Raw genomic sequence first — 144179 nt, forward strand, 5'->3', positions numbered from 1 at the left:
CAGTTGTGCTGAGGGAACTAAGTAATAAAGGAAAGCAGGATCACTCATCATGGAGGAGTTTATTTCTTTCTTGAAATGTATTTGTCTCAGACAAGCATTCCCCTTCCTATCTTTTCCTAGCACTATTCTTTTTGGGCTTTACTCATGTGAGTATTCCCAAGAGTACAGTGATTGGGATTGGGCTTTTATGCTCTATCAGTCTTTTTTACTGGCTATTAAACAGACTAATAAACTAAGGTGAATTAGAGCATATTTCGCTGAGGGATGTGATAGAACCAGCTAGTGGAGAGATGTAAAAAGTTTGCCCTAAACTGGCGGTGTGAAAAAATGCATCTGTGTGAAGCGAATTGTAGCACTAAGAAGAAATAAGGATGCTATCACAGTGAGGTCAAGTCCATTGTGTCGTAAAACTAATTTTATAATATTTGGAAAAAGCAAATGAAAATGGAATTCTCTTCATTAAAACAAATTTACATAAATCAAAAAGTGGAAATACATAAGTCTCTATGAAATATAAGGATTCCTTATAGCTTTTCTCAAAAAATATAGATATTCCATTTTATTAAACCAAACTAGAGTCATTCCAAAAACCAGCATGTTTCCCTTGGTGAATTTTGTGGGGGGAAATCAACATTTGACACTTTTGACTGATAATTTTCATATTTTCCACTGGAATTTTCATTTTGAATTGTGTGTGTTCCCTTACTTTCACACACTTCCTTACTTTTTTCCAGTTGAAATTCAGTAAAAAGTTTGGAGAATGAGGTTGATGTCCGGTGTCATACAAGGGAGGAAATGAAAAATCAACAGGTTTGGGTTTCCAAAAACTGAAGACACCCTCCCCCCCCAATGTAAAGTCAAAACAGAATTTTTGGTTTGAATCAACATTTTAAAAGAAAAAAATGTTTTAAAATGGTGATTTCAAAATGAAAATTTAATTTAGATTTTTCTGATCAGAAAACAGAAAACAATATAATTGGAACATGTCCATTTCAATGAACCACAAGCCATTTACTATTTCCACAAATATTTAAATTCTGTGATTTAAATGACCACAAACGCATCACCTAGGAAGTCTACAAAATAACTACTTTTAAAAAAATAAAGTGTTTTCCAGAACAAAAGTATTTCTGTTAGAATAAGATCAACCACAGAGATTTTTGGAGGTTATTATTTTTAAGTATACAATGAACCTATACCTGGGAAGGCATTTTACATCATGGCATAAAAAAATATCTTTAGTTATGTTCTTTCTTCATGGCTGCACCTTTTCACACCTGTGCCCTTGTCCCCTGCTGTCAGTCATACTATAAATTTATTGAGATAGAGGCCTTGTTTTGTGACATGGTCTGTAAAGCACTGTTTACATTTAGGGTGTACAACAGAGTCTTCTTCCTTGGCTAAGTTTGTCTTAAATCAGAATACAGAATACATCACCTGTTAATGTGTCTTGTTTCTCTAATACATCCCTGCTATTTGCAATGTTAAGCATAACAGATAATTTGATAGCTGACTTACTGAAGTGTTTTCTTTCTGTTACCTACAAACAGAAGCATGCAAATCAAGCAGGCATAGTTTTAATAATGTATTTAATTGTGAATATTTAATATTGAATGCATTTATATAGGCTCTGCCAGTTATTTGCTTTTTAAAATTTACTTTTTAATTGAGATTTTCATTTGGCTAACTGCTAGGCAACTGTACACTGAAGTATTGTTTGTGCTTTTTTCATGAAATGTTGAAAAAAAAGTACTGCTTATATACTATTTCAAGTATAATGAGAGGAATATCCTCCTGGTTGTCAGCAGCCAGCTGTCCAGTGACAGTATCGTCCACGGGCTATCAGAATTGCATACTCCTAGATGTCAGGCAAATAAATGAAGTGCAGTAGAGGCAAACTGGTTAGAATGATTGAATGACCATTGAATATAAACAAGCTTCAAATGGTTCCCAAGTGCTGCATGGTAGAGAGAACATGAATACTAGCAACATCTGTTTTATGTACCCAAAAACATGAGTGGGTGGGATACAAATAGATTCTTTTTGCATCTTAACAACTACATGATGAATGTTGTGAAGGCTGCCTGACCTCTGAAGCCCTAATAACAAGAAACTGTGGCATGAAAATGTGATTTAAATAAAGTTTAGTGGTATTAAGCTTCTCTTGAGTTACTTAGCTCCTGCCCTGATTCTTCTTGATGGAAAGGCTTGTTTTAGTTCCTTTTTATTTGATCTGTTGTGCAACAGAAGTATAAAAACAAACAAAGAAAAAAAACCAGAACTGGTTCTTCTTTTGAGATTTTTTGGCTTTATGTACTTACCTGCTTTACACCATGAGTTTCTATCTTAATGTATTTGTATGGTCGCTGTCAATATAGTATTTGAGGGCTTTACAAAAATAATTAACTTACCCTCACAAGACCCCTATGAGGTAGGGAGATATTATTAAACCAATTTTACAGAGTGGGAACTGAGGCACAGAGAGAGTAAGTTACTTACTCAAGGTCACACAGGAAGCCTGTGGCAGAACTTGGAACTAAGCCCAGATCTCAGTGAATCCCCGTCCAGTGCCTCCTCAATAAATACACTGGGGACAAGGCTGGCTTTGCACATGGACCATGAGCAGAGTGTAGTTCTGGTCTCCCATCAGCAAGAAGCAGCCCTGATTGTTGGGATAAGTTTAGATAAGTATCTGAATTTTGGGGTGTTTATCCAAATCAAGTTGAAACTTTTGGGCTTTGCCTATGCCGAATTCTTATGAGAGTCTGCATTGAAACAAAGGATTCTCTTCTGAAAAATCTTGAGATATTTCATGTGTGACAAAAGAAAATCAAATGTGGATAGAGAACAGGATTTACTTGCCTTAGTTTGGCCCCCATAAAATAAATATCACTGAATTAGAAATGTTTATTAAGCAGCTAACTTACAAACAGCTATAACGGCTTGTGTGCTGCCTAATACATGGGTTGTGGATAGGAAGGACATTTTTTCTAGATTACTAGATTACATTACTCCCAGCAAAGTTCTTTTCACCCTGAACTATAACAAAAATTATATTTTGGCCCCTGAAATACTAATTTAACATTACTTAATGTATTCTTTACAGATATACTTCCTTCACTTCCAGTATGGTATATTAGTGAAATGAGGTACCTCTGAATTTATGCCTGAGACAGGGAAAGTTTTTATTACCTTCTGTAAACATCTCTTTTCATAATTGCCTTCCAAGAGCATATGAGCTCCTGACTTTCAACTTTGACACTACTTCAATATTTTCTTCCCATAATCTGTATTGTTCATGGATATGTTACCAGCCTCATATGGGTATTATTTTGTATTTCACTATTCAGAGCTTTATGTCACAGACTTAATATGTTTCCATATAATATTTGTGCATCCTCGTGGCAAGATTATGGAAAACACTGTCGTATATATTGAAATTCAGTGACATGGTGCTCATTTGATATAGCAGATTGCTTAAAAAATGGCCATGAAACATGGAGCCTAACACTGTTTCTCTGAGTTCATTATGCTGTAAACAGCCATGTCCTTCAGTCTGCTTCTCCGTGGGAAATTAAACAGAGATAATCAGTCAGGAATTAACAGCCTTCTGGATACAGAAAGCATTGAGTTAACAGCTGATTAAACAACTATGTTTGTGTTGGTGTGTGTGTATTTATGAACCCAAATCATCACCACTTAATTTTAAAATTACAAAAGCAGTCATCCAGGGTGGTTTATAGAGGTTTGAATTTATTCTGCATCTTTATTGGTATTTAGTCAACAAACTATTGCTATCTTTTAAACATTTACATTAAATACAGTTTTGAGACAGTTAATTAAAATTGTTACAATTTGTTTGTTTATTTTAGTTGCAGAGTGTTTAAGTGATTTTTTATTGTTACTTAGTCCCTGATGTCTAAGCAACAATAGCTTACAAAATTCTTCTTCTCCTCCTCCTCCTCTCCCCGCTCCCCCATCAAATGGGAATCATGTTCCATCATCCACCTGCTTACCATCTTCTTTGATGCCATCCATCCATTTCTTCCTTGGGGTCTCTTTCCTACCACACTCTCCTGCCATTCTACCTTCATCAGGTCCCCTTCATTCATTCTCTGCATGTGTCCAAACCAGTAAAGTCGCGCTGCTGGGATTTTGTCAGCCACATCATGGACATTGACTTCCATCCTACTTTCATTTCAAAATCCGTGTCTTTGTATAACCCCTCTTATGGAAAAAAGACATCTCATCTCAAACACCTGTAGGTGTTGAACCTGCCATCTCTATATCGTCCATGCTTCTGTACCGTACAAGTTCCGGGGCACACCATTGTTCTACACAGTTGAGTTTTTAGTCTCAGGCCTGGTCTACACTAGGAGTTTATGTCGAATTTAGCACCGTTACATCGAATTAACTCTGCATCCGTCCACACCACGAAGCTATTTAGTTCGACATAGAGGTCTCTTAAATTCGACTTCTGTACTCCTCCTCAACGAGGGGAGTAGCGCTAAATTCGACATGGCCATGTCGAATTAGGCTAGGTGTGGATGGAAATCGACGGTAATAGCTCCGGGAGCTATCCCACAGTGCACCACTCTGTTGACGCTCTGGACAGCAGTCCGAGCTCGGATGCTCTGACCAGCCACACAGGAAAAGCCCCGGGAAAATTTGAATTCCTTTTCCTGTCTGGGCAATTTGAATCTCATTTCCTGTTTGGACATCGTGGCGAGCTCAGCAGCACTGGCAACGATGCAGAGCTCTCCAGCAGAGATGGCCGTGCAATCTCAGAATAGAAAGAGGGCCCCAGCATGGACTGATTGGGAAGTCTTGGATCTGATCACTGTGTGGGGTGATGAGTCCGTGCTTTCCGAGCTGCGCTCCAAAAGACGGAATGCAAAGATCTACGAGAAGATCTCTAAAGCCATGGCAGAGAGAGGATACAGCCGGGATGCAACGCAGTGCCGCGTGAAAATCAAGGAGCTGAGACAAGGCTACCAGAAGACCAAAGAGGCAAACGGACGCTCCGGATCCCAACCCCAGACATCCCGTTTCTACGAGGCACTGCATTCCATCATCGGTGCGGCCGCCACCACTACCCCACCACTGACCGTGGACTCTGAGGATGGGATATTGTCAACGGCCGGTTCCTCGGACATGTTAGCGGACAGGGAAGATGAGGAAGGAGATGAGGAGGATGAGGCAGTCGACAGCGCTTACAACGCTGATTTCCCCGACAGCCAGGATCTCTTCATCACCCTTACAGAGATCCCCTACCAACCGTCCCCAGCCGTTAACCCGGACACAGAATCAGGGGAAGGATCAGCCAGTAAGTGTTTTAAACATCTAAACATTTATTTTTAACAGACCAGGAATATTAACAATAACAACAATGGGTTTCTCATGATTAGTTTGCCCTAGGCGCTTAACGTTTCAGTCCTGGGCAGTGCAACTATTGAAAAAAAATCTAACAATGTCCGGTTTAGCATGATTGTTCTGCCCAAGCCGCTCTACTGTTTAGTCCCTGCCAGTGCAGCTACAGTAAAATGCGGTCTATATGTCCGGGGATAGAGCTGAAATCCTCAATGGACATCTCCACGAAGCTCTCCTGGAGGTAATTGGAAAGCCTTTGCATCAGGTTCCTGGGGAGAGCGGCCTTATTGGGTCCTCCGTAATAGCAGACAATTCCGCGCCAGGAGACAAGCAAGTACTCTGGGATCATTGCCCTGCAGAGCATGGCGGCATACGGCCCTGGTCTTTGCAGGCTTTCCCGAAGCATTCTTTCTTTTTCCATGTCTGAGATCCTCATCAGGGTGATGTCGCTCATGGTGACCTGCTTTGAATTAGGTAGGGGAATGTTAGTATTGGGACTGCTTGCACGTTCCTTTACAGAACTGTAACCGGCGGTTTACAGCCACGCGGTGGAGGCGGGAGAGGGGCAGCATACAGGGATCTTTCCCTGGGACAGCCGCGAGGGGGTGGGACAGGGGCAGAGTTCATGCTTGCCGGATTGCTGGCAGCAGGGACTGGCATTGCTTTCAATGTGAAAGGAGGCCAGTGCAACTATTAAAGTTTTAAGCAGCCACAAGTCTACGGCTTACCATGTCGGCCTGCTACACAAATTCTGGTGTCCTGCCCCGCTTCTCTGATCTGCACTGCAAGACCCCAGGCACTGAATGCGAAGGCCGAAAATTCGACCTTGTCCTGAGTGCGCATGTGATAGGTGCTGTGCATGGTCTTGTTCACAGAGAAAGACTATGTTCTTTGTTCACAACTAAATTTATCTTTCTGAGGAATTCACTCCCTTTTTCCCATTCCCACAGCTGCGACTGTCTCCCAACATAGCCTGCCATCACACTCCCAGAGGCTAGTGCAGATTAGGCGTAGGAAGAAGAGGACACGGGAGGACATGTTCTCGGAACTTATGGGCTGCTCCCGAGCCCAGGCAGCACAGCAGACCCAGTGGAGGGAGAACTTGTCCCAAATGCACCGTTCACACATGGAACGGGAGGAGAGGTGGCGGCAGGAAGACCAGCAGGCGACTCAAACGCTGCTTGGACTAATGAGGGAGCAAACGGACACGCTCCGGCACCTTGTGGATGTTCTGCAGGACCAGAGGCAGGAGGACAGAGCCCCGCTGCGGTCTATCTGTAACCGCCCTCCCCCGCCACCAAGTCCCATACCCCCCTCACCCAAAGTCCAAAGAAGGAGGGGCGGCAGAGTCCGTGAAAACTCTCACTCCACCCCTGCAGACTGCTCTACTACTAGAAGGCTCTCATTCCCCAAAATTTGACAAGTCCTTTCCTTCCTGCCTCACCCAAGCCCCCGTCCAAGTTTCACCCCCCAGTTTCATGTGTAGTTGCTAATAAAAAATATGTTTCTGTTAATTACTGTTTCCATCATGTTCTTTAGAGGAGAGTCTGTCTGAAGGGGGGGAAGGGGGTTGGCAATTGGACAGGACAGTCACCTTTACCAGGGTACAGAGGCGGGGGCAGGTTCAGCAGCAGGGCACACACACATTCCAGTCACTAGTTACCCTGGTCAGTCTGGGAGGTGGTTTTAGTGTTCTGTGGGGGGTGCTCTGTGACTTTGTGGCGGGGGAGGGCAGTTACAGATCTTATGCAGTGGTCCTTATCCTGGATCACAGAGCCACGCAGCAGGGGATCTGTAACCGTCCTCCCCCTGCCACAAAGTCACATAGCCCCCCCACACACAGAGTCCCGAACAGGAGAGGTGGCAGAATCCGTTGAAACCACCAGTCCACCACTGCGGAGCCTGTCATTCCTGGAGTTTGGAAGCATCATTTGCATCACTACACTACACCCGCTCCCCACCACAGTCTGCGTCCCAGGTTCAACACTTTCCCACGAAAACAGTAATAAAGAAAACGGTGTTCATTAACAAAATTCAAGTGATTTTATTTTTAAACGTGTGTTGGAAGGGTGGGAACTGGGTATGTAACTGGAGAGGATACTGAACATTTAGTGGGTAAAGAAACGGGGGCAGGTTCAGCTTCTCTGTACACAAACTGAAAAGTCACTGGTTACCCTGCTCACTCAGGAACCTAGCTTTCAAAGCCTCCCGGATGCACAGCGCATCCCGCTGGGCTCTTCTAATCGCCCGGCTGTCTGGCTGGGCGTAATCAGAAGCCAGGCTACTTGCATCAACCTCCCACCCCACCATAAAGGTCTCCCCCTTGCTCTCACAGAGATTGTGGAGCACACAGCAAGCTGCAATAACAATGGGGATATTGGTTTCGCTGAGATCACAGCGAGTCAGTAAGCTTCTCCATCTCCCCTTGAGACGGCCAAAAGCACACTCCACCACCATTCGACACTTGCTCAGCCGGTAGTTGAAGAGTTCTTGTTCAGTGTCCAGGGCGCCAGTATAGGGCTTCATGAGCCAGGGCATTAGCGGGTAGGCTGGGTCCCCGAGGATGACTATAGGCATCTCCACATCCCCAAGAGTTATTTTGTGGTCCGGGAAGTAAATACCTTCCTGCAGCCGTCTAAACAGACCTGAGTTCCTGAAAACACGAGCGTCATGAACCTTGCCCGGCCATCCGACGTTGATGTTTGTAAAACGTCCCCTATGGTCCACCAGTGCTTGCAGCACCATTGAAAAGTAGCCCTTTCGGTTGATGTACTGGCTGGCCTGGTGCTCCGGTCCCAGGATAGGGATGTGAGTTCCATCTATAGCCCCACCGCAGTTTGGGAATCCCATCGCGGCAAAGCCATCTATGATGGCCTGCGCGTTTCCCAGGGTCACTACCTTTGAGAGCAGTACCTCAACGATTGCGTTGGCTACTTGCATCACAACAACCCCCACGGTAGATTTGCCCACGCCAAAGTGGTTCGCGACTGACCGGTAGCTGTCTGGCGTTGCAAGCTTCCAGAGAGCTATGGCCACTCGCTTCTGGACAGTCAGGGCTGCTCGCATCCGGGTGTCATTGCGCTTCAGGGCAGGGGACAGCAACTCACAAAGTTCAAGGAAAGTCCCCTTCCGCATGCGAAAGTTTTGCAGCCACTGGGATTCATCCCAGACCTGCAGCACTATGCGGTCCCACCAGTCCGTGCTTGTTTCCCGTGCCCAGAATCGCCGTTCCACAACATCCACATGACCCATTGCCACCGTGATGTCCTCGGCGCTGGGTCCCATGATTTCTGACAGGTCTGTGCTACTCTCAGACTTCAGGCCCTCACCGCGGTGCCGTAGCCTCCTCGCCTGATTTATCTGCATCTGCCTCTGGGAAAGGTGGATGATAAGCTGCGAGGCGTTGACAACGGCCACAACTGCAGCGATGGTCACAGCGGGCTCCATGCTTGCAGTGCTGTGGCGTCCACGCTGTCACTGACCAGAAAAGTGCGCAAACTGATTTCCCGCCGGCGCTTTCAGGGAGGGAGGGCGGGAGTGACGGTTGGATGACGACAGTTACCCAAAACCACCCTCGACACATTTTTTTCCCCAGAAGGCATTGGGGGCTTGACCCAGAATTCCAATGGGCAGCGGGGACTGCGGGAACTGTGGGATAGCTGCCCACAGTGCACCGCTTCCAATGTCGACGCTTGCCCCATTAGTGTGGACTCACAAAGTCGAATTACTGTCCTTAGTGTGGACACACATGTTCGACTTTGCAATATCGATTCCACATATTCGATTTAAGTAAAATCGAACTACTCTCGTAGTGTAGACATACCCTCAGTGTCATATGTTTATCATGCACAGCCCCTAAGACATTATTCCTTACTCTTCCAGCACTTCCCAGTCTGGACTATATCTCATGTTCAAGCTTGCCATCTTTCATGACCCAGCCACCAAGGTACTTGAACGGGTCAGTCTATGTTTATTCTCAGTCCATTAATCTCTATGTGCAATTTCCCTGTGGCAACTCTACTGACCTCAGCCTTCATCATGCATATTTTCATCCTAGGTCTGCTTAGCTGGTCATACCACTGGTATACATTTTCCTCCAGGTCTTCTTATAGAATATGCTGTATTGCCATGTCATCGGTATATAGCAGCTTCTCACTTTTCCCATTGGGATCTTCCCGCTGACCTAGTCCAGTAATAATATAAACAGCAGCGGACTTAAGGCCAACCCTTCATGCACTCTGACTTTTATTTCAAAGTGACTTGTCATTACAAAATACGCTTGGCCCACTATTTTAGGTGATCAGTATATGACATTCACCATAGTTATTGAATCCTCAGAAACTCCATATTTCCTCAACACTCGTGTGAGCATCTGTCTCTCCACTTTATCTTATGCCTTTTTCTAGGGGTATAAAAGCCCAGGAGCCATCCTGTTGGTTCTCTAGCCACCTCTCTATCCCCTGCTGAATTAAAAACATGGCATCTGTGTTCCCCTAAAGTCTTTCCTTAAAGACCTTTTCCTAAAGACAAACGGTTCTTGTTTAATAAGTGGATCCACCATTTTCCTAATCTTAACATCCAGGGTTCATTCCAGTATCTTCATCCGATGCAACAATAGCTTTATCCCTTGATAGTTTTCATATTCATGCATGCTTACCTTCTTATGTATTGGGACCAGGATAGATTTGCACCAGTATTCAGGAATTCTCTTGTCTTGCTATATGACTTTAATCACTTTGCTCTTCCATTTTATGCCTTTCTAGCCCAAGATTTTTACTAGGTCTGCCTTCACTTAATCAAGTCCCACTGCCTTACCATTCTTCATTTCCTAGACTGCATTTCTCACCTCATCCTCTGCTACATAGGTCACATGTTGGCAACTCCACAAAAGGGTTTTGCCTCATTTAAGACACTCACTAAGTATTGTTTCCACCTCTCCTTCACTTGTTCAGGAGCAGCGTCCCCAATCATCATTTATAAGTGGTGTTCTAATACCATCCACCTTCCCTTTCTGTCTCATTTTTGCAATGCTATAGATCTTTTTGCCAACCAGCTGTGAGTGGTTTACAAGCTAAGTGTACAAAACTGTACGCAAAATAGAAATATAGTTTTATGAAGCAGAGACATTATTATTGTATTGTAAGCAAGACACGAGAAGTAATTCTTCCACTCTACTCCGCGCTGATTAGGCCTCAACTGGAGTATTGTGTCCAGTTCTGGGCGGCACATTTCAGGAAAGATGTGGACAAACTGGAGAAAGTCTAGAGAAGAGCAACAAAAATTATTAAAGGTCTAGAAAACATGACCTATGAGAGAAAATAGAAAAAAATTGGGTTTGTTTAGTCTGGAGAAGAGAAGACTGAGAGGGGACATGATAACAGTTTTCAAGTACATAAAAGTTTGTTACAAGGAGGAGGGGGGAGATTTGTTCTTCTTAACCTCTGAGGATAGGACAAGAAGCAATGGGCTTAAATTGCAGCAAGGGCGGTTTAGGTTGGACATTAGGAAAAACTTCCTGTCAGAGTGGATAAGCACTGGAATAAATTGCCTAGGGAGGTTGTGGAATCTCCATCATTGGGGATTTTTAAGAGCAGGTTGGACAAACACCTGTCAGGGATGGTCTAGATAATACTTAGTCCTGCCTTGAGTGCAGGGGACTGGACTAGATGACCTCTCAAAGTCCCTTCCAGTTCTATGATTCTATGATTACACTGGTCTACAATTTTTGAGAAGTCGTCTGCTTCAGAGATAAAATGTGCTATTTATTATGTATTTTGATGTGCTGAATTCAAATATGACAATTAAAACAACTGATTGGCTACTGTTTCTAAAATATTTAAGTTTTTACATTTTATGTCTATGTATATTGTGTAGATAGTAGAGTTTTAATCATAAATTGTAAACCTAGGTCTTTTCATGTGTTTATAGTTGCTTTACATGATAATATTTCACCTGTCCTGTTTATGTAACACTTTAAAAATCAGCAAAAGGGTTATATAAATAAAATTTATTGTGAAACAAAAGGCAAAAAACTATTCTGTACATAGTTTAGTCCTATTCAGTGTCTACTCGGCGCTTCTTGGCTTGTCTCTTGTATTCATTAAATGGAGCATCTCTTGTCACTGTCCAGCAATAGTCTGCAAGCATTGATGGGCTCCATTTGCCCTGATAGCGTTTCTCCATTGTTGCAATGTCCTGGTGAAATCGCTCACGGTGCTCGTCGCTCACTGCTCCGCAGTTCGGTGGAAAAAAATCTAGATGAGAGTGCAAAAAAGTATCTTTAGTGACATGTTGCAACCAAGGCTTCTATATGCCTTGAGGAGGTTTTCCACCAACAACCTGTAGTTGTCTGCCTTGTTGTTTCCGAGAAAATTTATTGCCACTAACTGGAAGGCTTTCCATGCCGTCTTTTCCTTGCCACGCAGTGCATGGTCAAATGCATCATCTCGAAGAAGTTCACGAATCTGAGGACCAACAAAGACACCTTCCTTTATCTTAGCTTCACTTAACCTTGGAAATTTTCCACGGAGGTACTTGAAAGCTGCTTGTGTTTTGTCAATGGCCTTGACAAAGTTCTCCATCAGACCCAGCTTGATGTGTAAGGGTGGTAACAAAATCTTCCTTGATTCAACAAGTGGTGGATGCTGAACACTTTTCCTCCCAGGCTCCAATGACTGTCGGAGTGGCCAATCTTTCTTGATGTAGTTTGAATCTCTTGCACGACTATCCCATTCGCAGAGAAAACAGCAGTACTTTGTGTATCCAGTCTGCAGACCAAGCAAGAGAGCAACAACCTTCAAATCGCCACAAAGCTGCCACTGATGTTGGTCATAGTTTATGCACCTCAAAAGTTGTTTCATGTTGTCATAGGTTTCCTTCATATGGACTGCATGACCAACTGGAATTGATGGCAAAACATTGCCATTATGCAGTAAAACAGCTTTAAGACTCGTCTTCGATGAATCAATGAACAGTCTCCACTCATCGGGATCGTGAACGATGTTGAGGGCTGCCATCACACCATCGATGTTGTTGCAGGCTACAAGATCACCTTCCATGAAGAAGAATGGGACAAGATCCTTTTGACAGTCACAGAACATGGAAACCCTAACATCACCTGCCAGGAGATTCCACTGCTGTAGTCTGGAGCCCAACAGCTCTGCCTTACTCTAGGGTAGTTCCAAATCCCTGACAAGGTCATTCAGTTCACCTTGTGTTATGAGGTGTGGTTCAGAGGAGGAGGATGGGAGAAAATGTGGGTCCTGTGACATTGATGGTTCAGGACCAGAAGTTTCATCCTCTTCCTCTTCCTCGTCTGACTCAAGTGAGAATGATTCTGGTGCATCAGGAACCGGCAGTCCTTCTCCATGGGGTACTGGGCGTATAGCTGATGGAATGTTTGGATAATGCACAGTCCACTTTTTTTTCTTTGACACACCTTTCCCAACTGGAGGCACCATGCAGAAGTAACAATTGCTGGTATGATCTGTTGGCTCTCTCCAAATCATTGGCACTGCAAAAGGCATAGATTTCCTTTTCCTGTTCAACCACTGGCGAAGATTTGTTGCACAAGTGTTGCAGCATATGTGTGGGGTCCACCTCTTGTCCTGATCTCCAATTTTGCAGCCAAAATAAAGGTGATAGGCTTTCTTAACCATAGTGGTTATACTGCGCTTTTGTGATGCAAAAGTCACTTCACCACAAACATAGCAGAAGTTATCTGCACTGTTCACACAAGTACGAGGCATCTCTGCTCACTTTGGCTAAACAGAATAAGAGAGCACGACACTGTATGATTTCTAGAGCTGATATAGGGCAATTTGTTCAGCAGAGTGATGTAAGCTTCGTTATGATTGCATCCTCCATGACTTCTAGGAATAACATGATGCAATTCATATCATGTATGACGCAATACCAGCTTCAGATTGCATCATTCATTGTTTTGCCTAAAAAGCAAGTACTGTCGAAACCCAGTCATAGATTTATTCATAGATCCAGTCAAAGATGTATTTTAGTCATTTCTGGTTTAAATTGAGATCCCTTCCCTTTATAACTCACTTATCCTCCGCCATTCCCAAGTCAAGGGTCGTATATACTGACCCAATAGCATATCTTGAAAACTAGAGCCAATCAACAATTTTAAGCATCATTTTCGTTCTCAGTGATCCAGAATTAGTAAAGTTTGACTACATTTATTTCAGAAGCATTTTGGCTGTAGAGCAGTGTTATCAATTTTGCACATAACTAACAACATTTGTTGGAAGTCTATGATATGGTCCTATATATGTACCCATTTGTTCATTACACACATGTAGATGAAGACCAGATCATATCTTCATATAGCAGTATATTAAAAAATATCATTAACATTGTTGTGAAGTTTTATTGTTAGTCACATATTACAAAATAAATTCAAGATGTCTCAGGTAAGGAAGAAAAAACTCATATATAAAATTAAGCTGAATGACCCTAACTAGTTTCACAAGTGATTTTACAGCACCGCGAAATTCAACAAACGAGAGACCATGTGAACAGTTATACAGAGAAGATGTTGCAAAGTGTGTGTGTGTGCGTGTGTGTGTTTGTGTATGAAATCTGTCTTCTTTCTGTGGTGCATTTGACAACCACTTTCACCTTATGTATTCTCATGAGAAACTTTCTTATTTTCACCAAAAAAATTGTGAATGTTATCAAAGATTAAATGACTTGGTTTCCACCATGAAAACACAGCCTTGCACTACAAACACTGCATCGGGTTTACATAGAGAAATTATAGATGTCTCTCAGGGAAAAAATATTTCTATTTTGGCAGAAAAAAGTTTACACAAGGTGGCAGTGTTTCACTTGTGAAATCTCCTTTTGATTTTCACTGAAACCAGTGAAAAATCAGATATGAGAGCACAAAACATCTAAGATTTTTGTATAATTGAAAATAACATTTTTTTAAACAGACAGTCCTATAAATGACCATGAGTATGCAGGATTTGCTGCTGTTCTACATAAAAGAGGGAAGCAGGCACAAATGAAAAGAATGGAGGAAAGAATGGGTGTGGGTTGGGGTCCATGTTTGTGCTAAAATGCCACATAGATTATTCTTTTGCTTTGTAGTTCAAAATTAGTGAGGGGCAGCTTTCTATGTATGGCCTTTTTCTGAATCTTAACAGAAAACTACTGTCCTAAGGCCAAGCATCGCAACTGGATTTCCTGACCTTGCTCCCAAAGGCTTGGAGTATGAGAGGTTCACCCTCCCGGAGCAAAAGGTCTCTGATGAAGTGTTTGTGTCCTAAAGAATTGGAGACTTGGATCTTCAATTATGTATTTCAGTCTAAAAAGAAGCTCTGCATTTGGTGGTGAGAAAGAAGTATTAAATCCTCAGTTTACCAAGGAGTAACCAAAAACATACATAGCTTGATTTTCAAAGGTTCTGTGCACCTGTAGATGCTGTTGACATCAGTGGACTTCTTGTATACTCAGCACTTCTGAAAATCTGGCCACTTCTATTTAGGTGCCTAAAAGTGGATTTAGGAGCCTAACTTTAGACACCACTTTAGAATGGCAGCAGAAAACTCTGCATTCTTATTGGAATTTGTTCATCTGGTGAAGTAAGAGGGAAACCTAAAATGCTTTTGAAGAAATTAAAAGAAATAACATTTGAAGTTAAGGCCAACATTTTGAAACATCTAGAGTTAACCACACATAGCCATACTTTGCCACCTAAATAAATGGCTTGATTTTCCGAAGTGATGAACAACCTTTGAAAGTACGTTAGAGCAGTGGGTACTATCAGGCTACTTGTTTAGGTGCTTTGGTATAGATATAAGTGATTACCATATATACTCGTTCATAAGCCAAATATTTTTGGTAAAAAAGTGATGCATCAAAGAGCAGGGGTCGGTTTATAAATGGGTCTACACCAAAATTTGATGATTTTAAACTCTATGGCAGGGATCGCCAACCTTTGGCACGCGGCTCACCAGGGTAAGCACCCTGGCGAGCCGGGCCAGTTTGTTTACCCGCCGCATCCGCAAGTTCAGCTGATCACGGCTCCCATTGGCTGCGGTTTGCCACTCCAGGCCAATGGGGGCTCCGGGAAGCAGCGCGAGCCCAGGGACGTGCTGGCCGCCGCTTCCCGCCGCACCCATTGGCCTGGAGCAGCGAACCGCGCCCAGTGGGAGCCACGATCGGCCGAACCTGCGGACGCAGCAGGTAAACAAACTGGCCCGGCCTGCCAGGGTGCTTACCCTGGCGAGCTGCGTGCCAAAGGTTGTCGATCCCTGCTCTATGGAATCATTGAATTGAATATCTAATACATTGTTATTTTGTTTACATGGAGCGTCTGCAGGCATCAGGGGCGGCTCCAGGCACCAGCGCAGCAAGCGCGTGCCTGGGGCGGCAAGCCGCGGGTCTCTGTGGGGGCGGCAGTCAGGGAGCCTTCGGTGGCATGACTGCGGGAGGTCCGCCGGTCCCGCGGCTTCGGCGACGGGTACGCCGAAGCTGCGGGACCGGCGGACCTCCCGCAGGCACGCCACCGAAAGCCGCCTGACTGCCGTGCTTGGGGCGGCAAAATACATAGAGCCGCCCCTGGCAGGCATGGAGCCCCTCAGCTCCCTGTGGCTGTGGTCCACCATTCCCAGCCAATGGGAGTTGCGGGAAGTGGCTTATCCTGACAGGCTGGGAACCAAAGTTTTTCAACCCCTGAAATATAGGGTCGGCTTATGAAAGGGTCATGCAGTTTTTGCTATTTTTACTTATCCATCTTGGGGGGTTGGCTTATAAATGAACGGGCTAATGAACAAGTATATATGGTAACTTTACACATCCATGTGTGAAAATTCTGAACTATAGGAAGTTCACAAAAACAGCTCCACAATAGTTACTTAATATATATGTGAACATTCTAGTGATGAATGGTGATGTTACCTTTTCCTAGGAATGTGCAGTCTGCCATTCCCTTTTGTATTTCTCCAGTCTAACACCTCATTTTCTTAACAAATAATCCTTCAATTGAAAGACCAGAAGGGCATGGAATGAATGGTGGAATGTAAAGAAAAGAATGAAATGGAATGAGAGGTGGCATGGAATAAAAGTTAGCTTGAGTCCAGTGGAGTAATCAATTTAATGGCTGTACCCACTAATGATAATTATATTCATTGTCCTACTTTCAGCCTTATGATTTTTCAGGAACGGAAATTGTATCTTTGGATTTGGTCAGTAAGGGACATAAACTTGCTAAACCCGAGGAGATTGATGATGCATCCCGTCCAATATCCTGTTTCCAATAGTGGCCAGTAGCAGATTATTCGATGGGAGATGTTAATTGGAGTGAAAGGCAAATTGACAATATGAATATGAGAGAAATTTCTTTCTAACCCTCAGATAATTAGCGGCTTGCTTATGTCCTGAAATATGTGGGCTGGCACCCCTTTAATTTTATATCCTAGCAAATGTAAAAGCAGATGATATTTTTGTCATTTACATTAATGACTAATGTTGTTATGCTTTTTGCCTAAATAATATCATGTGTCAGTTTAGTTACATGTTATGTACGTTTAATTATATATTAAAATGTATGTCCTCTTTTCACTTCTAGATTTGTTATCTTTTAATTTCATTGAGTATCTCTGACTTTTTTTTTTTTAATTATGAGTAAAGGTAAAAGGAATATCCATGTGACCTCCTGCATACCACTTTTACATACCTTTATTGTCTCATATTCATCTCCTCTTTAAGCTGAATAATCCTAATAATTTTAATTTGCTATTGTCAAGTTTGTTTAGGTCTTTCTGAAGTTTCTCACAATCCTCTCTAGTGTTGACTAATTTAATTCATATTTGTCCTCTTCAATTTTGCCTTGTCTGGCATAACTATCACTACCTTTCAGTCCCTTGATTTTAATGATAGATTATAGATTTTTGGTAGCAGCTTGACCACTTCCTTCTTCAGTTCCCTCAAAGCATTTGGATGGATGCTAATATAAATCTATACTTGCTAGGGGGGTTGCTCCCATATTCCCAAAGTCATTGGGAGTTTTGACATTGGCTTCAATGGGACCAGGAGCAGGTCCTGTATGTGCATCTAAATACACTGTACTTTGAATTCAGTTACCTCAGATTTTGCCAGTGGCCGAGACGATGCACTCTTTGCATACCCAAAGCTCCTAGTACAATCAACAGGAGTTTTGAGTGAGCAAGGTATGCAGGATCTGGTCTAGTTTACCAATGTGTGCCCTTAACTAACTATAAAAAAAGAGCGTTCTTATGAATTGAAAGAAATCTTTTATTTAAAACTACCATTTCAATGACTCCCCTTGCATTTTGTTGAAATAGCCTCTTGGTTTAATATACACAAAGTTGTTATTACAAGAAGGCTATTCCTCATTCCCTCTCATTCTCTCTCTCTCTCTCTCTCTCTCTCTCTCTCTCTCTCTCTCTCTCTTTAGAAAAGTCAAGTAGAGACATTCCCTTTTACTTGGCTGATGACACAATTTCTGTCTTGAGTGATTATTTCTTTACAAAGCGGTGTCTCTAAAGGCTTCCTGTTAACTTCTTTTTTGACACTTCTTGTGTCAAATTAACTCCATCTAGCCAACTGACACTGATATTAAAAACAAAGAAACAAACAAAAAACCTCGATTCCTCCACCACAATTGTGCCACAGTGTAATGATAATACCTAGCTTTTATAAAGCGCTTTTCATCAGAGATCTCAAAGAAGGTGAGCATCATTATCCCCATTTTACAGATTGGCAAGCTCACACAGAGAGGTAAAGTGCCTTGCTCAAGAAGAGAACCCAGATCTCCTATCCAGTGCTCTACTGACTAGCCCACAATAAGTAGAAAATCATGACTTTGCTATAGAAGAATAACCGTCCACAGGCATGGCCACCCACAGCGCCCAGTGCCCACGGTTCTCCGTTCCTGGCCAATGGGAGCTGCGGGAAGTGGCGGCCAGCACATCCCTGCGGCCCACACCGATTCCCGCAGCTCCCATTGGCCAGGAACGGCAAACCATGGCCCCTGAGAGCTGTGGGCGGCAGTGCCTGTAGATGGTTAATGTAAACAAACTGTCTCGTGGCCCGCCAGCGGATTACCCTGATGAGCCGCATGCGGCCCGCGGGCCGCAGGTTGCCCACCACTGCCTTAAAGTAACCACTTAGCCAGATTATGCCAGGAAATGTCTCTGGTTGCTCTTTCTAAATTAAATGAAAAAGGCAGCAAAAATGGGGGAAGTGACCCACATATTATTAAGAATAGATTGTTGTTACAATTAGAGATGGAAAATATATATCTATTTTTTTTATTTTATATCTGTTTCATTAGTCATCATTGTAAAATTTGCATATTTTCCCAGTATACAGTATTTTTAAAGGGTTTATCTCATTACATTTTACAGTCTGATCCACTGCCTATTGAATATCATGAGAGGTGCAGATACTCAGCACTTTTGAAAATCAGACCATTTGTACCTCGGTGCCTACGTATTATTTAGGAGACTAATTTTGGACACCCGGGCTTCAATATTTTTGGTCCTTCTTTTTAACACACATAGTATGTCACTTATTTCAAAGCATGATTATGGTATAAAGATCTCTTGCTATTGTACATTGGTCTGCAATGGTTAAACATTTATTCACTAAGCAATAATAATGTCTTTTTACATCTCCAGCCTTGATTTTCTATTGACTACTCCTTAAAATTCATTCCTATGTAAGATGTACTGAAAATTTATAGTATTCAATTATTTTTTCAATACTTTTAATATCTTATAATCTCTTTTTGGACACTAGATCTGCTACTGTAAAATAAGCTTGCTGTTTTTGCCGTGATGATGCATCCTACTGGGAATGGTTATAATTTAAGGTGACGGCCTCATTAAAATACTTTTGTGCTCTTAACAAAATCATTATTTTGAAGAATGTAACTGATCCTAGCAAACATTAGCAGCTTTGAACCTTTCTCGGTAAATTGCCTTAAAGAATTTCTCTATGTCCTCTAAAAAGTACTCATAAAAAGGAGGGAGTTTAGGCTTGCAGTAGGCCTGTTTTAAAGTAACTGCGTTATAAAATAAAGGGAATCAGTGGCTCAGTAGGCAAACTGATTGGGAAGAGATCCTCATGCTTCTTCATACAGACTCATCCTAGCCCAACTTCAAAACTCTCATGGGCAGAAAAGCCAAACAGAAGAACAAAGCATTACTTCAGTCAAAACAGTGTCTCTGTGTTGTGCTTTTTTTAGGACTGGAATATATATTTAAATGTTGATATTCATATAATATTATAATCAAAGAATGTTACCCATTAATGAGTAGACTGCCTGTACTTTATGGTTTACTTTAAAAAAAATTATCCCTTAGTTGACTTTAACTAAATGAAAGTGCTCTAATGATTAAGAGTCTGAATAAGTATTCTACAGTACATACCCCATCTGAATTTAGAATTAGTCTGCAATTGAAAGTATAACTATATAGTATCAATACTGAGGAAACCTCATTTATGTGGGGGATTCTCTTTGATTAGCTAGGTCTGGCAATGCAAGACAGAGTGAAGTCTGTGTACTCAGGTTTGTTCTGGTGAGGGTATATAGCAGAGTGCACTTGCCATGGTTCTGCACTTAACATTAAATAATTGCTGAGTCAAATCTGTATTTACCTACCATTAATTTATGATGCAAGTAGGTTAGTAATGATTTATCATCAGTGACTGCAGGCCTGGCCCAAATAATTTAATGTAAGATGTAATTTAGTTTTCATACAATTTTCTGCCTCTCTAGAGAGGAACATTTTCAAAATACCAATCCAAATGCTGTGGGTTTTGCTCCCTTTCTAATAAATTATTATAATAAATATATACCTTATAACTATGCTGAAAGTAAAGTTCATCTTCTCCGTAGTATAGAAATGTACAATTTGTATTAAAACTTTTTGTCACCGTTTCATTCATAGAGTGTCATGCTTATTAATAGCAATAGTAACTGATTCTTGGCAATTAATGACCACTTTCACTTTGGGGCCTCAGGACCTCTTGCTGGTCATTAACTGCTAGTAGATCCCCTGCCCTTATTGCTATATTTTAAAATCAGATGGAGGATTTATTCATTTTAGAACCTCAGCTGGGTTTAACAGCCTAATCCTGACACCATGAAGTCAATAGGGAGTTTGCCATTAAGTTCCCTGGGAGAAGGAGGGGGGGGCGCAGTCAGAAAAACAACTAGGAGTCTGGTGGCACCTTAGAGACTAACAGATTTATTTGGGCATAAAGAAGTGGGTTTTTTACCCATGAAAGCTTATGCCCAAATAAATCTTAGTCTTTAAGGTGCCACCGGACTCCTTGTTGATTTTGTGGCTACAGACTAATATGGCTAGCCCTCTGATATGTGGGGGATCTGAGCAACCCCTGTTATTTATATATATACAAAGATGGTCCTTGCTGCTATGTATATATATAAATAACGGGTTGCTCAGATCCCCCACATATCAGAAGGCTAGCCATGTTAGTCTGTCGCCACAAAACCAACGAGGAGATATATATATATATATATATATATGGGAGGGGGCTTGGACAGAGGAAAACTGCAGGAGATCCTCAAATCATTCTGGGGGCAGGAAATACATAGCAGCAAGAACCATCTTTGTAAAGATCTTGTGACTTTTTTCTAGCTTCGGTACCCTTGACCCATCCTTTCCTGGCTTCCTGCCAATATGATTCAGTGGAGCTACCCTTACAGAAAATTGACAAGAATTAAGAGGGATGAAACCAACAGGGTTTTCTAGAACTTCAGTAGATATTGCTCTGCAGACCTCTAGCATTTAATATCCTTTCTGTGTCAGTATTTTGAAGCATTCTATATAGTTTATAGATATAGAGGGAGATGTTTAAAGGTACAAATGGCAGTTAGGAACCTAACTGCTTTTGGAAGTAAATGTGAGTTGGGTGGTTAACTGCCATTTCTGCTTTTGAAAAGTTCCTCTATGACCTCCATTAAATTTTATAAGATAGTTCAAAGGATTTCTAAAAAAGGTTTTCAGTGTCCATTAAATTCTATAGAACTTTTCCACCAGGATATACCACCATCGCCCCCCTGGCTCCATCTAGCCATTTTAAAAAAACTTGTAAAACATAAGAGCATCTGAGGAAAAGGTGTGATCAAGTTTAAACTTTTATCATCTTCTAGTAATCTGCCTGTGGTGTGAATTCCTTTCACTCTTTCCCTCCATATCTCCTGGTGAACACAGGCCAATCCATTTCCTCTGTCTTATCCACCCCATTTGGATTCTGAATCCATGGAGAAACCTGTGTGAGGTTCCAGGAAGGGGGTACAATATATGCATATGGATAATCCACCATCCTTTCCATACAGTTTGAGGGAGACATGCATATAGATCTCAGAATCATGTCTGGCCTTACATTTCCATGACTCAGACATCAAGCACAATCTTCTTTTTGTCAATATCTTCTTTTACTGTCTCCCCCCCACACACACCCAAGTTAGGAGAAACTATTGTATGTGCTGCCTGCCTTTAACATTTTTGTCAAAATTTATATTTATGTTTAATTCTATGGACAATTTATTTACAATGACTGCAACATGTCTTTACTAGCTAAGCCCTAAGGTGCTTGAATATTTTTGACATTTAAAAGTAGCATACAGAGTAATGAGTTGCCAAGTGTGTTACATCTAGTAGCAGTTTATTTTCTGCACCCTTTTTCTGTCACTGGAATCCAATTTATCATGTTCATTGTGCTCTAGAGGTCAAAATATGAAAATGTTTAAATTGCCTTTTAACAAGCTGTTGCAAGGAATATTCAAAATAACAATATAATCCTTAATGGTTTCCGCTGAATTTACCTGAAAAACCATTGAATGCACATTTGTATCTGGTTACTAACAGCTTACAACATTATTTAGCATTAGAGCGCTCTGAAAATAATTGAAAATCTCTTTTAATTTGAGAAGTCTTCAATATGATTTTATTTTTTTAAACTCTCACATATTTCAGCAATATTTTATGCAGAGAGAAGAGGAAAATTTACTTTTTCTGTTAAATCAAAGACATAAAAAACATATTTTGTAACTTCCTTTCATCCTCCATGAAAACATGGGGGAGGGGTTGCAAAGGATGGCTGGCACACAAAATAATTTTTAGAGTTCCAAAATAAAGAATTGTTATATAAATAATATAATACATAATACACAGTATGTTAACTGGAAGTAAGATATATAGTGAAAACTATTGCCCTATTGGCTAAAAATATTCAGAGATGGTTGAAGTCAATATTGGCTATTGGAGTTCAATTTTTTAATACTAAAAATGTCACCTTATCCTGTAATCTTAGAAACCCATGTATCAGATTTTTATTTTCATGAGGGCCTCCTTGTACCAGCTTGGCAATGTAAGGATCGCTAAAGTGTGTGTAAATGAACACTCAATTTAAAGATCCCTTACACTGCCATAGTTGTGTAAATGGCCCTTTGTGTAAAGGAGAATTAGGCCGTCCTGCCAATATATTGATTTCTCTACCCTCTAAAAATGATGTTTCACCTTAATGTACTGCAGTTTCAGTCACTCTCTGCTGATGTTTTTGTATTTTAGCTGATTAATATGACCCTCCACTAGAAATAATTGTTGCATTGGTAGATAAGATAGTTAAATTGAACTTACTGTCTATTTGTTACATTCACTTTACCTTTTTGTTTCTGAAAGGGGGCTACCACTGTTGACTGGTCCTTGTTACATCATTGCTAGCATTGCAATGCCTAGCTTTTCCCACTGGTGGTTGTTTAAATTAACCAGCAGAGCCCCTCCTATCAGCAGATCTTTCTCTTTCTCAGACACAGTTGTTTCCTACTTCAGTGACAGAGGAGGAGCTCCTGCAGCAGTGGTAGCAGTAGGGGGGTTGGAAGGCACATGAGCCATTGCAGTGACTACAAAGTGGGTCTGGTCCCTTTTGTGGCTGGACTTTACTGTCTCCTTGCTCCATGGGACCTTCACTCTTGCCTGAGAGACATCCCCCACCCTCTGACCAGGCCAACACCAGACTGGCTGCCTGTCCAACGTGAGAAGGCCAGAGCAGAGGCATGGACCCAGAGGAGATTTTAGTGAGGGAGAGCTGTATTACACATTAGTCCTAACTTTCCTCCTAGCTAAATCTCTCTCAAGTGAACTTCTTCAACTCTGAGTTTGAGGTATCTAGTTAAGAGGTGCCTGGGCATTCTTCTTCCCTGGGGATACTGAGGAGATTCAAGGAAATCTGGGAGCAACTAGATACTCATCCTGCACAAAAGTGATGCCCCTAAGAGATGTTACAAAACTGGAGGTTACTGTTATTGCTTATAGATACTGTAGTCACTTGAATGCAGAAGTTGGCTTTACAGATGGAGGAGATCATTTCCCTGAAAGATTCTTCTGACAGGAAGTTGAGGAGAAAACATGAGGTAGTCACATACACCATTTTGGCATGTTCAGCTATGACCTTAACAATTTGGTTGCAGAATCTGTATCCAGACTCCATAGTGGATCACAAGTAGGTAACAAAGGCCTAGATCAACTTCTAATTCATTTCTGACTTCATGGTGTGATGCCTCCCTGAATGTGGTCACCCTGGTTTCTGTGAAACTTACAAATAACTACATAGGGAGGAAGGCCATTATGGCAGCAGATCCTGATTGAGCAGAGGCTAACTGTCACTACAATTTAGTAGCTTTCTCTAGAGCCTTGTTGATTTAATAAATATTACACTATGTAGGACTTTCCATAATGGACAGCTGGGATAGCTTTAGCCTTGTTGGTCAGATTCTGATCTCATTGACATCAGCATAATTTGGAGACACTCCACTGATGTAAGTGTTTCTCATTTACACTAGCATAAAGCTCCACTGAAGTGAAAGTTACTCCATTGACTGTAATGGAGTAACCTGGGATTTCCAATCTGGTAAATGAGAACAGAATCTGGCCTTCAGGTCCAAAATCAACCCTCCTGTTCTTCGTGGTTAAGTCCTATGGAATGTATTAAGTACACACTCCTTTTTATGCTACCTGAAATGTTTTAGATAAATAGTCTTTTTCTTGTTATTTGTATGATCATAGCACCTTGGAGTCCTAATTAGGAGTGTCAATAATGGTGCAAAAGGAATAAAATATCTGTGTGTGGCTTGGACCAAGGGTGCAGTGGCAATTTTAGAAGTAGCTATTCTGTACAACGTCTTTTTTTCTAATTATTATTTCAATGTGTAGTTTTGTATATTCTTAATATATCATTGACTATAATTATTGGATACACAGGAATAATGAAAAGAGCCAATTCCTCAGATTTTTATGGATATGGTAGATTTTAATATTGTACCTTTTGTGTTTTAGCAATTTTCTGTTCACATGTAGTTCTGCTCTGAAAAGTGACCATGCAAAATGCCATTTCCTTATCTTCAGCAATAGATCTAGTCCCTGGGTACATCCAGAGTAATATCTGCTAAATGTATTGATGAAATATGTTTTTACTGCATTTTGCTGATCTTGGCCCAGCAGAGCAACGTAGCGGAGAGAGAGTGACCTGAATTCTCTTCCTTCTGTATCACCAACAAAATTGGTATAGTATTTGGAGATCTACCTGTAGAGAGTGGTATCTCACTCTGTGTGGAAGAGGGTCGGTCTTCTGCCTGTTCTTTATTTTTACCCTCTGTTTTTAGCCACAAAACGCCTTTTGTAGGTTGCTCCAGAGAATGGGCTCTATTGGTTTTTTGGGAGGTTGGGGTAGGGATTCTTCTTGAACTAATTCCATCAGTTCAGACGGAGTCTGAAATAACTTAGGCTGTCACCTTGTGATTTGGGACTCCTGTAAGGGAAACTTCAAGCAGCATGTCTCATGCAGGAGGCATTCCCCAGAGTTGAATGGAGCCATGGGCTGAGCCATATATATGTGTGTCAAGGTGTCACCCCCCACTCTGAACTTTAGAGTACAGATGTGGGGACCTGCATGAGATAACCCCTAAGCTTATTTACCAGCTTAGATCTAGTAGCTGCCGCCACCAAATAGTTTAAACAAATGTTTATGGGAGAGTCATTTGGAAACTCTGTCTTCCCCCCAAATATTTCCCCAGACTTTATCCCCCTTTTCCTGGCAGGATTGAGACTGATTCACCTCCCACCAATTCCTGGTGACCCCAGATCCAAAAAACCCTTGGATCTAAACAAGGAAAAATCAATCAGGTTCTTAAAAGAAGACTTTTAATTAAAGAAAAGGGGTGAAAGGAATACCTCTGTGAGATTAGCATGCAAGCTACTCTCACAGACAACAGATTCAAAACACAGAGGATGTCCCTCTGGGCAAAATCTTAGTTACACAAAGAAACCCAATTTGATTCTCCCTCTATGCAAAAAGAAAGTCACAAAAGAAAATAAACATAATCTAATACATTCCTTCTCTAAACACTTACTACTTTTAAGAGATGTTAGATGGCTGATTCCTGGACCCTTCACTCCGGCACAAAACTTACTGAACAGACAAAAGACTGATTTCCCTCCTCCCTCTTTGAAAACATCTTGTCCCCCCATTGGTTCCTCTGATCAGGTGTCAGCTAGGCTATGTGAACTTCTTAACCCTTTACAGGTAAAAGAGGAATTAACCCTTAACTGTCTGTTTATGACAACGTGCTTTGCCACCAGCAGACCCCTTGATAAAATGGGGTTTTATGTTGTAATCCTTAATCTCTTTTGTAGACAATAAGGTATTTTGGGGGGCGAGATGAGGGTGGAGCAAACTCAACTCTCTGATGGAAGAATTCTACTGCAACTGACTTGATTCTTACAGCTTCTCCTTCCATATGGGGGTTATTCCGGGTGCTAAATTCAAACTGGAGTGTTAAATTCTGCCATTAGTTGTGAAGTCCCATGAAAGAACTCAATGTTGTAGTCAATGGGGTAACTCCAGATTTACACAAAGAAAACAGAATTTAGCTCATTGGATTATACAAGGCAGAATTTGGCCTTCAAAATCTTTATTATGGTGATGATGTACAAGCCAGAAAGAAAACAGCTTGAGTATATTGTAAACTGAAAAAAAAAAAAAAAAACAGAAAAGTGTTGAGACAATGAACAAGGGATCCAAGTATGATATTTTTAGAGAGTAACTTCAAAGAAAATAACCACATATTAATCTGCCATACATTTTCGGCTTGGGGACATATACACTGAAATATATTATTGTTATTGATTGTGCCTACAGCAATAACCCACTAGAAACTCTGCTATGCTTTTTCTTCATGACAGACCAGTGTGTGTCACCATTCAATGGGAAGAATTCTCTTCTTCAATCTGCAGAGCAGATCTGTTTCACATTTGGCATTCAGTCATTATTTAGGACTACCATTGACACTGATGATAGTTGGACATGGGTGTCAAGTGCAGAACACAAAATCTAATTGGATTAGATTGGAGAAATTTACCTGTTTACTAGGAAACTTTGTTTAATATTAATCTTCTTTTGCATTTCACAGTTCCTAACAGACATATAGAAACAAACTAACCTCCTTTAAAGAAAAAAGTCAGAAACTATCTATTTTAGTTGGGGATACCAACCTTAGTGAGAGAGAAACAAAAAGTCACCCTAGAGTAATCAGAAGCTTCTTAGAAGAGTGACAACTGTGTATTCTGTTGGGAAATATGAGTGCAGCAGTAACTGGTCTATTGTGTTTACAGACAGAGAGAACAAAATCAGAAGTGTGTGAGATATTTTCAAAAACACCTCCACAATCCAGAGCCAGAGAAGATTTGATTTTTTTTTAAACCTAGGCTTTTTATGGAACCAGCTGGGAACTTTACTGAGCCAATTGCCTAAAAGTCAGTTTCAATTTACCAGTGGATAAGAATCTGTCATTTTAAACTTTTCCCCCTGAATTATGACAGCAGTTGCAGCTGCCAAAAAGTAAACATGCTCTGTTCTCCATAAACCTGCCCCCACAAACATATATAATGGCGGATATTCTGTATACCTACACAGAAACACACACACACACACACTCACCACTAAACAAAAAGACAAAAAGTAATGGATGTTGACAGTGCTGTATAAGAATCAACATTAATTGATTTTTAAAATAGGGCAAACATGTATGTATGAATGCAGAGCATATTTTGCAGTCCTGTAGTTTATATTGCAATGTCATGGCTTATAGCAATAGAATACAGTATATTGGTATTGGACATGACATTGCAATGTAAAATACAAGGTTATAAAAGTCCATAATTTATCACATCTGTAACATCTACTTATGAATGTTTGCATGTATAATACATTTGCATGAATCTGAATGGTGGCAGTTATTGAAGTGTACAATTGCAATAGCCTTTCACCTCTGGAGTCCTTGAGTTTAAATGCTATCTCAAGTAAAATTAAATTTGGTGATGTTATTTTGGTCCCTATTTTTCACATTACAAAATACTCATCAGTTTGGCATGACTGACAGTTCATGTTAAAGAGTGACCCAGGTCTGAAATACTACAGTGCTGTAGCACTGGCATTGCAGATGAGGATTTATTTATTCTTTCGATTTGTATATTGTATCTATCTACAAATCTCTAGGCAATCTGAGGCTTTGACATTGCCATATGTGGAGCTTTATATAATGCCTTTCCCAAGCCAGTGATATTAGTTCCTCAATTTCAAGAGTCATTAAAATTTCACTTACATTGAAAGGAATAAACAGTAAATATAAGCAACAATATACTTTGTAACACATTGATGGATGGCAAAATATATATACATACAAGTGAAATATCATAGTGATGAAAAATAAAAGAAATTCATAATAAGGAGTGGCAAAGTCAAGTGGTCAGAAGATGGGAATGGAAGACAAGAACTTCTGATGTCTAACTCCAGCTCTGACACTGGGTGTTTCTGTATTCCTGGGCAACTCACTTAACCACAGTATTTCATTTCCTCATCTCTAAAATGGTGGTGATGATACTTGCCTGTCTGTCTTTCAGGAATATTGCTATAAATAGCTTTGGAATGAAAAAGTGACACAAAAATGCTAAATAGTGGGAACAGGATTATAAGTGAATCTACAAATCTGGGGCCCGGATGAGATGAAAGGTTGATTCCATGGATCCAAGGGAAGCCCAACATCTGTCACTCTGGGGGGAAAGTGCTCAGAGATTTGAGGCATAGCTGGCTAGTTACTTGGGGGGACATTTACAAAGGCACAGAGGTGAGTTAGCTTCCCAGCTCCCCTTTGTGCCTTTGGATATTCCCCTTTTCCCTATATCCAGGTGCCTTTCAGTTGATTGTGTCTACCATACTGCTGCTGGATAACCTCTCATCAAGAAATGGAAGATTTAGACCATTGGAAAGAGAGGGATTTTCCCATGGAGAATATAGCCCTTTTCCCATGGAGAACATAGCTGTTAGTCATGAAAAATCCTGAGACATCTGACTTTAAAATAGATGATTTTAGCAAATATTTTCAGTTTATCAGTGCTAGTTTTCTTTCCCTTGAGTCCTGTACATTTGGACTCATGAAGCCTTGATTTGCAGGTAATGAATGATATACAGAAAATTCTAAATACAATTTTTGAAAACACATAAAATAATCTTTGTTAAATAGTGACTGACACAGAATGTATGATAGAGTGAGTCAACTGGAATATACTGCAAAAGTCTATTGTGGTTTTGGATGATGCAGCCATCCTAAACACATGCCAATAAAATCATTATACCGCACTGTCATGTTCATACTCTGTATACATAACTGGGGCGAAGCTTCTGCTGAGGCTCTGAAGGCAGACTTTATAATAACTCTCTTATAGAAATCAAAGGATTTATTGGGACACTGCAATTAACAACTGCAGCACACAGGCAGACAGGATTTAACCTCCTCCTATTCCCCCTGAATCAAGATAGCAGAATATCAACACAAGACATTTTAACAATAAGATAATGATACACCACCACCTGTTGGTGGATGTGCTGTATACACTGATCATTAAAGAATTATATCAAGAGTATATCAAAAGTATTATTACAGTATTATATCAAGAGATATCCTGAAATCAATTTGGAGTAAACACATTGGCCACATTATATTTTATTACATTAGGCTAACGTTTTTCAACTTGGGTTCCTAAGAGTTGGTATATTATAACAATGTTGACTTCAGGAGTTCACACTAGTCTATCGTAAAGCAGAATATGGGCTTATTTTGTAGATTTGCACAACTCCCATTGAATTCACTTGAAAATCAAGCCACTGAGGGATTTAGGTAGTAAACTTTAGACCCCAATTCAGCAGTCCACTCCTGTTCACCAAAGAACTTAAGCACATGTTTTAACTTTAGGCATGTGCGTAAGTCCCATTTACTTCAATACAATTTAAGCATATACTTTTAAGTGTTTTACGGACTAATGATGGACACACACAGATGCTTAAATGTTTGGCTGAAATGGGGGCCCTGGTTCATTTCTGCAGTTTGTGAAATATAAAAAAAGAGAGGAAAGGAAAAAATGAAAAAGTCTGTTCATATATCATGGGATCTCACAATTTTTGGTCTGATGATTTACATTGATTTCATCAGAACATCATAAAATTCACACAGCCATATTGATCAAAACCCCTGTGTGCAAATAATATTTAAATAACATGCAGCTTCTCTGTGGGGGGAGTCCATTTTAATTGCACAAGTTTGAACTCTTTACCTGTCTATTTCAAAGATATATCATAAACAGTTGGGTTTTTTTGGGGGGGGGAGGGGGAGATTCATTAAATCAATGTCATCATTGTGGATTGCTACTCTTGTTGGCTGGATGAAGACATTGTTCTTTTGGCCAACATTTCAATTTTATGTTTTGCTGGAAATGAATGTCCATAGGTCAGAAAAACACCATGGAAGCTCTTCTATTGTAGAGTCCCAGATAACATTCTTCTTAATCTTCAGCATCTACATTAAACTGTCCTATGAATGTGTTGTGATAAAGTTCCTCTTCTACCTTGGTGGGTCCTGTGCTATTGGCGGATTTTGCTTGCCTCAGAGATTCACAGTAGCCCTCAGTTTGTCCACTTTTGTGGCTCAAATCTGCTGTTCACTCATATAACCTCATCACTGGCCAGTATGGGGAAAAAAAAGAGTAAGAACAATCCCCGCAGTTTCTGCTGATCCACCATGTGGTTCGGGGAACAGCCCAGAGACCTTCCCCTCTGGTGGAACCTCCTGTGTTGGATCAGGAGTTGGGAGATTTGGGGGGAACCCGGGCCTGCCCTCTACCCTGGGTTCCAGCCCAGGGCCCTGTGGACTGCAGCTGTCTAGAGTGCCTTCTGGAACAGTTGCATGACAGCTACAATTCCCTGGGCTACTTCCCCATGGCCTCCTCCCAACACTTTCTTTATCCTCACCACAGGACCTTCCTCCTGATATCTGTTAACACTTGTACTCCTCAGCCCTCCAGCAGCACATCCTCTCACTCCCAGCTTCTTACGCACACCTCACTAACTGGAGTGAGAGCCTTTTTAAACCAGGTGTCCTGATTAGCCTTAATTAATTCAAGCAGCTTCCCAATTGGCTACAGGTGTCCTAATTAGCCTGTCTGCCTTAATTAGTTCTAGAAAGTTCCTGAGTGTTCTGGAATAGTCCCTGTTATCTTACCCAGGGAAAAGGGACCTGCTTAACCTGGAACTAATATATCTACCTTCAACCACTCTCTTGTAGTCATCTGGCCTGACCCTGTCACAGTATACAGCAGTGGTCAATACTACGTCTAGGAGGTAGTTTGTTGCTTTTCCATCTTTTATAATAGCAGAGCATGTGCTTAGTAGTTCGAAGCTGAAAAGAGGATACTCAGAGGGAATGCCTTAGTTGTCTGGATGATTAAAATGCGTCAACTCCAGTTTGAAGTTTAATCCCAGCGGGGATCAACTCAGCACTTCATCCTTCAGATGTTGATAAATTGAAATCTATACAGTTTAATACATGGAAATGTAACAACCACATTTTCACATAAAGCCTTTAATTTTGCAACTATATCACATCCAAAAATCAGGTATATTGCTGACTGTTAAAAGGTCAACATTTAATATTAAATTTAAAATTAAATTTTACTTACTGATATATACATATGGTTAAATTCACTACACAGAATCATAGACAGGTAGGGCTGGAAGGTACCTCAAGAAGTCATTTAGCCCAGCCCCCCACAGGGTGGCAGGACAAAGTAAACCTCGACCATCCCTGATTGTGTTTGTCTAACCTGTTTTTTTAAAAACCTCCAGTGATGGGGATTCCACAATCTCCCTTGGAAGCTATTCCAGAGCTTAATTACCCTTATAGTTAGAAAGCTTTCCCTAATATCTAACCTAAATCACCATTGCTGCAGATTAAGCCCACTACTTCTTTTCCTACTGTTATATCCTTGGGGGCAACAGTTATAGGAAGAAATCACCCCCTTCCAACAGCAAAAAGGTTTTTTTTTTTGTTTTTTTTGTTTTGTACCTTGACTTCTACTTCCTTCTGTTGCTGGGGCAGCACAGGAATCCCATCTTTGTCACCACGTTGTTATATCCTTGGGGGCAACATTTTTAGGAAGAAATCACTTGAGACACAGAGAGGTGTAAACCTTAAAAGCAGCCATTTATTGCCACACACTGAACTAATTAAAAGCCAGCCAAATCTGGCTGGGCTATCCCTTATTAATCTAACTCAGTTGCCCTAGCAACAACAAGATTCTATTACCACGACAACCAAATACACAACACCTACCTTCACTGGATATGGAGAACAATAGATCACCAAGCTCTTTATAACAGCCCTTAACATATTTGAAGACTGTTATCAGTTCCCCACTTAGTCTTCTTTGCTCAAGACTACACATACCCATTTTTTTTAACCTTTCCTCATAGGTCAGGATTTCTAAGCTTTTTGTCAGTGTTGTTGCTCTCCTCTGGATTCTCTTCAATTTGTCCACATCTTTCCTAAAATGTGGTGCCCAGAACTGGACACAGTACTCCAGCTGAGGCCTCACCAGTGCCAAGTAGAGCAGGACAATTGCCTCTCATGTTTTAGATCGGGGTTCCCAAACAGTGGCAGTGGCCCAAAGGTGGGCCTCAGCATAGTTCCAAGTGGTCCACCATCATGGGCTGGTGGGAGTGGTGACGCCAGGCATTTTGTGCATCCAGGTCAGATTCCCCACTGATAACGGACACCGTGCTCTGGAGGCTCAGGTAGGTGTAGTCCATAGTGCCTACGAACCACTGGGTGCCAGTGGTCACAGTGACTGTGTAGGATGGCATGGCTGGGCCCAGCCTAGCACGCACTCAGCCAAGAAGAGTGTAGCTGCCCTCATAGTGCCAACTAGGGACCTAGTGACTAGATGGGCCCCACAGCATCACCACCCCCTTGGACATAATCCTCTCCCTGCACCCCTCACTACCCCCCGCCCCACCTCCACACAGCCCCTTGCTACCCCCTGCCTGCACCCTGAACTGGCTGAAAGCTGAAAATTGAAGATGAGATCAGGTTGAGCTGGAAAAACTGTGCAAGGAGAAGCAGGCACATCCATTCCATTAAGACGACTCCTGGTCTGTAAGTTAATTTATATTTTTATTTGCAATATTTTCTTCTTTTCTAGTTAGTAGAGAATAGGGTTGGGTCTTTACTTAGCATAGAAATTCAGATTTTACACTAAAAAAAATTGAAAATACAAGGTAGAGTTCGAAGTTGGACAACTATTTTGTTTTAAAACCAAATAATACAATGCATTTTAAACAATTTTGTTAACATTGTTGTGTTGCTTATTGTTCAGTTTTATACAAAATTGTGCTTTCTCTGTTTGAACACCACATTTTGCTTTCAACATTTTTTTAAAGTCTAGTTTTACTAAAGCTTGTTTGGTTTCAAAAATATTGAAAGATATTGACGTATTCTTTGAGTGCATATCGCTAGGGTTTTCTATCATTACAATTGTTTACATTAAAATGAAAAGGAAATGTACATTGTTCATTTATAGTGCTATAGTTTACATGTATGTAATAATTAACATTAATAATTTTCCTCAAGAAGTGTTAAAAGTGGGCCATAGTGTCTATTGCAGCTGCACAGGTGGGCTTCATGGAAAAAAGTTTGGGAACCCCTGTCTTATATAACAGTCCTTTTATAATTGGCTAATAACCCCCCTTTTAGAACACCCCATAATGATATTGCCTTTTTTTGCAGCTGCATCACATTGTTGACTTATATTCCATTTGTGGTCCACTATAACCCCCTGTCACAGGGTAGTCACTCATTGCCAGTGGCACCTCCTTCTGGCTGTTTTGGGGATTAGCTCTCTTCCAGCAATACCTCCCCTTGCTGACACCTCCCGTTGCTGTCTCTCTACCCATTGTCCTCTCTCTCATTTTATGGCCCCTTTTGTGCTCTAGGAGCTGCAGCTTCCTCTTTGTGACTCAGTCCTCCAGCCAGGTCTCTATGTGGTTTCCCCTTGCAGGGTATAGAGTCTCTCTGGATCCACTATCCAGGCAATAGTGCTCTGTCAGTGGCTGATAGGGGAACCCGAGCCTGCCCGCTACTCCATTTTCAAGTCCAGAGACCCTATAACATGCAGACAAGGTCTGCTCAGTCCCCAACCTTGCTGCTCTCTCCCTTGGCTGCTTCCTTCTCAGCTCCACAGGCTTTTTTCTCCACCCGTCTCTCTTCAGAGTATGCCCTTCTCTCAGGGACAGGATCCCAGGTTCCTATTCTTTCCCTGGGTTCCCTCCTTCCCTCTCTAATACACAGAGGGTGGATCTAGACTTCTTCATTGCTGCCATTTCTGTTACCATTTTCCTGGCTTTATACTAGCCCAGCCCCCACCTGGTCAACTGAGCCCAATTTTCTACTCAGGGGTTGCTTCTCAGGCCTAACCCCCCCATGTGTGGCCATTTCACTAATTGGCCTCTTTCTCAACTTCCTTAACCCTGTCGGGGCTGGTGTAGGGTGAGCACCCCATCAGACCCCCAGATCATTTTTAGCACCACCTAGCCAGTTATTCCTCCATTTTGTAGTTGTACTTGATTTTTCCTTTCCAAGTATAGTACTTTGAACTTGTCTTTACTGAATTCATCTTGTTGATTTCATGCCAATTCTTCCATTTGTCAAGATTGTGTTGAATTCAAATCCTGTCCTCCAAAGCGCATGGAATGCCTCCCATCTTGGTGTCATCCACCAATTTTATAAGCATACTCTGCACTCCATTATCCAAGTCATTAATGAAAATATGGAATAGTACTTTTCTTTTTTGCCAAATGAATTATGATTGCCTGATATCTAAGAAGCTGAATTTTCAGGTTTCTACTTCTCATACTTTTTACTGATTATTATTATACAAGTTATGACTCCAAGAGCCAAATGCTGTAACACAACTTTTAAGTGGACCTATACTAGCTGTGAGTTTGGCCCCATATCTTTATTTTCGCTTGCTCTGTAATTTTATCAATTTTCCAAGACAATTTTAAAGTGAGTTTCAGGTTGTCAGCTTGGATATAATGTGATTTGCAAGTGGAATTGAGTAAACAATTTATGATGATCTGAATGATTTCTGTGGATAATTCTTTCTCTGCAGATTGCTGATGGTCAATTTGTCAAGCATTTGGTATCTGTAATTTGAGCTGTGTTGATTAGTTTTGATTTGACACATAAGTCATGTGATATGTTGGGATTCCCTGACTGGATGCCCATTTGAATCAGGTTTCTAGCACTCATGGTTATGGATTCAAAATTAATTTCCCATGAATATTCTGCATTATTCATTTAAAATTTGTTGTTTCCATGAACATCCCTGCTGGTAAACACACTGTCTACCATAATTGTGGTAAGTTAGAACAAAAGATTTGTAAACATTGTTTAATAGTTTGTATATTTGGGGAATATTTTTTCAGTATTCTCCCAGCATCCATCCCACCTATGGTAGGGATGTGGGGGGATAGACTATTAAAATCTAGCACTATGATTTTTAAATTGTACTTGTTAATAGGTACAAATAACAAGTGCTTTGTTCCATTAATTCATGTTCTGTTGAGTAGTTTAAATATGCTATGTTTAAGTACCTTTCAAAGTATAAATTTTACATTGTATTAAAAAGGGAATTTTACATTGAGACAAAGTAGAAAAATGAGATTGTTTGCAAAAATTAGTAATTTTACCTGGCTGGCTATTATTTGTACTCCTTTCTCTTTTATTTCAAGTATCTTCTGTTCAGATAAGAACTTCCTCCCTTACAACTCAGTTTCTCTTTCTGATTGAGCCTGCAGTAAAATCATAAACCTGTATTTATGACATCACAGTTTGTCATCATGGGAATGAATGACATTTAGAACTACTACCTAACTACAGAATAAATAAAGACAATAAATAATGGCATTTCTTTTTATTATGATTCCTATGTTACAATTCCACAACAAAAACATGCTGTACCTGGCACTTAACAAAAGAACATTGAGATGAAAAAATGGAGGGTAATTACTGCTATGTGTACCCTGTTGAGTTATGTGAGAGGACTGGTACTAAGACCCACTGTGCTGAGGTAAATCTTATCACGGTAGGATTATACACTATATGTATGGCTAGGTGTGATAGTGAAATAATGAAAGGCAAAGGTGGTCTGCACTGGAGTGGAAAGAAAATTCAGCAAGCATGGTTTCTTTAAGTAAACTGTTAGACATGGTTCATTTTAGATCTGATATTCCCATTCATTTTGGAAGCACATCACTATTACCAGAAGCCTACTGTAAGGCAAGCTTCCTTTTTAGGCTGGAAAAGATCAGTGTAAACATATGAAAGTTTCTGTATCTCAGAGGAAAGAAGGTGAAGTGTGAAGCTAGCAATATCTGCAGTTATATACTAGGAAGCATATGCATGCCTATTGCAGTTTACTGAGCTGGGAGAACCTTGGGTTACGGAACCTTTTCATTGACTTCAATGGGAGTTGGATTGAGCCCTTTGAGAGCTGTTGCTTTTTTATGGAAAAAATAGGAAGAGGTGACTTTCTGGTACAAAAATGATTAGGGCTATATTTATACCTAGATAGAGATAGCAGCCATGAGTAAAAATGATCAAAAATACTTGAATTTTGATCTGGAGATATCAAGGGATATATAAATTATCATCTGCTGCACTGAGAGGAATTAAATTTAAATAAGAAATGAATCCTTACCTCTTGTTTAAAAATAAAAAAAAGTACACCAGAGTAGGATTTGAATTCTGATCCAGTAAAAAATACTCAGAGTAGCAGCCATGTTAGTCTGTATCCGCAAAAAGAACAGGAGTACTTGTGGCACCTTAGAGACTAACAAATTTATTAGAGCATAAGCTTTCGTGGGCTGCAGCCCACTTCTTCGGATGCATATAGAGTGAAACATATATTGAGGAGATATATATACACACATACAGAGAGCATGAACAGGTGGGAGTTGTCTTACCAACCATGCGGTTGGGGGGACCGCAGCGCGCCCCTGCTCGCTCTCGCGACCATGTTTGGCCCTGCTGAGCCTCGCGGCTCCCTGGGTTTTTTCGGACCTCTGGGTGGTCTGCCGGAACCGCTCGACCTCGCACTGCGGAGATCTCGGCAAGACGGCCCCACGCACGAAGGGCCGGGCACGTGCCCGGGCCGCCCCGAGGAGGGCAGTCCCCATTGTTCCCTGGATCCGTGCACGCAAAAAGGAAGAGGGTCCCGATCCGCCTGAACACCGGACGGCCCCGCGGTTGAATGGCTGAGCCATTACAAACATTGAATCTATCTCCCCTTGTAAGTTTTCTCACACTTCTTATCAAACTGTCTGTACTGAGCTATCTTGATTATCACTTCAAAAGTTTTTTTCTCTTACTTCATTGGCCTCTCAGAGTTGGTAAGACAACTCCCACCTGTTCATGCTCTCTGTATGTGTGGATATATATCTCCTCAATATATGTTTCACTCTATATGCATCCGAAGAAGTGGGCTGTAGCCCACGAAAGCTTATGCTCTAATAAATTTGTTAGTCTCTAAGGTGCCACAAGTACTCCTGTTCTTTTTAAAAAATACTCATTCACCAGTAGCCCATTAAATAAAGCCCAGTTGTGATGCTTTGCTCTATCTGTATAATTGACAAGCTGTGACAGAAATGAGGTCTTTTCACCTTCACATGTCTGGAAGTTTCTTTTTTTTAATGCCATTTTAAAGTTCTGTATATATCACTCTATGTAACAATAAAAGGAGAGGATTCCCACAACCCTGAGAAGAAAGAGAGAAGTTCCCTCCAGCTAAATGCCAGGCAATGTCGTGGCATTCACGAGTGGGGGGAGTAAAGTTGTGCAGTGGTTATACAAGGTAATTATTTTGTGTTATTTTGGGTATAATAAGGGAGCTGTCATTCTGCTTCATTGGCATTTTTTTTAATGCTGCCTTTGGCTGTCACTGGATAAATGTGAGCCTTTCCTTATTCTTCTTGACCTCAAAATGTACTGTAGAATCCAACATAACTTGCAGTCTCTTGGAATGCCTTCTGAAAGAAAAGAAAAATGTTCAACTGCTCTAAAATGTTAATTTCTGTAGCTCACCTTTTGAATACGAAAATGTTTGTGTGATAAGATGGTTTAGCTTTTTGCTTTCCTCTCTCTAGGAAGAGTATAAAGTTGAAGGTAGACTTGTGCTGAGTGGGGACAGAGTGTATGGTTCTCCAAACCTACACAGCAGGTTACTGTGTCCCCAAATGCAAGAGCCATTGTATCCTGAGAGCTGCTCCATAATTTAAGCAGATTTTGGATGCCTCCCTCTGGGGCTTCACAGTGGAAACTGAGGTGGGGAATCTATGGATCTTACTGCTTCTTGGAGCATAACTGCCTCCTACGAAGATATCCACAGTGGCTGGAGGGGAAGATGTGGCTTTCCAGCATCTCTCCTCTGGGAATACACTTTTAACAAGTGGAGCTCTGTCCTTGCCAGAATCAGGGCAAAAGAGCCTAAGCGGGCTGTGAGGAAGAACGGAACTGTGCCTTACAGCTGCTGTGCTCATCTTCTTATGCTTCCTCCTCCTGATCTGGCACTTTTTATTCAGATTATCAGGGTCCCCATTCTCAGTTTGTCAATTTAGAAACCTATCTGGAGTAAAAAAAAAGCACTAATTTGATATGTACACAAAGTAAATATAGTTCTGGCGATTTTAAAAACAAATGGCATGTGCATATATATATTGCTTTTAAAGCTGAAACATTCTTGGTTTTTTAAAGATTAGAAGGCAGTAAGCAGTTTAAGACTCCCCAAATCATTTTCAGAATATGATCATGTTTGTGCTGATTTTTAAATGCCAATATTTCCACCGACTACTTTGGGAGCAAGACTCAAGCCTGTGATATGTTGACTAGCAGGCCCATAGCAGAAAGACTGCCTAACCTCAAGATTTCAGCAATGGAAGGCACTCCTGACTCTCACCCCTCAGAGGCCCTAAACTGTCCAGCATAACTCCCAAAGTGTGTGGTTCTGGATGGAGCAGCCAGGAGATACACTAATTCAGCCCTTGCCAAACATAGTATGCTGTCCCTGGAGTGAATTCCTTCTGTGGGAGCAGCAAGCCACTACCTCTGTGACAGCAGGGCTGTATCAAGCTCAAAGGAGTTAAAAATCATTTCCTCCTTAATTTACCTGCCAAGGCCTGAGATTGGGATTTAGTGTGTCTCCAGAAAGTGTTAATGACATATACTCAAGTGATTTATATGCTCAAGTCTTTATATCTGTGTTTGACCAGTATCTCAAGACGTAAACTGCAGTCCTGAAGTGCAGCGTCTTAAAAATCTAGCAGATACTAGAAGCCTACCAGTAAGTCTGAACTCTGTGCTCAGGACCAGGGGACTTAAAAGCCTGCTCACTGGCTCTTCCAATTATCTGAAGTTTTCTAGAATCCCTCTAGACCTTTAGATAATTGGGATTGTGCTTTATTGTTTTCTTTAATTTTGATCCAGCTCTTTTTAGATGAGCCTCAGTGCTTTGATTGCCTTTGTGTTTTCTTTTTGAGGTCTGCATCACTGAAATATTTACCCAGAATTTAGAAGAGTTTACAGATTCTATAGTTATAAATAATAATGAGGATTAGTAAATAAACATCTTTCAGATCATTTGACTGTGTGCAGAACAATCTTTCTACATGGTTTTATTTTTCAAATATTTTTTACTTTAGTTGCCATTTGCTGCTGACAACTTAAGAAGAGTACATCTGCTAAGTGGTTGCAATTAGAACAAAATTATTCTTCATAAACAAAAGAGGGAAGAGCAAATTATAACATGTTTTCAAATTCCTAAAAAACAAAACACAATGTTGTTATGAGCATCACAGTTAGTGACAAATTATCAGAAATGAAAATCCTCTCTTCCATTGATTAACTGCTCTCTTTGACATAAAACACTTTCTAGATCATCCCAGAACAATCTAATTAAAATTAAAAGAACACATCCAAGAAGTATTTTATTAGCTGTTGTGTGTTTGGTGCTGCTACAGTAGCAGAAATCTCCCCCCCCCCCCCCCACACCGTTTATTAGCAGATAGTTGTCTGAACATGCTACACTCAGTTTCTTCTTCTAGGCTTCAATTTTACATTCACTTTTTTTCTTATTAAATATCCAGAATGGAAACAGGGAAAGATGGAAGTGATGCAGCCACATGTGGGAAAGGGAGAAGCAGTAGATTTAAATGCTAGAAGACAGATTAGGCTATTAAATCACAGGTTTGCATTTGAGACAGAACACAGGCCAGCAGTAGAACACACTTTTTCCCCAAGGTACTTATATGGTCCCTATTACTGTAGTATTTGAGCGCCTCCCAATTTTTCATGTATTAATCCTCACAACATCCCTGTGAGCATCCTAGCATCCCATTTTATAGATGAAGAATGAGACGCAGAGAGAGTAAGTGACATTCCCATGGCAACACAGGAAGGTGAAGTAGGGAATTGAGCCTAACTCTTGAGTCCAAGGTTAGTGTCCTAACCAGTGGACTGTCCCTTCTTACCGTGTTTACAAGCATATAGTATGTATTCCTCTCTGCAGCCAGTTATCACTACAGAACAGAGTTTGGCAGTTAAGGGAAGGTGGGGCCATGACCTTACTTTTTCCCTTCTCCAGCTCTCCCTTATTTAGAGTGGTTTGATCCTCAGGGTCAAACTGCAGGGAGTGCAGTTGTAGCCAGCCTCTGTGCAGAATACAAGGGGCCAAGGCTCCTTGTGCACTCCCCCTTACCCACCTGCACAAGAACCAGCTACAGTCTGGCCCTAAGTAATGTATAGTGACTCTCCATAACTGTGCTGAAAGATAGCTAAGGTTGTCCTTTCACTTGTTCATGAATTAATTAATAATAAATAATATTAATAATTAAAAGTAAGCCACTAGATTGGTGGAAAAGATATGATACAGCACAGTTATGAACGATGAAAAGATTTCAGTTCATAAAAATTGAGTGCACAGAAAGAAATCTTACAAGCCACTGAACATTTAGTATTAAAAAGATCCACCATTCTCCCAGCTGATGACATATCATAGCAAATCTCCCAAAACAGAACAAACCCTATGCAATGAAATGAAATCACTAAAACCCATTTCAAAGCTTACAGTATAATCCTGATTTGTTCCTACAAAACACAACAAATCATCACAAAATCCTGAGTTTAGAATGAAGAGAAAAACCTGAGAAAATGGGAAGGAAAAGATTCCAAATAAATAAGACATGAAGTGGGTCTTAAGAAGTGTCAGGGGGGGGGAAACATGGAAAATTATAAGAACAGGTTTTTTTGTACACTGCTCAAAATAGCTAGGATGTGATTTCAGTTTTGGCGGTTCAGCTTTAGAAGGGTATTTTTGATCCCACTGTGCTTCTATTTAGGAACATTGGGGCCAATTCTTCCCATGAAACATGGATTCAGCTTCTACTGGCATTAATGTGATTTGTGTGTACATTTGAAGACAGACATGGGCTCATAGGAATTGAACAAAAAGAAAACCTTTCATTAAAATATGAAGGAGATGGTTATTAGTACTCCTTTAAGCAAATCTCAACTTATCCTTAACTGTGGTGTTGCTACCTGTCTAGTTCCTTTAATGTTATTATGGAAAAGTGAGTCTCAAAAACTATTTACAGTTAAGAGTGTGTTGAGATTCAAACTTAGAGCAGGGCTAATATCCATCTGTTTCATATTTTAAAGATTGAATTTAGTTACCAGATTTGGCACAATGATTGTTTAGAAGGCAGTTATTATTATTATTTATTATTTGTATTAAAGTAATGCCCTATGGGCTTCAATCAAGGTTCCACTGTGCTAGGTGCTATACAAACAAGTAATAAAGTAATAAGATAAGAATTCTTGCCTCAGGGAGCTCACAATTGAATTTTCCATGAATATTTTATGTGCAACATATTTACTAACTTTTGCAAAAGGACTATTTAAATATGATCCATTATACAAATTTATCCCTGACAGTCTACTTTTTTTTTTCTTGGTTCCTCTAGTTCAGTGGTGGGCAACCTGCGGCCTGCGGGCCACAAGCAGCCCATCAGGGCAAGCCGCTGGCGGGCTGCCAGACCATTTGTTTACATTTGCATGGCCGCCCGCAGCTCCCAGTGGCCGCGGTTCGCAGTTCCCAGCCAATGGGAGCTGCAGGAAGCGGTGCGGGTGGCTGCCACTTCCCTCACCTCCCATTGGCTGGGAATGGTGAACCACGGCCACTGGGAGCTGCAGCTGACCGTGCAAATGTAAACAAAGGGTCTGGCGGCCCACCTGTGGCTTGCCCTGACGGGCCGCAGGTTGCCCACCATTGCTCTAGTTGAATAACAACAATACCCCCAAACTTCTCTCTCAAAACTCTTCAGACATAGGCCACCTATGTACTCTTAAAATGAAATACAAAAACAGTCATTCCCTTTATCCATCATACCCGAATTGATCCCTGCCAGGGAAAGCTGGCAGAACTCCTCAGATCCACCAGTGACTTCCCTTTTTGATAAAACAGAGGGCAGTTGCCTCTGTAGCACAGCTGCAAGCTCCTAGACTCTGAGGACTTTGACTTGGGGTACGTCTTCAGTACCCGCCGTATCAGCGGGTAGCCATCGATTTAACCGCGATCGATATATCGCGTCTTGTTAAGACGCGATATATCGATCCCAGAACACACTCACCGTCGACTCCGGAACTCCACCAGAGCGAGCGGCAGTAGCGCAGTCAACGGGGGAGCCGCGGCCATCGATCCCGCGCCATGTGGACCCCAGGTAATTCAATCTAAGATACTTCGACTTCAGCTACGCTATTCGCGTAGCTGAAGTTGTGTATCTTAGATCGATCCCCCCCCCTAGTGTAGACCAGACCTTAGACTCTAAACCAGGAGTAGGCAACCTTTCAGAAGTGGTGTGCCGAGTCGTCATTTATTCACTCTAATTTAAGGTTTCACGTGCCGGTAATACATTTTAACGCTTTTAGAAGGTCTCTTTCTATAAGTCTATATTATATAACTAAACTATTGTATGTAAAGTAAACAAGGTTTTCAAAATGTTTAAGAAGCGTCATTTAAAATTAAATTAAAATGCTGATCTTATGCCACCAGCCTGCTCAGCTCGCTGCCAGCCTGGGGTTCTGTTCACCTAGGCCAGCAGTGGGCTGAGCAGGGCCTATGGCCGGGACCCCAGACCTGGGGGGGGAGGGTGTTTCAGGGGTCAGGGCAGAAGGCTGGGGGAGGGGGGTTCAGGGCAGAAGGCTGGGATGTGTGTGGGGCGGTTCAGGGATCAGGGCAGAGGGCTGGGGTGTGTGGGGGGTGTAGGGCAGAAGGCTGGGTGTGGGGGAGGTTCAAGGGTCAGGGCAGAGGGCTGGGGGAGGGGGGTTCAGGGCAGAAGGCTGGGGTGTGTGTGGGGTGGGTTCAGGGATCAGGGCAGAGGGCTGGGGGTGTGTGGGGGGTGCAGGGCAGAAGGCTGGGGGTGTGGGGGGTTCAAGGGTCAGGTCAGAGGGCTGGGGGCTGTGGGGGGTGCAGGGCAGAAGGCTGGGTGTGTGTTGGGGTGTGGGGGGTTCAGGGCAGAGGGCTGGGTGTGTGTGTGGGTGCAGGGCAGAAGGCTGGGAGTGTGGGGGGTTCACGGGTCATTGCAGAGGGCTGTGGGCTGTGGGCTGTGGGGGGTGCAGGGCAGAAGGCCGGGTGTGTGTTGGGGTGTGAGGGGTTCAGGGCAGAGGGCTGTGGGTTTGTGGGGGTGCAGGGCAGAAGGCTGGGTGTGTGGGGGGTTCACGGGTCAGGTCAGAGGGCTGGGGGGGGGGTGCAGGGCAGAAGGCCGGGTGTGTGGGGGTGCAGGGCAGAAGGCTGGGTGTGTGTTGGGGTGTGGGGGGTGCAGGGCAGAAGGCTGGGTGTGTGGGGGGGTTCAAGGGTCAGGGCAGAGGGCTGGGGGTATGGGGGGTGCAGGGCAGAAGGCTGAGTGTGTGGGGGGGTTCAGGGCAGAGGGCTGGGGTGCTCGGCTTGTGGGGGTGCTCCCAGCCCCCTGCCCTGAGCGGCTCATGGCAGGGGGCTGGATGGGATATGCCCTGTTCCACCCCCTTCCCCCAGGCTCCGTCCCTACCTCTCTCTGCCTCCTCTATGGAGCTGTGTGCATGCTGCTGCTCTTCCCCCTCCCCCTCGCTAGGGCCATCAGCTGATTGGCGCAGGGATGGAGAGGAGGAGAGGCAGGAAAGCACCACACTGGGGGAAGAAGCGGGGGAGGGGAGAAGCTTGGCTGCTGCAGAACCAAGCTTCTGCCTCCTGTCCCCGCAGGGGAGAGCGGTGGGTGGCGGGGCTGACTGGGGCTGGAGGCCAGGACCACGGCAGGGAGCTGCGTGCCACTCAAAATCGGCTCGCGTGCCGTGTTTGGCATGCGTGCCGTAGGTTGCCGACCCCTGCTCTAAACCCTTCCTGACTCCTGCCACCCTGCCTTGGCTCCTATTAGTACGATATGGCAATGGAAGAGCTAGTGTTAAACCTTTATTCCAGACATACAAACAAACATATAGAGATTTCTACATAGAAATTATCACCAAATATAGAAAAGCACCCAATCACAAAAGTTTTCTTAACTATATCACTCTCACAATTTCAAATCCTGCAATAAGCCTTCCTTACATGCACCAGTATCGAACCGTATACAGAACTATATACAATCCCATTTGCGAAAATCCATATCCATCCTATAAAAACAACAAGGAGTCTGGTGGCACCTTAAAGACTAACAGATTTATTTGGGCATAAACTTTCGTGGGTAAAAAACCTCACTTCTTCAGATGCATGGAGTGAAAGTTACAGATGCAGGCATTATATAATGACACATGATGAGAAGGGAGTTACTTCACAAGTGGAGAACCAGAGTTGACAGGGCCAATTCAATCAGGGTGGATGTAGTCCACTCCGAATAATAGATGAGGAGGTGTCAATTCCAGGAGAGGAAAAGCTGCTTCTGTAATGAGCAGCCACTCCCAGTCCCTATTCAAGCCCAAATTAATGGTGTTAAATTTGTAAATGAATTTTAGTTCTGCTGTTTCTCTTTGAAGTCTGTTTCTGAAGTTTTTTTATTCAAGAATAGTGACTTTTAAATCTGTTATAGAATGTCCAGGGAGATTGAAGTGTTCACCTACTGGCTTTTGTATGTTACCATTCCTGATGTCTTATTTGTGTCCATTTATTCTTTTACGTAGCGACTGTGCGGTTTGGCCAATGTACATGACAGAGGGGCACCCCGCACCCCTCCTGCACCCCAACTCCCTTCCCTGAGCCCCCTCGTACGCCCCGCACCCATTCTGCACCCCAGCTTCCTGTCCTGAGTCCCCTCATACACCCTGCACCCCTCCTGCACCCCAACTCCCTGTCCTGAGCTCCCTGCTGCACCCCACACCCCTCCTGCACCCCAACCCTGAGCCCCCTCCTGCACTTCCCACCCCTCCTGCACCCCAACACCCTTCCCTGAGCCCCCTCATACACCCCACACCCCTCCTGCACCCCAACTCCCTCTCCTGAGCTCCCTGCTGCACCCTGCACCCCTGTGCACCCCAACCCCCTGCCCTGAGCCCCCTCATACATCCCGCACCCCTCCTCTGCCCCAATCCCTTGCCCTGAGCCCCTTCCTGCACACCGCACTCCCTCCCGCACCCCAACCCACTGCCCCGGCCCTGCATACAATTTCCCCACCCAGATGTGGCCCTCGGCTCAAAAAGTTTGCCCACCCCGGTCTAACTATTTTAATTCTAAGGGCCGAATTTTGACTTTTGCTGTGCTTCTCCAGGGGCAGACTAGGACCCACACTGTGACTCAGACAGTCACAGTCCATTCTTGATTCCCTCATTGCTCCATGGAGGAAGTAATCTGTGCCAGCCATATACTTGAAGCAGATCACTTTCTCCTCCTTGCTGGTTTAGCTGCACAGTTTGGTGGGGGGGATGAGGGGTGGCACTACCTATCTGCACACCCTGGTAGGCCTCAGTTTGGAACAGTAGAAGCAGAGCTGTGGTCAGTTTATCTCTCTGCCAATTCAAGTTTGTACCTCACGGTACTAGCGGATAGTTAGGGCTCTAGCAGCCCTGAAGAGACTGATCTCTGCCTCTTCATAAGGACTGAAGATTTCCTGGGAAAATAAGAAAGAACAAACTCCTATCTCTTACTCTGTGGTGCAGGTCCATAGGGTAGGGTTACCATATTTCAGCAAGCAAAAAAGAGGACGGGAGGAGCCCCGCCCTAGCCCTGCCCCTGCCCCTCCCACTTCCTGCCCCCCTCAGAACCCCCAACCCTCCCCCTGTTCCTTGTCCCCTGACTGCCCCCTCCTGGGACCCCTGCTCCTAACTGCCCTCCAGAACCCCACCTCCTACCTAAGCCTCCCTGTTTCTTGTCCCCTAACTGCCCCCTCCTAAGACCCCCCACCCTAACTGCCCCCCAGGACCCTACCCCCTACCTGTACCCTGACTGCCCAAAACCTTCTCCACCCCCCCAAAAAGCCCCCCCCCGAACTCCCGACCCCCCCCCCGGTCTCTTGACTGTCCCCTCCAAAATCTCCCTGCCCCTTCTCCTGCCCCCTGGCCCCCTTACCCTGCCGCTCAGAACATGGTGTTGGGCTCTGTGCGGAGCCGGACACGTGGCTGCGCTCCCCAGCTCAACACACAACCCGGTCCCACCCCACCCAGTGCTGCCGGAGCGGGGCGCTGGGCAGAAGGGGAGGAGGAGCTGCCGAGGCCCGATGCAAACGGCCCGGCAGGCCGGCCGGCTCAGAATGCGGGGCGGGGAGGAGGAGCTCTACAGCTGCTCCGGAGTCCAGCCTGGCAAGCTGCGGGGGAAGGGCTCTGGCTGCCAGAGCCCCATGCGAGCGGCTGAATTTCCTGCAGCCCTCCCAGCCGCGCCTCGCTCTGCATGGGGGGGAAATCCCGGACATTTTTAGTGATTTACAAATTCCCCCCCCGGACGCTATTTTTAACACAAAAAGCAGGACATGTCCAGGTAAATCCGGACGAATGGTAACCCTACCATAGGGCAACTCACAATTGAGCCCTAAATTAACAAATATTCTTGTCTAGGGATTTATATTTCACATCTGTTCTTATCACTAGGTCTTTTAGTACCTCAAACCATTCTTTCTTGTGATCACATTTACATCCTGTGTTGAAACTGTGAATTTGGATAAAACTTTTTAAAGACATCTGTATGGCCTATCGAAAGTGAGAAATTGTGTCTGTTTTAATTTTGCAAGGATTATTCATCAATTATTTTAAGTGAGGAGTTTAAATCAAGTAGCAATTAATTTTAGACAGGTTAGTAACATTAGCATGTCTAGAATGTGTGCTTTAAAATGGGGGGAAATATAAGTCTGCAATTGTGCTCCATTTTTATTGCATCATTTTGCTAAATTTGTAATTCATTTCCTTTGTCTTCTGTTCCCTAATACCTACCACTCTGTACTCATGTGTTGCAACATTTCTTTTTAAAATGACAGCAGAAGCATCACTAGAAGGCAGCCAAGTTTTTAGCCCCAGGAATCTCTGCTATGTGTTTTCTCTTTTCCCCCACACTTTAGCTGCTTCAGCAAGGGACTGTGAACATATTTTTGAGTATCTTTTGCTGCATTTTAAAAAAATCCCATTTTTTCAGCAAGGTAAAAGAAACTGTACAATATTTGGGCTTTGCTTTAAAACCACATGACATTTATTATTTCTTATGCTTTGATACTAAACAAGGTGAAATTTGACAGTTTTGACTGTTTGACTTTGAGATGTTGTATGTCTGCTAGTCTTTTTTAACCTTTACTCATATGTAATTATGTCTCTAAATAGTGTACCATTCTTGTTCTATCATATTATAGTAGCAATATAATTGTGTTTAATATTTAAAATTAATAAGATATTTGAACATACACTCAAAAATCTGAAAGAAATTACACTTCCACAGTCTGGATTCCATTTTAGGATAAAGAATTACCTACTGATTTTATTAGCGTCTACGGTTATAACAAGTTATTAGGAGTCAGTAGGACTCCTGAGTTCTGTTCCTGACTCTGTCATGGATTAATTTGACATGGCTAAGTATGCTTCATTTAGAGTACTTAATAATAATATCTATATCGTTTTTTTAACAATAGTGCTTTATAAAGTAGGTCGGTATTATTCTCCCCATTTTACAGATAGGAAGCAGAACCTCAGGGAGGTGAAGTGACTTGCCCAAGGTCACCCAGGCCAGGGGCACATTTGGTAATAGAACCCAAGTCTCAGTCCAGTGCTCTATCCACTAGCCCACACTGCTCTCTCTCACACATTAGTATATACATTGTGAGCTACATTCATAGCTGATTGTTGTTGTAGGCAAAAGGGTGCATGCTGAAGAGATGAGGAAAGAGAGAGAAGTGGTGTTGTCTCAAGGGAGATCAGTGGGTAAGTGCTGCTGGTGATGGAAAAAGAACAGGAGTACTTGTGGCACCTTAGAGACTAACAAATTTATTAGAGCATAAGCTTTCGTGGGCTACAACCCACTTCTTCGGATGCATATAGAGTGAAACATATATTGAGGAGATATATATACACACATACAGAGAGCATGAACAGGTGGGAGTTGTCTTACCAACTCTGAGAGGCCAATTAAGTAAGAGAAAAAAAACTTTTGAAGTGATAATCAAGATAGCTCAGTACAGACAGTTTGATAAGAAGCAAGTGTGAAAATACTTACAAGGGGAGATAGATTCAATGTTTGTAATGGCTCAGCCATTCCCAGTCCTTATTTAATCCTGAGTTGATTGTGTCTAGTTTGCATATCAATTCCAGCTCAGCAGTCTCTCGTTGGAGTCTGACCCAGGAACCTATCCTTGTAACAAAGCCCGATGCCAACTCTGTCCACATATCTATTCAAGTGACATCATCATAGGGCCTAATCACATCAGCCATACCATCAGGGGCTCGTTCACCTGCACATCTACCAATGTGATATATGCCATCATGTGCCAGCAATGCCCCTCTGCCATGTACATTGGCCAAACTGGACAGTCTCTAAACAAAAGAATTAATGGACACAAATCTGACATCAGGAATCATAATACTCAAAAACCAGTGGGAGAACACTTTAACCTGTCTGGCCATTCTATGACAGACCTGCGGGTGGCTATCTTAAAACAGAAAAACTTCAAAAACAGACTCCAACGAGAGACTGCTGAGCTGGAATTGATATGCAAACTAGACACAATCAACTCAGGATTAAATAAGGACTGGGAATGGCTGAGCCATTATAAACATTGAATCTATCTCCCCTTGTAAGTATTTTAACACTTGCTTCTTATCAAACTGTCTGTACTGAGCTATCTTGATTATCACTTCAAAAAAAAAAAATTCTGTTACTTAATTGGCCTCTCAGAGTTGGTAAGACAACTCCCACCTGTTCATGCTCTCTGTATGTGTGTATATATATCTCCTCAATATATGTTTCACTCTATATGCATCCGAAGAAGTGGGTTGTAGCCCACAAAAGCTTATGCTCTAATAAATTTGTTAGTCTCTAAGGTGCCACAAGTACTCCTGTTCTTTTTGCGGATACAGACTAACACGGCTGCTACTCTGAAACCTGTGGTGATGGAAAGTGAGTCAGAGGATAAGGAGAAGGGAGATGGAACAGACTGAATAGGACTGAGGGTAGAGGAAGAGGTGTATCATAAGTAGATGTGAGTGAGACCAGGCAGGGGAGGGGTGCTCCCTTGCTTTTGTGGGAGTTGCCTTAGGAGAGTGGCGTGGTTGATAACTGATGCCTATGAAATAAGCAGATCATTAGTAATAACATCCAGTTCTCTAATAAAGTAGAAGATTATAATGATACACAGAGGCTATACTTCGTGGACCAGGGGACCATGGATCCCTATTTGGCCACATTTTGGAACAGTAGAAGCAGAGGTGTGTTCAGTCTATCTCTCTGCCACTTCAAAATTGTTCCTCTATACTGACATATTGTTGAGAACACAGATAGTCTAATATTAAATGAATGAGGCCCTAATTCAACAAAGTACTTAAGTACATGCTTAAATCCAATTTACTTCAATGGGATTTAAGCACATGCTTAAAGTTAAGCATGAATGCCAAGTGTATTGCTGAAAAGGAATGGACTCAATCGTGCTTAAGTACGCTATTGAATTGGAGCCTCAGTCAGAGTTTCCAGTCTTCAGTTGGGGGTTCAGATAAGCCACAACCTGATAGACATTTCTGTTGGGTTTATAGTTATTCTGCTGACATCTAAGTTATTTACTTATACTGTAAACTCTCTGGTACAGGAATCTCTTTTTGTTGTGTGTGTGTAAAGGGCCTAGCACAGTGGTGGGCAACCCGTGGCTCGCGGGCCAGACACGGTCTGTCAGGGTAATCCGCTGGCGGGCCGCCAGACAGTTTGTTTACATTTGCATGGCCGCCCACAGATTCCAGTGGCTGCAGTTAGCCGTTCCCAGCCAATGGGAGCTGCGAGAAATGGCGCGGGCTGCAGGGACATGCTGGCCGCTGCTTCCCGCAGCTCCCATAGGCTGGGAATGGTGAACCGCGGCCACTGGGAGCTGCGGGCAGCCGTGCAAATGTAAACAAATTGTCTGGCGGCCTGCCAGCGGATTACCCTAATGGGCTGCGTGCAGCCCATGGGTCGCAGGTTGTCCACCACTGGCCTAGCACAATGGGACCCCAGCACTGAAAGGGACATTTAGACATTACCAAAGTACAAATAATAAATAATAGTAAAAAACTGTATTTGCTCCATGGTGTCTTATTACTTTTAATTATAGCCTGACAATCCTAAACATATCCTCCCTATCCTTAATGTTTACATTTCTCAAATATTTGTATTGACATTTAACATTTAGTTAGTTAGTTAGTCCCCATTACACCTCTGGTGTTTAGTGCAGCGACAAAGCTCCTCCATTTCTGTCTGTTTGTGGAAAGTCTTTCAATGGTTCTCCAGCTGTGCCCCAAGTTTTTCAACTCAGCTTCCACAGCTCTTCGACATGTTGTTTTCGGGAGACCTCATTTTCGCTTGCCTTCTGGTGTCCATCTTATTGCTATTCTGGTGATAGAATCAGTTTCCATCCGAAGCAAATGGGCAATCCATCTCCAATGCCTCCTAGTAATGATGGTGCTCATATCTTCTTGGCTGCACTGTGTGAATAGGTCTTGGTCTGAGATTGTTTGGGGCCAAAGGATATGGAGAATTTTTCTGAGGCACGTTGTAATGAATGAAGACAGTTTGGACATGTTATACTTTCTCATTCCCAAGCATTCTGCACTATAAAGTAGTGTTGGAAGTATGCAGCTCTGATAAATCCTGTGTTTGGTTTTGGTGTTGTATTTTGATGATTTCCAGACTGTATTTAAGCTCCTGAAGGTGTTCCTGGTTCTATTGATTCTGTTCTGGATATCCTGGCTTGTTCCACCCTCCTCACTGACCATGCTGCCCAATTATGTGAATGTTTCTACATTGGTGAGAACATAATCCTCTCTCCATATTGATGATGGTGAGGCAATATTAAGGGTTATGATATCTGTCTTATTATAGTTGATTTTCAGTCTGATTTGCTGGCTGAATGTGTTGAGTCGGATTGTTTAATAATTAAAAGCTTCTTTTCCAACTTTACATGCAGTGTTGATCACAATGAGCTTAGTTTTAAAGTCAAAACAGGAGTATGTCAGCGGTGTGTTATGTCTGCAATCCTCTTCAACATTGCCATTGACTGGGTAACACAGCGTACAACAGAAGACATGCCAAGAGGCATCAGATGGACATCCTTCTCATCCCTTGAAGATCTGGACTTCGCAGATGTTCTCACTTTCTTATCATATACCCAACACCATATGCAAGACAAAACAACCCGAGTCAACATTTAACATAATGCCCATATATTTCTTTGCTTAGCCATGTGTAGTTCTTACCTTATGAATCTGTCCTTCCTTTCCTTTAATCAACACCCAGGCCAGTGGGGTTTGGGCTTTGTCCCTCCCTGCCTGGGGCAGTGGGGCTCGGGCAGGCTCAGGCTTCAGTCCCCCCTCCTGGGGTCATGTAGCAATTTTTGTTGTCAGAAGGGGGTCATGGTGCAATGAAGTTTGAGAAGCCCTGCTTTATTTCATTGTGTGGGATGTGCAGGTTTATTTATTTTTTATTTTTTAATAATATGTACACTGTGATCTATGTTTATTAGAGAAGACAGGATTGAAGACTTGCATCTTGTATTTGGAACTGAAGGTGGTGAGGTTTGTGATGGTCCTTATTTCTTGTGGGAGTTTGTTCCACAGTATCAGACTGGCCTCCAAGAAAGCTCTGATGCACAAACTTTATCTGTATAATAGAAATTCCATTGTTCTTGATGAGTTGAGTTGTTGGCCACATTCTTTATCTCACTGCTTTAGGCAACTTTTAAAATATCCTGTGCCTGGGATATTGAGTGCCTTTGAACTTACCTTAATATTTTATGGGAAGACAATGCAGAGATCAGAGGACAAGTCTGATGCTCTTGCAATAGCCTGTGTTGCTGAGGAGACATGCAACAGTATTCTGTGCTAGACGGAATTTCGTAAGGGCTGATGGCTTCATGCATTGCTGTAGTCCAGCCAGAAATGTGATTGAGGCATGTATAACCTGGGTCAGGGCATTGTATATCCAGATCGGACAGTCTCCTAGCCAACTGGAGAGGGTAACAAAGTGTTACACAGGGATGCGGCTATGGGAAAGCTTAGTGTCAGTGAGGAGTCCAGGAGCCCTACTCAAGTACAGATTGAATAGAGCACTTGTAGGGGTGTGCCTTTAACTGCATCATACTCAAGACAATTTGAATTATTAAAAAAAAAACATTGTGAAGCACTCTATTAAATGCTTTGTTAAAGTCTTGTTACATCTCTGATCATCTGCTGCATTCCTTCCATCTACAAACTTTTTAATTCTTTGAATGAACAGATGATATTTGGGGAAGTGGCATCACTTGTAAGTGATGGCTGCTTCAGGCAATTGCTCTGAGAAGGAATGCAACAAAATCTATTCTTAGTGGCCTCTTAGCCTACCTCCTCCTTCTGAAAATGAAACCTAGAAGGCTGCTTCACAGAAAGGCCCACTTTGACATTTGTTCCCACTGACACCCACTATAGCAGACAGCAGAGAGCCCTCTTCATCATCATCACACATCAAGAAAATATGGTGCCCAAACTCTGATCAGAGAGATTAAAATGGACAAGAACTAACCTGCAATGAAATCAGATTTTAAGGAATTACTATCAGAATTGAAGGCAGTTAGAGCAAATAGTACCAAAATACTGGCCATAGTAAAAGAGCCACCAATTTGAGTTTGAGTTGAGAATGGAGAAGTAGAAAATGCAAACAGGTGCTGATCTTCAGGGGCGAATGAAAGTAATGAAAAATGCAGCACATTAAAATGATATTGAAACAGGCAAAGGGGGAACTATATATATATAAAGTGTACTTGAGAACTTAGAGACTAGCTTTACTCAGCAGCTATTAAAAAAACCCAGATCTGCAAAATGTAGATGAAATTCTAATGGCTACAGCACACAGAGAACCTCTACCTTCCTGAAAGTGCTGGTAGCAGACTTTATAATAAGGCTTCACTGTTTCCATGAAAAAAAGAAGCTACTATATGAAAGGCCAGGGAATGGAGTGTGATTCATTTGTATTTTACTCCCTTGAAAAATTATCAAGGGATCTTTCCATTGACCTTAAGAATGAAACTGGAGCCGAAGGAAACAACATAGATCCTGAGAGGAGCAGAGATCCGCTACTGCTGCATTTTCCCCTTCAGATTGTCTTTTATATCTCACAGACAATCTCACAATATCAAAGACTTGAAATAAGGCAATAATACAATTCTAAAAATATTGGGTCTGGATGCATGTAATAAAAGAAACCAAGAGGGATAGCCAGAGGAGAGTTCAGGAGAAGGATAGTAACCAGTAGTTTGGACTTTAGGGAGGAGTTGTTTTGCACCGTGTAAAGGTTTTCAGAAAGAGATATGGAGATGCTACTGTAAATTCTCGTAATAAAGTAATTTGTGTTGGTAAACCTGAATATCTTCCTTACAGCACCATATGGGTCCCCAGATTTTTTGGTCCCTGATTTGGCAATCAGATCTGTGTGAGTAGAGTACAGTGGCACTGCAGAATCCCATTGACTCATTATTGTTAGAACATGCAGGATACTAGAAAAGTTTCCACACAGAGAAACTAGAAATCCATCATAGGAACACAATATTTGTATCTGTAAATTTTGTGATGAAAATTGAACAGAGCAATATTATGTTTTGTGTTAACTTAATCTGTTTGGAAGCTGAATTCCAGTCTTCTTTTGAGCAATCCAGATAGATGGACCATATTCTGCTGACATTGAAATGTGTAAACAAGAGCAGAATTTGACCTCAAAATCCTGATTCTATTTAACAGAAAATTTTAAAGAACTACCTAAATGATTTAGGTATAACAATGAAGCATACTGGTACAGTACATTTTTAAATAAATTAGAACAGATGAGTTGAGTCCTGAGATTGCAATGAGTGTGGGTAGACACCCTGTGCTTGAATAGAATCCCAAGGAAGTCAATGGGATTCTGAAACGGTGCAGGGTTGCAACTGTTCATATCACATTGCATTCCTAGGCTTAATTTGTAAAGTGTGTAATAGATATACTTTGGGTTCATTTCCATTGTTTGCAATTAAATATTGTGTTAGAGTGCTGGCAAAATAAACAAACTAACTAAAAAAAGAAAAGCAAGAGTCTATCATTATTTTGCCTAGTGAAAGATATTAACATTCAGACTTATTTTTGTTACATGTTCCTCCCAAACATGAAAAAAGAAAGATGATTTACATAACTCCAGAAATGTTGGTATATTATATGATGTCCACACTGGAGAAATTAACTGAATAACACTTATGATTATAACCTATTCCATTTTTTTTAAAGTGTTATTGTAACCCATGTGTCTAATAGGGAGATATCTCTTTAAGAGACCCATTGGTGGGAGGTAGGAGTGAGTTGTGTCTGGGTCATTGTTGCTAGGGCAGATTAAGCACTCCACATCCAGAAGCTTCTGGAATTGGGAGTGGTAGTTTTGGGTATGCTCCAGTCCAGGGATCGGCAACCAGTGGGAGCCGCGATTGGCTGAACCTGCGGACACGGCAGGTAAGGAAACCGGCCCGGACCGCCAGGGTGCTTACCCTGGTGGGTGCGTGCCAAAAGTTGCCAATCCCTGCTCCAGTCCAATAGGTTCCCTGTTGCTGGGGTCAGACTCCATGAGGGCAAGCAGTCAGGGCAAATGCTTTGCAGAAGGCCAGGTTCCCTGTGAGAGTTGGGAGAAGCTGAGCCCAGGAGCAGAAAGCAGTCTGTTGTCCCTAACTCTGAAGCATTTTGCAGCAGGTTAGTGATGTTGTTAAATTTGTAACAGGGAAGCACGGGCAATGCTAATTATAGCACTATATACTTGGTCCTGCTAGTGAAGGCAGGGGGCTGGATTCAATGACCTTTCGGGGTCCCTTCCAGTTCTATGAGATAGGTGTGTGTATATAAAATGGAAGTTATTTTTCCCTCCCAGTTTATATATATATAATTAAAATGGAAGTTATTTTTCCCTCCCAGTTTATATATATATAAACTGGGAGGGAAAAATAACTTCCATTTTAATTGTATGCTTTGAATGTTTTGATTTTAGTCAAACTGTTCTAGTTAAATTGTCTCAGCTAGTCTGTTTCACAAACTTTTCTTTAAATGTAGTAATGGGGAAAGAGTCATTTCTATTTTGCTATTCTCAATTCTGTATTTTCTTGTAACAGGTTTTTTTAAAAAATCTATACACTTAACTGAGTGATTGGTTAATCAGTGAGCTGACTGGCTAGCAGTGATTTCAACAGAGGGAGAGTCTGCATGGATTCCAACTGAAGTTTCCTACAAGCAAGTGGAGGGAAGATGTTGTTTTAGACTCAGCAGACTGTATAGATTTGATGATCAAAGACACTGAGTCTTAGGTGAACAAAACCTAAGCTTTTGGGAACTTTCAGTTTCTTCTCACTGTATTTCTGTGGGGACTGAACTGTTCAGATTTTAATTTGTTTTCTTTATTTATGTTTATGTATAACTGTGAAGGTAATGGCAATGGCTGTGGATTATAAAATAGCCATGTCATGCTGTAAAAATTAGATTGTTTGTTTCTTCATCATAAGATTTTATAAAGTTATTTAATTAAATTTATTTCTTTAGTTCCCTTTGGGACTTGAATGTAGGGAGGTTGACCCTGTGCAATCTTTGTTGAAAATCCTTAGAGACCGAACTCTGGGTCTCCAGCTACTTTCTATGGGAGGAGTCGGTGGTGGTTTTTTTTTTTTTAAAGGCACTGGAGATGGGAAATGAAGTGAACTCTAGCCCACCCAAAGGTTACATTATGACATGTGGGTCACTAGTAGAGCTGCACCAAATTTTTTGGCCAAAACCTTTTTTCACTGAAAAAATGCACATTTGGGTTGACCAAACTATTTCATGTCAATTTTGACTAATTGTTCTGGTAAAAAAAAAAATCAGCAATGTTGAAACACTAATTTTGACATGTCCAAAATTAAATATTTCATGGTGGGGGTCTAAAATCACAAGGGGACGTAGGCACCAATCACAAAACAGAGATGCTTCCAGTCCCTTCTCCTATGAATATTTAAACGAAGAGGAACAGCTTCAACAGGAGAGACTAAGAGAGACCCACCCCAGAATAGCCGATACCCTGGAGGATGCTCACCATTGGGGTGAGGGGGAGACCCGGGTTCAAGTTCCTGATCCAGAGCAGGGATACGAGCCTGGCTCACCCATATCTGAGGTGCGTGCACTAACCACTGGGCTTAAGGGGGATGGCAGCACCATCACTATCTCTGTTATATGGATGGAACCTAACTTCCCTTTGTGAATTTAGCCTCCCCCCCCCCCAAAAAATGGAATTTTGTGTTTTGGACATGTGAGATATTGATATATCTGATTTTTTTTTTATTTGACCAAACAATTAGCCAAAATCAAAACAAATTTGTGGGGATTCAAATCTGGTTCAGAGATAGCTCAGGTGACCTTGCTAACCACTGGGCTATTGGATTAAAGGTAGAGGAGAGGGGGCTACTCCTCTTCAGTTTTATGAATGGCACCCAAGTGCCCAGATGAATCTACCATTTCCTGCCAAATGGTCTTCATTTGTATTTTTGTAAAAACAAACAAAATCAAAACACAACTTTTTTTCAATTTTTTGGAACGGCCATCAAACCAAAAAATTAATTATTTGCACAACTCTGGTCACTAGTAAAGCTTTACATAATGAAACAAGGCCCAATCCTGCAAATATTTACTCATGGGGTTAACTTTGCTCTTCTGAGTAGTGCATTGCAATCAATGCTGCTACTCATGGCAAGGTATGTTTACACTTGTGGTGGTATGTAGAGTACAGATGCTGCATGCCCAGCTAGCACGGGTAAAAATAGGAGGCTAGATGGTGAGGTACGGCTTATGCAGGTAGAGACATGCACAGTCCTATGGTATTTATACCCTACATGGTCCTCACCACACCAAAGCAGAGCCTCCCCAGTCTATGCTGCCATTTTTACCAATATAGTATTCCACTGCCTCCGCACTGCTGGAGCCTTCCCCCTACCAGAGCCAGTAGCTACACACTGCAGGGTGGACACAACCTGCCTTTCGCTGTGGCATGTAGCTACGCGTACTCTACATGCTGCTGCAAGTGTGGACAAGGCTGTAATAAAGATAAGCTCATACATATGCGTTTACAGGATCTGGAGAACACACCTGTACTGTGGTGTTAAAAATTAAATTGTCTTAAAGCTTCTCTGTAATCAAAATAGGACATTTCTTATTACTGCTCAATAACAATTGAAATCAATGGAATGTCTAGACATTCACTCTGTGGAACCTTTTAACATGTGCATAAAGATATGCATGTGTTTAAGAGTTTTTTGGATTGAGGCCTGTTTGACTGTAAAGAACGAACAGAATATGTGCTTTGTGATGCAGGTGTCTGCTTCACTAGTTGAAAAGTCAGAAAAGTGTTTGAAACACATACATGCAGGGAATAATGAAAACCCTTGGTTCAATGTTGAGTGAAGCCAGGAACTGCATTGAAGATGTGGTCTGGGGCTCCTTGAGAATCAAAAGACAACCACTGAATGTATATAAGTACTGAGGTATTTGGCAGAGGCCTTTCGATCTCTGAAAATAATCAATGGAAAGTTTGTTGCTTATTTATTGATGTTTTCAGGTGTTAAGAAGTTCTGTACACTTCAGCAAGTGCAATAATTAACAAGGCTTTTGTCTCAGTAGACATATTTGAGTCATCAGTTTTATAATACAGAGTTTAAAGTGCTCTGGAGCAGTAGACCTCCCCCCGCCCCCCTTCATGTATTTTGGGTTACTGTATTCAGGTGTAAATGACTTATAAAAGTGGTATCAGCAGCAAGGCCTGAATATTGTTTTGTCAAGGACACACAGTATAGTATAATACTTTGCTACACTACAGCAAATAAAAATCTGTAAGTAGGGCACAATTTCTAATTTAGTGATAAGGGGATTTCAACAACAACTATACCATTTTGAATATCTGGCACGTAACTACCCACTCACAATTCAGAACTTGGACCTAATATAGTATATAAATGATCACCCTTCTCACCCCATTTCCCCAGCTCCTTTTTTTTGCTGAGGATAAAGTAGGAGCTGCTACGTTTCCTGAGGTACTACCAAAACCCTGGAGATTTTTCTGTAAAAAGAAGTTATTAAAATAAATGGCTTATGTACCCCTCAGTATAACTCCCTAAGGTCACCTAGTTACATATTTTGAGCCCAATTTTCAAATTTGGATAACTAAATTAGATTGTTCAGTTACACACTGAATTGATTAGTGTAGTGCTTTGCATCGTAGCTGAGAAAAGGATCTCGCTTCAATTTTTTGAATGATGCTTTCTTAAAAAATAGATTTTGGGGGGCTATTTTCATGTAAAATTGACAGTGAGCAGGTAGGGTTGCCAACTGTCTAATCGCACAAACCCAAACAACTTTTCCCCATCCCCTGCCCCGCCTCTTCCCTGAGGCCATGCCCCTACCCTACCCCTTCTCACTCCATCCTCCCTCCCTCCATCGCTCACTCTCCCCACCCTCACTCACTTTCACCGGCATGGATGAGGGTGTGGGAGGGGGTGTGGGCTCTGGGCTTCAGGGTGGGGCCAAAGAGTTTGGAGTGTGGGGGGGAGTGCAGGATGCGGGCTCCGGCTGGGCGATGCTTACCTCAGGCGTCTCCTGGAAGCAACAGGGGCGGCCAGGGGGTTCTGCACACTGACCCTGCCTGCAGGCACCGCTCCTTCAACTCCCATTGGCCATGGTTCCTGGCCAATGGAAGCCGCGGAGCCAGCTGTCAGGGTGGGGACAGAGTGTGGCGCCTCCCTGATTGCCCCTGCGCCTAGGGGCCAAAGGGACATGCTGGCTGCTTCCGAGAGCCATGCGGAGTCAAGGGAGGTGTGCCGCTGACCAGACTTTTGGCCTATTAAAATCTCCCAGATTGATTTCAATAGCAACCAGGAGATTGAGAGCATTTCCGGGAGACTCCTGGGCCATCCAGGTCGGTTGGCAACCCTGTGAGCAAGTTGGTAACCTCTAAATGAATGTGGGTGGGTGGGTGGGGGCAGGGGTTGGGATCCTCTTATAGAACTTGGATGAAAGACATCTCACTAAACCCTAAACTACAGCATGATGAATGGCCTTTCAATAATATTATATAGTTTATTGTAATTGTTAAATGAATGTGGTTAATATAAAATACAGATACCAATACAGTGTATTATTGTATGAAGTGTCATAAATGAAGCAATAATAGGCCTGGGATTTTTAACTGACATACTTAGGCTCCAACTAGGATTGCCAGGAGTCCGGTTTTCAACTGGAACTCCTGGGTGAAAAGGGACTCTGGCGTCTCTGGTCACTACCACTAACCGGGCCATTAAAAGTCCGATCGGCGGTGCAGTGGGGCTAAGGAAGGCTCCCTGCCTCCCTGGCTCTGTGCAGCTCCCCAGAAGCGGCCGGTATGTCTGGCCCCTAGGTGCAGGGGTGATCAGGGAATCTCCACATGCTCTCCCTACCCCCAGTACTGGCTCCGCAGCTCCCATTGGCCAGAAATCGCATCCAATGGGAACTGTGGGGGCGGCACCTGTGGGAGGGGGCAGCACACACCATGCAGAGCCACCTGGCCATGCCTCCGCCTAGGGGCCGGACATGCCAGACACTTCTGGGAACAGTGCGGAACCAGGGCAGGCAGGGAGCCTGCCTTATCCCTGCTGCGCCACCGACCGGGAACCGCCTGAGGTAAGCGCCATCCAGACAGAGCCCGCACCCTAACTCCCTCCCAGACCCCAGACCCCAAACCCCCTACCACAGCCCAGGGCCTCCTCCAGCACCCCATACACAATTGACTTTAATTTTCTGACCATCAAATACAACCTAGATTCTCTAAATGTTAAAATAATCTTTGTCATCGCTAAAATGTCAACTGCATGAAAAACATGCATGTCGTAGTCTCAACTTCCATTTGCAGCAATGAACTTTTACTTCTAATGAGGCATTTTGAAGAAAGAAAAAATAAAGGATGGATATATAGACAATTAATCCCATAGCCTTATATTACAAGGAACTAGGGGGGGAAATATTTAATTAGCTTTCAACTTTGCCAAACTCACTGTTAAAGATTTCCATTTTTAGATATGTTTAGAGATTAACTGTTTAGTTCCTCATTAGTATGGAATATTAAACTGTTTTATAAGCTATAGATCTCTTAGCTCAGCAATTACTGTTATTTTGAAAGGAAATTATGTAAAAATGGCACCTACTTACAGAATAGACATGCTTTTCATGTATATTCAGTCACATCTTGTTCTTTTAGTGGTAAATATAAAGTTAGGCTATTGTCTCTAGCTACAAAGTGAATAGCATGAGGCATACTCTCCCCTGCCAATCATGACCAGAATATTTCACTAAAAGCCAGGTACAAGGCCAATCATTTACACCTGTACAACTCCACTTAATACAAGGGGGTTGCATCGGTGTAACTGAGGGCATAGCTTGGCCTGCAGAACCTTAATTATAGGTGATACTTAAGAAGGAAAGGACGAGTTTGACTTGCAGATTTCCGGTTTAGTGTATAGGACTGGCGGATGGGGCGGTGGATTCTGCATCTCTTGAAATCGTCAGATGAAGACTGAAGGTCTTTCAGGAACATATGTTTTAGTCAAAGACAAGTTGTTGGCTCAATAGGAGGAAATATGAATGAAATTATATGGCTTGTATTATTTAGGATATCAGGCTCAGTGATCTAATGGTACCTTCTGGCCATAAAATCTATGAATATGCCATTGTTATAATCAATCTTCAGAATACAACCAGACTTTGTAATTAACCCGATAAGTCTGACTTAAATCAATATAGGGTAGGGAGGATAAAACTATAAGAATAACTTCCAATAACAATGGAAGAAGATTATGTCTCACATTGTTTAGGATATTCACTACCAAATGTTGCTTTGCGAAAAATTTGCCTTTGCTCTTAGTAGACATAAGACAAAAGCACAGTACTCTAGCTAACCTTTTTACTATGAATCAGGCTTCACATTAATTTAGTTTTCCTACCTCCAGTGAAAAGCTGTTCAATAATCTACGATGTGTTAATGATGTGGGAACTAAAGAAAATGCTGCCATTTCATCTATTGAATTCTTTGACAGAACAGAAGAAATGTAACTAAACATTTAATTTTACTTAAAATAAAACAGAATGTACAATTCAGAAAACCTCCATGCTCTGTTTATGCTTGGGGAAAATAGCAAACATATGTTTGTTTCATTGTTTGTCACCAATCAATATAAGGGTACTTTTTGTTGCCTATGCATCTACAAAAACATACTAACATTGTTTGCAATTCTCACTAATCCTAAAGTAAGCTAAATAGCACAAGAAACAAAAAAAATAGTATTCAAAAATGCTTCCCCACTTATGGAAAGCATTTTTTAAAATCTCAATAAACAGCAGTATTTCAATTACTTTTTTTTTCTAACTAGGAGAATGCTGTTGTCTGGCAGAACTGGAATGTTTTCTTCTGGTAAAAGCAGGAAATAGGAATTACTCTTAGGCCTTGGCTACACTACGAGAGTACTTCGATTTTAGTTAATTCGACTATGTGGAATCGATATTACTAAGTCGAACGTGTGTGTCCACACTAAGGACAGTAATTTGACTTTGTGAGACTTTGTGAGTCCACACTAACGGGGCAAGCGTCGACATTGGAAGCGGTGCACTGTGGGCAGCTATCCCACAGTTCCCGCAGTCCCCGCTGCCCATTGGAATTCTGGGTCGAGCCCCAAATGCCTTCTGGGTAAAAAAATGTGTCGAGGGTGCTTTTGGGCGCCTGTCGTCATCCGTCCGTCACTCACGCCCTCCCTCCCTCCCTCCCTGAAAGCGCCGGCGGGAAATCAGTTCGCGCGCTTTTCTGATTACTGACAGCGTGGACGCCACAACAGTGCGAGCATGGATCCCGCTGCGACCATCGCTGCAGTTGTGGCAGTTCTCAACGCCTCGCAGCTTCTCCTCCACCTGTACCAGAGGCAGCTGCAGATCAATCATGAGAGGAGGCTACGGCACCACCGTGACGGCATGAAGTCGGACACTAGCTCCGACCTCTCTGAGAACATGAGACCCAGCGCCCAGGACGTCTCGCTGTCACTGGGTCTTGTTGATACTGTTGAACGGCGATTCTGGGCCCGTGAAACAAGCACGGAATGGTGGGACCGCATAGTGCTGCAGGTCTGGGATGAATCCCAGTGGCTGCGCAACTTTCGCATGCGGAAGGGGACTTTCCTCGAACTGTGTGAGTTGCTGTCCCCTGCCCTGAAGCGAAAGGACACCCGGATGCGGGCAGCCCTGACTGTCCAGAAGCGAGTGGCCATAGCCCTCTGGAAGCTCGCAACGCCAGACAGCTACCGGTCCGTCGCTAACCAGTTTGGCGTGGACAAGTCTACCGTGGGGGTTGCTGTTATGCAAGTAGCCAGGGCAATCGTCAAGCTACTGCTATCTAAGGTAGTGACCCTGGGAAACGTGGAGCTCATCACAGATGGCTTTGCCGAGATGGGATTCCCAAACTGCGGTGGGGCTATAGATGGGACTCACATCCCTATCCTGGGACCGGACCACCAGGCCAGCCAGTACATCAACCGGAAGGGCTACTTTTCCATGGTGCTGCAAGCACTGGTGGACCATCGGGGACGTTTTACCAATATCTACGTTGGATGGCCTGGCAAGGTTCATGACGCTAGGGTGTTCAGGAACTCTGGTCTGTGTAGACGGCTGCAGGAAGGTCTTTACTTCCCGGACCACAAAGTAACTGTTGGGGATGTGGAGATGCCTACAGTCATCCTCGGGGACCCTGCATACCCGCTAATGCCCTGGCTCATGAAGCCCCACACTGGCGCACTGGACTCAGGGAAAGAACTATTCAACTACCGGCTGAGCAAGTGCAGAATGGTGGTGGAGTGTGCTTTTGGCCGTCTCAAGGGGAGATGGAGAAGCCTACTCACTCGCTGTGATCTCAGCGAGACCAATATCCCCATTGTGATAGCTGCTTGCTGTGTGCTCCACAATTTGTGTGAGAGCAAGGGGGAGACCTATATGTCGGGGTGGGAGGTTGAGGCAAATAGCCTGGCTTCTGATTACGTCCAGCCAGACAGCAGGGCGATTAGAAGATCACAGCGGGACGCGCTGTGCATCAGGGAGGCTTTGAAAGCCAGGTTCCTGACTGAGCAGGGTCTCCAGTGACTTTTTACTTTGTGGACACAGATGCTGAACCTGCCCCCGTTTCTTTACCCAGTTACTGTTGACTATCCTTCCAAGTTACATACCCCCTTCCCCACCTTCCCAACAAATAAAATCTGTTCCGTTTTGTTAATGAACAAGGTTCTCTTTTTTACTGTTTTCACGGGAATGTTTTAAACCGGGGACGCAGACTGTGGCGGGGGGCGGGCTTAGTGTTTTGATGCAAATGATGCTTCTAAAGTCCGGGAATGACAGGCTCCGCAGTGCTGGATTGGTTGTTTCAACGCAGCCTGCCAGCAGTCCTGGGCGGGACTGCATGTATGTGTCGGCCAAGTGACTTTCTGGCAGGGGGCGGAGGGTAACAGATCCCCTGCTGCGTGGCTCTGTGATCCAGGATAAGGACCGCGGCATAGGATCTCTAACTGCCCTCCCCCGCCACAAAGTCACAGATCAACCCCCTCGCACCCCAGAACATGAAAACCGCCTCCCAGACTGACCAAGGTAACTGGTGACTGCACTGTGTCTGTGTCCTGATGCTGGACCTGCCCCCGCCTCTGTAGCCTGCTACAGGTGACTGTCCTGTCCAAGTAACAAACCCCTTCCCCCCCTTCAGACAGAATCCCCTCCAAAAGACACTCTCGGAAACAGTACTTAACAGAAACAGATGTTTTATTATGAACCGCACATGAAAAGGGGGGGGAGGAAACTTGGACGTGGGCTAGTGTGAGATGGGTAGGAAAGGACTTTTCAAACTTTGGAACGAGAGCCTTCCATTGCTGCAGCAGTGTATAGGGGCCGACTGAAAGTTTTAACGGCCCTTGCCGCCCCTCCTTCTTTATACTTTTGGTGAGGGGGGTGTGGGACTTGGTGGCGGGGGAGGGCGGTTAGAGATAGACAGCAGCAGGGCTCTGTCCTCCTGCCTCCGGTCTTGCAGAACATCCACTAGGCGCCGGAGCGTCTCCGTTTGCTCCCTCATTAGTCCAAGCAGGGTTTGAGTAGCCTGCTGGTCCTCCTGGCGCCACCTCTCCTCCCGTTCCATGACTGCTCTGTGCATTTGTGACAAGTTCTCCCTCCACTGTGTCGTCTGGGCTGCCTGCTCTCGTGAGCAGTCCATAAGTTCATAAAACATGTCTTCCCGCGTCTTTCTCTTCCTTCTTCTAATCTGCGCTAGCCTCTGGGAGTGTGATGCCAGGCTGGGTTGGGAGACAGTCGCAGATGTGTCTGTGGGAATGGGAAAAAGGGAGTAAATTCCTGAGACAGATAAATGAAGTTGCTAACAAAGAACATAGTCTTTCTCTGTGAACAACACCATGCACTGGACCTTTCACATGTGCACTCAGGACGAGGTCGAATTTTCGGCCCTCGCCTTCTGTGTCTGGGGTCCTGCAGTTGCGATCAGAGACGCGTTGCAGGACACCTCTACTTCTGCTGCAGGAAAACATGGTAAGCCGTAGACTTGTGGCAGCTTAAAAATGTAATAGTAGCACTGGGCTCCTTTCGCACTGAATGCAAGGCCACTCTCTGCTGGCAGCAATCAGGGAAGCATGAGCTCTGCCCCTGTCCCACCACCTCGCGGCTGTCCCCGGGAAAGATCCCTGTATGCTGCCCCTCTGCCGCCTCCACCGCGTGGCTGTAAAGCAGTCCCAATACTAACATTCCCCTCCCTAATTTAAAGCAGGGCGTCATGTGTGACATTACACTCATGAGGATCTCGGAGACCGAGAGGGGAAGGATGCTGCGTGAGACCATGCAGAGGCCTGGGCCGTATGCCGCCATGCTGTGCCGCGCACTGATCCCGGACTACCTGATGGACTCATGGCGTGGGAACGTGTGTTACCACGGGGGACCGAACAAGATCGCCCTGCCGTGGAACCTCATGCGCATGCTGGAGCGGTACCTCCAGGAGAGATATGCCGAGCTATCCCAGGAGGACTGTCTGTCCATTCCCGGGCACATTGACCGTCTTTTCATTTAAGTTCAGCATAAGGGACTACAGAGTGGAGCGTCCTGTGGTGGCCTAATCATGAATATCCGGACATTACTTGATTTTCTATACATAGTTAGGAGTAAATAGTTCACTAAGCCAACTAAATCATGAACAACAAATTACTAATATAGTTAATATTCCTGTTTTGTTATAAATAAAAGTTTCTATGTTTAAATGAGTGACTGAAAAGCCCATTCTTAACAATATAAATATTCCAGTTATGTTTAAATGAAATGTTGAGATGTTTAAAGCACTCACTGCTTGATCCTTCCCCTGATTCGGTGTCCGGGGTAACGGCTGTGGACGGTTGGTAGGGGATCTCGGTAAAGGTGATGAAGAGCTCCTGGCTGTCGGGGAAATCAGCGGTGCAAGCGCTGTCGACTGCCTCGTCCTCCTCATCTCCTTCCTCATCTTCCCCGTCACCTAACATTTCCGAGGAGGAACCGGCCGTGGACAATATCCCATCCTCGGAGTCCACGGACACTGGTGGGGTAGTGGTGGCGGCCGCACCTAGGATGGAATGCAGTGCCTCGTAGAAACGTGATGTGTGGGGCTGGGATCCGGAGCGTCGGTTTGCCTCTTTGGTTTTTTGGTAGCCTTGTCTCAGCTCCTTGATTTTCACGCGGCACTGCGTTGCATCCCGGCTGTATCCTCTCTCTGCCATGGCTTTAGAGATCTTCTCATAGATCTTTGCATTCCTTCTTTTGGAGCGCAGCTCTGAAAGCACGGACTCATCGCCCCACACAGCGATGAGATCCAAGACTTCCCGATCAGTCCATGCTGGGGCCCTCTTTCTATTAGATTGCACGGCCAACTTTGCTGGAGAGCTCTGCATCGTTGCCAGTGCTGCTGAGCTCTCCACGCTGTCCAAACAGAAAATGAGATTCAAACTGGCCAGACAGGAAAAGGAATTCAAATTTTCCCGGGGCTTTTCCTGTGTGGCTGGTCAGAGCATCCGAGCTCGAAGTGCTGTGCAGAGCGTCAACAGAGTGGTGCACTGTGGGATAGCTCCCGGAGCTATTACCGTCGATTTCCATCCACACCTAGCCTAATTCGATATTGCCATTTCGAATTTAGCGCTACTCCTCTCGTTTTCGAGGATTACAGAAGTCGAATTTAAAAGAGCTCTATTTCGAACTAAATAGCTTCGTGGTGTGGACGGGTGCAGGGTTAATTCGATGTAACGGCGCTAAATTCGATATAAACTCCTAGTGTAGACCAGGCCTTAGTTTCTTGACTTCTGTTTCCAGTTCTGAAACTGATTCATGGTGTGACTTCAAGAAAATCCCATAAACTCTTGGTGCTTCAGTTGTTCATTTGAGCTCTTCATATGAAAGTGCAAATGAGCCAAGTGTTAAGATTTTGGGGACTCCCAGGAAGGTGGGTTTTGTATACCTTCCATCCCCTCCGTTTTTCTTTCCTCCCAGAAGACTGCTCTGTCTCCTTCTTTTTTCTGCCTTGGCCTGAAATTAGGTTCACCCAAAGCTAATGGAATGAGTGTGCTCAGACAATAACAGAATCCATGCCCTTGTGCTAAATGTGATTGTCCCACAAAGTGGATTCATTAACAATTTAGACATCTTAACAGTGGGTTTAGCACTTCCAAAGGCCAGTTTTGGTACTATATTAGTGCAAAGTGCTATTACAAGTTAGCAGTGTCCATAAGTATAGGTTGGGAAACGTGACACATTTTCTTTTTTTAACTTTTTTTTTTTAAAGCATAGATCCTGTAGAGTTTCACACATGGCAGCAATGGATTTATTTTTCAATGTTTTATGAAAGTTTTCCTAAGATTAAAGAAGGTAGTAGTGCCTGGAATAATAATAGCAATGGGAACCCTAAGTACTCCTCTGGAGTGAGAGAACTTTTCCAAGTCTCAAAGCAGATTCTATCCTGTAAAAAAGGGGGGCAAAATAGCACTTGGAAGTTTTTCTTTTCCTTAACACTGCTTCGTCATGTTTCACCAGTTTAGTTTCAATGGAATGAACACTCACACATCAATAGAAATTTTATCATCTTACTACTTTTCAGAATTCTCACTTTCAATCCATACCCAGTGTATTGCTGAGTTTATGCTAGAGTTACTCTGTGCTGGTCTACTGTCTTATAGGACATTCATCATATCCCTTAAAGCTATGTCATTCTTGAACACAGGCATTAGAAGAGACTTTCTGTTTAGAAAGTTCTTCATGTTCAAAATCCTGATTGTTACATAAAATGTGTCACTTGATGAAAATATACTTTCAACTTTTGACTAAACATCTGCAGATTTTTGTTGGCCAACATGCAGTCAGCTTCTCCATAATTTGGTGGTTCTGACATATGCAGAAATGTAAGTGGTTTATTTTGTATTGTTTAGTTTTATTATTGAAATAAATGTTGAGTGCTTGTGAAAGGGGTGAAGTTTACAACACTAGAAACAAAACGTGTCTATTTAGAATTGAAAAACAAAATTGGAAAATTGGTCTGAACTCACCAAGATGAAACTCAGTAAAGACAAATGCAAAGCACTACACTTAGGAAGGAAAAATCAAATGCACAGATACAAAATAGGGAACAACTGGCTAGGCAGTACTGTAGAAAAGGATATGGGAGTTATAGTGGATCACAGATCGAATATGAGCCAACAATGTGATGCAGTTGAGAAAAAGGCTACTATCATTCTGGGGTGTATTAAAAGGAGTGTTGTATGTAAGACCCAGGAGGTAACTGTCCGCTCTGCTTGGCACTGGTGAGGCCTCAGCTGGAGTCTTATGTCCAGTTTTGAGTGCCACACTTTATGAAAGATGGGGACAAATTGGAGAAAGTCCAGTGGAGAGCAACAAAAATGATAAAAGGTCTAGAAAACCTGACCTAAAAGGAAAGGTTAAAAAAATGGGCATGTTAAGTGTTAAGGAAAAAGACCCAATAACTGGGGTGGAGGGGATGATAAGTCTTCATATATGTTAAAGGCTCTTTTAAAGAGGGTGGTGCTCAAATGTTCTCTTTATGCACTGAATGCAGGAAAAAAAGTAATGGGCTTAATCTGTAGCAAGGGAGATTTAGGTTAGATATTAGGAAAAAAAATTCTAACAATAAGGATAGTTAAGCACTGAAATAGCTTTTCAAGGGAAGTTGTGAAATTCCCATCATTGGAGGTTCTTAAGAACAGGTTAAACAAAAACCTGTCAGGAGTGGTCTAGGTATACTTGGTCCTGCCTCAGCACAGGGGATGGAATAGATGACCACTTGAGGTCCCTTCTAGCTCCACATTTCTAAGATTCTATGATTTACAGATATTGCAGAAACAGACAGGAGAAGGTCAAGATTCCTCCACACAGGAACATAAATGTTCTTGAAATGAAGGGGCCACCAATAGAAGTGAGATAAGTTATCTCCATGACCATTCAATCCTTTGTCCAACAAGTATGGCTAGTTGATATCAGCTGTAATTGATTTTCATGAAGTTATCATTTGTCCTGTAAAAACTGGTCTGAAACCACCAACTGCTGCCCCTTAGGTGACTATGCAGCTTTTACATGTTAAGATTTGCTCAGTGCTGACCTGAAGTGAATTGAAAGAGATGCCAGAGAGGTGATAGATTCTGTATCTCATTATCATTCACATGAGCCATCCAATTCCACTATTACACGCTTACCTTGAAAACAAAATTTTGAAGCCAGATTGTTTATTATATGCAAATAGAATATATAAATAACTAGCAGCATCACTCTCTGGAAAGAGTTGGTCTGTGAGTTAGTATTAATGTCAGTATATCAGAGATTGTTTCTTTTGGCTCTGTTAGTTTAGAAGAGCATAAGTGTAGATTCACAAAAATTCTTCATCTCCTTGTGTAAGCCCTACTCAGTTACTTGAAAGTATCCCTAATAAACAGCAGTCATTGCTATTATATATTGTTAGGGATATTTTGGTTTCCTGGGAGACGTCTCAATTAAGGGGGCTTCCTGCTTAGGTGTATCCTGACTAAGTGCAGTGTACAGTATTTACTAATATGAAGAGTAAAAGACTAGGCAGAAAGATGTCTTGACATGTGAGTCAGACACAGTACTGTCTCTAGTTGTGTCTTCTCGTTTTTCTCACTTTCTTCCATTCAGTATGTACAATGATGCAGAAACTCAGGCTTTGTCTACACTAGTAGAAATGTTATAGTACCACTGTAGTTTAGTTACTTACTACAGTGATGGGAGGGGTTCTTCCATTAGTGAAGTAAGTGCACCTCTCTGAGAGCTGGTAGCTAGGACGACGGAAGAATTCTTCTGTCAACCTCGTGGTGTCTACACCAGAGCTTAGGTTGCTTTACCTATATTTCACAGAGTGTGAAATTTTTCACAGGCCTGAGCAATGTAGTTAGGTCAGCCTAACTTTTTAGTGTGGACGAGGGCTCAGTAAAGGAAATGGCATTTCTATTTTCCTCCCTCTAGCTGAGATGCTTTCATATTCTCTGTACTTTGCAACTGAAGAGGGAATTGTTGAGTTCATAATTCGATGGGAACAGGTAGTTGCATGGCATGTGCAACTTTGTTTTCTACATGTCCAGGGAGCATGTTTTGCCTGTCGTTTTATGGAATACTAAGGGGAAATGGGCCCTCGTGTCACTCATTGTCTGTGATTGACAACTATTACTGGTATAATTCTATTTAGCAACAGCTGTTGTTGTTTTGTTAGAAAACACTCCAGTGGTATTAGATGTATAGGGAGCCAAGGCAGCATCAGCAACATCACCATTGCCTTGAGTTTTGTTGGCTGTTGCAGAATTTGCAAATCTTTTACAAATAGTTTCTTTTTACATTCAAACTTTAAAAGAAACTTTTAAAAAGAAATATGGAGGGCCAGATGAGGAAGGGGACCAACCAGCGGGGACTTATGTAAAATGAAATGCTTGTCTGAATCAATTTCCCAGTGGACATGTTACCAAACCTTTTTTTAAAAAAATCCACTGCCACAATTAGCACTAACTGGCATCCTTGTAAGCAGTCTCAGTCAGAAGTTTGAGGATTATGAGATTATAGAGAATTAACCATCCTCTTGCTTGATAGGATGAACATTCCAGAACAAGGTAGAAGACTGTTACTGTGCATAGTATATATTTACTGTGGTTAAATTGAAGTGTTCATTCTTTAAGGCAATTGCTTTGATATCTGTAAGAGTATCTATAATCAACAAATAATGTTTGTATTAATTTTAATGTGATCCTATATCTCTTGTGTAACTTTTCATAAGTCTGACAGTTGTGGAAAATTGTTTCATGTCCAGTCTTACTGGCACGAACACAAGGATTCATAGTTTCATGACAAGGATTATGTCTATTAAACAGCTATATTCGGTCCATTTTTGTCCAATAGTCTTTGTGGGTTTCAAAAGCTTTCAAAACACAAAGGACAAAATTTACAAATCAGTGTGCTTAGAGTGAGTCTCCTAAATCCCTATGTAACCCCACCATTCCTCCCTGGGTTACTCGGTAGCAGGCACCACTCACCTGACGTTGTTGACATTAAAGTCCTGAGTATCCCAGTGGTGATGTTGGATAGGTGGGAATCCTCCATCCATCCCTCTGCTGCCATCCTTTTATTTGTAGAGGAAATTGAAATTGGCGGTCCACCTGGCTGGGCCCTGTACACACTCACTGGTGTACAGTGGGAGCCTCCAGGAATAAACCTGAGCTGATCTGGGCAATTGGCTTAATTCAAAAATACAAATGATAAATAATATATACCCAATATGCACTTAGATTAGAATTAAGACACCTTTAACAATTTAAGAAAACATGATATAACAGACTGAGATTAAATGTCACCACTAATTTAAATCAGGAAGGAGGCAGTTCAACAAATCAATTAACAAATATAGTTTACAGTAATAAATGAAACATATAATTTGCATGTACATTGACACCATTTACCCCACCCCGGAGTGTACACTTCTCTGGATTTCAGAGTTATAAACATTTGTGTGGGCACACTTGGAGATCTTGAAACTGGAGACAGCTCTCCATTGATCCAGTGACTCAATCCAGCCAAGGGAACAAGCTGCACAACCCCTCTGAAGATTGGAGTTGTTTTAAACAAATGTCAGCAACCCTGGGTTCTGGTTTGATGAGAAGACCACTCTGCCTCTTCTCAGACTCAGATCACCGCTTAGAGTCTCTTTGCTGTTTCCCCCTTCCCTTGCAAGTACTTTCTCAAACAATGGGGGGTGGTTACTAACACTGCCTTCACCACAGCAACAGTCTTTGCCCTGGCTCCAGTGAAGCCACCAACCACCACTGAATACCCAGCTCAATCAAAGCCCCAATGGGCTCTCAGCAGCAGCTTCTGGCTTCCTAACAACAGTTAGCAGCAGCTCCTGGTATGGACAGAGCTCCACACAACAAGCTCAGCTCCTCTCCCAAAATGGAGCCCACCACATTCTCTCCCTGCACTCCCTGGGAGAGGAAGTCTCTCTCTCTCTCTCTCTCTCTCTCTTCCCACAGTTGACCGCCTAAGGGCTCGAGGGGACAACAAAGGTCCGTGGCCCGGTGTGCTTAGCACCAATAAAGACACCGAGGGGAGAAAGCAAGCCAAGTTTATTTCAGAGCTCTGAAATGGCACTAGGAGACCAGCATGCCTCAAATCCAGTGCAACAAATACAAATAACATTTACCTTTTATACCCCAAACTGTTTGCATACATCTCTTTGTCTGGCTGTTCCCCCACCCCTCCCTTTCAGACAACTGTTACAATAAGCTCTACATAAGCTTGTGAGAAAACTTTCCCAGTCTCTGCGACCTTGAGTTAGACATCTGCAAACTAACTACTCCTCCTGTTCCCGCCTCCTTATCTCTATTATTTCTGCTAGTGTGAGTGAAACTGCAGCCATCTGCTAGAAACGCTGACCAATACATTTCTGCTTCAGCATGTAAGCAGTTAGCATAGAAGTAGGTGAGAGTTCACAAGATGGAGTTTGGGGTTCAGGTAGGCCCAGAGCAAAGGAGCTTCATCGACACTTTGGCCTTCCACTCTCTCGAGTTACCTGGTAGCTATGCCTAGTGGACCCCAACAATCCCTCCTTTGAGAACACTCAACAAATCTTTGTCAGAGTTTTCTCATACTCTAAAGACAAAATGCGATTAAGCTCCATACAATCAGGATTATCAATGAGAGGGTATAAGGGAACTTCTGGGGAGGGGGAGGTACAAGTCTTACGTATGAGCACTTTACAGCAAATGAGCAAAAGAACAAGAACAAAACATATCACCACACCTCTGAGCAAGATGCGAACAATGCTTCCCCCTATATCCCCTAGTTCCCCTAAACCAGGTATCCAACCCAAAAGGGAATCCAAAATAGTGGGTTCCCCTTCCTGGGCCTTCCACTGGTTAAAGGCCCGTTCAGCTGACAAGATGTGCTTGTTAATGTCCTGTGAAAACTTTGGGACATAGGTACAACACTCTTCTCCAATAAGGGCACAGACCCCGCCTCGTGAGGCTAACACATAATCTAGGGCCTGTCGGTTCTGCAAAGCCAGCAGTCGAAGCTGGTACAGCTCAGAACTTATGCTTTTCTCTATGGCTAGGGTATCATTGGCAAACTGGGTGAGAAATTTAGACAGTCTTTTGTAAAGTTGGGTTAGTCGTCCCACCCCATAGGAAGGGAGGGCTATCATCCCAAACCTGTCTCCTTCACTGATGGGTTCTAAGGTAGCTCTCAAGGACCGATAGTACCTGGGACGACCTGAGGGAGCCTTGGTAGAACACAGAGGGGAGGAGCAAGATAGCCTTTGTAACAGCTACCATGCCAACCATTAGGAAGCCATTTGTAGGCACTAGTACCACAAACCCAAAAGGCTTCACCATAACTAGCCTTTCCATTGTTACCTTGTGAGTCCCGTAGGGTGGCTTGTGGGGAAAGGGTTACCACAAACCCAAATACCCAGAAGACAAGAAGAATTATTGACACTAAACAAGTCAAAAAATAACAAGACCAAATACATAGGCCAGGTCGGCCTTCTGTGAGAAAATAAAACCAATGCTCAGGGTTTTCGCGGGGAGTATGCTGTGACTGTTCAGAAAGATCACAACGCATTTCCAGTGACCCTTACTGTCTTTTGAATAACAGCTTAAGTCCCAAATCGTCGTTCGCAGTCTTCTCCGCAGGCTGGACAGTCCACTGTTTAGGAGCGGGCACTGCTTTCAGTCGGGAGTGATGAATCCAGTTCTTGTGTCCTTCGACCTTTGCCGCTGTATGGGAGACAAGCAGGACGGTGTGGGGTCTCTTCCACTTTTCTTGGAGAGGCTCGTCCTTCCAGGTCCGCACGAGAACGGAGTCATCAGGCTGCAAGGAGTGGACCCGAGGTATCCAGCAGAAGAGGCTGTGAATCTTTGGTGTACCTGTGAAGAAAAGAAAGAACAGCAGCCAGAGAGCACATGTACTGAGACAAGAAACCATACCCCACTTCCCATTCCCCTGCCAGAACTGGGGTACCATTCATAGGCCATGCTCTTCCAAACATAATCTCGAAGGGACTAAGCCCTATCCTACCCTTAGGGATAGCACGAATGCGGCGTAACACAAGGGGCAAGGCATCAGGCCACTTAAGAGAGACCTCCTGACAGACCTTTGAGAGGTGTCGCTTGAGTGTCTGATTTGTGCGTTCCACTACTCCACTGGCTTGTGGTCGCCAGGGTGTGTGGAGTTTCCAGGGGATTTGCAGAGCACTTGATATCTTTTGAACAATTTGAGATGTGAAGTGTGTTCCATTATCAGATTCCATCCACTGGGGAAGGCCGAAGCGAGGAATGATTTCCTTGACAAACTTAAGAGCCACTGTTTTGGCAGTGTTGTTGCGACATGGGAAGGCTTCGGGCCATCCGCTGAATCGATCCACTAAGACGAGAAGGTACCTGTACCCTTGGGTCCTGGGAAACTCAGTAAAGTCTATTTGCCACACCAATCCTGGGCCTGGGGTAGGTTCCAGGGTGGCTGGTGGCACTGCTACTCCTGGTCGAGGGTTATTCTTTTGGCAGATTAAACATTCAGCTTGTACCTGTGATGCTAGGGGTTTAAGTCCAGAGGTTAGAAAATATTTATTCATGAGCTGGGTAAGAGCCTCTGCCTGCGTGTGTGGTTTGATGCAGTTTCTGCAACACTGGTCGAATCAGGCCCTTGGGCAGGAGGATTTTTCCCTCTGTGGAATAAAGCCATCCCTCCTTTTCCTGGAGACCGAGACTGTCAGCCAGGTTTCTGTCCTCTTGGGAGTACTGAGGGGCTGCAAGCTCACCCACTGATGGGATGAGGGCATGCATTTGGGCATTCTCCTCTGTTGGTGATTTCAGGGTAGCAGCTCGCTTAGCTTCCCTGTCTGCTCTGTCATTGCCCTTGGTTACATCTTGATCTTCCCTTTATGGGCTTTGCAATGCACCACTGCTACTGCTGAGGGGAGTTGTACTGCTTCTAAAAGCCGGAGAATTTGAGACCCATGCTTGACCGGAGAGCCTTGGGCTGTTAGCATTCCCCTTTGCTTCCACAAACCAGCATGAGCATGCAATACCCCAAAAGCATACTTTGAATCAGTAAAAATATTAACCCGTTTGTCTTTTGCCAGCTCAAGGGCACGGGTCAGGGCCACTAGTTCAGCAAGCTGGGCAGACGTTCCTGCCGGTAAACTCTCAGCTTCCACGGTATCATGAAGAGACACAATAGCATAACCAGCCCTCCTTTGCCCATCCACAACAGTACTACTTCCATCTGTATACCATTCCAAGTCAGCATTTGGGAGTGGCTGATCTTTTAGATCTGGGCGGCTAGAATACTGAACATCTATGATTTCTAAACAGTCATGTTCCTGCTTTTCTGTCTCTGGTAGCAGTGTAGCTGGATTAAGGGAGGGACAGATCTGCAGGGTGACTTCAGGATTCTCTAACAGCTTCGCCTGGTACCGAGCAACCCGAGCCTGTGTGAGCCAAAGACCACCCTTAGTGTCCAGCAAGGCTCGGACCATATGGGGAACATACACTTGCACACTTCCTCCCAGTGTCAGCTTTTCAGCTTTCCCAAGCACTAGAGCAGTAGCTACGACCGCCCTCAAACAGGCTGGCCATCCCTTTGAAACTTGATCCAGTTGTTTAGAAAAGTATGCCACAGGACGTTTCCAGGCACCTAATAGCTGAAATGCCCTGTCCACTTCTGGGGACCAGTGAAACGGGTCATGATCCGCTCCCTTAACACATTCATACAGAGGTTTAGCCCACAGTCCAAACTCTGGAATCCATATTCTGCAAAAACCTGCCATGCCTAGGAATGCCCTAAGCCGTTTACGGTTGCTGGGGATGGGAACTTGGCAGATAGCCTCCTTCCTTTCGTTTGAGAGCTGTCTCTCTCCCTGCCTGATATGAAATCCCAGATATTGAACCTCTGAAAGAGCAATTTGGGCTTTGCTTTGAGATACCCTGTATCCTCGCAGTCCAATAAAGTTTAGGAGACTCACAGTAGCTCTGAGACAAGGGATTAGACCCACAGCAGCAATTAACAAGTCATCTACATATTGCAGCAGGAGGGCTCTGTCTGAATTATCCCACTCCTCCAAGTCTCTGGCCAAAGCCTGGCCGAACAGAGTGGGGGAATTTTTAAATCCCTGGGCCAATACGGTCCAGCAAAGCTGCTTCTTAACCCTTCATTTGTCTTCATTATGCCTTGCAGTATTTTGCAGGTCTCACAGTTGCTTGGGCACATTCAGGCCCCCCCTTTCTCTTGGTTGTCAGCCAAGTCTTAGCTGTGAACACTGTCCTTGGATGAGCCTGCTAGCTGTATTTTCCTCTCAGTTAACTCATTCTGTGCTTTTTCCTCTTCTCCCTTTCTCGGCTTCTTCTAACTTCCAAAGGAACCTTCCACTCTTCACTCATACACCTTTTCTCCAACCATTAACACATACTCATTGCCATTATACATCCTTTCCAGTAACATAACTTCTGTACAGAGCCTTGAAGCAACAAACCAGGACAAACACACTCACTTCTGAGGATTCCACTCGGTACAACCTCTGGTGTCCAATAGCTTTCCCTTTTAAACCTTAAATGCCTTCCCCGTCTTCCTTCTTAGCCTTAGCTGTAACCTGATTCCTCTCCACTTCAGACAACAGTGTTCTCATAAGTATATTACAATCATCCCAGTCAGGCTTATGGCTAGCTAGACATCCTTCAAAGATAGAAATGAACTTGCTTGGATTCGTTGAGAATTCTCCAGCCTCTTCCTTAAAAGCAGCCAGATGTACAGGGTTAAAAGGTACATGCGAATATACAGAAACTATCTGTGCTGGCCGTTCTTGTGTTCCTGGACGGGCTACCACACTCTCAGTAATCAACGGATACAATCCCACGGGGGGGGGGGTACTCTCTAAAGCCTGTGGGGGTGGAGGAGCCGAAGGGGACACCGATTCTGGCATTACAACAGTGGGAGGGTTCTGGGGTTTAGCAGCCAATACTACCGAGTCTGTCGGAGTCAAATGGCACTTGAGCAAAATATCAGTCCTATTTCTTAACACCATAAACGTATACGCATAGAGATGTTCATTCCATTTACCTGTTCTCTGACAAAACAAAAGCAACTGAAGGATCGTGTTGTAATTAAGTGATCCTTCCGGTGGCCACCTTTCTTGGCACTCCAGCTGGTACTGAGGCCAATCAACTGTACAGAACCTTTTCAATTTACTTTTAATCAACTGATCAGATCCAAACACTTTCCAGTTCACCAGAATGCATTCTAAGGGTGTACACTGTACCCTGCCGGCTGTACTCTGTCCCTGCCCCATATTCTAGGGAGACTCTGGGCGTCCCCAGGTCAAAACAGGCAGACTCTGGGCGTCCCCAGGTCAAGACAGATAAAGTCCCCACTGGACTGTTCCTACCTTATCCAAGGGTCCGGTTCTGCACCGTCGCCCTATCCACGGGACCGGTTCCCCACCGTCGCCCGCAGCTGCTTCTCCACTGTCTGTGTGCGTTGCACCGTTGTGCCCTCCGGGGTCGAGCAAACCACGTCTCTGCCGAGGCCCCCGATGAAGTCACCGGTGCGCGCTGGGCTTCGGTCATCGCCGTAATCCGTCGGCCACCAGGAGGGATCCGGGCAAGGCTAAATTTCAGTCTCAAGCCCACCCAGGGACGCCAAAACTGTTGACCGCCTAAGGGCTCGAGGGGACAACAAAGGTCCGTGGCCCGGTGTGCTTAGCACCAATAAAGACACCGAGGGGAGAAAGCAAGCCAAGTTTATTTCAGAGCTCTGAAATGGCACTAGGAGACCAGCATGCCTCAAATCCAGTGCAACAAATACAAATAACGTTTACCTTTTATACCCCAAACTGTTTGCATACATCTCTTTGTCTGGCTGTTCCCCCACCCCTCCCTTTCAGACAACTGTTACAATAAGCTCTACATAAGCTTGTGAGAAAACTTTCCCAGTCTCTGCGACCTTGAGTTAGACATCTGCAAACTAACTACTCCTCCTGTTCCCGCCTCCTTATCTCTATTATTTCTGCTAGTGTGAGTGAAACTGCAGCCATCTGCTAGAAACGCTGACCAATACATTTCTGCTTCAGCATATAAGCAGTTAGCATAGAAGTAGGTGAGAGTTCACAAGATGGAGTTTGGGGTTCAGGTAGGCCCAGAGCAAAGGAGCTTCATCGACACTTTGGCCTTCCACTCTCTCGAGTTACCTGGTAGCTATGCCTAGTGGACCCCAACACCCCCCTCTCCAAGGCATCATGGGAGTTATGGTCTCCAAGGTTGGATTGCAGCACAAAGAATCTTCCCAAATGGAACACTCCCAATTAAGTTCAGAGGCCCCTTTAGTATAGGGTGCCTACACCTATTTGGACCCCTAAATAAATGTGGCCTGGTTTTCAGGAGTGACGATCACCTGGTAATCCATGGGAACTGCAAAAGCTCAGTACTTATGAAAATTTTACAAACTCGGATGTGAAAATGTTGACCAGAGACTTTGGAGGATCTCTGCACTAGCTGTGGTTACTATTTTCACTGATTATTTTCCCTCTTTTCTCTTGCTCGAGGCTAAGTTTGGTTCTAGACAAGTAGTGGGTTGGAGAGATGAAACTTCAGTGAGAAATGTGAAATGCCAAGTTGAGACGAACTTCAGTGTGAAGCATGTGTTAGGTATTTTGAGTAGTGATATCAAATCCATGCCTCTCATGTCTTCTTAGACAGGGCCGGCTCCAGGCACCAGTGAAGGAAGCAGGTGCCAATAGAAAGGGGCGGCACTCCGTCCATTGCTGAGGCGGCACGTCCGGGTCTTCAGTGGCAATTCGGCGGCGGGTCCTTCACTCCCTCTCTTCACTCGTTGGTGGCACTTCAGCGGTAGCTCAATCGGTTTCTTTTTTTTTTTTCCTTCGCCACTTGGGGCGGCAAAAAAGCTGGAGCCGGCCCTGTTCTTAGAATAATTATTCTTTTATTATTTCTACAGAACCCAAAGTGTGGTATGTACTTTCTAGACAAATAAAATATGCTCCAAGTCCTGAAGAAATATAGGTTAGGGGAGAGATGCATGGTCTGTTCCAAAGCTGTGATGAGTGTGCCTGCAATGTTAGGGCCTTTTTTGCAGTGAGGTCAATGGAAGAACTCCCAATGGGTTGCCAACCCTCCAGGAATGTCCTGGAGTCTCCAGGAGTTAAAGATTAATCTTTAATTAAAGATTAATATGTCATGCGATGTAACCTCTAGGAATATGTCTAACCAAAATTGGAACCCCTTACTCCCATTGATTTTAATGGGGGCAGTATTAGGCCCATAGTAATCTTTCATGGAGGTGGTACATTAATGTATACACTATACTATAGTAGTATGTAAAAAGACTTTAAAGAGTATTATTATTTGTATTATGTTAGTTCCCAGAGGTCCTAATCAGGATACAGGCCTCATCACGCTAGGCGATGTCAAAGCTCAAGGGAAAATACTGTCTAGAGGACCTTAGAATTTAATTAAAACAATATACAACAAATATGAATATCAAACAACAAGATGAGGGTAATAATAATTAGTGACCATCCCACTGAAATGGTCTGCTGTACATTGACATCTATTGTTTTGTTGTTATGTATGCCAGTAACTTGGCAAGGTCTTGTAAATGGGGATGAATGGGTTAAAAAAGTGTTGATGACATAAGAAGTAAGATAATGAAAGGAGAGAGACATCAGTATGACAGACAGATGTACAGATGTGGCTGGCTGTTCTTATGCATTAGAGCAGAGGACAAAAATTATGGTGGAGTCCAGTCAAACATTTTGCGCTGCCCACAACCATGAAAAACACTATTATTTAAAGAGCTAGTTTCATTCATTTTCAGAGATGGAAATCTCATTCCTTTTGGTGTGTTAAAATAGATTGATGCTAAAACAACAAAAAGGCCTCATGTGACTGCTGAAAAGAAGGAATAATTTCTAACTGTTCTTGTAAAACTGGAAAGTTTCTGCTAAAAATAATAAGGGGGGGGGGGCTTTCCCTGGTGTTAATGTCATATTAACAGTAGAAACCTAGAAGCAGTGGTGAGATCCTTGGCAACAAAAGTGTTAAATTTCTTTGTCTGCTGCTGTACACAGTACAAATTAAAAAAAAAAATGTTAAGTTGAACTGGCAGCATCATTCTGCCAATGATTAGCCTTTCTGAACATCCCCGAGGTGCTGGCAGTTTGCAATCTGTAAATGACCCTGATTTGTTATTACCTTATTTACTAATGAAAGATTCAGTCTTTTTATAACTGTTTTAATATTAGCTGAATGATCTGTTCTCAAGCAGTTAACTGCAAGATGATCAATACATTTAGCATAATAAGCGACAGCAAAGAGAGACCAGATAAATTAGAACTATTCTGCAAATGGTTAACTAAATCTGTTAAACCAGGGGTGGGCAAACTTTTTGGCCTAAGGGCCACATCAGGGAATAGAAATTAAATGGCAGGCGATGAATGCTCACAAAATTGGGGTTGGCGTGCGGGAGGGGGTGAGGGCTCTGGTTGGGGGTGCGGGCTCTGGGGTGGGGCTGGGGATGAGGAATTTGGGGTGTAGCAGGGTGCTCTGGGCTGGGACCGAGTGGTTCAGAGGGGGATCAGGGCTCGGGCAGGGGTGCGGGAAGGGGTTTAGGTTCCGGCTGGGGGTGCGGGTTCTGGGGTTGGGCTGGGGATGAGAGGTTTGGGGTGCAGGAGGGTGCTCCGGGCTGGGATTGAGGGATTTGGAGAGCGGGAGGGGGACCAGGGCTGGGGGTTGGGACATGGGGAGAGGCTCAGGGGTGCAGGCTCTGAGCAGTGCTTACCTCAACCAGCTCCCGGAAGCAGTGGCATGTCCCTTCTCTGACTCCTAGGCTTGAAGCGGCCCCCAACTCTCGGAGCTGGGTCATGGCATGGCTTCTGGGAGCTGCGAGGTGCGGCCCCCTCCCCAGCGCCCCGGCTGGAGCTCATGGGCTGGCTTAAAATGTCTCACGGGCTGGATTCGGCCCATGGGCTGTAGTTTGCCCACCCTGTGTTAAACAATAAAGAACAAAAATATTCCAGAGGTGAAATACTGCATGTTTTCTTTTTTAATGTAAACTAACAGGATTAGTGCTGCAGTGAAGAGCTGCATGTTCTACTTCACAACTAGAAACCTCTATTTCAGCGTTACTCTTAGAAGTACTGTATAACAAGCTCTTACACTGGAAAATACTAAAAAGCACAGGTTTTTTTGTGATGATTGGCACAGTCTCATGAGTTCACAAAAGGAACTTTCTGAATGTAGTCTGCAGGAGGAGTTTCTACCTTTTGAGAATTAAAAAGTACAGGAGCCTACTGGACTCTTGAGATAAAATTATGTATAGAATTACTTGAATGTGATATGCCTAAATTTCCCTGGGAATACCTCTGATAGTACTGTCACAATCCAGGACAGTAATTTTATCTTTCATATTTCAGTAGTAGGTCTTCCATGAATTCTGGATTAGATTCATAGGTAGGTACGTATCACTTAGGTATGTATGTATCACTCAATGAAAGGATTCTTCCAACACGCTCGAAGTAATACAAGTAGGAACTTGGCATCGGCAATGCCAGTTCTCTCAGTCTCAGAGATTAGTGCAGTAATAAATTCCAGTGACTGATATATTATATGTTTTTCTGCAATCATCTTTGAGCACCTCACACAAATTACTTGATTTTATATAGGCGGGCTGTTTGCTCCTTTTGATTCTCCTTATAAACTCCAGAGTGGAAGAAGAGTCTGAAAGGCAGACTATCCCTTTCCTCTCATGAGCCCCTCTAATAATTCCAAAATGTTCAGAACATTTCTAATAATTTTATACCAGTGCATCTTGCTGTGCTCCCTGTAAACTTTTTACATTGATGTTTCCTGAGAGAAGTCTGTATAATGTCAGAAAACATAGAGTCAAGTATCAGAGGGGTAGCCGTGTTAGTCTGGATCTGTAAAAAGCGACGAGTCCTATGGCACCATAGACTAACAGACGTATTGGAGCATAAGCATGCATGCATGCATCTGACGAAGTGGGTATTCACCCACGAAAGCTTATACTCCAATACGTCTGTTAGTCTATAAGGTGCCACAGGACTCTTTGTCGGAGAAAACATAGAGATCCTCAACTTGTAAACTCTCTTTATGGAATTTGCATACTGCTCTTTGGTATTATCAATAGTCCCCTCTGCATGTCATCCTAGTGTACTACTCAGTACAGTAGCAAATGCCTGTTGACTTGCATTATGAATGTCCAGCGGATGTGCTTAGTTCTATCTTAGCCAGTGAAAACCACTAGGGAAGACTTACAATTTTGTTTTCAAGTCTGTCCCCAGGTTGCATATTGGTGGCATCTCAACAAATGCTTCAGAGGCAGACAGGCAGGCAAACATTTTGTCTCTTATCACTAAAGGCAGTGAAATATACCGAGTACAGCATTTCTAGAGAATGTGATTTTTTTTTAAATGAAGCTGTATCACCCATTAAAGAGTAAAATGTTTGGTTTGTTTATTTTGTTGTGCTTTGCTTTGTTTTTTTCACACACACGTCCACTTCTACCCCTTTGTGATGGGGGAGATTTGAAACACAGCAACAACAAAAAGAGCTGAATTAAAAACAAAAAATCCGAATCTGGAGAAAAATAAAACCTGGTTTGTTCAGAACTGAAGCTTCATGAGAGAGGGCATGCAGAAATACTGAACATTAAAGCATTGATTCATATGTGCTGCTGTTGCAAGCCAGAGGACACACAAGTAGCAGATGGAAACAGTTTCTGTTTCACTTCCTTCTGAGAGTTTAGATTTCTCAAATCCAAACTCCTAACTCCTTTTGGCTTCAATATTTCTCCACAAGTTGCACACGTCTTTAAAATGTACATCCCAAAGACACAATTCTGCTGCTCCCTGCATTTAATTCAGGATATTGGTGTTTAGTCCAATTACATTAAATTGTAGAATTTCTCATGCCATCTCTCCTTTACCCAGTCTAGAGCATCTGCATTTTTTGTTTCACTATGAGATTTTTTTTCTCTCCTATTTTTCCTCCCTGTGTAACTTCAGCATATTCAGTTTCATCTGTCCACCCATCCCAGTTCATGCTGCTACCCAGAGGCTAAAGACAGGATCTCTGACTGCCAACAGTCTGTGTGCCAGAGTTGCCACTTATATGGTAATTACATTTCTTATGGATTGCCCACAGCAGGTTGGGTAAGCAGCATCTGGCACTTGTTTACTCCGTTATCTAAAACCTGGATCAGGCCAATGCTATTTATCTTGGGGTGGATGGGTATGACTGTGTTTGGACTGAAGGTGTTAAAGAAGACACGGATTCTGGAATAAATTTTTCATGAAGCCAGTGTGTCCTGACACAGAGCTGTGTGAGGCAACAAAATACCTACAGAGTTTCAGTTTATAGTAGAATAATGTAAAGGAGGGGGTGTTGAAGGGCAGAAAATCCATATCTATTCTTCTTTAAATATATAGGGCTGACCTGGAGGGGGTGAGCTATCTGTGTCCTGGCTAGACTGGAATAAGACATTAAAGGACATCACTCAAATTGAATCTCTCAGCCACCATCAGATCATGTGGATCACTGATGAATGAGCCAGCAGTTGAACGTTTAGCTGGCTGTGACGACTTTGCACCGAAATATGAAAATTTATTACCAGGTTGCCAACCAATGCCTTACTGCATGCTTTCCCTTGTACACTCCTTCTGTGCACTCCCAATCCATCTGACAGCCAAGCCCCTTCTTTCTGCTGCCCCCTCCCTCTCCTGTACTGAATTTATGGGCTAACTGCCACAGAGCTGTCATTTTTCCAGAGCTCTAGTACTAAAGGGTGCTTTTTTTGCAGTGATGCTGATGCTGAGCTAAGATATATGTTTTCTTTTTATGTTTCATGCAAGATGACTTTGCTGAAAGGGCTAAAGGGGGACCAACACTGTACGCTCTAGAATTTGCACAGCCCTGAAGTGCTTAAGAAAGAAAAACAAGGGGGGCAAAAAGGAGAGAGAGAGGGAGAGGATCAGGCAGACAGGCAATGCCAGCCAATCAGAGAAGCTCTCATGAACTGCAGAAGCAGAGCATATGAGCTGAGGGGTTTGGAGGTACACAGAGCTGGAATCGTGTGCCTCTCTGAGGACTGGGAGCAGCTGTGCTGCGAGCACTGAGAAAAGTCCCCATTTGCTTCTTATAAATTAAGTTCCTTGTCACCAGTTAGGGCAAGTCAGCCAAGGTAAGGCTTAAATAAAATGACACTTTAATATGTAGCAACATTAATATTTCTGGACTATGGTGCTGCTAACACAGTCTTCTAACCAGTGTCAACAATATTTTGTGAAATATTACTATAGCAGTGAATCCACAGCCTATAATATGCTTATCTTAAAGTTAACTCGTATGTGTAAGTCATACCCTTGTGATATTTTAGAATTGTGTTTGCTTATCCAAGAATATTGCAGTGCAGCCTACAAAATATAAGCATAAAAATATAGCTGTGTTCTCTGTGTGCATTTATCTGTGAATGTCTGAACAATACCTACATTTCTGCTGTATAACTTGTGAGAAAAATGTGCAGATGCATTTTAATGGTGATCACATTCATATGCTTTAGATCAGAACTCATTTATATATGTACCTAAATATATATAAAAAGGCAAACCATGTGAGATTGTATAGCAGGAACATTACATTTGATATTTGAACAGTGATTTTTAATCAGGCTTTCCAGTACCCGTAACATTACATGATATTTGAGCACTGAAATTGCAGTAGAACAGAGCTCTTGTCATGGTTTTAGCTGTAGCTGCTTGTTAAAGCTTAAGCAGTGCCTAAACTTTTACTTCTTGTAAAGGGCACTGTAAACGATGCACAGCCAGAAATGAGACCTCCCTTCATTCCCCCCCCCCCACCACTTGTGCTAGTGGACAAAAAATAATATACGATTCAGCATTACTTTAGCTCACTCAATGATTTTGCCAATCACACTTCTGCAGGGTTTTGGAATTGAGGGTTTAAGCAAGGAAGAAGTTCATCAATATGACTTCACTAACGTGTATTCTGAAAACAAGGTGGCATTGAACCTGTGTGCATGGGTGACTGTGTTTGTCTGCATGAGTGACACCACTGAGAAAGGGCAAGAGGGTGGAGAAGCCACTTACCTGTCACAAGTGTAAACAAATAGTAATGCATTTCGGAGCCAGACTTTGTAATATAGTATGCATACTTTTTTTTATATGTACTTTGTGGGCTAAATTGGGACTTGGGATACATCCCACTACAAGAGCAGTGATGCCCCATCAGTTTTCTCTTGCTCAGAGGAAAGTGGTGAAAAGGTAAGGTAAAACGAGCATGGACTTCAGTTAGCTCAGGTGATAGCATCACTGACTCTATTTAAGTTAGAGATTTTGTTCTTCATCCAGAACTCTAAACATAGCTCCGGTGTTTTAAAAGCTTTATTTTCTACGCTGCAGTCAATCAAATACGTTTGTCTGAAAACACAGTGAAGCTTTCCTTTCACAGTAATTGTTGTTCTCCTTTATGATAGTAAACACATGTCTTCAGGGGAGATATTAAACTAGTGTAAGTTTTTAACGTGTATTTGGCATAGTGTCCATCTGGGTAGGGAAAAGGACACATTTAGAAAAAATAACCTGACTTTATCCAAAGCTAATTTAGCCTGTTGGTATTTACCACCTTAGAATATCACCTAGAATAATTAACTCAAGCTTTTCTTGGATATGCATTAAGTAAATGTGTTATAGGATTTCAAGTCAAGATACGGTTCCCCTTCCACATGGCCGATCTACTTATATAAAGCATTGTGTCTGGTAGACATATTTTTATGCTTCCTGACTGGTTAAAATCCCCAGTGATCTTGCTGACTAGCACTAATGACTCACTTCCTGTTTCATTTCTGCTGTAAAAACTATCAAAAACCCATGAGCAGGAACATATGTATAGGTAACAAACAGATGGCAATCTTCTCTTTAGGTCAGTATTGATCCAGTGCACCAACATGATGTTAGGGGGCACTGTGCTGCTGGAGATGGTGCCATCTTACAGATCAGAGACAGACTAAAACTCCTGATCACTTGCAGATGTTAAAGATCCTTTGGGATTTCAGAAGAGTAGGAGTGTTGACCCTGGTATTCTGGCAAGATGCCAACTTGGGTAATTACGTTCTACCCATATTAATTCCCTGGGCAATTTCATACAATATTCTTTAGTTCCTAAACTAGAACTATGCTGTGATTCTGTCTCAAGCAGTTTACTATCAAGTCCAAAATGAAGTGTGTGTGTGTGTGTATACATGTGTATGCCAAAGATGTATGTGTACTATTACTGACTCATCTGCAGTATATAGTCAATTTGTCTAACTTAGTGAGGTTTGGGAGACAGTCTGCATTAGAAAAGGATTTTTTTTTTAAATATACATTGGCTTCAAGACTAAACTTGATAAGTTTATGGAGGGGATGGTATAATGGGATAGCCTAATTTTGGCAATTAATTCGTCTTTGACTACTAGCAGTAAATATGCCCAATGGCTTGTGATGGGATGTTAGATGGGGTGGGATCTGAGTTACTACAGAATTTTTTTTCCTGGGTGTCTGGCTGGTGAGTCTTGCCCACATGCTCAGGGTTTAGCTGATCGCCATATTTGGGGTCGGGAAGGAATTTTCCTCCAGGGCAGATTGGCAGAAACCCTGGGGGTTTTTCGCCTTCCTCTGCAGCGTGGGGTACGGGTCACTTGCTGGAAGATTCTCTGCACCTTGAAGTCTTTAAACCATGATGTGAACAGACCACATCAAACTGGAGAGGTACCAATAAGTCGTTGTCTCTCTCTCTCTCTCTCTCTAACACACACACACACACACACACACACACACACACACACACACACACACACACACACACACACACACACACACACACACACACACACACACACAGCAAGAAGGCCTACACTAGATTAGCTATAATGACACACTGGCAAAGCATTCTTAAGTGTACTGAACATGGGGGTGGAGACTGACAAGAAACAAAGGGGTGGTGGGAAGAGGTAACAGGCAAATCAATAAAATATATTCTGTTCATAGTGTTGGACACCCACTATGTGATATACATAAATGATTCAAAGGAAATGGTAGTGCATACAGTAGTTTACATAATCCAATGTATGAAAAAACAGCTAGAATTTGGTTTGAGACTTTAGTGGGAGACAGATGTTATGGGTCAGCAATGTAGGAGCTTAAAGGAAAGGGAGTATGGTCTAGTGATAACAATAAGAGTCAGGACTCTTGGATTCTGTTCCAGATTCTGCCATCGATTTGCTGTGTGAACTTGGACAAGTCACATGGTCATAGAATGATAGAAATTTAGGACTGGAACAGACCTTAGTAGGTCATCTAGTCCAGTCCCTTGCACTGAGGCAGGATTAAATATTATCGAGAGACCCTCCCTAACAGGTGTTAGTCTAACCTGTTCTTATAAACCTCTAATGATGGAGAGTCCACAACCTTCTTAGGTAATTTGTTATAGTGCTTAACTACTTTTACAGTTAGAAAGCTTTTACTAATGTCCAACCTAAAGCTCCCTTGCTGCAATGTAAGCCAATTACTTGTCCTGTCCTGAGTGGTTAAGGAGAACATTTTATCAATCTCTTCTTTATAACAACCTTTCATGTACTTGAAGATTATTATCATGTCTCCCCTCAGTCTTCTCTGCTCCAGACTAAACAAACCCATTATTTTCCACCTTTCCTCGAAGATCATGTTTTCTAGGTCTGTAATAATTTTTGTTGCTCTCCTCTGGCCTTTCTCCAATTTGTCCACATCTTTCCCAAAATGTGATACCCAGAATGGGACATGGAGCTCCAGTTGAGGCCTTATCAGTGCTGAGTAGAGTGGAAGAATTATAACTCTCCTGCTCAGACAGTCTAGAATGATGTTTTTCCTTTTTTTCCTTTTTTTTTTGAACAATATGACACTGTTGACTCATATTTAGTTTGTGATCCACTGTAACCTCCAGATCCTTTTCTGCAGTACTCCTTCAAAGGCAGTCCTTTCCCAATTTGCATTTGTGCAATTGATTTTTCCTTCCTAAGTGTAGTACTTTGTATTTGTCCTTATTATTGTCCGTAATCTCATGTGTTATCCTTAATCTTTCTATGCCTTAGTTTCTTCATCTATAAAATGAATATAAATAATATGTAAATATTTAATAGGGATTCCCTGATGCTTAATTATGGAGTGTGAGCAGCTTCAAAATTAAGGTTGCAATTGAGTTTCCATTATAAGCCCAATTTTACCCTCCACTTCTACCCAATGAAGGAATATGGGCCACAAAATTGGTGGATTTAGGTCTGGGACTGAAGATTTTCCCCCAAATGTGAAGAGACATGGAAAAGGTTAATTCATGTTCAAAAAATAGATGTTCCCCAAAATACTAAAAATGTAATTTTTTACCACCCCTGGGACGAAGCAAAGAGAAGAAGAGAAAACATAGTTTCCTGGATTCCCCTCACTGAAGAGTAGTTAACATGGCCAAAGGTTACTTGATTACAATCAAATCATAGGCGCCGACTCCGTGGGTGCTCTGGGGCTGGAGCACCCATGGGGAAAATTTAGTGGGTGCTCTGCAACCACCAGCAGCCAAGTTCCCCACCACCACCTCACCTCCTCCTCCTCCGCCTCCCCCCCGAGCGCGCCACGTCCGCGCTCTTCCACCTACCTCCCAGCGCTTCCCACCTGGCCACCGCCAAACAGCTGTTTGGCAGCGTAGCAAGCTCCGGGATGGAGGGGGAGGAGCGAGAACATGGCACGCTCAGGAGAGGAGGCGGGGAAGAGGCGGGGGCGGGGATTTGGGGAAGGAGTTGGAATAGGGGCAGGGAGGGGCTGGGGTTGGGGTGGAGACTTTGGGGAAGGGGTTGGAATGGGGGCAGGGCAGGGGCGGTGCCTCATGGAAGGGGTGGGGGCTGGGGCAGAGGGTGGTCGAGCACCCACCGGCGGGAGCAGAAGTCGGCGCCTATGAATCAAATTGTAAAAGAGTTTAACCTTTTAATTAGGAATATTGCAATAGATTGTTGGCTTCACAAAGTTTAATATAGGGCACTGACTGACTATTTGAGGAGTCCAAAACTTAATTCCCCCCCCCCCCCCGAAAAGTGTGTAGTCACTTGCAGAGACAGATCTCAACTTCAGTGCATAAAGCAATTGCTAGATAGGCTTTTCAATGGAGAAAGGACAATGTGTTCTTAAGCCTGGAGTTAATCAGACAAGCTGATGGTAAATTAAGACACACACTCACAAAAAAGTGACTTCACAGTTAGAAAATAATTCTTAATTTTTTTAGCATGAGATCTTAGCATGAGAACAGAGAGTAAGAGACAATTAAAATTACATTAATTGCAATAACTTCTTTAATCAGTGGCCACAAGGGGAATGCCTCCACCCCATTTGACTGCTAGCCTCAGTATATTCATCCTGTGAATCTGCTAATGTGCTCACTTCTTTTGGCTCTTGAGAGGTCTGCAGCAAGTGTGTATGTGGGAGGGAGATGAGGGAGATCTTGAAGATTGAGGGGATGTTGCCAGTAGAGCAGGAAAGCAGTGGAGAAGGAAAGAGGGGAGAAGCAGAGTGAGACTAAAAGTATGGAAAGGAAAAGTATGATGTGCTGGTGGTAGGATTGCCAACTTTCTAATTGCACAAAACTGAACACCTAACCCCATCCCTTCCCGAGGCCCTGCCCCCACTCACTACATTCCCCCTCCCTCGGTGGCTTGCTCTCCCCCACCCTCAATCACTTTCACTGGGCCGGGGCAGGGGGTTGGGGTGTGGGAGGGGGTGAGGGCTCTAAATGAGGGTGCGGGCTCTGGAGTGGGGCCAGGGATGAGGTGTTTGGGGTGCAGGAGGGGGCTCCAGCTTTGGGGGGGGGAGCTCAGGCCTGGGGCAGGGGGTTGGGGTTCGGGGTTGGGTTGTGGGCTTACCTTGGGTGGCTACTGCATGAAAATTAAAGTCTTGTTTAAGAAGCACAACCTTAATTGCTAATCTCTGGCTTTTTGATAGATATTTGCTTTTTCTAAACACAGATATTCTTGAAAGATATGATAAAACATATTTTTTGTCTTTACTCAACTTTAACTCCAGGTTAAGTAAATTTTTATCTGTGAATTAATTAATGTTTTTAGAACACTTAGAGATTTTTGGATATAAAACAGAAGCATCATTACTTTTGTCAAATTTTAAAGCGAATCAGCAAGCAGGAGCCAAGAAAAGGCTGCAGGTTTTCTGTGGTGATGGTTTCAAACAAAACTGGGCTAGTTGGCAGACGTTAACTGTAGTTTGTAGTATTTCTAAAGCCCAGTTAATTATAACTACAGGATTTGAGTTTCTTCCATGCCTTTTGCTATTTCATTTGACTGACAATTTCACCCATATTATTGTATCTTATAAACTCAGTCTCTGCTTTAGGTCCATTACTCTACTAGGCAGTTGCAACATAGGAAAAATAGATTAGAGATAGGGGATTTTCTCTAGGCAGTGTTCCTATTAGAGGGTTATATGTTTTCATTTTGCGAGGTCACTAGTGATTTTTCACGGGTGCAGCACATACTGTATCATTTCACAATGAATGATCATTAATATACCCATTCTTTAACTGAAAATACATTGGTGGAGGGGAGAAGAGAGTATCAGCTTTTAAAAGATGCAATGATAATGCCACTAAGACTAGGGTGTTTGTTACTAGTAAACACATTTATATAAGGTACTGCTTACAGTGTGTAGCTCAATAATGATCTCTTTCTCAGAATGTTTAAAAAAGGCCAATATGTTTATTTTCAAAGAAGGAAACTTTTATCTTCACAATTACTCTAAATGATTTTATCTAAAAAAACTAATTAAATGACTGGATCACTTAACTTAGTGGCAATGGTATATAATACAATGCAGGAGACTGGGATTTGAATCTTGTATCACTCAAGTCTCTTCCTCCTTGCAAAGACTGAGAGAACTATGAACTGAAATTCTTTGCCCCAAGAGACAGTGCATGTCTTATGTTTCACAACAGCAGTGCCATTGGTTGATAATGGAGTAGCACTTGTAGCCATAAAGGGGATTTTTTAACTTTGAAAAAAATAAATGTTGCTTCCAGATCTCCTAAGCTGAAAGAATTGAGGTGACAATGTAGGGCAATGAAGGTTAAAGCAGAGAATAATGGATACATCCTCAGGGTTCAATCAGGAACCTGGAGAAAAATTTGAGAGGGGGAAAAATTAAAACAATTAAATATCAGACTAATGATGAGCAAAGTTTTTTTCACCACTCAATTCCTGTGGCTGTTTGGAATGTGTGGACTGTTTTGACATTTTAATTTTAGTTGTAGAAATAAGTTTGCTTCTGTTTTCAGCTTTCCTTACTGGGTGAAATTCTGCCCTCCACTGCATTCAAGTATCTCTTTCAATGTGGCTACAAGAGTGTGAATACAGAATGTGACCCCTTGTGTTTAATTGTATCATGTCCTGTGACTTTTTAAAAGAACACTAAAAAGAAAAAAAGAAAAAAAAAAAAGAGTTGTGTTGTTTGATAAATGAGGGCCATTCCAGCTGGTGCAGAAGACTAGGTTGTGTTTTTATACAATACATTTTATCCATAACAATAGATCCAGCTTTGCTGGAGGAGCATGAAAAAAGTTGATTATACTTGGATGAACTATTTTTGTTTTGTTTTAACATTTCTTGGTAAATATAACAGGAATATCTAGGTAGCAGTCACACTGATTGACATTCATTCAGTGTGTGTGTGTGTGTGTGTGTGTGTGTATAGAGTGTATATCCTGCTGAAAGAAAGCTGGCTACTATGGCTTGTCCTGTAGTGAGAAAGATTTCATTTGATTCTAAGAAGGTATTTGTAACACTGATATATGGCATTAGCACTATGGAAGTGCTGACTCTTCTAAGTGTAAAATCTTGGCTTTCAGGAAAGGTGAAATAAACTAGGGCACATGAGCAGCACCATAGCATGTTATCTAACTGACTGAGGAAAATGCCAATATTTAAAAATAAAGAAGAAAACTGTAATTTATAGCTAGGTTAAAATCCTGAATCATTACTTCTTTTATGTTTCAAATTTTGTTCTTGCTAATAAATAATAGGCCTTATTACTGGAATCACAGAAAAGCTACACATCATTTGTTATATGTAATTTTCACACACTTTGCTGATGAAGAGGACATACTCTACATGCATTTGTAATTAATTAAAACAAGATTTCTTGTATTCAGTTTAGAGATATTCAGCTTAGAGTTAAGCTATTCAGCTTAAAGTGATGTGACATATATTTGTATTTGTATGGTGCAAGGTGTAAAATAAATCACTTCAGTTAGCAATGACTTCTGCAGTGACATGAGACAAGCTTCTTTTAAAAGCTACATTTTAAAAAGTTTGTTTTTTTAAAAAAGATTGTAAAACATCTAAAACCTTCTTTGAAAGCTGCTAAAGAAACATGGGGGCTGGATCTTTCACCCCCCAGTGACTTCAGAGGGTATAGGATTGAGGCTTAAAATCCAGCACAGCTTTGTATGAGAAACCTTTATAGAGGGTTTGGAGGTGGGGACGTAGAGGACAATCAAATGTATGTAATATACAACATTCAGACATGGCAATTCTGATCACATTTTACTCCTTGTCCCAACAAATGTATTCCAACACATTTAAAAAAGAAAAAAGGAAGGACCTCAGACTGACAACTTTCTTAGCTTGGTGAATAATGGAAATAATCATATAATATGGTTTTTGTCCATGGGATTCTTCCAGATTATAAATCCATATTCTCCCTCTCTCTCCCTCACCTTGCAGCATTACTATCATAACTGCCACTAAACTGTTTTATACAGTACTGCTAACCCCAGTGCTGTTCAGCTGTGGAATGCTTTTAATACTACTTTGACAGATATTTTTGTTACCATTAAAACTTTCTTAATGTTTTCCTTCCATTATGGAAAAATCCTATGCAATTTAATAGAGATTTATATCCCTACTCTCTTATGTTTAGGGTTGCCAAGCATCCTGGATTGGCCTGGACACTCCAGGAACAAAGATTAATCTTTAATTAAAGATGTCATGCGTCTGCTAAAAACTAGCTATACTTAAAGTTGCCAGGCACTTTCCTTTATGAGACTCTGTTCTCAGTTCCTGATAACTTTGCCAAGTTGCAACCATTTGGCTTGAAATTTACCATGTTGCGTGTCTGCCTCAGGCTTTATTTATTTATTTGTTTGTTTATTTGTGGCTGTTTTTTTAAGTTTCTGCAAAAAAAGGATTCAACTGTTTCAGAGAATGAGATTAGGGGAAAATACATTGTTTTGCTCAAGTTAAAAAAATTCTTAGAACCATTTCATTGAGTAACTCTGGCCATTTTTCTATTTTTGTTTAACTCGAAATACCACATTTTTAATGATTTTTTTTTTAAAAATATTCATTTTCCCCATTTTCTCTCTGAGCCTTTCTTTTTGGTGAGTACTGGAGAAGGGGGAAAACAAGGGGGAAATGAAAGAAAATATGAGTGTAGGAAATGGTTTCTGAAAACTAAAAACAAAACATTCCAATAAATAAATAAATTAATAAAAACAGTTACAATTTTTGGACCATTCTACCTGTAATACAGCATGTCTCCCCATGAATTAGTCAATTCCCCTCTCCCCTAAACAGCCCAGCACCAATAGTGCCTCCCAACCACACCCGTTCAGATTCTGCTCCTGCTCCTGATACTCCTGAAACTCCTGAGAGGGGGACGGATAGCTCAGTGGTTTGAGCATTGGCCTGCTAAACCCAAGGTTGTAAATTCAATCCTTGAGGGGGCCATTTAGGGATCGGGGGCAAAAATCTGTCTGGGGATTGGTCCTGCTTTGAGCAGCGGGTTGGACTGAGGTCCCTTCTATCCCTGATATTCTATGATGTCCTCCTCTGTTCTGGGCTTCTGCTTCTCTCATTCCTATCCTGAGTTTGGGTGAGGTCACTGGGTTGGGGCATCTTCCTACCATGTCCCCCTCTGCCCAGTGTGTGGCGATCAAGAGGGAATTCCTTTATTTTCCTGACTTTATTCCGTCATGCTAGGCCAGGGAGGGAGCAGAACTGGGCGATGGTAACCCAGATGAAGAGCAGGAAGGCTGAGCTCCTTGGGGCAATCCTGGTCCTTTAAGAGGGGCTGGAGGTTGGGAGGGAGCACTGCCTGCTCCATGTGCTGAGGGATAAGAAAACACAGCAGTGTTTGAAGTTACTCTCGTTGGCTGCCTTTACCCAGGAGGTGGAGGAGTAGGGAAGGACAGCTAGTCATAGGGGATTTCCTTGAAAATGACTCTGAAAACCAGTGATCTACAGGGTCAACCCATAAATTTGGCAGCCATGCAAATATCCCTTAAGCAACCAGAGTAGAAGCAAGCCTGCGTGAATGTGTAGGGCTTGTTGTGTGCCTGGATGGCCAATAAACTTGAGCTTTGTGACACTAAGGTGAGTTCAGGTGAATACCAAGTTCCAGAATCTAATAATGGACCGATGTGCTACTGGAGTCAGGTTGGCTTGACTTGATAAATAACTAGTGTGTTTGGTCAAAACCCAATCCCACATTCACATATATCTACACACTTTCTAGTTTTGAACTGAGACTAGAAAGGTTGCCATCCACCTTAAAAAAAAAAAAAAAAAGGGTATCCCATTCCTAGAACTGCAATGAGTTTCACTCCATAGGACCATCTGAATACTAATTATCGCTCATTAAATTACAATGAGATCTTGCCTTATTCATTGTGGAGCTTATTATATTTCATGAGTTTTGCAACTCTCCTGCAGAACAAAACTCAAGAATGCCTGTATGCCTATGTCCTATTTAAGTCGATGACACTAGACATCCTATGACATGTGTACAAGCTTTCTGACACATTTGTAAGTATTTGCAATTGTTTTTAAAAACAGTAGGTTACTTTTCTCAACTTTAGAAATGCCTACGAAAGTGCCTATCTCCAAATCTTTGCTGTTGCATTTTGGATCAGATGAAGAGTGTGGTTTTACAAATCAAATCCATTCAATAAACCTTGCTTTCACTCTTCAGTATATTCATTTAAAAGAATGTATGTGAATTGAGCATAATTTAGAGCTCAGTGTGAGACATCATTCATATTTAAACTTTTTTAACTTCAGATTTGTATACTTTGAACAATGTTAATACAGATAAACAGTGACAACTAGACACCAGCCAGAGGAAAATTTAGTAACATTATTTATATAACCTGGATCCTCTGCACACCGTATCAACACTTAATATAAACTTTTGGTCACTCAGCACCTCATTCTTTGCTTACTTCCTTGCAGGCATCTCAACCATAGCACCATCACCCCAGAGAAACAAAATAGTGCAGAATATTTGGAAATGTAGAAATTTTAGCAGAATTAAAACTAAAATAACAAAAAAAAATAGCATTTTTTCTGTGTATTGCAGTTGGATATCCTCTAAGAAACTGAAGGTCTGCTTGATGTTCTTAATTTAAAAGTTGCACTTCTAGTAAATTCAGATAAACAGATGACTCTTTAAAGAAACTATTTTACCTTCTTTTAATGCCACTAGTGGGAGCTGCACACATAGGAACTAGATCCTTGGCCCAGATTCTTGTTCCAGAATGGCCCCTTGGAGTCACAGGTGCTGATGCACCTTGATCAGCCCTAAGATCAAGGAGCCTTAAAGGAAGTAGCTTGAAGACACATATGCCTGCTCCAGCTGTGCTGAGTGTACTTTGTTGCAGCTGAAGATCTAGCCCATGGACTGATGGCAGTAGGTGGCACTTAGCTCCTGCCTATCTAGATATACAGCATACTCCGCAAAAGGGACTTTTGTATGCATTTTTTGCAATGCTGGTCAGTGATCTAAGCAATATTCTTTTCTAAAAAAAAAAGCAGTAATGGAAAGGATGAAAGACATGAAACAAAGAATTCAGTAAGGTAAAAAAAGAGGTGGTGTTTAAGATAAGAACAAAAGAACAGCCATACTGGGTAAGACCAATGGTCCATCTAGCCCAGTATCCTGTTTCCAAAAGTGGCCAATACCTGAGCTTCTGTGGCAGTGTACAAAATAGGGCATTTGTAGGAGTGATCCATCCCTCTCTTTCTCTCCTGGCTTCCGGCAGTCAGAGATTTAGGGTCGCCCAGAGCATGGGGTTGCATCCCTGACCATATTGGCTAATAGCCATTGATGGACCTATCCTCCATGAATATATCTAGTTATTTTGTGAACCGAGTTATACTTTTGACCATTGCAACATCACATGCCAATGAGTTCAGATTAACTGGGTGTTGTGTTAAAAAGTACTTCCTTTTATTTTTTATCAAACTTGCTGCTTATTCATTTCATTGGGTAACCCCTGGTTTTCGTATTGTGGAAAATGGTAAATAACACTTTTTATTCACTTCTTCCACACCATTCATGATTTTTATAGACCTCTATTATGTCCCTCCTTACTCATCTCTTTTCTAAGCTGAACAGCCTTACTCTTTTTAGTCTTTCCTCGTGTGGAAGCCTTCCATACCTTTCATCATCTTTATTACCCTTCTCTGGATCTTTTCCAGTTCCACTATATCCTTTTTGAGATGGGGCGACCAGAACTGCACATGGTATTGAGGGTGTGGGTGCACTATGGTTGTATATAGTGGCATTATGATATTTTCTGTCTTATTTTCTATCTCTTTCCTAATAATATCTAACATTTTGTTAGACATTTTGACTGCTGCTGAACCCATAGCTGAAGTTTTCAGAGAACTATCCATGGTCACTTCAAGATCTATTCCTTGAGAAGCAACAACTAATTTAGATCCAATCATTATATACCTATAGTTGGCATTATTTTTTCCAATATGCATTACTTTGCATTTATCAACATTGAATTTCATCTGTCATTTTGTTGCCCAGCCGTTCTGTTTTGTGAGTTCCCTTTGTAACTCTTCACAGTCAGCTTTTACTTAACTGTATTGAATAATTTTGTATCATCTGCAAACTTTGTCACTTCTCTGTTCACTCCCTTTTTCAGATCATTAATTAATATGTTGAACAGCACAGGTCCCAGTACAGATCCTTGTGGGACACTGCTATTTATCTCTTTCCATTGTGAAAACTGACCATTTAGTCTTATTATTTGTTACCTATCTTTTAATCTCTTACTGATCCATGAGAGGACCTTTACTCTTATCCCATGTCTATTTCGTTTCCTAAAGAGCCGTTGGTAAGGGAACTTGTCAAAAGCTTTCTGAAAATCCAAGCACACTATATACACCTTGTTACAGGGTCCGCACAGGCTCTCCCACAATTGTGCCTGCACCCTGTGTTTAGGCTGGTTTAATAAAGAATGTTCACTCCCTCTTTTGTTGAATCACCCCAGTGTCTTTATTTACAGTGCTTCTGCAGATCCCCCAACAGTTAGTGCCCCACAGACCCTCCCCAGGGTCTCCTGGCCCTTGAGGCTTCCTTATTGGCAAGGAGACAGCGATACTGCCCTCCTGTCTCCTCCCAGGCAAGCCTCCCCACTGAGGTTTGCCCAGGGCTTTTATAGCCCTCTCCTGCCCCAGCCCAGCTGTCACTACTTAGCCCAGCATGCTCCTCTGAGCCAGCCCTCCTTAGGGCTTGCAGCTGGGCTCCCTGCTGAGTACCTGCATCTCTACACCTGGCCTACTGGCCAGAGAGCAGGCTGTAGCCAACATATTGGCAGGACTTTAAAGGGGTTTTACCCCTGCCCTGCCACTGACTTAATTATCTTTACCAACATGCTTTTTGACATCCTCGAAGAATTCTAATGGATTTTTTTGTCCCATGCTGTTAGGTGCCTGGATCCATTCAGGTCTTTTTTGAATTTCAATGTAAATATTCCCTTTCCCCCTCCCACACCCATTCCTTAACACACACACATACACCCTTCTGGTGTTAACAGCATGTACTCTGAGGTGTAAATAACAATAAAAAATACACTATTCCTGAGATGTTTCAGAAATATTGTTATTGAGTGGTTTCCCTAGGGTCTTGTGAGTCTGGCATCTTAACATTTATTCAGTCTGATCCTCTACTGTTTGCACTTTTTCAGTCCAAAAAACCATATAACTCACTGCTGCCTACAGGCACGAGAGATTCATTTCTGTCTTACAAGCAAAATGAATGGATATTTTGAACTGCCTCCATTTTGTTTAAAGTTTGCCTTTGAAAGCTTAGCATGATGGATTTGAGATTTCCTTTCAGGCACCCTCCAATTTACTCCCATTATTTATATTTTAAGGTAATGCTTCTCTCTTCTGTCATAGTTCCCTAAGTGCAATAGAGGACTGTTTAGCTGCTTTATGTAAGAGGCAAAACAACAAGTGAACTTCCCAGAAAGGAAATTCAGCTTCCTTTTCCCTCTACTGACGGTTCTATATAATCATGTTGTTGCTCTCAGTTTTGCCTTTTTCCCCTTCTCCCTCCGTATAGTCCTCTGAATCCTCTGGTCTTATTGCTCCAATTATATTCCATTCTTGGATTTGCACCTTGAGATTTACTTCCTCTTAGAACACAAGTTCTCTAACTGGTACATTGTCTCTCTTCTCCTTCAAAATCATCCTTAAAACTGACTTTGGACTATCCTTACGTTCTCCTCTTCCCCAGTTATTTCTTCACCCTTTCATAAACTGATCTTCTAAATCTTGTCTTATCTATTTTATATTTAAGCTTTTGAGAACAGGTGTAAAGTCCAGCAGGTCTCAAATGTGCAGAGATGCTAGCTAGTGGCCAATGCCACGCTGCCACCCAGGAGTAGCTATAACTGCCTTGCATTCCACTATCCATGACATGCAGTGGACACAGACCACAGGAAGTCTCACTTTGAGGGGTCTGACAGGCAGCAGCCTCATAGCTCCCAAATGGGTCCCCACCCTTTAGAAACCCAAGGGGTGTTCCAGGAAGCGTCATGGTAATAGTGTGTTTCTCCTGTAGCTGCCATGACCATTCCGGCTTTGACCTCAACTTGATTTGGACCTGATCCTGGAACTTGACTATAAACTCCTCTATTACTCTCAGCCTCAGGTTTGATGCCCTTGTCAGTGTCCTGACAGAGAACATGTCTTACTTATTTTTTAAAATAGACATGCAAAAGTATGCCTCCACATAAAGTGTTTTATTAATAAATAGTGATGTACAGGGCAGATGGGGCTAGTAGGTACTACAGGGATCCCTGTTAGTCTAGGTCTTACTTAAAATCCTCACTAATGATTTTAAAGTGGAAGGAAATACACAGAGGATAAATGTTCCAATTTTCTTACATTGGAAGTGTATGTATATGTCAAAAATGCCAAACAGAAGAGAATGTTTCAGAAATATGGACAGAAAGGAATGAAATAAAATTAATTTACGGTAATAAAAAAATGTGAGATGAGAATTAATCCAAAATACAAATAGTCAATGAGAAGGGGAAAAACAAAAACAAAAATGTGGACAGCAGTAATCCTGTAAAAGGAGTAGTAGTAGAAAGCAAATAAGATCTAAGTTTGCAATGTGATATGGGAGCAAAATATCAATGTAGTTTAGGGCTGTTTATTGAAATACTTGACTTCACAGATAGTCCCTTTCCATATAGCTTTGCTGTGACAATATATGAGGGATTGTGTTCAGTTCTGGCCACCTTATTTTAATACATTTCTGATAATATCTGAAAGAATTCAGAAAAGAGAAAAATCCTCAGAAGACATGAGGAAACATTAAATAGAACTAATATGAATAGCTTGGTTATAGTAAGACTAAGGGTGTGTTGGAATCGGGGCGGGGGTGAAATTAGATATTTGAAGAGTGTACAAGCCAAAGCAAGAAAGGAGCTGTTGAAGGTGAAACAAACATGTTTACTAGGATTTATGGGATAAAATTAAGAAGGGGAAAATTGAGTCTGGATTGAGTCAGATGGAATTTTCAGACAAGAAGCTCTGTTAGACTGTGGAATAGTCTCTGAAGGAAAGCTATTGAAGCCTCATCACGTAGAACATTTAAAACTCAACTGGATGAGGCACTAGAAAATCTACTTCTGGGGAAAAAGCATTTGCTGACAGAGGATTACAACTAATGTTTATTTTTTGTGGTTTTGTAATAATAGTACTATGCTAATTAGTAGAGCCACATTTTAAACATTGTTCCTGAGTTCATTGAGTTTGGTATTTAGTAGTTTGATAATACCAGATATAAGGGAATGTGTAATGCTATATGTACAGTATATTATACAACCATTGTAGAAACCTCAAACAACTTCTAGCATTATTGTCTTCCAATAGCATGTGCTATATAAAGTAAACAAATGGTCCTCTTTTTGTAGATGGATGCTGAAAACAGTATGGCCATTATAATTACCAACAAACCATCTCTTCCTTAATTGGAATACATTTTAGACAGTATGATGTGTTTTATTTGTTTTTGGTGGATTTTTTAATTTAAACTATCATGATGTGTTTTTAATAGAAATTCTTAAAAAATATTTTGTTAAATTGATTTCATAATGGAATTTTAATATTTTAAAATTTCTTGATATTGAGTCTGAAATGTGTTTTTTATCCAATGAAAGGCTCAGCCTGTTCTTGGTAAAATTGTTTCATTTTATGATTTCTTAAGGGATATTTTCTCCCTCATATCAGGAGCATTATTGAATGTATCAGACTGTACCTGATGGCATCATAATTAATTTCAACTGCCAGAACAGGACAGCTGCTTCAAAGTAAGCAGATACCCATGTCTGTGTTTCTCAGATGCAGACAGAATCCCGCATCACTTCCAGATCTCGCAGTATCTTCCAGAGTCCCCTAATTCTGTTCCTCCCTCCCCCAACACACACCTATCTTCAGAAATTTTGATCTCATCTAGGATAGAAATCAAATTAGAATGTGCCATGTCCAGATAAAACTGATGAAAGAAAATTCATTTTCACTTTGTACCTGAAAGCACATTTTTTTCTATGACAGCCACATACCATCTGTTCAGCATTTATTACAGATTGCTGCCACTGGAGAAAGAGAAGGTGGGAGGGAGAATCACAGTTGTGTTTATATCTCATTACATTTTTTTTCATCTTTCAAGGGTTAAAGATGCAAAATTAGCAGTGTAGTGACATTACAGTGTAAGGTGTTTGATATTTCCCTCTGAAAACTATAGCCTTCACACCAGGAATCTTAACTGTAATCACATCCTAATGTAGTTATTCCAAAGAAACTAAGCATGTTTGTCCTATACCATATGAACGCCCATACTGATCCCTCCCAGTATCCTGTCTTCTGACAGTGGCCAATGTCAGATGCTTCAGAGGGAAGGAACAGAACAGGCAATCGTTGAGTGATCTATCCCCTATCATCCACTCCCAGCTTCTGGCAAACAGAGGGACATTCAGAGCATGGGGTTGCATCCCTGACCATCTTGGCTAATAGCCATTGATCGATGGTCCTATTCTCCATGAACTTACCTTGTTCTTTTTTGAACCCTGTTACAGTTTTGACCTTCCCAACATCCCGTGGTAACAAGTTCCACAGGTTCCCTCCTTGCAAGAAGAGCATTTACCTGAGTTTGAGCTATGGTGACACTATTTGGTTTTAATGAGAGGCACATAAGTAAAGCCCCCAGTTTTGGAGATTTGGGCTGAAATTTTCTAGTGTGGCTGTCCAAAGTTAGAAATCTAAATCAAACTGGCCACCACTCTCATTAACTGTGCTGGGAGGTGTGTGCGCTCAGCGTTTCTGAAATCAGGCCACCTTAATATGGGTGCCCACATACGGTGCCTAATTTTGGGAAGTCAAATTTGAAAGTGTTGGCTTTAGTATAAATGTGCTTTGAAATTTATGGATGGCTTTGCCTCTTGCAGGGTGTTGTCACTCTTGTCTAAAACAATCTAACTTTTTTCAAAATAGATGCATTCACATTAGCTAGGTTTGGGTTTGTTTTTACCTATCAATCGAAGGACAATGTTGAGCATATCCTTGGGAGCATGTAGTATATTGTCTTCCCAGTTCAGCTACAACCACAAAAAAGGCTCTAAAAAAGAAAGATGCATGCAAGTAAACATCAGACCTGCTACTGAAAACACTTATTCCAGAGCATAATGCTTGAAATGGAGAGGAGTTCCAGTAATGAGAACGGGACTAGAGAGTTAAGCACCCTCTGTGGAAATGAGCATTTCTAGGATAGGGCCAGAAATACCTTTTTGTACTTTGTTGACAGGGATGCTAGAAAATTCTAAAGTGACTAAAATTCTGTAGTGTGCTGAGGGAGTGGGTGGTACTTCCACACTCTGCCCTTCTTCACCTGTGTTTTCTAAACACTTAGAAGGAATCATTCTTCTTGGAATTCTTTCAAGGCCCTGTTTCTGAGCATCAAAAGTCTTACTGATACTGGAACCAGGCCAGCAGAAGCTATGCTTACGATCGATGCTGCCAGCGTATCTATTACAGTTTTCTTGGCCAATGTGCCTGTAGATTTTTTGGTCCTTTCTGAAAGACAAGCCAGGCAAAATGAGTTTATGATGATTTTAAACATGGTTGTTTCCAGCCTGGTCCTAGCTGTAGCATGGACAAAGCCAAACATTCTTTTCTGTGGATCCCAGACATGTAAACTTATTAAACTTTACTTATACAGGAGGATAAAAGTGATGTGTGAATATACAATTGTGCGTGTGTGTTCATGTACATATATGTATATATTTATTATTTATCTTCAGATAAAGGGTTGATTTCCTCCACCTGAAAAAAAAAGTGTTGAATTTTAACATGAGAAGGTTCTCTCTGCATTATTCCTGTAGCACCAGATTTTTATTGGAGGAGTAATTTTTTTTTTACTTTCAGAAAAGAACCTTTCCTTCGTGTCTTTAAGAATGTTCCATAGATTTATGAAAATAGAGGTCTAATACACAGTCAGTTTCAGTTCTCTCAAGGAAGCTCAGATGAGCCTGAATAGCTACAAAAAAAATCAGTTATGAAAGAAAAAGGTTCTGACCTCACAATTTGAGTATCTGAGAAACCATTCCATGTTTTCATTTTTCAATTATTGTCCAAAGCAAAAGTAGCCTAATAATTTTCAAACAAAAATCTCTCTTTTGAGGACTCAATGGGTCTAAGTTGATTTGATTCTAATTTTATTTTTAAAAGGTATTACTTTTATGGAATTCTTGTACTGCTGTATTAAATCTGACCAGAGGTGATGAAAAGGTGAGAGCATGTTAATGTTCTGCCATAGCAAAACTTATTCACTTGCCTAAAACTAGTAGAATTCAAGGGGAGATCACCAGGCTAAATTGGCTCTGTGCCTAAACGAGCTACAACTTGGTATGTATGTCCCTTTTGTTCACAGATTAATTCATGATAGTAATATGCTTTGCAATCTTTGAACAAAAAGCTTGGCCTCCATATCACTTCTCGTTTCCAGAAAAATGGGTATAACACCAAATAAAAAACCTCATGACACTTAACAAAAATGATGAAGTATTTTATAGCATTTCAGCAATGAGAAGCTGAATCACACTGAGATTAAGGCCCTGATCATGCACAGACATATGTACATGTTGAAGCATGAGCATAAATCTTTGCAGGATTGGCACTTAAGTGGTCATACAGTAAATCAGTGACAGAGTCTGAAATAGAAGGTAGGACTTTCAGCCTTGTTGCCTCTCCCTGTGGCATCTCTGTAGTCTATGGGACTGTGATAAAGGCAGATGAAAGCAATGCACTGTAGAATCTATAAAGAGGTCCTCATAGCATCACCATGGCAGCTGAGATAGATAGTTTAAGGGCATCTTTGTTGTATCTATCTTGAATGACCCAATAATCTTCCTCCTCCCAAGCACTTTGATTCAGTTTGGTGTCCAGTAGAACTGGGCGAGCAGCTGATAAAATGCAGGAATTTTTAATTAGCTTTTTCCCTCCACAAAAATCTTTCACCAAAAAAAAAATCAAAACATGTTGAGCACTGCTCACCCAGTTCTACTGGACATCAAACTGAGTCAAAGTGCTTGGGAGGAGGAAGATTCTAACTCTCAAGTCAATATGCAAGCATTGGTCCTCAAGCTGAGTTTGTGTTTGGTGCATTTTGATTTGCTGGAGTGTTCAGGATATGTTTGAGGAAAACTGAAATGTCCTGAATAACATTAGAAAGGTTGCAATTCATACCCTTTCCCTGCTACCACCTGTGAGAGGAAAAGGATGAGTGCTGGAGTGTCCCAAAATCTAATACTTAATAGACATCCAGAGGACGCCTGAGAGATTCTGTAGGGTGTGATATTCAGTATAAGCAGCAGGAACTTGAAGAGTGAGGGCAGGGCCGGTTCCAGGCACCAGCCCACCAAGCTTGTGCTTGGGGCGGCACCTGGAGGGGGGCGGCGCGGCGCTCCGGCCGCCGGGGAGAGCGGGGCCACAGCCGGGCTCGCCGCCCTCCCCCCGGCGCTCTGGCCGCCCTCCCCCCCTGCGCCCTCCCCCCGGCCGCCCTGCCCCCTATGCTCTGGCCGCCGGGGGGAGAGCCGAGCCCCAGCCGGGGCTCGCCGCCCTCTCGCCGCCCTGCCCCCTACGCTCTGGCCGCCGGGGGGAGAGCCGAGCCCCAGCCGGGGCTCGCCGCCCTCTCGCCGCCCTGCCCCCGGCGCTCTGGCCGCTGGGGAGAGAGCCGAGCCCCAGCCGGGGCTCGCCGCCCTGCCCCCGGCGCTCTGGCCGCCGGGGGGAGAGCGGATCCCCCGCCGGGGCTCGCCACCCTCTCCCCCGGCCGCCGGGGGGAGAGTGGAGCCCCCGCCGGGGCTTGCCGCCCTCCCCCCCGGTGCCCTCCCCCCGGCCGCCGGGAGGAGAGTGGAGCCCCCGCCGGGGCTTGCCGCCCTCCCTCCCGGTGCCCTCTCCCCGGCCGCCGGGGGGAGAGCGGAGCCCCCGCCGGGACTCACCACCCTCCCCCCCGGCCGCCGGGGGGGAGAGTGGAGCGGGGCTCGCCGCCCTCCCCCCGGGGCTCCTGCTGCTCTCCCTCCCTCCCCCCCCCCCCCGCGGGTTGGGGGGATGGCCGGAGGCTTTTTTGCCTGGGGCGGCAAAAAAGCCAGAGCCGGCCCTGACTGAGGGAGCCTAACATGGCCACCCTCAATACACCCTGTCACCACAAAGAGGAATCAGGAGAGCAACCCTTAATACGGACATAATATGGATTATTTTGGTAGCAGCCTACACAAATTGAATCGTGTCTTCCAATTCCTTTGTTATGGCCAGTTTGGGGCTCTGGAAGAATTTTCTGGTACAGCTATAACTTTAGCCTTCTTGTACCTGATCTCGAAGGGGACCCAGTTTTTGGATTAGGACTCTGATAGTTAATTGGCATTTTATTGTAGGTACTCAGGTGGTAAGCAAGGGTTTTTTTGTTTGTTTGTTTGCTTGCTTTTGTTTGTTTGTTTGTTTGTTTGTTTTGGGGGGGGTTTTTTGCTGTAAGAAAAGAATCACTTTCCAAAATAAAATACTCACTCCTGCTGGCTGCATAAGTTGAACCTGTTATAAATAAAAATCAAATGTAAATCAAAGGTTTGGGGAGTCAGTGCTTTAAAAAAAAAAAAAAAAAGATTAATGAATACTGACAAAGGTTGGAGGGTTAGACCAGAGTAAGGCAGTATAGTCCACCTGTGTGACCATACTTTCAGAAGTGTTCATGGCCGTATTTTTCAAGTGATCATCACCCAGAATTGGTCCCACATTTTTAAAAGAGCTCAGCTTCCATTTAGATACCTAAATAAGAGCCAGAATTTCGAGTGTTCAGCATCTAGTAGCTTGCAGCATGCAGTTAAGTTCAGATTTTTTTCAAAAGATTTTAATACCTAAGGTGCTGAGCAGTTCTGAAAATCTGTTTCCTAAATAATGTATCTATAACAGTTTTACAAACTTTTGCCAACAAATATTTTCATTTTAGATATGTTGGTTCTGAATAGTGCCTTAGATGACAATTATATGTGACTTTGGAGAGATTAATGTTTGTAGTCCAAATTAGAAATGGCTATCAGCAGCATTATTGTGACTAACAACTTAATTAAATGATGTTGGAAATTTACTGATCTGCCTTTGTTAAACAACTAATACTCTGAGATGGCAGAGAGAGAAGGATTTAAGTGTGTTGTTCATTCATTGGGATGGATTATTTAATCAATATCAGTATCTTTAATGTCCAACATCTAGTGAGAATACACGACAAAAAATATGGCCATGTGCAATTATGTTCCGCTTGTTTATCATTTAATGAATAAATAATATACTTAAATCCTTCTAATTGCACATGTCTATATTTTTTTTGTCATGTGATCTCACTAGATGTTGGAAATTAAAGATATTGATTGCTTGGGATGGATGTTCTCAAATAACTTTTTAATTGTTCTATGGCCATATATTTGTTTGTTTGTTAGCCATTGCTTATTTAATCAATAGTTCCAATACTCTTTTTATTATTATTTTTTTTTAAATACTGAGTCTTTAATTTTATATTAAGAAAAAATATCTCAATGTAGTTTCAAGTACTACACCTGCCCTTGAAGTCCCTCTGTCAATTTTTGACTATAAAATCAAATTTCCATTAGTGTGTGAGTATGTATAATACATTTTTCTTTCTCCTGTTTCTTTGTGAAAGACCCTATACAGAAATTGCCTATACAGAGGGGAAAATTAAACTAACTATAATATACAATATTTAGACAAAATGGTTTAGCTGTTACTTGTAGTAGTAATAGGTAAAACAGCTTCATGTAGAAGTGCGACTTGTAAATTAGCAGTGTCTTTTTAATGAATATCTTTATTCATACATCCAGAAAATAAAAACTTTGATACAAAGTAGCTTATACCTATATCAACAGATTCATTATGTTGCTTTGTGATGCAAACATTTGGTTGTCTGTTTTTCGCACTATACAAAACACTTCCTGATGTAAGAAGAAAGCTGGGATTCTTTACTGTGTGAGCAGATAGTGGCAACTGCCATCTTACTCTCTGGTTTGCTTCATGAAATTTTGCCCAGGTTGAATGGAGTATTACTGATGATTGACCGTTAAATTGGAAGCAGAGCACAAGTGGAGCTATCTACAGAGATGCACAGAAAATATTTGATTTTTCTCTCTATACTCCTATGGAATGATAATTCTAACTGAATGACTAATCTCAGTTGAATGGTTTATACAAAATCGACAACTCTATCATAAATGCATAACTTTTGTATTGTTTCTGATAATCTAGCCACAGATGGTAGTGGCATAAAATGGCATGCTATTTTATTTTCAGTGTCCATACTGAATCTCATTTGCATTCCCTGGCAATGCCTGCTCCTAGTAACTAGAAGTTAGAAGCCACAATTACGTATTATACCATGGTGACTGAAAATGTTTAAGATTGTGCACAGATACAATATTTAGGGGCATTTCTCACTAAATGTGTGTGTGTGCGCAAAACTGCTAGAATGAATTAGAAAATCAAACCATGTGATATGTGTTAATACTTTCTGCTAAAGCGGAACATTATTTCTGGGCTTATCTGTAGCTCTATGGCCATAATCTATTCAATATTTAAATAATGATATGTTTACTATTTTTTTTTTTTTTACAAATTAAGATATTTGTCACTGTCACAGTGAAACAACAACTCTTTATAGCCCGGCCAGATTTTGTTTGCCACTCATCTTTTGACTAGTTGAATATGACATGGGAACAGATTTCATCCCAGATCTGTGTTCACTGTGTGCATTCCCTATACTTATTCATTACTGTCACTGTGTGATGTGTAGGAAATATTAATCGGATAGATCTAAGGAGGATAGGCACATTGCAATTCAGCCTGTGCAAAGAGTAGCCCATAGTACACTTTCTCAGCTGTTTAGTTTCACACTCCTTAGGTGGAACGCAGTAGCATATGTCAACACTCCTCTTCTCTAATGTTATGCACTGTTTGCTCATTCTATTGAGTTATTTGTCAGGTAAATACATTTAAATATGAAAAAGCAATCAACACTGATATAATGAAGTCATTCAGATGTTTGAGTACACTACTGTAACTCCTTTATTCAGTGTTATAAATACTTTCTGCCTTCATATAGCTCCTAAATATAGTTTATTTTGGATAATTGATCATAACAATCCAGCTCATACTGCACATCCGAAGAGTGACATTTTACATCACAACTTCTTTTCACTTTTAAAGACTGACATACAGTACATTCCATATTATGACATGTCTTATGATTTGGGGATTGAACCAGACATCTATCTAGGTTCAATCTATGGCTTCCGGAACAGTTAGACTATTATCATGTCTTAATATTTACATGGCTTACAACTGCGGCTGTACACCAACTGGAAAACATGGCACAGTAAACTGGACTATTTCTCCTTGTAACATTTCTGTGTTAATGTTATGGTAAAAAAGCCTGTCGCTTAAAAGGCAATAAGGAATGTCATTTTATCTTTCCTGCTGAAGACTCCTTAAGCTCTTGTGCATTTGACACTTCTTAGTGCACAGTGGAAAAAAATGTAATTTTATCTACAGATAGGCCCAAGCCACATAATACAGATCCCATTTTAGATCTAGACTTCCCCTAAATGTGGCTGTGTTTGTATCCTGAGTCTGTGCTCATCTCTTTTAACAACTATATATTTATACATTTTTGGTCTCTAATATCTATAAAAAAAAATTGTGTTGTCTATCAATTTGCCCCCATAGGATCTTGAATCTTTGGAGTGTCTTCATTCTCTTGGTGTGTGTGCATGTATTTGCTCAAGTTCTTGTTCTCCTGTTTGCCATAAAAAGGAGCTACACTGCTGACATTATCAACTTAATGCAAATCAGCATGGATTGTTCTGCAACATGAAAGACTGATGGAGAGCAGGCAAAGTGATGTATTTTGTGATGCAGGCATAGTTTCACTATAAAACATTCCAGAAAGCCTCTATTGCCCATCAGGCAATCTGTTTATGTATAAGAGTCACCATTAAAGTGTCTTCCTTTGCTAATTGTTAATATACAGTAATGTCTTAGATAGCATAGCATTCCCCTCTATATAAACATAGATAATAACTGTTATCTCTGAAAGTATCAGAGGGGTAGCCGTGTTAGTCTGGATCTGTAAAAAGCAACAGAGTCCTGTGGCACCTTATAGACTAACAGATGTATTGGAGCATACGTTTTCGTGGGTGAATACCCATTTTGTCAGACGCATGTAATGGAAATTTCCAGAGGCAGGTATAAATATGCAGGCAAGAATCGGTCTGGAGATAACGAGGTTAGTTCAATCAGGGAGGGTGAGGCCCTCTTCTAGCAGTTGAGGTGTGAACACCAAGGGAGGAGAAACTGCTTTTGTACTTGGCTAGCCATTCACAGTCTTTGTTTAATCCTGAGTTGATGGTGTCAAATTTGCAAATGAACTGAAGCTCAGCAGTTTCTCTTTGAAGTCTGGTCCTGAAGTTTTTTTGCTGTAGGATGGCTACCTTAAAATCTGCTATTGTGTGGCCAGGAAGGTTGAAGTGTTCTCCTACAGGTTTTTGTAGATTGCCATTCCTAATATCTGACTTGTGTCCATTTATCCTTTTACATAGGGACTGTCCAGTTTGGCTGATGTACATAGCAGAGGGGCATTGCTGGCACATGATGGCGTATATAACGCTGGTGGATGTGCAGGTGAATGAACCGGTGATGTTGTAGCTGATCTGGTTAGGTCCTGTGATGGTGTCGCTGGTGTAGATATGTGGGCAGAGTTGGCATCGAGGTTTGTTGCATGGATTGGTTCCTGAGTTAGAGCTGTTATGGTGCGTTGTGTGGTTGCTGGTGAGAATATGCTTAAGGTTGGCGGGTTGTCTGTGGGTGAGGACTGGCCTGCCTCCCAAGGTCTGTTATCTCTGAAAATGTTGACATTTTGGCAAATAATGACTTTTATATGTATTTGCACAAACATGCTAATAAGTGATATTTTGAGAAATCTAAACCAGTTGTTGAACTTCCTTTGTTTCTTTCAAGAGACAAAATGGTTAGCAGGGCTTTCATAGTAAACTAAAACTTCAAGTAAATACAAACATGATTTTGTATACCTGAACTCAGAGGAGGGACTCAAGGAGACTATTTGGATCACCTTCACGATAGTCAGTGATGTGGCATGTGTGAGGAAAAATGCTATTTCTTGTTAGCATTTTCCTTTCTGAGAACATCATTAAAGCAATATAATGAAGCAGTGACCTATCAGATAGTGTTGTAAGCTGAGGGACATGGACCTATAATGAAAAACAGTTCCTGAGTGATATTTTGTAGAAATTGCTTACGTGTGTGAGCTGCCGCCAGCTCAACAACATACAGCTTGCAAGGAATTTTAACACAACCTCCCGGCTGTTTGCATTTGATATATTTATTGAGGTTTAGCATTAGGATATGCCAACAACCCTTTGGAACTTGCATGTGTGGCAATGTTGCTTCATACATATGTGTTTATGCTACAAGGAAGGTCCATTTAATTGTGAAAAATCCCAGTGGCCAGGTCCAGGCACACTTCTAACTTTCTACATGGTTGACCCACTTTACTTGACACACTGTCTTTCTATATTATATCACTTGCCCTTACTGCCCACGCTGAAAATCAGAGTTTTATAGTCACCTGACGAGTGGGCTGCCTAGTTTTTCCCCCAGAGATCTAGGGAGGCAGTTGCAAGTGGTAGGCTGTTGAAATCCATGTTGAGAGGATTCATAAGCTGAATGCATACATATACATGTTCCTTGATGTTCTAGATTGTGGTCTTAAGGGTCAGACTAATCAGAAAGGTCATTTCTGCCCTGTTAAGGTAAGTGAGAGTTCATCATTCTCAGTTACTACAGACATGCTGCATTATCAGGCTAATTATACTAAAAGCACAGAGCTAATTATGTGAGGAGCTTTGAGGAGCTGCCTTGGATGTTGTCTTTATCTGTGATACAGTTAACCATTGTGTAGAGCTATACTTTCAAAACCTTATCTGTAAAGCGTGAAATACTTCTGACATGAAAGAACAAGTCCCAGTGCTGTTTCACCTGGATTCAGATAACATTACAGGAACACTGAGAACTTTAACAATACAGCAGAGCTTCCCCAAAAGTGGGTCATTACCCCCCGGAAGGAGGGGGCGGTGAGGGTCATGTAGGGCTTCTGGGAGGAGTCACAGAGATCACACAAAGTTACATTTTGCATGCACAAACACAGTTGTTTTAACTGATAAACATAATAAATTCTCTACTGATGTGTTCCTTGAAGATCATTGTATTTTGTATTATTATTATTAATTATTATTTATTATTTTCATTAGGGAGGCACCTAGAGTCCCCAGTTAGATTGGGGCCCACTGTGCTGGTCCCTGCCTTTAAGGGCTTGCAAGACTAATAGACAGACCTCTTTGTTGACAAGCGTAATCAGTTTCAATTCTGCTATTCAGTGTTGGACTGACAGTATTTCCATGGTCCCTGGCTCCACTACAGGTCACCAGGCTGGCAGTACATTTTTGACCTTACATTTTTGTGTTTCCAGAATGATATATTAAAGGATTTCAATTCCATTCTTTAGTTCGGGGATTTTCATCGTGGTTCAGGACAACTTTTTTCCCAAAAAAACTTGATTTCTTTTTTTTGCAGAACTCAACTTTGGTTTCCTGGCCAGCCCTCCTTAGATTAAATCTCTTTGGGGGCAGGGGCTGCCTCTTTGTTCTATATTTTTACAGTGTGTAACAGAATAGGTCTTGGTCCATGGGGACTCTAGATCCTACCACAATGCATATATATCCAAACCCTACTCTCTGTTAGGGTAAGTCACAACCACTCTGGTTTGTATAAGACTGAAATACAAGGAAGGTGTCATTCACAAATAGTACTATAGATCTCCTTATAAGATTTTTAGTAGTCCCATACTGAATTTATTATGATGTATTTTTGTTTGCTTTTCTGTTACTATTATAAAAAATAGTAGGCACCAAGTATATTGCAGCTGTTTACATAAAATTGTAATACTTGTGTTTATATTGCTGTCCTCAAAGTGCAAGACAATAAGCCATTTATAGCAAGGATATTAAAACCTTTCTACTAACAAAGAACAAATGAGTTGGTAATAATGTGTTACCATGGATCGTGGGTGACCGCCTCACAATGAAAAGGTGATTTTATTCTACTGACGCAAGTGTCTGGAATTGAGAACAATATGTTAATTTATTGGATAATGTAATTATCACGTAAAAGATTATTGTATACTATACCTTCATATAAGTACATACAAAATAAAATGTACTGAGCATATATTGGCTAATGAACAGAGATGCGGGCAATATAATCTTAGCTATGCACCTGTTCTCCGGTAGCCTGTAGTACCAAAATATCATTTCAAATGATAGCTCAAGCACCAATGGATCTGATTTCTTGATAGACACCAACATTTTGTTTCTGGATTACCAACCCCAGGTTTTCTGTTTTGTTCTAGAAAATATGTGCATAACAAAGAACATGATCCAGTGTCCTGTAGCATAAGTGGTAAGGTGCACTAGGTAATAGCCATCCTTCTCACCTGATGGGTTGGGTTGATGGATATTGCCGCGTTTAGAGGTACTCAAATCATACCACTTACACACACACTAATGCTAACAGGATAAAATTTAACTGTAGGTAGGAAGGGTGATTTATTTTACAGGAATGATTGAACCAAGCAGACATAGGTTGATTTTCTGGCTCAGCCACAGACTTCCTATGTTAAGAATGAAGACAACATTTAGGGCTTTTAGCACTAAACTGAGCACTAATGTTAAGAACTAATACAAGCATTAAACATAATTTTGAATCTGTCTTTCAGGTTCAATGGAAACCACTGTAAAGGAAGTTTTTGCTTTTTATATTCACAAAATCTATTACCTACCATAGGAGATAATCAGCTGTTCCAAATTATTAAGAAACATAAAAGCAGAAACTGAGAATACCCATACTGATGCCTTCTCCCCTGCATGTCATGCTCCAAGTGAAGCCATAATTACTAATGCCACTGTACTAATAAGTCCTGGGGGGAAAATATTTCCTAAAATCCAGTTTGGTGATCAAATCGACTCTATAGCAAAAGTCATTAGATTCCTTTATAGTCTCACACCTCAGCATCTCTACAAGAGAAGGGACAGCAGATCTGAAATTATCCCTTTGTTTAGTGAGTATTAGGTAATGTCCCTATTCCCTGGCTCAAAGTTATTGTCTTCATCTGTTAAAAATATCTGTGTATGCAAAAAACAAGGATCTGAAACTGTAGCTGCAGTACAGCATTTGATCTTTTGCACTGCTTGAGAGTTTACTTGGTATACAAAAGAGAAAGGTAGGTTAGTTGGTTGGTTGGTAAATCAGCACGTTCAATCACTCAGCATCTCATTTACCACTTTATGTACCAAACTGGAAATACTTGTAAAATCCAAGTTGGCACAATGAGGCTGGAACAGGCTATTCCATCCATTTCTTCAGATTTCTTTTGAGCAAATGGATGAGGATAAATTGACTACATGATTTTATTTTCTTCTGATTAGTTTACCATAATGAAAAATATCAGTTTCCTGACTTAAAATAAACAATCTTCTCCTTTTCGCCAATGCCATTCTATATGTGTGCCTGGGCCTTGACCTCTAGTTATGAGAGAGAAATATTTTGATTAATCTTCACTACAATATTTGGATGGACTTCAGACACTTCCTGAGCTCTGAATCTTATCAGTACTCTACTCTTCAGTCCATTTCAGTTGCTCATTGATTGGGATTCTCCAGTGCTTTCAGTGTCTTTTTTGGCTCTCACCTGTTTCTGAGAGCCAATAGTCTGATTGGGCTTGAAAGACCCTTTGTATTCACTCCTCTCCTTGGGCTAAAGGCTTTCTTAGTCTTTTGCTATGGCTTTTTTAAAGGTGATTTCCAGATGGAGAGAGCATCACTTTGTAGACATTTCCTTTCCATTCTGTATTATATTATCTTATATAGCATTCCATCTTGCTTTACTGTCAGAATGTTTAAGGGGGTAGGGATGTGTGTGTGTAGGGGTAGAAGAACTTTGCTTTTTTGGATTTGGATTTCTAATCTTTTATTAGGGGATTAACATTAATACAGGCCTTGTATGCTTTACGTACCTTCCTAATTAGTTGATTTCCATTTTGGAGGAAACTATAGACACCAATGTTAAGAGTTTGTAAGTGCCATATCTAAATATCTCTGAGATTAATAACATGTAGCTGGACAAATTCAAATAAAAGAGAAAGAAACCAGTCTAACATTTTGTTTTGAATGAAACAGCTCGCAGCTGTACGCTGAAGATTTTTGAAGTATTTTTAAGTGTCTGCCTCTTGATGCTGCTCTTAAGAGTGGGTGAGAATGGTAACAGAAGCAATGTTTAAAATATCTTCAAAGTAAAAGGGTCAGCAGTTAACTAGATTGGCAATAAGAGAAATGCAGTTAATATTTTGTCTACATTTTTATTGTAAATATATAACCAGCCAAAAAAAAAATCATACATTGATTAAAAAAACTGCCATCATGCCAGAACAGTGGTCAAGAAGTACCCTGTGTCTGGAATTGAATATCTTATTCAGACTTCTTGGGCATATGCTGTTCTGTTAAATTGGTGTATGTCTGAATTAAATCAAAATCACTGAAGTTACTCTGGAATTACTTTTGTGTAACTAAAGGCAGAATTTGGTCCTCTAAGGTAGGCCTGTTTTTTTGTTTTTTGGTTGTTGTTTTTTTCTTCACTGTGCTATGCTGGTAAATCAGCTTTGGCTGTTTATGTTTTATGGAGAATGTGACTGGATGAACTGTGGACTACAAAGTGTAATGTACAAAGCAGAACCGCAAAGGATACAGTTATCTAAAAGGCTCAGCAAAATCCTCCTCTGAAGGAAATGATGGAAATTTAAAACTAGTTTCTTGAACTACAGTACTCCAGAATTTTCCATTACAGGAATGGAATGAGAATGTACCTTTTAACTTTACAGTAAATTTCAGAATTTAGTGAAGGTGGAATTAAGTCTTTATTTTGGATTTAAGTGAAGAGATGGACACTTGATCATGCGTCGCAAAAACACTGAGGGGGAGATACAACTTAGGTACTATACAAATAAGAATTTTAGAAATGTATAGAAAAAAAATCTTTCTATACAATTTCTTCTGAATGAAAACCACACTCCATGTTGTGGGGAACTCTCTTATCAGGATTCCAGACACTGCTATCAAATCCTGATTTAAAACTAAAGCTCCAAGCATGCTGGTGCTATTACTCACACTTCAGTTTTGTGGGTTTTGTTACACTCAAACCAAAAACAGTTGGTGCTTCATGGCAACTTGTGTAGTTTAAAACAACCAATATCCTCATAAAATTAGCCTGTCATTAACAGTTGAATTTTTCCCATGGCAATTCACTTCAGGACATTTCAATGACATACAGTTGAACTAAGTAGCACTTCCCAACACCAAAACACTGAAGTGAAAAGCCCTCTTCTCATAATTGAAGACCAAGACCAATGGAGACCAAGTGTGAGAGACCCACATTTTAAATAGAAAGTTTAGTTGTGAGGTTTTTCTTTGTCCTACTGTGTTCAAAATTGAAGTGATGGATTGCTTTTGTGTAGAGGATGAAGGACTGTGCACACCAGAGGCTAAAAGTCATAAGCTGAGCACAGAAGTATCCAGCCTCAGCATCAAGCTGAAATAACCAACTTTTTCTGGGGAGAGGTAAATATATACTAGTAACTGGGTGGAGGGTGGGTTTTTTGTTTGTTTTTGTTTTGTTTTGTTTTGGCTCATGTTTGATTTTTGAAAGTGAGAGAAATTCTGACTTAGAAGCAAGAAGAGGTATCTTATGTTATGAAGGATACTGACTCAGGATCATTTCAAGTATATTCATACATATGTATGTTATATGTATATACACATTTCCCATGATATTTGAAGAGGAGGTGGAATGCTTTTATTATTATAACTTAGCAGGCTAGACAGTGCCCGTAATAAATCATGTTATCTTAGTAATGTAGGGCTGGAAGGGACCTCAAGAGGTCATCTAGTCCAGTGGTTGTCAAAGCCGGTCCGCTGCTTGTTCAGGGAAAGCCCCTGGCGGGCCGGGCCGGTTTGTTTACCTGCCACGTCCGCAGGTTCGGCCGATTGCAGCTCCCACTGGCCGCGGTTCGCCGCTCCAGGCCAATGGGGGCTGCGGGAAGCGGTGCGGGCCGAGGGATGTGCTGGCCACACTTCCCGCAGCCCGCATTGGCCTGGAGCGGTGAACCGCGGCCAGTGGGAGCCACAATCGGCCGAACCTGCAGATGCGGCAGGTAAACAAAGCAGCCCAGCCCACCAGGGGCTTTCCCTGAACAAGGGGCGGACCGGCTTTGAGAACCACTGATCTAGTCCATCCGCTTGCTTGGAGATAAGATTAGTTTTAAAAGAGTTAAGGTTCAAATTATATTTCCATGGAGCCGAGCTAACAACCCAAAATTATCATTTTACAGTAATATTATACTTTACAAAAAGACATTACATCTTTTAAAAATCCTAAATATTAGAAAGTCTGGAAATTAACAAGGGATGTATTAAAAATCTTTTCCTGAGCATCTCACTGAATTAGGAGCCTACGTCCCCTTTTCAAAAGTGACTTTCAGTGGGGCTTGGGCTCCTAGATATGTCACTTTTGAAAATGGGATGTAGGCTCTTAAGTCCATAAGATGCTTTAGAAAATTTTACCCCTATAGGAATGATGACACAGGAGGTTTTTTCCAGTCCCATGTCCTTTGTTTCTATGTAATTCTTCACCATATAAAACTCCCTCACTCACTATAACTCCCTCTGACTTACATAACCCACCCGTCATTAGCTGATTATAGTTCCATTATTGAACTCTTCTTGTGGGTGTATACTTCTGATTTAAAATATTATTTCTTACTTGTGTAATGAAGATTTCAAAATAGTCCCAAGAAATGTTATCAGGTCTGAGTTAAGATATTTTTATTTATGATGTATTGGTGGTGATTCCAACTGGACTGCTTGCAGAGTAAGATACTACTCACCATGAGCAAGGGGAGTAGAATCTGGTCATGTTGAAGGCTTCAGGTTTTTTTTTTTTAAACTATATTGTATAGCAATTGACTTTTTTGTAATAAATAAAAGTATATTTTAGTGCTCTAATAAACTGGAAATGGAACCCTTGAGTAGGAAGTGCCATTATATTACTTAAATATTGTTAGCTTAATATTTTCCATGTATGTTGTGTGCATTTATTACAAAAACATTACCTATCTCTTAAATAGTGTTTTTCATCAATAGATCTGAGAGAGCTTCCCAGTCTGTGTAGTTATCCTTACAACACCCCTGGCAGGTAAGGAAGTATTACTACCCCCAGTTTTCAGCTGGGAAACTGAGGCATCCTAAGTGAGTTGTCCAATGTCACAAAGGAGGTTTGTGGCAGAGCCGGGAACTGAATGTACAGTATTGGAGTTTTGGAAAATCATATAACCTCACTCTCAAGAGTATGAACAGTTGTGCTTAGTTACTTTTTCACCCCTGTACTGCATGAGTTGGTGAATAAATGTTTAAAATCCTCAAGCTTTGGTAAATCATGTGGTGTGAAACCTTTTAGTAGTTAAGTATCAGAGGGGTAGCCGTGTTAGTCTGAATCTGTAAAAAGCAACAGAGGGTCCTGTGGCACCTTTAAGACTAACAGAAGTATTGGGAGCATAAGCTTTCGTGGGTAAGAACCTCACTTCTTCAGATGCAAGTAATGGAAATCTCCAGAGGCAGGTATAAATCAGTGTGGAGATAACGAGGTTAGTTCAATCAGGGAGGGTGAGGTGCTCTGCTAGCAGTAGAGGTGTGAACACCAAGGGAGGAGAAACTGCTTCTGTAGTTGGATAGCCATTCACAGTCTTTGTTTAATCCTGATCTGATGGTGTCAAATTTGCAAATGAACTGGAGCTCAGCAGTTTCTCTTTGGAGTCTGGTCCTGAAGTTTTTTTGCTGTAAGATGGCTACCTTAACATCTGCTATTGTGTGGCCAGGGAGGTTAAAGTGTTCTCCTACAGGTTTTTGTATATTGCCATTCCTGATATCTGACTTGTGTCCATTTATCCTCTTGCGTAGTGACTGTCCAGTTTGGCCAATGTACATAGCAGAGGGGCATTGCTGGCACATGATGGCATATATAACATTGGTGGACGTGCAGGTGAATGAGCCGGTGATGTTGTAGCTGATCTGGTTAGGTCCTGTGATAGTGCTGCTGGTGTAGATATGTGGGCAGAGTTGGCATCGAGGTTTGTTGCATGGGTTGGTTCCTGAGTTAGAGTTGTTATGGTGCGGTGCGTGGTTGCTGGTGAGAATATGCTTAAGGTTGGCAGATTGTCTGTGGGCGAGGACAGGCCTGCCTCCCAAGGTCTGTGAAAGTGAGGGGTCATTGTCCAGGATGGGTTGTAGATCACTGATGATGCGTTGGAGAGGTTTAAGCTGAGGGCTGTAGGTGATGGCCAGTGGAGTTCTGTTGGTTTCTTTTTTGGGCCTGTCTTGTAGCAGGAGGCTTCTGGGTACACGTCTGGCTCTGTTGATTTGTTCCTTTATTTCATTGTGTGGGTATCGTAGTTTTGAGAATGCTTGGTGAAGATCTTGTAGGTGTTGGTCTCTGTCTGAGGGGTTGGAGCAGATGCGGTTGTACCTCAGTGCTTGGCTGTAAACGATGGATCGTGTGGTGTGTCCGGGGTGGAAGCTGGAGGCATGAAGGTAGGCATAGCGGTCGGTGGGTTTTCGGTATAGGGTGGTGTTAACGTGGCCATTGCTTATTTGTACTGTGGTGTCCAGGAAGTGGACCTCCCGTGTAGATTGGTCCAGGCTGAGGTTGATGGTGGGGTGGAAGCTGTTGAAATCATGGTGGAATTCTTCCAGGGTCTCCTTCCCATGGGTCCAGATGATGAAGATGTCATCAATGTAGCGTAGGTAGAGAAGGGGCGTGAGTGGACGAGAGCTGAGGAAGCGTTGTTCCAGGTCAGCCATAAAGATGTTGGCATATTGTGGGGCCATGCGGGTGCCCATAGCGGTGCCACTGGTCTGGAGGTATATATTGTCACCAAATTTGAAATAATTGTGCGTGAGGATAAAGTCGCAGAGCTCGGCAATAAGTTGTGCTGTGTCATCATCAGGGATACTGTTCCTGACAGCTTGTATTCCATCTGTGTGTGGGATGTTTGTGTAGAGAGCCTCTACATCCATGGTGGCTAGGATGGTGTTTTCTGGGAGGTCACCAATGCATTGTAGTTTTCTCAGGAAATCTGTGGTGTCACGGAGATAGCTGGGAGTGCTGGTGGCGTAGGGTCTGAGTAGGGAGTCCACATATCCAGACAGTCCTTCAGTGAGAGTGCCAATGCCCGAGATGATGGGGCGTCCAGGATTTCCAGGTTTGTGGATCTTGGGTAGTAGATAGAATAACCCCGGTCGGGGCTCTAAGGGTATGTTGATTTGTTCCTGTGTTAGTGTAGGGAGTGTCCTGAGTAGATGGTGCAGTTTCTTAGTGTATTCCTCAGTGGGATCTGAGGAAAGTGGCCTGTAGAATTTGGTATTGGAGAGTTGTCTGGCGGCCTCCTTCTGGTAGTCAGACCTGTTCATGATGACAACAGCACCTCCTTTATCAGCCTCTTTGATGATAATGTCAGGGTGGTTTCTGAGGCTGTGGATGGCATTGCGTTCTGCACGACTTAGGTTATGAGGCAAGCGATGTTGTTTTTCCACAATTTCTGCCTGTGCACGTCGGCGGAAGCATTCTATGTATAGGTCCAGACTGTCATTTCGACCCTCAGGAGGAGTCCATGTGGAGTTCTTCTTCCTGTGTTGTTGGTGGGAGGGTATCTGTGTATCAGTGCGCTGTTCAGTGTTATCTTGAAAGTATTCTCTGAGTCGGAGGCGGCGAAAGTAGGCTTCCAGATCACCGCAGAACTGTATCATGTTCGTGGGGGTGCTGGGGCAGAAAGAGAGTCCCCGAGATAGGACAGACTCCTCTGCTGGGTTGAGTGTGTAGCTGGATAAATTGACGATATTGCTGGGTGAGTTAGGGGTACCCCTGTTGTGGCCCCATGTGCCAGGTAGGATTTTAGACAGCTTACGGTCCTTTTTCCTTTGTAGAGAGGTGAAGTGTGTAATGTAGATCTCCTGTTTTATTTTAGTAAAGTCCATTTGTGTGGAGGGTTGGTTATTTATGAAAGTCTCCAGGTTGGAGAGCTCTTTCTTGATGTTTATCTGTTTGCTGTATAGGATGCTGATCAGGTGGTTCCTCAGTTTCTTTGATAGTGTATGGCATAATCTCTCACTGTGGTCTGTGCAGTATGTAGATAGCAATGGATTTTTCACCTTCAGTCCATTTGGTAGCCTACAAGACAGGCCCAAAAAAGAAACCAACAGAACTCCACTGGCCATCACCTACAGCCCTCAGCTTAAACCTCTCCAACGCATCATCAGTGATCTACAACCCATCCTGGACAATGACCCCTCACTTTCACAGACCTTGGGAGGCAGGCCTGTCCTCGCCCACAGACAACCTGCCAACCTTAAGCATATTCTCACCAGCAACCACGCACCGCACCATAACAACTCTAACTCAGGAACCAACCCATGCAACAAACCTCGATGCCAACTCTGCCCACATATCTACACCAGCAGCACTATCACAGGACCTAACCAGATCAGCTACAACATCACCGGCTCATTCACCTGCACGTCCACCAATGTTATATATGCCATCATGTGCCAGCAATGCCCCTCTGCTATGTACATTGGCCAAACTGGACAGTCACTACGCAAGAGGATAAATGGACACAAGTCAGATATCAGGAATGGCAATATACAAAAACCTGTAGGAGAACACTTTAACCTCCCTGGCCACACAATAGCAGATGTTAAGGTAGCCATCTTACAGCAAAAAAACTTCAGGACCAGACTCCAAAGAGAAACTGCTGAGCTCCAGTTCATTTGCAAATTTGACACCATCAGATCAGGATTAAACAAAGACTGTGAATGGCTATCCAACTACAGAAGCAGTTTCTCCTCCCTTGGTGTTCACACCTCTACTGCTAGCAGAGCACCTCACCCTCCCTGATTGAACTAACCTCGTTATCTCCACACTGATTTATACCTGCCTCTGGAGATTTCCATTACTTGCATCTGAAGAAGTGAGGTTCTTACCCACGAAAGCTTATGCTCCCAATACTTCTGTTAGTCTTAAAGGTGCCACAGGACCCTCTGTTGCTTTTAGTAGTTGAGAATATTGCTTGAACAGCCATTGTGGAATGATCCGTACTGTGCTTTGTCCAAACATGTCAAGTCTATTTATTCAGAAGGTTTAAATAAAAAATAAGGTAATCTCTGCGGCCAGCTGCAGAAAAGCTGCCTTTGACTGATCAGCTGGACTCTCTTTATCACTGAAGTTTAAAAAAAGAAAGGGAAAACAAGAATAAAGGGTAATAAACGACATATACAGTATTTACCAGACAGCCACTGTACTAGTGTAGATTTTAATACTTTATTTAGTTGATGGACCAATTTTTCTTTGTTCCGCCTAGATTGCAGTTTTCAATAAGCCTTTAAGCTTCTCTGCAGGTACTCTGTTAAAGGCATTGTCTGTATGCATCTGAGTGCTTTGGTGTTACATGATACTCAAAAGGGCAATGAATCATGCAGCTTAGCAGCCGCCATATTTTGTTTTGCTAGACTTATATGGGAGCAAAGCCCATGCTTTGTAAATAAATATCTTGAATAAACACAGATAAAACAGAATATATTTTATAGCTATAGATTTTTAAAAAAGATTTGACCTTCTATATTCCATAGCTTTGATTTTGATTACAACTAAATGCTCAAACAAAGTAGAAAGCAAAAACTATTTTCAACCCTCTGGTTTACACTCTGAACAGAAGCTTAGGATGGATTTACTGCTTAGTAGGGGCTAATCAACTTTTTCAGCCTAGGTCTTGGGAACAACATATGCAACCATTTCAAGGATGCATCTGTTCTTTCCCAATAATCCTTTTTTAAACATTTCAGATAATAGAGATATTCACCTGTTATATATGCTGCTCTATTATCTTATGCTTATTGTTAAGGAACTATATTGTTGTACTTAAAGGGTGATTGTTTTAAAGAACGCTCTTTGCCAGCACATGAAAACGTTCTGCTATTATCCAACCCCACCTAATCTGAAAATACTCTTATTAAATGAATGTTGAGTAAAGTCCAGTAAAATATCCAAGGAAATACAAATCTAAGGTTCTGATAAGTGCTCACCAATGTGGCTATTGGTTCTACAACTGGGTTCTGTTGATTTTTAGAGCAATTTCTACAGGACCCCATTAATTTTTAGTAAGACACTCTTTGTTTCATTCCCATTAAATTTCATGGGATTTTTCTGTAAGGGTTAACTAAATTAAATTCAATATATAGCACTACCTGGCTAGGTAGCCTGTAATGACATCTGGTTTTTTTGATCCTAGGAAATGACTTTTGCAGTTTTGCAGTTTAGGGACATAATGTGTACCTAGTGGCACTGAGATATGTTTAATACTGGTTCATTGCAGGACAGGAGGTGATAGGTCACTGATCACAGGAAATGAACAGTAGATATTGAAGTAGACATGCCTTACAAGCACCAAGAGAGCTATGTCAGCTAACATGAAGTATATGTGTTTCTAATCCATTGCTCTCTCATTAGTATTCTATTTGTACAACATTTAATCTACAATAGTCACAGTGTAACAATTTGTCTAATTCCAATCCCAATAAATATTACATAAATGGTAAACTATGCTTCAATAAACTCTTGCTGAATATCCCTATTAAGGAAATGATGCATTGTTGGTGAATGCTAGCTCAGTGTCGTATATTTTGATGAACATTTGTAATGAAGGTTAATGTTCCTACCAAGCACCACTTAAAATTGTGTCAATTGAAGTTCACATTATTCAGAATTTAAATATTTTACTGTGCATCTTATAAAACATGACTCTGAGTCTGATCAGGAGGCAGACTAGGTTGGCAATTTAGCATTATTTTTATGCTTCTGAAAGTAAAAATAAGGAAATATTCATCTGCTTAATGTTACTGAAAAGGACATTTAAACAACTAAAAATACACTAATGAGCAAAAAATGCAGTGGACAAATATGACAAGATTGTATTGTGTGTGTAATATATATTTCTGCTTTCAGTGCAAAACTCAACTCAACCTTAACTATGAAATCAGGAACAGTACAGCCACATTATTGACTCTAGGCAACTGGAGTAGCACTTTCTTTCTAGTTTGAATGTGCAGAGACAACATTGTGCATTTTTTTTCACTGTAGGATAGAGGAGAGAACTGCATTTAAAATTCATGTAATCACTAGAAGTGGTTAGTGTTAACTCACACTGAATCCCTATTTACAACCAAATGTGATTCTGCAAACTCTTCCTCCTGTGAGTAGTCTCATCAAAGACATTAGCAGGATACCTGGACATAGGTGTGAAAGTCTCTTTTTTTGTTTGTTTTTTGTTTTTTGAAACCACTCAAGTTGAAAAGCCCACTTGTCTGATTTTGTTGTTGATGTCATTATTTATTTATTACACAATTTGTTTATGTAAGTAATGTCCTTGCCACAGTACAAACAGAATAATCAGTTGCTCTGGAATATAATCTATGCCAGTAATCTTTCTTTATTGTGTAACATATGCGTATACATTTCCGACTTATGCAAAATTCGAGTTACGCAAGGCTTTCTGGAATGAAACGATTGTGTAAGTCGGGGGGCGTCTGTATTAAACTTGCCTTTTAATTAACATAAAGCCATTCTGTGGTTACATTTCAGTCTTAAAACATGTAGAATATAGTTAAGTTAATTCAAAATAGCCTACTTCTTACCTTAGAATAGCTGTTATATTAGTTTCTTTCTGGGAGGGAGTTTGGGTGCAGGAGGAGATTCTGACCTGGGGTAGGGGGTTGGGGTGCGGGAGGGGATGTGAGGTGTAGGCTCCGGCCAGGAGGCGCTTACCACAGGTGGCTCCTGGCCGGGGGCACAGCAGGGCTCAGGCAGGCTGCCTGCCTGCCATAGCCCCATGCTGCTCCCGGAAGCGCCAGCTGCTGGCACATCTCTGCGTGCCCCTGGGCGGAGGGGGACAACATGTCCCCATGTGCTGCCCAAGCCTGCAAGCACCGCCCCCTGGAATTTCCTGAATCTTATAGTGCCAAAAGCCAATATAAGTATGTGCATGTTGCAGCATTGTTTAAACAGGATAGAGGGAAGGTGGTTTAGGCAACTTTCCTCCCTCCCCCTCCTTTTTGTCCTTTAGTCATGTTAGATGGATTTCTATGGGTGAGAATGAACAGAGTGTAAAAGGAGGAGAAGAACTTGTGCATTTCAGCACTCGTAGGGTTGGCAGAGTAAAGGTGTGGGTGTTAATGAGGTGTGTTGGGGCATTGCTGAAAAAGGGCAGTGTTATGGTTGCATGGGCAACCTTAACTGTGTATTTCTTGATTTTTAGAAGTTTTATATAATCATAGAATTATAGGACTGGAAGGGACCTTGAGAGAGCATCTAGGCCAGTCCCCTGCACTCAAAGTATTATCTTCTAGATCATTCTTGACAGGTATTTGTCTAATCTGCTCTTAATCTCCAGTGACTGAGATTCCACAACCTCCCTAAACAATTTATTCCAGTGCTTAACTACCCTGACAGTTACAAAGTTTTTCCTAATGTCCAATCTAAACTGCCCTTGCTACAATTTAAGCCCATTGCTTCTTATCCTTTCCTCAGAGGTTAACAAGAACAATTTACCTCCCGCCACCTTGTAACAACTTTTTATGTAATTGAAAACTGTTATCATGTCCCCTCTTAGTCTTCTCTGCTCCAGATTAAGCAAACCTATTTTTTTTCAATCTTCCCTCATAGGTCATGTTTTCTAGACTTTTAAGTTTGTTTTGCTCAATTCAACCTTCTGCAAGGGAACAATATGCCACCAAGCAACTTTAGCTCTGTGTTAACATAGCTTTTTTGCCATTGAAATGTGCCTGATATGTGCACAGAGCAGTTATTCAAGGCTCAATGCTGGACTGTGACTTAAAGCACAAGTGATATTATGGTACTACTCTATTCATATGCTTAGTTACATGTATTTAGGGAGATTGAATATGGATATTTTAGTAAATCTTCTATTCCCTCAACCTTGCTTCTTACTCTGAGGCTTAATTGGACATGTAGCCAATTTATTGTAAATTATGTTATTAAAATGTTTTGTTAAAGTGCCCACAGGTCCTAGGAATGAGTTCCTAATAACGAAAGATTATGATGGTGATCTAGTTTGTGAATTACAAAGCTGCTCCTTCCATTTAAACTGTTGTCTTGTAACATGTATGTTTGCATTAGATTACAACCTGTTACAGAAAAAGGCAATTTGGGCAGGATCTTCATCTGATATAATCAATGTAGCCCCTGTGAAAAGTGGTCTAGAGTGACACTATTCCATGTACTTCAGAAAACAAAAACTGATTCTGCAGTTATTATTGTTGTCTAATTTTCCATCATTCAGAAAGCATTATAAACCTCTAAGTTTTGGGTCTCTTTGTCAATATCAGAAGACTCTATGGCTTCAGCTGATTAGAGGCAGTTGCTGGTTCCTACATATTGATTTGTAACAGGATGTGTGGAAAATTGCGGGGAAGAGAGACTGCGTTGGGAGATGAGGCTATCCTAGTCCCAACATAAGGGGAGCAAACAGTGGACATTTATAGGGGCACCTTATAGTATGCGCAGTGCTTTGGGAGAAAACTACAAGCTTCACTGGGGTGGTAAGAAATGGGATGAAGAGAGACTTCTGAATTAGCTTAGGCTATGTCTACACTACAGCTTATGTCAGCATAATTTATATTGCCCAGGGGTGTGAGTAAACCCCCCTGCCCCTGAGCAACATAAGTTACGCCAACATAAATGGTCATGTGCACAGCACTATGTCTGTGGGAGAGCTTCTTCCACCAACATAGCTACCGCCATTTGGAAAGGTGGTTTTATTATGCCTACAGGAGAGCTCTCTCCCATCGGCATAGAACGTTTTCACCAGCTGTGCCGCTGCAGCACTGTATGTGTAAACATGCCTTTAGAAACATGACTGGAAGATTCCTACACGGCTGCTTATTAGTCTTGTCTGCTAGTCATACTTGGGACATGAGAGTAATTAATAATCAGCACTTACCAATGTGTTTGGAAATGTTCCTGAAGATGCCTTTAATGGTGTCTGAGTCAATGAAAGATGAGACATATTTAAAATTATTAAAGGGAGTGGGGGGAAGTGCTCTTTTTGTTAGTCACTTGCTATAACAATCTGAAAGAAAAATAGCTTGCAGAATGACTGTGCTAACAATTTTTTTTTATTAAGTGTGAAAAAGAGAGAACAGACAAAAAGCAGTGTTGAATGAACCCTTCATTTAATTTCCATGGCAACCAATCAAAACAAATGCGTTACTGCAGGATGTCATCTTCAAGATAGAGAACTGCAAGTACTGAAGCTGAACATATAGGAATCGTCAACTTCAGTACTTCAGGCCAGAAAATTCAGTGTAGAAAAGAGAAGTGATGATGTTCATAATAGTAGGCTCTTACTTGACATTTCAGGTTCAGGTTACGAACAAAATATGTTAATGTGATCCATGATGTTTTAAAACAGACAGATGGCTCTTTCTTTCCTTCTAGAATACTGCTGTTCTTGTTATCTGTGGAGAAAAATAGAGGATGATGTCCCTGCCTGGAGAAATTTAAAATCTAAGGGCTTGCTCCTGAATACTAATAGTCACATTAGTAGTCCTTACCCTTACAAGTACTTTCTTTGACTTGAAAGGAACAATATGTTTGATAAAAGATAACTCAGATGAGTGAGGGTTTGTAGGACTGGGTCCTAAGTTAGATGCAATGGGATTAAAAATGGTTACAAACACAGGGTAAAAGAAAAAGGAAGCACAAGGATCACATTAATATGCAATTGCTAGCTATTTTTTGTTGTTGTAATGGGAATTGGGTACCTACTTCTCTCAGGTTCATTTGAAAAGCCCGGCCTCACTCCACAGAATTCTTTCTTAGCCTGTTTTATTTTTTTTTAAAGGCAAAAACTGAATTATCCACATGAAATAAATAGCACCGACAATGGAAACTTGTTACTGAGGAATAGATCTTTAGGATTTTCTTTCTTCATAATACAATTCCTTGCACTTTCATCACTGAGACACCACAGACTGCTTTTAGCCATCACATTCCAGCTACATTTCACTCCTTCAGGCTTATCTCTCAGCACTGCATTCTCCAAGTTTTCAGCTAATATCTAGCAGTGTCTGTGTTCTAGAGCACTTGATAGGTTTCTATGCTGGAAGAGTTGTTCCCATGAGTAACATGGCTTTTCTTAACTTTACACAAAGAATGAAGTTGGTACATTGCTACTTCCATTTAATGCCATAAGGATCACTGCTTAATTAGTCAATTATTGATAATAGAGTGTAGGAGTCTCTTAAAATAGAAATTTTATTTAAAAAAAACACAAAAAACAAACAGTACATATTTTTATTCTATTAGTCAAGGAATCATACTATGCTATCAGCCTGGGTGTGGTTTGTGGGGAGGATGTGGAAAGGCATTGCCTTCTCAAACTGCAAGCCTCAGGCAGGTGTAGAATTTGCCTCCCACATGTTACCCCATTGGCCTAGCTGGAGCTGCACCCCCAAATATAGAAGTAAAACTATGCCTAGGGCTATCAGCAAGATCTGAGTAGTTTTTGAAAGGACATATGCTTTTGTCCAGGGCTTGTTTGATTATAGGACTGTGTAAATGAGACTCCATAAGGGAAAGTGTAAGCTCTTCATGTTAACATAGTGCTTCTCCAGTCAGAACTATAGCAGGTTCTGTAGTATAGCCAGAACTATAACCAATACTATAACCTGTAAAAGAAGAAAAAATGCCATATATAATTATAATTTTAGAAAATAAATCATATCAGAATGAATACACCACATTGAAGTATATACTGCAGGATCTTTTCTCTTTGTTAGGAGTATTGGCTTTGCAATTAACAGACTTACTTGTATGAGTAAAGTGTTCCTTTCCTAATCCTCAGCATGCAATACTGTGGAATGGTAGTGATGACATGCTCTATCTTCCTATCCATCACAGAGTGTTATGTTTCCATTTCTGTACCATTGTGGGAGTAAATGCTTTCAGTTAGGCTGAGCTGGTGCTACACCTCATGCCAAGTCACACATTACATTGTGCCAGTCAAAAAGATAACTCAGTAGGATGATTTTTGCATACTAAAAAATCAGAATAAGAACATGTTTACTCCTTCAAGAATTCAATTCATGCCTTAACACTAATTATGAAGACAGAGAACAGATACTTTAAACACCTGGCATTTATCCAGTTCAGATACTCCTTTTGAAAAGTTGCACATTTGTGTGTGTTCTTAGAGAATGCGTTAAGGGATTAGGTTGCTGGTAGAATCCCTAGCTACAGAAGAGATGCTTAACATCCATTTTGGAATCATCCATTGAAAATCAGGTCCACAGTTGTTATCATAAATTTATGGAGATATTCAGATTAGCTACCAAAAATTACAGCGACAGCAAGTTTCTGATAGCCACTTTGAATGTAGTATTTGCCCAACTTATTGGGGGTGAAGGAGAGGAGAAATCGAGCCTTTTGTTTTCCTGTGATCGTATTCCTTTTCTTTTCTTTCTTTTCCTTGCCTCTCTGTCATTATTTTGTAGCAATAACATCTTCTGAACAAGAACAGTTCTTCCTTCTCATATTATTAAACAAGCTTTGCATTTGTTTACCCATTATTTACCTGACATTTGCTGAATTGATTAAATATAACTACTTATTTTGGAGAGTAATGCAGCTGCTCATGTATTACTAAACAAACAGATAAATATAACCTTGGAGTGACAAAGGTATTATAAAATTCCAGTCAGTGGGAGTTTTGCCCAAGTAAAGAGTGCAGGATTATGTTTTATAAGGTTAGGAGGATAGAATGTTTGTTGTTTCATGTTACTGTTATCTAATGCTTTATTTCTGTGGTTATGATGCTCTATATTAGCTTTTTATTGCTTAATATGGCCATTATACATTAGGCCTGTCTGTCTAAAACTGTCATTGATCTCATCCTATATTCCAAGATTTCAAGATCACTGTTTAAGATCAAGGTGTATTCATCACCATGTATTTACATTTTATTATAGCTATGTGTATCTCTGCAGAATGGTTTTGTGATTAGAGAACAGGATTGAGAGTCAGGAGACCTGGGACCAGTTCTCCCTCTTCAAAATCAGAGTAATTCTCTACTGACAGTGGGACTTCATCTTATCATATGAGAAGGAACTGGGTCCTAAGTATTAATCCTGTCTTTGACAATGACTTGGTTCATGGAATTGGGCATGTCACTTGACCTGTGTCCTTAGTATCCCCATTTAGAAAATGGGTGCAGTACTTATGTGTCAGCGGTGATTTTGAGGTTTAATAATAGCTGAGATATTTGAATGGAAGAGCTTTGAGATCTGCAGATGGGAGTCACTATATAAGTGCTAAATAATCATAAGTTACAAAGCAAAACAAAAAGCCAACTATGTTAAAGTGATGGTAAAGTTGCAGGCACGTACCAGTGATTTGAGTGTGTATAGCCTTTCAAGAATCCTAAAACTTCAAACAAACACACAAACACACAAACACAAACAAAAACACTTAGGAAATTCAGAGTTCAGGTTAAAGTTACAAGAAACCTTGAATGCATGGAATTTTAGAGTTATGGTAGTCAAATAAGCTTAAAGTCGACCTTCATTTTGCTACTAGCCTGCAATAATCCTTTCTTTGTATGTAGAGTATCAAAACTACGCACTTCAGAACACCGTTTTGAACATGTTTTATCCATATATATCCATCCGTCTCCTATATAAAATGTGGTGATTTGTCAGCACACTAGTACTAGCTTTTTTAAAATAAGGGCTCTAATGTCATGATTTGGACATAAGAGATTTATATATGGAGATATGTTAGATTTGTGTGACGTGGCTCTGATGGGAATCAGATGGTACAATCCTTTAAGTTACTTACTATGTCCTTAAAGATGACTGTAAAATGCCCCACCACAATACAATTAAGGTACTCTGGATTTTATGTTCATTGACAAAAGAAACTTTTATTACAGGTGAATATGTAGAATGAATTTCTGATTGATTCAAATCTCACTTTAGGGTCAGAGATATGGTGAATTTCCATGCATTCAAAGGCTTACATTTCTGGTATATTTAACCTTAACTCTGAAGTGTCTTTTTTTGTTTATTTGTTTTTTTATCAGAGGTTTTGTTACCACTAATGTTCAGAAAAGGAGATATGCACTCAGGCCAAAAGTATTAGCATGCCATGTTAACTTCACTTTACCAATGCTGTTTCTAGGTGAATTTCTGTCGTTTTTTTTTAAAAAGTCGTAAAATACAACTGGGGAGTGCACGGTTAGGGATAGGACAAGCAAGTAACAGAAAATGCATGTATTTGATGATCTTGCAAGAGTTGACATCATTGAAATATAGCAGTGATAATTTGAGCATCTTTTCCAAACCTTTCAGCAGTTCTTCAAAAATAGCTTTTCACCTGGGAGCAGCTGCTCTGTCTATCTTCAACATCCAAAACATGGCAAAGATCAATCTTTTATTTTGCCACAAAAACCAACTGAAAGTTAAATAGTTGAACCTGATGAGACAGTTGTTAGTTCCCTTTATGCTAACAGCATCAGTTTTAATAGAGCACCAAATGAGGAATTTAAATAAATTATTGAAAAATTTCACCCAAGATATATTCCTTGTAGCGGGGCAGTCACTCCCTTGAGTCAGAAAGGGGTTAAAAGCAGCCAAGGGAGGCTGGTTGGGCAGTCAGCCACAGGTGTGGTTGCACCCCAATTAGGGCACAGCTGGCCCTGATAACAGGGCAGGCTGAGAAAGTGGGAGAAGAGACTCTTGCTCCAGCTGGGGAGCAGAGAGCACCAGGCTGCCTGGGAGAGCAAGCAGGATACCTGAGGTAGAGCTAGGCTGGAGAAGGGCAGGTAGAGCTGAGGAGCTCTGGCCTGGTGAGTCTCCAGGCTAGGCCTTGCTAAAGGCCAGGGGAGGTACTAGGGCTGCAGGGGTCCAGGAGGGACGCGGGGCCTGAAGTTCTACAAGTGGTGGAGATTTATAGAAAGCAGGTACCGGTAGGAAGACACCAGCCAGCAGGAGGTGCTCTGAGGCTGGACTCGAGCTAATTCCTGGGTGACCAGCAGGAGGCGCCATGCTGGATATTCAGTGCTCTGCTACACGTGGTGGAGAATGCAGGCATAGATGGTCACCCCGATACAAGGGACAGGACTGGGACTATTACCAGGAAACTGAGGTACAGAGGAAGGGATGATGGATCCCGGTTACACCGGGGGTTTCTTTGCAGAGGCCCCTGGGGCTCTCTGTGTTTGGGGCAGGAGTCAGCGCCCTAGCAGAAGGAGGCTGACAAACCACAGGGTCAAAGGGGATCCGTGCTGCAAAGGATCCGGGAGACCCAAGAGGGACTCTGGGAGGTGCACTGGGACCTCCAGGAACAGTTGGGACAGCTGGAGGAAGGGCAGCAGGCCCTGCTGAGAAGATAGTTCAAGAAGAGCCACTGGGAGCATGAGGGGAAGCCAAGCGCCAGGGCCAGGAGACCCAGGGCAGAGTGCAGGGCTTGTTACGCCTGTGGGAGGTGGGGAGGAGGAGACTATCCCTACTGGGTTGGGGGCAAGGAGCCTCTTCCCAAGACCCTGGGAAGCCCTGTTGGGTGAAGACATGTTGGGCCTGTGAGCAGCGAGGGCACCTATGGAAGGATTGCCCGGACCCAGGGAGCATGTCCCAGGGTAGCCCAGGGAGGGCTAGGCCCAGGAAGGATTTGGAAAGGCCTGAGGCCTGGAGGAGGCAAGGAGCTTGCTTCTTGTGCCAGGAGAGGGGCAATATTAAGAGACACTGCCCCTTCAAATGACTGGGAGTGCAGGAAGAGATACCTAAGGACACCGAGAGGTCAAAGGCCAGCAGGGTCGACACTGCAGTGAGGGCAGTGGACCTGCCAGGGAGCCATACCCAATGGGAGGTATCAGACAAAGGTACTGGGACAGAGTGGGCCCAGCAGGAAGCAGGGATCCGGACGGTTGGGGAGCAGGCTACAACGGGAAGTCAGACTGTGAGGTTAGAGGGTCCGGGGCACATTAGCCTATGTAAACAGCTGATGGCAGCAGAACAGGCCTGCTGGACAGTGGAGGTGGAGCTGGAGAAGGCCAACAAGGAGAAGGAAGACCTGGGCCTGTAGTTGAAGGAAAGTGAGGAGAAGCGAATGCAACTGGTCGGACATCTCCAGGTAAAAGCAGTCAAGGGAGGCTGGTTGGGCAGTCAGCCACAGGTGTGGTTGCACCCATTTAGGGCACAGTTGGCCCTGATAAAAGGGCAGGCTGAGAGAGTGGGAGAAGAGAGGACCAGGCTGCCTGGCAGAGCAAGCAGGGTACCTGAGGTAGAGCTGGGCTGGGAAGGGCAGGTAGAGCTGAGGAGCTGTGGCCTGGTGAGTCCCCAGGTTGAGGGCTTGCTAAAGGCCAGGGGAGGTACTAGGGCTGCAAGGAGGCAGCTGGGGCTAGAAAGGCAGCAGGTCCAACCCCCTTGCCAGGGATGAGTGCATTACAGACTGCAGTTTGCCCGTGAGAGAAAAGGCTTTATGACGACTGGCAAGGTGGGTATAGTTGGGGTTCCTCTTTGAGGGGAGACCCAGAGTGTGGGGGCACTGCTGTGGGGCAGCATCCCAGGGTGAGGGGCACCAGACCTGAAGTGCTACAAGTGGTGGAGATTTATAGAAAGCAGGTACTGGTAGGAAGACACTGGCCAGAAGGAGGTGCTCCGAGCTAATTCCCAGACAACCAGCAGGAGGCGCCGCCCCAGTGAATGTAGACTTAAGGGTTTCCTAATTGCTGATGAAGAAATAGATTAAAAAATGAACTAAAAACAAGCTGTGACAGTAAAGTAAAATAGTTGGTTGAACAAGAGAAATGACCCAATAATGGCTACCTGCATTCATAGAATGAAATTTCCATTCCTATTTAATGTTATTGATTCTGTATCTTAAAGGAGAACCACAGAACACTCTCTAAATTGCTTAAGATGTCATCCAAAAACTTAGAGAAAAGTATGACAAGTGTACATTTGCATTTTTTCTCAGAAAACAAAAATAAAGTGATAAAATGTTAGTTGCAATCATTGTACACGTCTGATGTCTGGGTGCTCAGCACATTATTTAGACCTCATTGGGAAAGAAGAAACACCTAATACAGTCCTAAAGTATATTGTGGAAGTTCAAAACTTCTTCCACAGCTATTATAAGCTTCATGATTGATTGACTGACTGAAAAAGGAGGATCAGTGACACTCAATGGAACTCTCAGGAAGCTCTATGTTTGCATCAAACTACCACAAGTATATTGAAATTTCCACTCAGCATGAGGAAGACTTTAAACTCAACATAGCACACAACAAGGGACTCTACAGAGAGGCACTACATTCTATAAAAGCAATGGAAGTTGTTGCAGGCTGATGGCATTGCTGTTCAAGTCTTAGTGGAAGCATAGTAGATTCGAGACTTGATTATTGTATTTTACTTGCAGAATTGCACCCTATTCATTTTGTTCAATGGGCAAAATTCTGTCCTGGTTTAAGGGACCATTTATCAATAAGAATTTCTATAGAGGTGGACCTCTGCCTCGCCGTTTCCCAGGACTCCCAACTATTGTTCCACCCCTTGCATTCCCCAGCACCACTATCTCCCATGTTAGGTGTGATGATTTGGGGGATCTCTCTATGTACAGCTTGCGAATTCCAGTTTGATTTTATGAACTGTCTGTATCCTTATGACTATTTACTATTTTGTCTCATGTTCCTTGTGCTAAGGAGATAGGGGAGTGACATAGGAATGTCTATCCAGGGATAGCTCAATCACTAAAAACTATCAGCACCTGAACAGATCTTATCTGGGGTGAACAAAAGAGTTACTGTATCATAGAAAAGGAGTGAAGTTTCCCCAGAAGCAGAAAAGAGACAGGTGTCATTCTGGGTCTTAAAAACACAGAGCCTGTGGGACTCGGAGAAGGGAGTCACAGAGACAAAAGAAACTTGGACAGGAGAGAGTAGCTGAGGGGTCCTTTTTTATTGCAGACCAGCAGAAGAAGGAGGATGGCGGCAGAGGAGAGAGAGGAATTCTATGAATTGGCGCATACACCATGGGCATGTGTGGTGGTGGGGAGGTCCTGGACTCCTTAGAGGACTATGACCTAAGACCAGAGAATTCTCATGGTGAGAAAACTGAGGCAGGGGAATGCATGCAGATGTTTTATTGCTGTGTCTAGATCTGTATATTTCTTGTGCTGTCTACAGTGAAGAGTGATTGGTTTTTGAACCCTTTGCAAAGCTTGTGTGTGTGCTTCTACAATAATGTGCCCCTATAAAGGTGAGCAGTTACCCACAAGGTGGAATTCTGGAAAAGTGTGTTCATAATCAAGTAGGGTGTCTCTGGAGCTCAACTCTGGTCCTGAGGGGCTAGGGCAGCTGGACTCTGAAGTCTCATTTCTGTGTAGGAGTAACAGACAGAGCCTGTACCCAGGAAATGTGCCAGAGAGGCCAAGGGAAGAGACTGTGCTGGAGCCACCGCAGACTCAGGAAGCTTAAAGCACATAGGTCACGTGTGAGGCTCAAACATAGCAGCTTGATGAGCGTCCAGTGGAGAGTGGGGTTGCCACCTGTCCAGGTTTTCCCAGGATTATCCCTTTTTTGAGGTAGCTGCCCCAGGATATCTGTAAGGGCACTTAGCACACACTGCCAGCTCTCTGGTTTCATGGGCTCAACCTCATCCTGGATGTCCTGGTTTGTTCTTCCTTAGAGATGGCAGAGTTGGGAGCTGTGCTAGGGCTGTGACACTAGGGGGATGGGGGTGACTAGCATAGGAACCAGTTCTTCTGCCTTTACATCAGGAATGCTCAGCTGGCTACCTGTGAGCAGATTATGTTTTCTTGGCACCATTCAACAGTACAAAGGGGACAGAGCTGGGGCTGAGAATCTGTCTCAATATGCTCATTTTTATATTTGAGGAATCACTAGGTTTATGAAGTGAGTTGCCTATTATGTGTTTTGTGCATCACTTCATAAATCTTTAGTGATTTTTTTCAGTGGTATTTTTAATAAATTATTAAAAACAAAAGCAGGGGTGAGATCCTAACCACACTGAAGTTAATGGCAACAGGATTAAACCCCTGTTTTTGTTTTTGTTTTGGATTTTTTTCCAGCTTGGAAAAAAATCACAACCCAGATTGTTTCCTTTTTCCTTACTGTATTAATGTGTATCCTGTACACGTGCCTCTCCTAGGTGCTATGGAATTCTAAGTATATGTGGAGGAAGATGAGTAGGGGAAGCTTCCTGTTTCTCTCTTATCACATAACACTTGCATATATGCATGCCCTTAAAAAACGGGGCCCTATTTCCTCCTCCCCACCATCTCTCTCCCAAGAGGAGTCTCTCTACTTTATTGTAGCATCAAAGCTCCAGCGATGGCTTTGGTTTCTTTGTGCCTGTTGTACTGCTGCTTGATAAAGGGATGCTTGTTTCATATGCCAACTCCATCACATGGGTAAGAAATATGTTATCTTTCCAGATAGACAAACATACATAGATTTGGAGAAACACTTGTGTAGGTGTAAGGATGAAACACACATTTAATGTATTAGCATCCCCTGTGAATGCTTTCCAAGTATTTTAAGGAAGGTTTTGCTAGAAATAGTGCAAGTCAATCTCTCTCTCCCACTCTATTTTTCTTTAGAGTTTAAAAAAAAAGAAAAAAACAACTTGTGACTTCCCTCTGCTGCTCTTTTTAATCCCGAAACCCCCGCCAAGAGCATGGAAAACAAACTCAAATCATTGTTGGCACATCTAAATGAGTGTTCAGTAGGAGAGAAGGGAGTAAGGCGCTCCCCTTTTGCACTGCCTAACTAAGGGCTCCCCGAAACAGTAGAAACAGGAATGGATTGCTGAAAATGGAATGGATTATAGATTATAGACATGGATTCTTTCACCATCTTCTCTTGAACTGTGGAACAGTCCATGTGTTCAAAAGGGAAGTGTGCTGTACCACTTAAAGGGATATTGCAAATTGCTCCAGCAGAACCACAGAACTTTCGGAGGCACTGAGGAGCTTGCAACATTTCTTCCTTAAGGGCACAATCTAGCCATGAATCATTATAATATATGTAACAGGATTTTTTTCCCTGTGACACCATTTACTGTTGCTGTAGCCATGCAGCATAATGCGACCACTACAACTGTGATTTATTAGTGTCTGTATATAAAACTTCAGATTGTTATATGATCATATGGTTTCATATCATACTTTTAGAACCTGATCTTGAACTTTTTCCTCAAGCAAAATAAACATTAAGATCCTAGAAGTTAGAGATGGCAAATAGATCAGTTAGTCCTCTAGAAGTGCTAAATATAGATTAACCTTCTGTAAGGGATGTATCAGACACTGAACAAGTACTATGCTTGATCTCTATTTACTTCATTGGGAGTTAACAGACATGTATGATCTGCATGACTAGCTTGAGGAAAAGGTAGATTTTCTCTTTTCATGCCTGAGTTAAAATGTATATTCCACAAAAACTCATATTAGAGTTTTTGCTACTTTGCTACGTAGATTTTCAGAAAGCCTTTAACAAGGTCCCTCATCAAAGGCTCTTAAGCAAAGTAAGCTGTCATGGGATAAGAGGGAAGGTCCTCTCATGGATTGGTAACTGGTAAAAGATAGGAAACAAAGGGTAGGAATAAAAGGTCAGTTTTCACAATGGAGAGAGTTAAATAGTGGTGTCCCCCAGGGGTCTGTACTGGGACCAGTCCTATACAACATATTCATAAACGATCTGGAAAAAAGGGGTAAACAGTGCGGTGGCAAAATTTGCAGATGATACAAAGCTACTCAAGAAAGTTAAGTCCAAAGCAGACTGCGAAGAATTACAAAAGAATCTCTCAAAACTAGGTGACTAGGTAACAAAATGGCAGATGAAAGCAAATGTTGATAAATGCAAAGTAATGCACATTGGAAAACATAATCCCAATTATACATATAAAATGATGGGGTCTAAATTAGCTGTTATCACTGAAGAAAGACATCTTGGAGCCATTGTGGATAGTTCTCTGAAAACATTCACTCAATGTGCAGCGGCAGTCAAAAAAGTGAACAGAATGTTGGGAATCGTAAAGAAAGGGATTGATAATAAGACAGAAAATATCATATAGCATTTATATAAATCCATGGTACGCCGACATCTTGAAAACTGCGTGCAGATGTGGTCGCCCCATCTCAAAAAATATATATTGGAATTGGAAAAGGTTCAGAAAAGGGCAACAAAAATGATTAGGGGTACGGAATGGCTTCCGTATGAGGAGAGATTAATAAGACTGGGGATTTTCAGCTTGGAAAAGAGACGACAAAGGGGGGATATGATAGAGGTCTATAAAATCATGATTGGTGTGGAGAAAGTAAGTAAGGAAGTGTTATTTATTCCTTCTCATAACACAAGAACTAGGGGTTACCAAATGAAATTAATAGGCAGCAGGTTTAAAAGAAACAAAAGGAAGTATTTCTTCACACAACACACAGTCATCCTGTGGAACTCTTTGCCAGAGGATGTTGTGAAGGCTATAGACTATAACAGGGTTTAAAAAAAGAACTAGATAAATTAATAATGGATGATAGGTCCATCAATGGCTATTAGCCATGATGGGCAGGGATGGTGTCCCTAGCCTCTGTTTGCCAGGAGCTAAGAATGAGGGACAGGGAAAGGATCACTTGATGATTACCTGTTCTGTTCATTCCCTCTGGGACACCTGGCATTGGCCACTGTCAGAAGACAGGATATTGGGCTAGATGGACCTTTGGTCTGACCCAGTATAGCCGTTCTTATGTTCTTATATTATGGGGTTAATTCTCCTGTCCCAAGGAATGTGGCATTACAGGGCCATTTCGTGTTTGTGTTATGGAGTGTCACATTTGCTTTGACAACCGGTATGTGCTATACTGGGGTGGCTCTCAGCCTTGACAGAGCTTGAAGTTATTGTCTATTAAAATTGCACCAGCTCCATCGTGAATTTAATTCAGTTTCTTCTTCCTCCTGAATTGAATAATCTAGTAATATTTCATAATGAAGAAAAACATCTTTTTCATGTGGATTTTTTGTTACAGAAAAGGGGATATTTTTAGTGATCTAAGCATCAGGAGGCTGGGAGAGCAGAAATGAGTGTACCCCTAGCAGTGTTGTCTAAGCCCTTCATTCCTTTCAAGGTAGAGAAAATAGCTGCCATGTGATTTGCTGTATGGGTCTTTCCAGTACGACCTTAGAAACTGAACTGTGTTTGCTCAGCATGGATGCTAAACATCTAATGTTTTAAATAAGACAAATAATATAATATGGTGTATCTGGCCAGCCCCCCACATGCTGCTCAAGTGTTATAAAGGGCATTCTGTCCTGTTGAGCTGCTGCCTTCCACAGCAGAATTGTACAGTCTCAATAGGGTTCATTTAGTCATATGTACACCAACAATAATGGATGTAGTAGATATCATCTCTCTTTCGGGGGAAGGGATAGCTCAGTGGTTTGAGCATTGGCCTGCTAAACCCAGGGTTGAGAGTTCAATCCTTGAGGGGGCCATTTAGGGAACTGGGGTAAAAAAAACTGTCTGGGGATTGGTCCTGCTTTCAGCAGGGGGTTGGACTAGATGACCTCCTGAGGTCCCTTCCAACCCTATGATTCTATGACTGAGGCTAGGTCTACACTACCCGCCTGAATCGGCGGGTAGAAATCGACCTCTCGGGGATCGATTTATCGCGTCTCGTCGGGACGCGACAATCGATCCCCGAATCGACATTCTTACTCCACCAGTGGAGGTGGGAGTAAGCGCCGTCGACGGGAAGCCGCAGAGGTCGATTTTGCCGCCGTCCCTACAGCGGGGTAAGTCGGCTGCGATACGTCGAATTCAGCTACGCTATTCGCGTAGCTGAATTTGCGTATCTTAAATCGACCCCCCCCGTAGTGAAGACCTGCCCTAAGTGTGTGAACCTGTTTAGATATACACATTTATATAAAAATATGTAGCTTACTCAACCATAAACCAATATTTGTTAGAAATGTTATTAGCTAATCCACTTCACATTTGCATAGGCAAATAAAGGGTTTTTTTAATTAATAGGAAAGAAAAAATATACAATAATGCCTTTTTACAAATATATTTTTACTACTAAGTAATGTTAAACATATTAAATTATCAAAAAGTTAGACACTTTCAGAAACTAAAGGATCATGTCATTTTGTTATGTGTCAAGTGCTCAGAATATGCTTATGTGCAGTGCAAAGCGTAGACAAAAACCATGCCCTCTGAAGCTTACAATTATATGCCAATCATATCACTGCTTATGGTGGTAGATAAAGATTGATGGTCTGCTCAGCAGAAGTATGTTTTGAAATACTTTGCACAACGTAGTGTCTTCCATCCAAGGATTTTAAATTCCATGTGAGGGATTATATTTTCAAAATAATTTTAACTGACGTAAACCTTCTAGCCAAAAATATATGTGATACCTCAATGTACAGATATATTTGTCTATTGCTAAATTGCCAAATGCAATTCAAGACCCTTAATTTTTCAGATTTATTTTTTGTTTAACCAGTTAGTGGTATAGAATACGTGTCATTTTAGCCAATTAGAAGTAATGCTCTGAGATAGCTTTCATTTAATCATTTTTTGGACGTGCTGTATATATGATCTCAGATATCACTGTCTACCTTGCCTCTGTCTTTGGGCTGTTTTGTATAAAATCACTATTCACTGAACTAGTGATTCAGTAAGCCATTCACTTTTTTGGGGAAGGGTTGAGGGCTATTTCCATTTTCTAACTAACATATGTCAAGCTGTCAAGAGACCCATGCTGGATGACTCTTTATCACTCTCAGACTTTGAGGGTCTTAGCTTTTCAATTTAGAATTCCCTGTTCTGGGGATGGAAAATATGGAAATTCTTGCTAACTGTGATATTACTTGGAAAAAGCATATGCCCCAAATACCTATACTTTAACACATAGCCAAGAACTTTCTTCCAGGTCTCAGCATATTTCTGGCATTTCCAATATATATTTGAAGATACTGTCAAAGTAGAGCTGAGCAAATAAGTGTGTGTGTGTGTGTGTGTGTGTGTGTGAGAGAGAGAGAGAGAGAGAGAGAGAGAGAGAGAGAGAGATCTCACTGAAACAATGTTTTAACTTGAAACAATTGGGGTGGAGGTGGTTTTGTATTGGGTTGTTTTTGTGTGTTTTTCACCCTCTTTAAAAAATAAAAAAGCTTTAAATTTCTAAAAGAAATGCTGTACCAAACCAAAATGTTTCAAAGTGAAAAAAATATATCACAAAATGGTTCAAATGAAAAGTTGAAGTGTCTCATTTTGAAATGGCCAAATCAAATCATTTTGACTTAAAAAAATCATTTTTTTCCAACGGAAACTGTTTTCCAAATTAGAACCAAATTAGGTAATAGTTTCAGTTCCACAAAAGTACATTTTTGAGCAAACTAACTATTTGTCCCCCCAAAATTGTCTAGCTGTACTATCAAGTGCTTGGATAGGGACTGCAGTTATATAAAATCAGTATAATACGTTGCAACTCCATATTATTTATTCAGTCTTTCCTTTCTAATTCTAGCATCCTGACTTTTATTTAACAGTTTGGTTTTGGTTTTTAAACTAGTGAAGTTAAGCTCCTCCTCCCCCTTCTTGATTTAACTCCGACTCCTCTTCTGTTTCCCATTTCCCATTGTACAGCACCTTGTGGTCTACTTATTAGTGTGTCAGCAGGCAGAGTCCTCAGAATGATGATACAGGCAAATGTTCAATGAACTACATATGTTTATTACTGGAAGAGGATACAGAGGCAGCTCCCCTCCTGCTGCTGATGCTGCTGTTCAAAACCAGTTTCTGTGTCTCCCCAAGGCAGGAAGCTGTGAGCTTGCGCACTCAAATATACACACACCTGAACTTCCTCTGAGACTTACTTCCTGAGACTGGGGTCCTTCCTAACTGGGAGGAGTCACATGTTACAGATGCACCAAGAAACACACACTTACCCAGCCAGTACAATATCTTTTGGACAGTGTTTATAAAGCCAAATAGTTGCCAAATAATCTATTATATATGAAGCAATATTGGGGAAGAAACATTTGCCCCAAGTTTGTTTGAGAGACACCCTAACACACACCTCCATCCTCAAGATACTACCATCTTCCAAGTTCTTTTATCCTCTGCTGTGAAATATTCACAGTTCCATAAGGTTGGTTTCCCCTTACCTGTTACTTCTTTCACAGTCATACAATATTTCCACAGTGGTCAAAAAGCTATATTTGTTTGTACTCAGGAAGGCCTTATTTTTAAAGTAAATCATTGCCAATTTGAGGGGGGTTGGGTTGTCTCTCACTATTTGTAGCGAAATTTGAGGGACAGCATTAGATGTTGATTCAATCAAGTAATGGGCATTACAACCAAACAATAAAGTAGTGCTTTACAAACCATAATGTATTACTATTGTGGACACACAAAGGAACATACTTCACAATAACTGAACTGTGGCAGACACAAACGAGATGCAGTTGATTAAAAGATTCCAATTTTATTTAAAGATTTTCAAAAATAGTCTGAACTTACAAGAACTAAGACACAAATCAAATGAGTTAATTTTGAATGTAAGGAATGCACAAGTGAGAGAGCGCCCTACAGGGTGATGAAAATGTGTGGAGATATCACCTGTCTTCAATCAGGAGTACGTGGGCTAAGTTTGATTGGACAGTAGAATTCAGTTGTGCTACTAAATTTTCACACATTCTTTATTCACTTTGCATATTTTATGCAGATTTGGATGAGTAGATGTCCTGATAATAAAATGCTGGCTACTCCTATGAGGGAGGAGGAGGGATAATTTTACGGTTTAGGCATATGAATGGGAGTAAGGGGATCTAGAAGTTATTGACTTCAATGGAGTTACTCCAGACTCTCAGCTGTTACACAAGTATCATTGAGAGCTGAATCTGGTCCTCAGTAGTTCACAAAGCAGTGTTACATATGCCATTTTGAACCCTCAGTGGTGAGACCTAGGAACAAAGTGATTCTCTTTACTGACAGCACCCTGATTGTGCATACCAAACATCCTGTAGTGTGGATAACCATGGGGAAGAATGCTCAACTTTGCTCTTTTTTGTAAACGATGGGCGTGTGGCTTAGTATATGAGAGAGTGGATACAAAAAATCATATTTTTACATTTCTTTTTCCATGCATACATTAATATTTTATAAACCTCCTTAAAATAATGTATACCACAAAGGTGGGATTACTAGCTTCTAAATGAGAGGCTACATCTCAATGTAGGTACAGTAAAATATTCATTTATATTTCCTTAACTAAGTATTAAACCACTAATGATAACCAAAAAAAAAAAAAAAAAAAAAGAACTATAAAACTCAGAACTAGAGGTTTAACTATAGATAATATGAAATGCTTGCTTACTTGATATACATTATATTCCATACTTAACCCAAGAGAGATCTTTTACTAGGAATATAAACATATTTAATGTGTATGTGAGAAAATCTCATATGTGAAGGCTTAATGCATGTTGCCTGAGTTGTTCATGCAGTAGAAAGTATATGGGTTATGGGCATTGTAAATGGATGTGGTGTTCTCTGAGTACAGCAGGTGAGACGTATCGTTTGTGGACATGTGATTTAGTGATGCATCAAGGAGGACATTGAGAAACATTCACAAATAAATATAACAGCTCATATGTGACCGTGAATCATCCAGGTTTACCCTTCTCTTTCTGGGTCACACCTTCAGCAAGTGAAATCCAATTACAGAAACTATGCCTTAGGCCTTTTCTTGCATAGTGAAAACACTATGGAGCAGATGTGGGGAAGCTGTAAAAGAACTGGTTTCAGCTCTCCAGCCCTATAGTCATATAGCACAGCCTCAGTACTATTCTAAACTACACCTTTGCAGCAACAGTCTCCATGGGGCCAGCTTTGTCCATTATCCCCCACCGCTACTACCACCACCACTGGATGCTGAGAGGCCATGGTGTATGGTAGACTAAGCTGGTTTTATGCTACTCAGTGATTCCCCCTATATCAGAGAGATCCCTAATTGACTATTTAAGACAGCTGTATGCCTCTTTGTATTGCCTGAGCCCAATTATTTTTATAGCCCTAATGCCTAAGGAATAAATACAGAGATTAGGCCTACATTGTACTAGGCACCATACAAACAAATAACAAAGAGACTGTTTGCTACAGGGGGTGACTAAACAGACAAATGGGGGAAAAGAGGTGGGAAGAAAAGATGTGTTTTCATGCACTTGATATAAGCTTCTCTCTCTCTTGCCCTCTTTCTCTCTCTGACCACCTTATTCCATACTCTGGTTCAGTCTGTCGCTGGCCATCTTTTTAAAGACTTCTGAAAGGATCAATTGCCCTGTATCCTGGGCAGCTCCTCCCTAAAACTGCTCCCTCCTGACTTTTTGTTTCTCCTCTATTTTTGTAACTGCTTTCTTAAAAGCCACATCTGCAGGAACCAGGAGCTAGCATGAGAATCTGAGTTTTATTTATTTTTTCGGTAGGTATCTAGCCCACATGGTTGCAGAGAGAGAGTGGAGTGTACCCTAAAGGCTCAGAAAGCAGAAGACAAATTAAAAACAATATATATATTTTAAATGAGGATTTTGGGGAGCCAGACTCATGATATTTCTAAGTTTGGGGTGGCAATACTGAACTTCTATAAGAATTGGAAAGGCTGGGAAACCAGAGCAATATCCATAGTCCTTTCTCCTATTCAGTGGTAAAACTTATTTCTGTGA

This window comes from Emys orbicularis, chromosome 2, assembly GCF_028017835.1.
Source record: "Emys orbicularis isolate rEmyOrb1 chromosome 2, rEmyOrb1.hap1, whole genome shotgun sequence".
Lineage (NCBI taxonomy): Eukaryota > Metazoa > Chordata > Testudines > Emydidae > Emys > Emys orbicularis.